At 44.0% G+C, this 144179-nt stretch overlaps 2 protein-coding genes and 1 non-coding gene across 5 annotated transcripts; 2 read left to right on the forward strand and 1 right to left on the reverse strand.

The window, feature by feature from the left end:
- Nucleotides 1-5257: 5257 nt before the first annotated feature.
- RALY (RALY heterogeneous nuclear ribonucleoprotein) lies at nucleotides 5258-100878 on the forward strand. 3 transcript variants are annotated; one of them, XM_055139533.1, is made up of 10 exons: nucleotides 5259-5778; nucleotides 53938-54019; nucleotides 92924-93188; nucleotides 94265-94337; nucleotides 94523-94570; nucleotides 96425-96591; nucleotides 97250-97363; nucleotides 97528-97772; nucleotides 99201-99249; nucleotides 100566-100878. In XM_055139533.1, exons 3-9 carry the CDS (start codon nucleotides 92933-92935, stop codon nucleotides 99243-99245), a joined length of 948 nt encoding a protein of 315 aa, XP_054995508.1. In that variant the 5' UTR covers nucleotides 5259-5778; nucleotides 53938-54019; nucleotides 92924-92932; the 3' UTR covers nucleotides 99246-99249; nucleotides 100566-100878. The 3 variants fall into 3 exon arrangements, with proteins under 3 accessions (XP_054995509.1, XP_004612617.2, XP_054995508.1); XM_055139534.1 differs by lacking the exon at nucleotides 94523-94570 and having other exon boundaries at nucleotides 5258-5778; XM_004612560.2 differs by lacking the exon at nucleotides 53938-54019 and having other exon boundaries at nucleotides 5258-5778.
- On the forward strand, nucleotides 29640-29746 carry LOC129405227 (U6 spliceosomal RNA). The gene has a single exon (XR_008630410.1). It is a non-coding gene; the product is annotated as a U6 spliceosomal RNA (small nuclear RNA).
- A 6540-nt stretch (nucleotides 100879-107418) lies between the features above and the next one.
- Nucleotides 107419-126184, reverse strand: EIF2S2 (eukaryotic translation initiation factor 2 subunit beta). Its single transcript, XM_004612559.3, has 9 exons — nucleotides 126021-126184; nucleotides 120430-120607; nucleotides 119065-119168; nucleotides 114577-114712; nucleotides 113697-113797; nucleotides 113005-113153; nucleotides 109880-109936; nucleotides 108738-108823; nucleotides 107419-107895 (listed from the first exon to the last, which is right to left on the reverse strand). The coding sequence occupies exons 1-9, from the start codon at nucleotides 126033-126035 to the stop codon at nucleotides 107720-107722; spliced, it is 1002 nt and encodes a 333-aa protein (XP_004612616.1). The 5' UTR covers nucleotides 126036-126184; the 3' UTR covers nucleotides 107419-107719.
- Nucleotides 126185-144179: the final 17995 nt, after the last annotated feature.

The following is a 144179-nucleotide window of genomic DNA, read 5'->3' on the forward strand; positions in this document are numbered from 1 at the left end:
TGTAATAGACTCCCACAGAAATGTACCTGGTGGACTGTGAGACCAGGCTGGGGATAGGCTGATTGAAAAGTTGGGAACATCACTCAGCAGTAGAATACATGTGAGACCTTGGACTTGATCTTTGGCATCAAGAGGCAGGGGGTTGAGGAGTGTCTTTGAAAATATGTGTGAATCTTCTGAATATTGGGGTGGGACTGGAAGCCTCATGTGTCTGTTATTTCCTGGGAATGCAATCCTTTTGAATAAGATGCTGTAGAGATAGTTTTTCTCATTAGAATAAATGTCACAGGTGCAAAACCTTCCTCATTTAGATTTCTTCTAATGTGCTTCTACTTGAGCAAGTAAGCCCTTAATGTCAATTTCAATTAATGCCACTGAATCTAGTCTCTATCTGATCTTGGTGTTGAAGCTCATGGATACCATGGGTGGGAGACTCAGGAGAAGGTCACTGGGAAATAGGTGAGATGTCCCTCTTGTAAGAAGATGGGAAGCTCTTGTTGAAGGCGGTATTAGGACAGACAGTGTGAAATAGTTTACTTCTTAATGAGGACCATTATTTTTGGTTTCGTTTTTGGGTCACACTTGGCAGTGCATAGGGTTTACTCCTGACTTTGCACTCAAGATCACTCCTTGCAGGGTTCAGGGGACCATAAGTAGTGCCAGAGATTGAATCTGGGTTGGCTGCGTGCAAGGTAAGCTCTCTACCTGCTGCACTATTGCTCCATCCCTCGAGAACTATTTCAGTTGTTGTTTGTTTTGGGGTCGCACCTGGTGGTGCTCAGGGTTTACTCCTGGCACTGACTCAGAAATCACTCCTGGTGGGTTTGGGAGATCATGTGGGATGCCTGGGGGTTGAATCTGGGTCAGCCATGTGCAAGGCAAATGCTGTAATATTTCTCCAGCACAATCATTTTTAATTTTATGTTAGTTTTAGGGGTTAGGGCCACATCTGGCTGTGTTCAGGGCTTACTCCTCTTTGCTCAGGGATCACTCTCGGCAGTGCTAAGGAGAATAATATGCATCACTGGGGATCAAGCCAGGATCAGCCCCAGACAAGGCAAGCACCTAAAGTCCTATTCTATCTTTGGTCCTAGATTTATTTTTAAGCTTTATTATCATTATTATTTTGTTGGTGGTGTTCAGGGGCTACTCTGGCACATTGCTTAGAGGATCATGTGGTGTCAGGAATCAAACCTGGGCTTTCTGTATGCAAAGCACGTGCCCTGGCCCTTTGCAGTGTCTTTCTGGCGTATGAAAATCATAACTTAAAGATACCAGCCTATATGTCCTTTGATAAAGTGCTAATTTGGAGACCTAGGGGAAAGGTAGTGTGAGGGCTGAACTAGTGACAATGAGAGGTATGCAGCCTTACACTGACCTCTGAGCTTCCCCTACTCTTAAGCATAGCAACAGGGGACCAACCTGCTTTCTGCCACCTTGGTGTGTGCATTGGGAAGTATCCCAGGAGTGCAGCCATATGCACACTCTTATTTCTTTGAATTACTTTCATTTGTTTTCTCATTTCTGTCCCTTTGTTGTTGCTTTTGTGTTAGGCTGTAAGTGGCACCATTGGTCACAGGGCACATGCCTGGTTGCATCGGGATTATATCAGGGAGCTGGGAGTTGCACTTAGTGATATGGGGTAAAGCCAGGGACCAAACTTGCAACCTCATTCCTGAAAAGCAGATTCTATCCCACTGAGCCATCCCTGAGAAACCGGGCCAATGCTCAATATTATACAAGGGTAACTGTACTTGCCCCAACGTTTAAAAAAGGACAGTTCATCCTCCATTTACTCTTCTCCTAAAAGTCTAAAGATGAGGACAGTTTGTCTCACTTTATCCTTCTCCCATAACCTAGCCCTTCCTTTGCTTAGTTTGCAGAAAATAGAAGCAGGATCCTAGCCCAGGAGGGAACTCATTGTTTATTCTGGCATCTACTTGTCTGCAAATACTCTTTCGTTTCTATTTTTTTTTCTTTTTGGGTCACACCCAACTATGCACAGGGGTTAATCCTGGTTTATGCACTCAGGAATTACTCCTGGCCATGCTTGGGGGACCATATGGGATGCTAGAAATCAAATCCGGGTTGGCCACATGCAAGGCAAACGACCTACCTGCTGTGCTATCACTCCAGTCCCTCTTTTCTATTGTTTCCCTGTAAAATCTTTGATCCACACCCTGCTGTGCTCTGGGCTTATTCCTGGCTCTGTGCTCAGGGATCATTCCTGGTAGGCTCAGGGGAACATATCAGGTGCTGGGGATCGAACCTGGATCAGCCATGTGTAAGGCAAATGTCCTACATGCATTTGCCCCAAATATTACTCAAGCCCCACAAAAATCTATTCTATGACTAAATAAGGCAAGATGATTACTTTGAAGACATGAGTCTGCCATCTTCCAACCTTCCTTGACCCATCACTGTATGACTGACTGATTGACCAACTTTCTTTTTTTTGGAGGATGGTGATTGGGTCTCTGCAGTGGTATTCAGGGCTTACTCCTGGCTCTGTGCTCATGGATCACTCCTGAGAGACTTGGGGGACCATATGGGGTGCCAGGGATCAAACTGGGGTTGGCCAAATGCAAGACAAGCACTCTACCTGCTGAGCTATCTCTTTGGCCTTGGACTTGTGGACTCTCAAGTGGCAGTGAAACTGGATCTTCTCACTTGCACTGCGTGTAACCCAGGTGGTTCACAGGAGCACCATTGGGACCCATGAGAACCTGGCAGTGAGAAGGAGCAGAGTGCGGCATAGAGAACTGGAGCAGGGTTCAGGGAGATGCACCATCATAACCTTCCAGCTCTCCCTCCTTTTTCTTCCTAACAGGGAATTCCTTTGTTCTCTTCCAAAGGGAATGTATCAAGAAAGAGAAGAATTTATCTAAGAGATAAGCCTTAGGAATGATTCTCTTCCCTTTGAGAGCTTGTTGTTTTTCATCTTCTTTATGGTTAATAACTCTCATAAAATGTTACAGTCATCACTGGGGTGAGTGCCCAGGGAGGTTGGGACTGGTAGAAGTCTGCACTCCTACATGGCATGAATAAAGTTCCTCAGTAGCATGAATATTATAGTCCTGCCAGCCTTATACAGGCAGCTATGAAGCTGCATCTGAGACCAACTGGCTTTGCAAGGAACGGAAGCTCAGGGGCCAGGGAAGAAAACAGCAGGATTGTCTGTTGAGGCCTCTAATTTCCATGTTTGGTCTGGGTCTCATTTAAACTGGAGCCTCTATTAGAGTTCTTTTCTTGCTCTATTTAAAAAAATTAATATGTTTTGGCTTTTTGGGTCACACCTGGCAATGGTCAGGGGTTACTCCTGGCTCTGCACTCAGGAATTACTCATGGTGGTGCCTGGGGAACTATATAGGATGCTAGGGATCAAGCCTGTGGCTCTGTGCAAGGCAAACTCCCTATCCACCGTATTATTGCTCTGCCCCTATTTTATTAAATTAAAAAATAGTAAAAAATTTTTCCTAGCTGGAAATCTCAGGCTATGCGGTTGTTGGGATCACTCTGGTGCAAATGCCATACCAGGAATTAAACTCAGAACCTCCCAATAGTCCTGGGCACATCAGCTGCTGATCCATTTTTTCCAGTTCTTTCTGGGGATTCCTAGTGAGAGTTGTTGGATCACCTCCTTGCTTGTGGTGCTACACTCGAGTTTGGCTTTAGGGCTTGGGTTTGTCATTGTGCAGGTGCTTAAGCCACTGAGTCACCAATAGGAACCCAGGCCTCTAGGACTAGATTACTTCTTTCATTTTGGTGCCACACCCAGCTGTGCTCAGGGTTTAATCCTGCCTATGCACTCAGGGATCACGTCTGGCAGTGCTCAGGGGACCATATGGGGTGTCGAACCTGGGTTGGCTGCATGCAAAGCAAGCACCCTGTCGTTTCAGTCCTTAGATAACCTTTTTTGGGGGAGTGCTGCTTTTATATTTTTAGCTGCGATGCTCAGTGAGGTTTTCGTTCCTTAAACTGCGGTGCTCTGCTCGCTTATGAGCTTGCCAGAGGTTACACTTCCTGGTGCTGCTTGTACTCCTGTTTGAAGGAGGAAGTACCCTCTTTTCCGTGTACTGTTCACACACACTTTGTTGCATTACTGCCAGTAAGTCCTGCACTGGGGATCATAAACAGCAGAACTGACTGAAACTATTCAGCACTTTTAGGACACAGTGATTTGAACTTGCGACCATGTGCCTGCAAAGCATGGTCTCTACACACTGTCTGGGCAACCACCATCCCTCTTAATTTCTATTCTTTGGATAGAGACACGAAGGTCGTCAAGCAATACAGCTAGAAGCATAATTACGGGTCTGGGAGTCAGGATTCAATTCAAAATCTACCTGGTCAAAGTTTACCAAAGTCTATTTAAGGAAACCTGGCTCTTAGGCAGGTTCTGGGCATGTTAAAAATGCAATCAAAAAAGCAAAGAACTGATGATGCATAGATAGTATAGTTTCCAGTTTCCAGTGAGGTCTCTAACTAAGGAATGACGTGTAATGGTCCTTGTGTAGAATCCGAAGACTCTTGCAGCTTTTCGGTGGAGGCTGGAACACTGATAGAGCTGGGGGTTTCCAACAGGAGAAATGTTAAGAGGCAGGTCTTCCCCAATCAGATCAAATTATGAAGGGTAAAGGGACTTGAACGTAACCGTTTCATTTTTCAGGTGGGAGTCAGACCTCCTCGGGCGATGCAGCCTTTACGCGGCCTTTCTGCCTAGGTCCAGCCTGTGCAGCGAAAACCGACCCTTGCCCAGCGCACGCACGCAGTGGACTCCGCTACTTCGTCTCTTCCGCCTCCCTGGGGCACCGCCCCCACCCCAAGGCCCCGCCCCTCCAGGACCACCTGCGAGCCTCCTTTGAGTCACGCCTCCTTCCGGCTCCACCCCTGAGCGGCCCCCTCCTCGCGGCTCAGCTTCCGGGCCCGCCCCCTCCTCCTCAGCTTCACTCTTCCCTCCCTTCTGGCCTCCGCTTCATTCCCGCCCCCACCTCGTCTGGCCTCGCCCGGGTTTCCATCTCCCACTTGACTCCCCTCAGCTCGGCCTCCTTTTAGCCCCGTCCACAGCGCCGCCTCTCAGCCAGGGCGCAGGCTGTCGGCTGCAGGCGCTCCCCACCACAGCGCGCCCCTCACCCCTCCCCAGCCCCACCGCGCCTCGGCGGCCGGCCGAGTGTGGGCGCGTTCCTCTTCCCGCCCTTAGCCCCGCCCCGCAGCTCCCCTCGGCCCCGCCTCCCGGCGGGGTCCCGCCCCCGCGCCGCTTCCCTCCTCTCGCCGCCGGAGCTCTGGACCTTTCCAAAACCCGGCTCGAGGGGGTGGAGACTCGCCCGGGAGCGGGGAGAGCCGGACCCTGTTCCGGCGGGGTTGCGGATTCCTCGTGTCCGACTGACCGAGTCCTTCGTGGGGGACCGAGGCAGGGAGCTAGGCGGGGCTGTGCTGAGGGCCGGCGCGGCAGGCGGGGCCGGGCTGAGGGAGAGCCCTGAGTGCGCCCCCACCTCCGCGCGCCTCAGTGGTGCGGGCGGAGGGAAGGACTCGCGGCTGCGGGCCGAGCGCCGCTGTCAGTGCGGCGGGGCGCGCGAGCGGCGCGGGAGCTGGGCAGCCTGACCCGGAGCTGCTGAGGAGGCGGCGGCAGCAGCAGCGGGGGCGACTCCCGCGCGTGTGCTCGGCTCCGCGCGCCGCGACCCTGGTCTCCTTCCTCCTCCCTCGCTCCCTTCCGCCCCCGAGTGCGGCGGCACCGCCTCTGTCCTCGCCGCGCGGCTTCTTCCCGACCTCTCCGAGTGGGTGAGTGGGGGCCGCGGGCGTCTGGTCGTGGGGGGAGGCGGGAGGGCGTTTCTCGTCCTCCTGCGGCCGCCCACCTCTCCGCGCGGCTGCTGCCTATTTTTAGAAACTCTTTACCCCCCCTCCGCGGGCCCCGTGGGGCTGTCCCGGGAGCCTGAGTAACTCCGGGCCCCTTCCCCCCCCGCGCCTCCCCCCGCCCGGCGCCGTCGCTCCGGGGCGCCCGCCCGGCCTTCCCCGCCCGCTTCCTCCCCGCGGGCCGGGCCTGGGCCAGGAGTTGGCGGGGTGGGCCCGCGCCCGCTCGGAAGTTGGAGTCTTTTGTGCTCGCGCCCCGCCCCGCCTGGCGAGGGGAGCTGGGAGGGGAGCGGACGCCGCGCCCGGGAGTCCCTGGGTGGGCCCGGCCCGGAGAGGCCCCCCAACTCCCCGGCTTCCCCCCGACTCCCCCCGCCGTGGGCTGGGGCCGGCGGGCTCCCGGAGGCGCGAAAAACTAGTCCTGCCTCGCTCCCCGCGGTCCTGAGCGTCCTCTCGGCCCCTCGTGCTCCAGGAGAGAGCAGCCGCTCCTCGCCTCGGCGCCCGGGCTGGGGAGCCGGGGCCCAGGTCCGCACTGCCCGCGGCCCCCGGCGCCGCAGAGCCAACATTTTTTTTTTTATTATTGGATTTATAAATGTTCTTTACCTTCAAACCCGGGGGGGAAAAAGAGTCGTTTCAAATGGTGTTGGTGGATTCACGAATTATATTCGAGAAAAGTGTTTCATACCAACAGGTACTAAAGCATGAGGCTTGGCCCGGGAACTTCTTCAGCCTTTTTTTCAGGGGCCAGGGGGTTGAGGCGGGGGGTTGCTTACCCCCTTTACAAAAGCAGAAATCGAGGCGCCGAGAGGCGAAGTGGTTTCTGATCAGGTTGAAGAGGCTCAGAATCTTAAAGCCGCCGTGTCTAGTGCTTGTTTATTTCCTGGTGCGTCGCGTTGTAATCTCTTACCGCGGGGAGGATTTTTAACTTGACTCCAAGGGTCACACCATTTGTTGGGGACAACTTGGTTTCTCTCTGGCTCTTGGCGCCTGTTACCAACTATCTTGTGGTCAAAATCCCGTTTTAGGCTTCGGCGGAAGGGAGGTTGGGATGGATTTCGTTTGCGGGTGTTGCTGTTTGCCGTTGGTGGAGACAAGGGACTTCTCAAATCTCAAAGCACCACTGAAAGTTCCCTGAGGTTTTTTGGCTCTAGGAAGATTTTGTTGTTATAAACAGGTCAGTCCTGTTTATTTGTGGTACCTTACTCTCCCCAAACCTTGTGTATTCGAGTTTGTAGTTCATATTTACTTTATAGTTTCTAGTTGAGAGGAGAGTGAGCAGAAAGTAGCTCACGTCAGCTGTTTAAGCAGCCTGCTTTTTGAAAATGGTTTTCCTATTTTCCTTTTTTTTTTTTCTGTTTCAGACGAGTTCTAGAGGGAAAAACGTGAACGAAAATTAGCTTTGGCAAAAATGATAGTTTTCCAGTGTGTTTGATCCCCAGTGCAGGGAGTTTCTGGGCTAGATCTTGAGGTTGATGTTTGCATTAGTTCTTTAATTCTATAGGTGTGCTACAGTGTGCTCCCCTTAGGATGATCCTGGATTTAGAAGCTCAGGTATGTAGGAGGTCGAAGGTATGAGTTAAGCCAATTATCCCAATATTTTTGTTTTGTTTTGGGCCATACCTAGTGATGCTCGTGGCTTAGACCTGGCTCTGTGCTTAGGGATCACTCCAGACAGTGCTCAGGGAACCAATCATATGCAGTGCCAGTCCAACCGGAGTATGTAGTACTTTGTCTGCCTGTTCCAACTTTTCTTGCTTGTCTTTGCCCCTTACTTTATCAACTGAACCTTGGAAAGGGAAGTAAATTGTCTAAATTCACAGATTACTTTAGGGGACAGAATCAAAACTAGAATTCTCAGTCTTTTAACTTAGAATCCATAATATTTTATTTCTTTTTTTTTCTGCTGTGTTATTGTAGCACGCTTAGATTCTTGTCTCAGGGAGTCAAGCTTGAAAGCAGAGGACCAGAGATGAGATGGATAAGTTTGGTAGAAATGTTGAGCAAAGGAAGGGAGTGTCAGGAAAGCTGGGGAATGGGGTGTCCCTAAGAAAGGCTACCCAGGAAAAGACCTTTTATGTCTTCTGAATAGGGGGGATGCAAGAGCATTTTGCATTGGGTTTGAAGCATGCAAGATTGTGAAAGGGGTGGATGTTTGAGAGGATTATCTTCTTTATATCCTGGATGCATATCCGGAGCCCATTCTCATGATATTTCATACAGGGGAATTCTTTCTCCAGGGCCATTATCTTTCTAATCTCATCCTACTTCTAGTCTCACACTCCTGTCCCTGTGTTGCTGTGTAAGTAGTTTGCCATCTCTTGAAAGGGCATAGAATTTATTCAGGCAAGGAACCCCAAGTAATTGAAATCACTAAGAAGTTGTATAGTCCTAGGTATTCTCCATGCTTCAGGTTTTTGTGCATAAGGTGTACTAGTTCCCATAAATCAGCCACTTTTTTGTTTTTAGGGAGTCTCCCTATTGCAAGGTGTGTACAGCAGTCCATTGAGCCATTTACCAAGCCAAGTTATCATTTTTATCATATAGTTACTTTAGTTTTGATTGATAGTACCATTTTTGCAACCAGAGTCTGATGTCATCTTTAATCTAGGTTTAGTGGGAGTTCTGGAGTTTATCTCTTTTTTTTTTGTAGTTACAATTCAGAATTGAGATTCAGCAGGATTACGATACTTGCCTTGTCTAGATTACCCAATTAGCAAGTAGTGGTGAGCACAGGACACTTGTCATGGACAAAGGGTTTTATGTGGCATCAGCAGCTGAGCCCCTTATAGTTATATTTTGAGCCTGTTTCCATGTACGTGTACAGTTGATTGTCAAGTGTCTCTGAAAGTGCATTATAGTAGTAGTTGTATGGGAATAATGGCTGACATTTTGAATTACCTATGAGGGGCCAGTTATCGAGTATTTCAGTTTATCCTCAAGTATGAGAAAATGTTACTTAGTCTCTTTTACAGAAGAAAAAAACAGGCCTGAAACAGGAAGTTTTGATGGTCAGGGACACATGGTTAATAATTTTTAGACAGTAACTTAAAAGCTGGTACTCTTTTTTTTTTTTTTTTTTGCTTTTTGGGTCACACCTGGCGATGCTCAGGGGTTACTTACTCCTGGCTCTGCACTCGGGAATTACTCCTGGCAGTGCTCAGGGGACCATATGGGATGCTGGGAATCAAACCTGGGTCAGCTGCGTGCAAGGCAAATGCCCTATCTGCTGTGCTATTGCTCCAGCCCCCAAAAGCTTTTGCACTCTTATGGGATATATATATATATATATATATACATATATATATAATACAAATTTACTATTTTAATTTTTTGAGCTTTTTTTCTTTTGAGGGGGTTTTAACTACGTCGTATGTTATTCATGGGGACTACTCCTGGTTCAGTGCTGGGGGACTGCAGTGCCAGGGATAAAAATAAAAGCAGGTTCCTATAGGCAAGGGATGTACTCACCGCCTCTTGAGCTATCTTCCTGCCCCCCCTGAGTAATTAGTTTTATTTCAGAAATAGGCATAGCAGTAGACAAAAAGGAAGAGGAATTATGCACCTGATCTGGGATGTGGGCAGCTCCAGAAAGGAGTGTGCTGACGTGTAATATTTTAACCCTTCTAAATATACAGTTTGGTGACATTACATATGTTTTTACTGTCGTGCAACTACTTTTTCTGTCTTTTAAAAATATATATATTAGAACTTTTTCATACTTCCCTAGTTGAAGTAATCATTAAATACTCTTTCCCTCCCCTGAACCAGTCCCACCCCCTCAGCCCATGACATTCCCCCATTCTGTTTTCCGGCTCTTTGAATTTCTATATAAGTAGATTCATTTTTGGGGGAGAGTACCACCCTTAGCATTGTTGGGGCTACTTCCAGCTTGTACTGTGGGGTACCTTGTAGTGCACAAGAGACCATGTGGTACTGGGGATTGAAGGTGGGCCTCCTGCTTGCAAAGCATGTGCTCACACCTTGAACCTTATCTTTGGTCTACTATATGTCCTTTTGTGACAGGTAAAGCAGGCACTCTTTTTTTTCCCCCCCTCTTTTTGGGTCACACCCAGAGATGCACAGGGGTTACTCCTGGCTCTGCACTCAGGAATTACTCCTGGTGGTGCCTGGGGGACCCTATGGGATGCTGGCGATCGAAACCGGAGTCGGTGACGTGCAAGGCAAACACCCTACCTGCCGTGCTATAGCTCCAGCCCCATGCAGGCACTCTTAATGCCTTTGTTGACATGGAGGGTGCTCTGAAAATGTAAAATCATTATTAGTTGTCCTGTGCAGCTGAGTGTGGCATGCAGCTCAAGAGCTTTAACCCAGGCTTAGTGGTACTTTTGTTTAAGCTCTCCCTCAGTAGGTTGAAGGTCTTTATCAGTGAAACTCTTTGGAGATCTGTTGCCCCCCCCCTTTATTTCTTTTTTTTTTTTTGTTACTTTTTTTGGGGGGAGGGGCGACTTACCCTTGAAGTAGAAGACTACTCATTTTCAGTTGTGTTTTTTTTTTTTTTTCTTGTCACACCCGGCGTTGCACAGGGGTTACTCCTGCCTCATACACTCAGGAATTACTCCTGGCCGTGCTCAGGGGACCATAGGGGATGCTGGGAATCAAACCCGGGTTGGCCGCGTGCAAGGCAAATGCCCTATCTGCTGTGCTATCGCCCCAGCCCCCATTCTCCGTTGTTTATACCTGGCTTTTTGATTATCCACATTTAGGTATATGGGACTTAGTAAACAAGAAAAGCAGTGCTATTATAGAAGCTCAGTTCAGAATTTTTACTCAGATGATTAAAATGGTTCTAATGTCTCTCTGTGTTCCTTCTCTTTTCATAAAGATAAACAAATTACTAGCTTTAGGGTTCTGAGGTATTTATGAAACCTTACTGCTTGCAGGAAGTAAGATGGATTTAAAAACCTCTATTTAGCTTTATAAAATTTCTTTTGCTTTGACTGTTCCTGTCTGTATTTGGGGTGTGAGGCTAGGTTGTGGCATCTATAATTTTTGTTCTTTTTGTGGTGGAGGTGGTGGGTGGGGAACAGGGAGTGGTGTCACATCCTGTATTGTGCTCAGCGTACACCAAGTCCTCTCTTGGCCATACTTAGTTAGTTCAGGAACAGCAGTACCATCCCTGACAGTGCTTAGGGGACCTTCCTTGCACTGTTTAGGATTGAATATGCAGGACTTGTGCTCCATGTTTATGCACCCCTCATATTTATATTTATGTTTTAGAATTTTGTCCTGCTACTAAAGGGCGTGGCTGGGTGGGAATGGGATGTGTTCCAGGTATCAGTTGTTGGTAATTTTTTTTTTTTTTTGCTTTTTGGGTCATACCTGGCAATGCACAGAGGTTATTCCTGGCTCTGCACTCAGTAATCACCCCTGGCGGCGCTCAGGGGACCATATGGGATGCTGGGAATTGAACCCGGGTCAGCCGCATGCAAGGCAAACACCCTACCCGCTGTGCTATTGCTCCAGCCCCAGTTATTGGTGACTTTTTAAAAAAAAATTTGGGGTTATACCCGACTGTGTTCAGGGCTTACTCCTGGCTCAGTGCTCAGAGATTGTTCCTGGCTTAGTGCTCAGAGATCACCCGGAACCATTTGCCATCCTGTGGGTGGGGCTTGAACTTGAACCCAGGGTGGTTGTGCAAGGCAAGGTACTATCACTCTGGCAACTGGCAACAAATTTGATGTATTGCTTTTTCTTTGAAAATCTGGTAGTTCAACATTACTTAGAAAAGTCTGAAAACCCAGGAGGGTGATAATAAGGTCAGTTTATTGGGTATTACCTTATAGTTGAGGGGCCTTAAAGTTACAAAATAAACCTGTGGTCACCATTTGAGTTTGCTAGCCTTTGAGTCTGTCATTGGATACCTCATTATCAGAAAATTTTTCATTTACTGAACAATTTTTTTTTCTTTTTGGGACACACCTCAAGATGCACAGGGGTTACTCCTGGCTCTGCACTCAGGAGTTACTCCTGGCGGTGCTCAGGGGACCATATGGGATGCTGGGATTCAAACCCAGGTCGGCCGCGTGCAAGGCAAACTTCCTACCCGCTGTGCTCTCGCTCCAGCCCTTACTGAACAATTTTTAAGCAAATGCCAGGTGTAGTATTTGCTTAAAAATTCTTTTTTTTTTTTTTTTTTGGTTTGGGGACTTGGGTGTATAGAGTCTAATGGGGAGGACTGACAAGTAAAAGGCAGTTTGAAGTGTGACAGGGATAGCACCATGAGAGCAGAAAAGAAAAGAACCTCATCATTCTTATATGGTTGAGGGATGGAATCTCACCTTCCTTGGGGGGAAAATATAGACATAAGCCTGAAATAGATGAATTTTGGGAAGTTGGATATGAGACGGATAAATTGTTTTGGACTGAAGGGAGTAGTCAGTCTAGAGATGGCATTAAAAGAGGTGAGATTTTTGGTTATTTACCAGATTCCCTTCCATGTTGGCTCATTTCTTCCTGTAAGTGCCTTGAGATAGATATTCTGTTATTTTTTTTTGTGAAGCAGAGGGGTTAAATGCATGAAGGTGCATGTGGTAAGAAATAAGACTGGCAAGGAAGACAGTGGAGAAATCATCAAAGATCCTTGTTCCTCAAATTGAGTTTGTACTATTTATTTTTTTTTTTTGGTTTTTGGGCCACACCCTCAGTGCTCAGGACTTATTCCTGACTGCACTCCTGGGTTTTTCTGGCTGGTGCTGAGGAGATCAAACCCAAATATAAACACAACTGCTAGGGATTGGACCCAGGTCAATGCAAGGGAAGTGCTGTACCCACTATATTATTGCTCTGATCTCTAGACTGTTTTATTTTTGCTGGTGGAGAGAATTGGGGCCACATTGGGTGGTGCTTAGGGGCTGTTCTTGGCTCTGTGCTCAGGAGTGATCCTTAATGGTACTGCTTAAGGAACTGGACTTTCTTAAGGAAGAAAGCACAGGAGATAAAGTGCAAGGCAAGCACTTTATCCCCTGTGCTTTCTTCAGCCTGCACTTCTCTTCAAGGTATGGGTCTTGATCCTGAGTGCATTTATTATTTGTGTTGGGGATCCAACCCAGAGTCTCATATGCTCTATCACTGAGCTACAGATTGCTCCCCCCATGTGCATTTTTTAAGAATCTGAGTATATGTTTGGGGGTGGGATGGAGACCTAGACATGGGCAGAAACTAGTAAGGAAACTGTTGGAATAAGGGGTGCAAGATGTGATGGTGTTTTTTCAAAATGGGCTTCCCCCTCCCTTCCCACCCTAGTTGCCCTTCCTTCCCTTCTCTTAAGTTGCTGTTGCGGTGATGGGGATGCTTTCATTATTGGTTACAGCATTCACACTCCTTGCACACTTGATTGTGGTGCTCACACATGCGTTTACCAGGATCTCACCTATCTAAAGGGAAGAGGAAGAGGAGAGAAAAAAGAAAATGAAAGGGGAGAGAGTTTCCAAACAGCAGACCTGCTGGGACCGCAGTGAGCGAATGTGGCATCACTGGGATCAAATTCTTGGCTTTGCACTTGCAAGGCAGGCACTTTTGTTCATGTGGTGGTGTTTCCCATGAGGATCATAATTGTGTTTAGAAGATGGAGGATAAAGAAGTCAAAAAGGACACCTAGATTTCTACCTGGGGCAGATAGACGTACTGTTTTTTAAGGTTAAGACATATGAGGGCTGGAGGTTAGGACATACGACATAGACATAGTGGAATTTTTTGCCAGGAACTGGGAAAACAAAGTAAAATAAAACTTGATCTAACATCCAGAAGTGCAGAACATGTTAGTAGCTAAGATTCAGATGTTGAGGACAAGGATGATGGGGGATTGGAAGGGATAGGGAGGCACCTAGAGGGATTTGTTGTTTTTTTATTTTATTTAAACATCCTAATTTACAAAGTTGTTCATAATACAGCTGTTTCAGGCATTCAGTGTTCTAGCATCAATCTCACTGTCAGTGTGACCTTCCCTCCACCATTGTCCCCAGTTTCCCGCCTGTCCCCAGACCTGCCCCCTAGGCAGGCACAAAATTGTTTAGTTTTTATTGCTTGTTACTAAAAATTTACTTTTAAATTTTTAAAAGCCTGAGGGCACACTGAAAATTACTTTTATATTAATAATTCCCTTTATCGTGGGCATTGTTGCTTAGATGTATGGGAGGGCACATGCATGCTGGCTCTCTGCGTTTACAACACAGGTACTGACTGATGCTATACAGGTGCTGACTCTCTGAGGTGCACAAGCATGCTGGCTCTGAGGTTACACAGGTGCTGGCTCTCTGAGGTCGCACACACATGCTTGCTCTCTGAGGTTGCACAGGCATGCTGATTCTCTGAGGTTGCACACGGATGCTGGCTCTCTGAGTTGCACAGACATGCTCACTATTACATTAGTTTGCTCACTATTACATTAGTTTGTCTTAAAATTATTTGGATTCCATCCCTGCTCTCAGGAGGAGTTGGTAGCACCTGAAATTAATCAATCTTTCTTTCTTTCTTTCTTTCTTTCTTTCTTTCTTTCTTTCTTTCTTTCTTTCTTTCTTTCTTTCTTTCTTTCTTTCTTTCTTTCTTTCTTTCTTTCTTTCTTTCTTTCTTTCTCTTTCTCCCTTCCTTCCTTCCTTCCTTCCTTCCTTCCTTCCTTCCTTCCTTCCTTCCTTCCTTCCTTCCTTCCTTCCTCCCTCCCTCCCTCCCTCCCTCCCTCCCTCCCTCCCCCCCTCCCTCCCTCCCTCCCCCCCTCCCTCCTTCCCTCCCCCCCTCCCTCCCTCCCTCCCTCCCTCCCTCCTTCCTTCCTTCCTTCCTTCCTTCCTTCCTTCCTTCCTTCCTTCCTTCCTTCCTTCCTTCCTTTCCTTCCTTCCTTCCTTCCTTCCTTCCTTCCTTCCTTCCTTTTCTTTTTTTTCAAATTTTTTCATAAAGTTGTTCAAGGGGCCGGAGCGATAGCACAGTGGGTAGGGCATTTGCCTTGCACGCAGCCGACCCGGGTTCGATCCCCGGCATCCCATATGGTCCCCCAAGCACCGCCAGGAGTAATTCCTGAGTGCAAAGCCAGGAGTAACCCCTGAGCATTGCTGGGTGTGACCCAAAAAGCAAAAAAAATAAAATAAAATTGTGAAAATATTATAAAAAAAATAAAGTTGTTCAAATAATTGTTCACATTCAATAATAATCCCACCACCATTGCACCTTCCCACCACCCCCCAGCCTGCCTCTTAGGCAGATTTAAATAGTTTATTGAGCTTATATAGCTGTGCCTGAGGTAGTTTGTGGGTGTGATTCCCACATACCTAAGTTTTGGTTGGTTAATTTCTTGTGGGAAACTTGGTCCCAAGTTGTTGGGGTCTGACCAGAGGCACAGGGGAAATTTTGGGGTATCAGGAAGCCTGAGGGCACCATCAAGCTGCTGATGTGCTCTCCCTGCAGGTATAGGTCATCTTGTGTCCGTCTCCTCCCCCACCCCCCATATTTATTCAGGGCAGGAGTCAGGAGACTTTCAGTCTTTTCAGGTGGCAAGGAAAGGTGTCAGACTTTTGAAAAGATCCTGGTTTATTCATCTGGATAACAAAGTAAAGTAGTGATTAGCTGATCCCTAGGGTATCCTAGAGATATAGATCAGGGATTCTCAAATTTATATGATAAACGAGATGAGACCCTCTTTCTATTTTCCTTTCCCTCCTAGTCTCCATCACCCTTCCTTCTTAGGCAGTGTGTGTGGGGAGGGCTGGAAATAATATGAATATCTTCCCATGTATCTCTATAAAAGCCTAGTTTTTTGGGGGGAGGGCTCAAGGAGGAGTCATTCATTGATGCTCAGGGCTGGGCTTCTGGCTCTGTACTCAGGAGTCACTCCTGGTTTTCAGGGGACTGTTCCGTGGTGCTGGGGATGGAGCTGTGGTCAGCTGTCTGCAAGGCAAACCTGCCACCCTCCCTCTGTCTCTTTATTCAGATTTAAATTCATGCATAAAATGTATAACTGGAGGGGAGAAGAGGACAGCAACAGGATAGGGGAGATGAGACTCAGAAGACTGGTGCTTATGCCTTGCTTGTGGCAGCCTTAGATTCAGCCTCTACACCGCCCCCCCCCCCCCCCAAATTATTGCATGTTCCCCTAAGCACCATGCTGGGAGTAGCTCTTCACAGTGCTGTGTGCACACAAGCGCACTGACAGCAGTAATGTTTGGTTGCTGTTCTAGAGTTACTCCTGGGTACTGTAAAAAAAAGTTTCAGGTCCTTGATTGGTTGCAGTTTACAGACTCAGGACTGGAGGAAACAGCGTGGTGGGATAAATTGGAAGCATAGGCATGAGTCTGAGGAACACTTTGTTTGGTTCTTCTATTCCAGTGTGTGGTGTGGCCAAGCCCTTTTACTTTTCTGGCCTCATTTCCTTATAAGATAACCCAGGAGGTCCCTGAAATTCTATAAAGACCCAAAGGAAGGTGACTGGAGACGGGGAAGAAAATTGAAAGTATTTTCTTTAATCACTTCTACTCCCTGCTTAAGTGAGTAACTAGAGACAGGAATCTCCTCAAATTCAGATTATTATTCTGTTTGCACAATCTTTTTTCTCTGTTATTACCTGTTTTTGTTTGTTTTTGGCCATACCTGATGTTCGGGACTTATTTCTGGTGCTGCACTCAGGGATCACTCCTGGCTGTGCTCAGGGGACCAAGGATCAAATTCAGGTCAGTTGCATGTAAGGCAAGTGCCCTACCTGCTGTCCTATTGCTCTAGCTCTTCCACTTTTACCTGTTTTGTCACTTCCTAGAGGCCTTCCTCTGAGTAAATACGACTGAAAGGAGGAAGTGTGGAATATTAACTAGGTTCTAGCTCTGTTTTCCAAAGAGTCCTTCAAGCAGCTGGCTGTGAGTGAATCCTGAGTGTGGTGATTCCTGAGTGATCCACTGGATGTGGCCCAAAAACCAAACAAAAAAAATTGATTTCTGGAGGATTGTGGAGATACAGTGCAGCTGACTCTAGTTTGATCTCCAGCATCAGTGTGATCCCTGAGCACTGCGGGGTTTGGCACCAAAAAAAACCCCTAAATGCAGATAAGCAGCCAAACCAAAAAACAGAACCATCTAATTTCTAGGGTATCTGCCTTGAAAGTATGAGGCTGGTGAGGTTGTAAATGGGACTTCCACGAGCTCAGCTGTTTCTGATCTTTGGTGCCACAGTAGAGTGTGTGATCTCCAATCTCTGGTATTTGATCTCTAGCAAGCCCTGCACCCAAAGGTGAGCAAGCATCATGATCAAGTGAGAGACTCACCCTGGAGAGCACTGCAGCCTAAGTGTGTGTGAGCAACAAAACTAAAGTGTGTGGCTTTTGGCAAGTACCACAACTGAGTATGCTCACATGACTGACTACCCAAATGTCTGCGATTCCTGGTCATCGCAGAAACCACAGCAATAATGGGAAGGGAAAAATTTAAGAAGGGGAAAATTCATTTTAGGAAGGAGAAGGGCTTTGCTAGAACACTGAGATTATGTTATTTCAGTTGGGTTTAAATACCTTTTGATATGTAAACAGATGGACAGATGGATATCAATTTTTTTGGGTTTTTTTTTATTTTTTTGAGTGGACAGATTGCTGAAAATTGCTTGTGAGATGAAGTTATCAGAATAAGTTCTGTTTATTTTTTCTTTTTTTGGGTCATACCCAGTGGTACTCTGGATTTACTCCTGGCTCTCTGTTCAGCCATTATTCCTGGTGGGACTTAGGGGACCATATGTAGTGCTGAGATTGAACCTGGGTCATTGACATGCAAGGCAGGCAGCCTATCCGCTGTACTAGCTCACAATCCCCTAGAACCAATACCTCTTTTTTTTTTTTTTGGCTTTTTGGGTCACACCCAGCAATGCACAGGGGTTACTCCTGACTCTGCACTTAGGAATTACTCCTGGCGGTGCCAGGGGTGCGGTGTGGGGGGGTGGCGCATATAGGATGCTGGGAATCAGTCAGGGATGGCTGTGTGCAAGGCAAACACCCTAGCCCCTAGAATCAATACTATATTCTAAGCTTTATTCCAGGTAAGTATTCTCTTTTAGAAGGCTAGGTTTATTTATTTATTGGTTTTGTTTTTGGGCCACATGCGATGATGCTTCTGGCTTTTCACTCAGGAAACACTCCTTGTGGGCTTTGGGAACCATAGGAGATTCTAGGGATCAAACTTGGATCAGTGGCATATTAATCAAGCTCTTTACCTGCTTTACTGGCTCACTATTGCTCCGGCTCCTAGAAAACCAGTTTTATTTAATTTTTAAAAATTTATTCTTTTATTGAATCACCATGTGGAAAGTTACAAAGCTTTAAGGTTTAAGCCTCAGTTATACAATGCTTGAACACCCATTTCTTCACCAGTGCACATATTCCACCACCAAGAATCACAGTATACCTCCCCGACCCCCCCCCACTTCCCTAGCCCCCCACCCCGCCTGTGTAACTGATAAATTTCACTTTACTTTCACTTTACTTTTATTACATTCAATATTTCAACAAAAAACTCACTATTATTGTTTGGAGTTTCTATCCCCTAAAGCGGGACCTGCCAAAAAGGGAGCATTTGATAATTTGTTTTCCATTGCTGAGAATGAAGAGATAAGAGGTCAAGCGGCCTCACTAGCACCCGCATAGTTTTGTATTTCTGTATTTTAGTATTTTAGTAACTAAGTCCAGAGAAATATCTGCTAGAAATTGCATCACTGCAAGCTTGTACCTTTCAGCTACTTTATATTCCACGTATGAGTGCAATCTTTCTATGTCTGTCTCTTTCTTTCTGACTCATTTCACTCAACATCATACTTTCCATGTTGATCCACTTATATGCAAATTTCATGACTTCATGTTTTCTGACAGCTACATAGTATTCCATTGTGTAGATGTACCAGAGTTTCTTTGACCAGTCATCTGTTTTTGGGCACTCTGTTTTTTTCCAGATTGTGGCTATTGTAAACAGTGTTGCAATGAACATAGAAATGCAAATGTCATTTCTACTATACCTTTTTGCCTCTCCAGGATATATTCCCAGGAGTGGCATTATTGCTGGGTCAAATGGAAGCTCAATTTCTAATTTTTTGAGAATCGGCTGAACCAGTCGGCATTCCCACTAGCAGTGAAGGAGAGTCCCTTTCTCCCCACATCCACGCCAACACCGGTTGCTTTTGTTTTTTGGGATGTGGGCCAGTCTCTGTGGTGTGAGATGATATCTCATTGTTGTTTTGATCTGCATCTCCCTGATGATTAGTGATGTTGAACATTTTCTCATGTGCCTCTCAGCTATTCGGATTTCTTCTTTGGGAAAGTTTCTGTTCATTTCATCACCCCATTTTTTGATTGGGTTGGCAGTTTTCTTCTTGTGGAGTTCAGCCAGTACATTGTATATCCTTGATATCAACCCTTTATTAGGTGGGTATTGCATAAATATCCTTTCCGATTCTGTAGATTGTCTTTGTATTTTGGTCACTGTTTCTTTTGAGGTGCAGAAGCTTCTTAGTTTGAGATAGTCCCATATATTTATCTCTGTTTTCACTTGCTTGGCCAGTGGAAAGCCAGTTTTAAAAGGTTAATCTTAACCTGATTGTTTTCTTTTCCCTTATTTAAGGAATCTTTGTGGTATTTAGTTGTCTTACTAATTTTTACTTTAATTTTATTGACGGTATTAGTGGTTTTTAATGTTTCTAGCATTGTACTTCTATTATGATATCATATAGCATATATATGTATGCTGTATATATAGCATTATGCTATATTATATATGTTACATCAAGATTGACACCGAAAGTCTAGTTTCTGTAGTTTACTTGTTTCATTAAGGACTACAATAAACTTTCCTAAAGGTACTAATTTATATGGTATCTGTTTAAGCCTGGTGATAATTGGCAGCCACAAGGGGTATACATAGGAGGGGCCATACTGTGCTGGGGATCAACCAAGAGCATTGCAAGGCAATGCCATTAACCAGCTGATCCATTTTCCTGACTCCTCATGTAATTCTTCATGCTAGTGAAAGCAAGTTCAGCATTAGAGTGCAAAGAAGTTTCCGTAACTCATTTCTCTGAATGGATTCCCTCTTTGGAAGATATGATTACTTTACATTGAAAAGTCCAGTGTTGTTTCTGCTTACATAAGTCATTTTAAGCTTTGGGGCTTTGCTATTGGAGCTATCACTAAGGAATGGTGCTATTGATATAATAATGAGAGCTGTGCCTTAGTAAGTTAAACACAGGAATAACTTTTTCTTTAGACCTTAAAGACTTGTTCTAAATTGATTTTCATGCCAATTAAAAATTAATCCTTACTAAAAATAGGGTCTTAAATAGAGTCACTACATTATGTAGGTTACCTGGCTGCTATAGCGTGGTTATGCTTGACGTTCAGCAGCCTTCCATCCCTAACTGCCATAATTTATTCTTGAAATTTGGGGTATCATGTGTTCTCTCTCTGAAAATCAAAAACCAAACAAAATAAGATTCCTGTCCTCAAATTACTTTCAGTCCTGAGAAGGAAAGAGGTAAGTAGGAAAAAAAATCCTAGTTTCTTCTGTTCTTTCTGCCCTAGACCCAGATACTGAAGGTTGGTGGTTCATATTGGAACTAGCAGACAGATGGCTATTCTCTTTAGATACAAGTGTCTAATACCAAGTATCTAAAATGAAAAACATGAGTAGGAGACAATGTTGTTCTTGAAGTTTGGGTATCTCAGTATCTCTGCCTAGAGTCTTCTCTATTCTCACATCCATTCACATCCATTCTCTGACTTCCAAAAAGATCAGTATATTTAGGAATAAAGAAAATGGATTTTTGAGTTATTTAAAATTTAATAATATTTGAATTCAAGTTTGAAATAACTTTTTTTTTTGTTTGTATTTTGGTTTTTTGGTTATACCCAGCAATGCTCAGGGTTCATTCCTGGCTCTGCACTGAGGATGCCTGGGATTGATCTTGGGTCATCTGCTTGATACGAAAGTACCTTATCTGTCATACTATGGCTCCAAGGCTCCGACCCCTCAAATAGCTTTTTTTTTTCCGCTTGTAAGTGGAATTAGGGGTGGTCTCTAGAATTCGATCACTTTATGACTTAATTAATTGCATTAAATTGTGGTTCTTGCTACTGTTTCTGCCATCCAGATTCTTTGAAGACTTTGCAATAAGCCTTAGGAAATGGCGTAATATTGAGGTTTTCCTGATCTTGAAGGAACCATCAAAAAAAGATGGGATGCTGTGTTCAGGACTTCTTTCAACAATTTAGTACTTAGTACTCCCATGGGGACTGGAGAAAAGGAAGCTAATACCTGTGTTAATGTTTAGAGGCTGAGGCCAACTGTGAAAACAATTGGCCAGATGGAATAGAATCCACCTGAATTCCTTCTTCTGTGCTGTGAAGAGTATAGCACATTCTGGATTTTGGGAACTTATGGTTTCTGTGCGAAAGTAAGATAATCATGAAGATGTAGCCATATATATTTTAGAGAGCTCAGTACAGAAGACTAAGACTACTCTTGTTTTTGACACTAATTTGGCCAGTAAATTTGGGAAAATGACTTTCCCTTTCTGAACATTCATTTTCTCATCTATAAAATAGAGTAAATGGCTGGAGAGATATAGTACAGTGGGTGGAGGCATTTACTTTGCATGCAGAACCCAGGTCTGATCTCCAGCACTACATATTATCCCTCTGAGCAGTGCCTGGAATGATCCCTTTGCACAGAGCCAGACGTAGGCATGGAGCATAGCCAGGTGTGACCCAAAAACAAAACAAAAAGTGTGGTTAATACTCTGATCTTGGGGCCAGCGAGATAGCAAAACAGACTGGAGCACATGGTTTGCTTGCTCGAGGCCTAGGTTTGATCCCCAATACCACATGGTCTTCTGAGTGAGCCAGGAAGTAGTCCCCGAGCACTGTGGCTCCCCTAAACCCCCACCCAAACTAAATCTATACATTCCCTTTCTCAGTGTTAGTGTGAAAAGCAAATTAAATATACTTAAAATACATAAGAGCAGATGATGTAATTTATATAAATTCATGAATTATTGTGTTTCTGATGAAAATATAGAATATTTGTATACTATAACAATACATATGAGTGATCAGGTAGAGGAACTACCTAGCACTGGGAGAAACAATAGTGGAAGTATTTAGACACAGAGTTAGGATAAAAGATTGTAGACAGAAGTCTTTAGGGGGAACAGTGAATGAGTTTTCTTTAACCTTATACTCAAGTTGTATGTTCAGCTTCAGCAGTTTCTTATTATGTAACTTTTTTTTTTCTTTTTGGGTCACACCCAGTGATGCACAGGGATTACTCCTGGCTGATGTACTCAGGAATTGCTCCTGGCGGTGCTCATGGGACCATATGGGATGCTGGGAATCGAACCCGGGTCGGCCGTGTGCAAGGCAAACACCCTACCCACTGTGCTATACTCCAGCCCCTTTATCACATAACTTTTAAAGGTATACCAGAACATAGTCTTATTTGTGACATATGAGAGAATTCTTTCTGTAGAACATGTGTTCAACATTCAGTGTTACTGCTTTCATTTCAACCCTTCTGGTTGGTATGTAGTTTCCTATGTGAATTTATAGTATATCTTTTAGTTAGTTGTACCCTAAAGGGGTAGAGTGTTCAGGAAGTTTGGAGGAGAAAAAGATGACTGCTTTTGTGAGGATGTTGTGGATAGCGAACATTTTTGGAGCGCTGAGCATTTGGCCTTGCAGGAGGATAGTCACCATATACTGTCGGGTTCCACTATCCTAACATCTAATACTGTGGCTGGTTGTATTTATAAATTACAAAATTAGTATTTTTGTGTTTGCATTATATCTCCCAGACTATGCAAAAGGAACACCCATGTGTTTTTCCCGTCAAGTATAGTTATAGGAGATTAAAGCCACAGAATGGAGAGAGCATTCTGTGCAGTGGGACAAATTTGAACAGAAACACAGATGACTAGATTGAGTGGTAGCTATTTTCCTGCTAGTAGTAAATGGTGGTCGGATGCTTGTCTTGCATGTGACCAATTTGGGTTCAATCCCTGCCATCCCATATAGTTCCTCAAGCACTGCCAGCAATAATTCCTGAATGCAGAGTCAGGAGTAACCCCTGAGCACCGCCAGGTGTGGCCATCCCCCCCCCTCCCTGAAAACAACAAAACAAAAATAGGGAGAAGGATGTATTCCATACAATGAGGCTGGGTAATGCCTTCGCATAGCCTCCTGGAGCAGGTGAAAATTATTAGTTCCTCAGGCCAGTTTGTACTTAAACTGGGTAGAAGAATGAGAATTACCTCTTTGTGTATAATTACATCATTTCAATGAAGAAATTAATCCAGAAAATTACTATTATCGAGGTATGTGGAAAAGAGTGTATTTTCTCCTAAGATGGAAGGGAGTGGAAAACACCAAATTGTACGAGCTTAATCCCTCAGAACTCATCTGTTACTTGTATATTTGCTGAGGGAAAATTACCATTTCTTTGTCAGCTTTTATCCTGCTAGGTGGACCCTAGCTGGGTGTTTTATTTTTTGTAGTTTTACCCAAATCACTTTGAAGGCTGGCATGAACATTGATCATGTCTTAGAGCTTTCCCTCTTTGTTCTGCCAACAGATATTAGAAAATGTACTTAAATTACCTGTTTGGGGGAAATAAGGTGACTGGGTCTGCTTCCAGAGAGTAGCTCTTTCATGTTGAACATCAGTCAGCATCTGATCCTGTGTCAGACTGAACTGCTTGTCAGGAGAGAAGGGGGTATTAGAATTGCCATCAGGGCATTCACCAGAGGGTTTCTGGGCCTTCAGTGGAAGAGATTAGTGTGATAAGGTTCGCCTGCCCTATCAGAATTGATTCCTGAGCACAGAGCCAGGAGTAAGCCATGAGTGCTACTGGTTGTAGGCCCCCTCCACCACAGTTCCCCAACTTTGTTGTCCTGAGGCCTGAGAGCTAGTTCAGGGGGTAATGCCTTTGCATGTAGCTGAGTTTGATTCTGGGGATAGAACTGCGTATGGTTTCCTGTGCAGGAGCACTGCTGGTTGTGGGCTCCCTCCCCCAACCACCCTGTACCCCCCATGCTGCCACATTGACATATACAAAGTTTAATTTCTGTGTTAGTCTGTGTGAATAAACCTTTGACATAGAAATTTTTAAAAAAAATTTTATTGAATCACCATGTGGAGGGTTACATAGTTCTCAGGATTATGTCAGTTATACAATACTCAAACACCCTTCCCTTCACCAGTGCCCATCTTCCATCACCAACCCCCCCAGTATACCTGCCGCCCCCTCCCACCTCCCCAGTCCCCACCCTTGTAAGTGATAAGTTTCACTTCGTTTACGCTTTATCTCGATTACATTCCATGTTTCAACACACAACTCACTACCGTTGCTGGGGTTTCCCCCCAAAAAGAAAAAGACAGTCCTATTGCCAAGGAGGCATTTGATAGTTCTCCATTGCTAAGAATATAGAGATATTAAGTCCTGCTGTTTGTTACATAACTTTTCTTTTTCCCCCTTGCCCCGCGCCACCGAGTTCACGCCTCTTTAGTAATCGCCACACTGCCTGACAAAGGGAAAAAAACCGAAAAGGATGATTATTTCCCGTCATCAGCAGGCGTGGGGCTCTGGCTTAGTTGATAGTCTAGTAGAGTGTCTGCAAGCAGTTTCTGGAACCAAAGGTCTTGTGCTGGTATTGGCTCCGGCTCGAGATTCCACCAACGTCCTGCTGTTCCATGTACGTAATTTTCCCCCTTATATCCCATTCCCACGCCACCAGGTCTGTTTGCTTAATGGACATCACACTATGGTTGACGCCACGCCGCGTTTTTTCCCGAGAAAGAAGGATATTTCTTCTCAGCCGGCGTGGGGATATAGCTTAGTTCAGTCTAGAGAGATGGCTACCACTTTGATTCCCTTCAATATTTCAGCAAAAGACTTACTGATCTCCCACAAAAGTCCAACCCATTAAAAAGGAACCATTACATATTGCTGATGCAGCGGCTGCGTGGTTTTGGGTTTCTGTATAAAGTCCAGGGAAAGTACAACCAGAAATAACATCACTACAAACTTTTACCCTTTTATGGTGCTCATAAGATGGAGAAACCTAGAGAGAGGCTCGACGTCTCCATTTTGTGCTCAGAAAGACGTGGACCCTGCGCTGTGCTCGGGAGGAAGGGGTTGAGAGAGAGAGGTTAAAAGAATTGGGGGATGCCCGGTTTCCACTGTCTCAGCCCGCCGTGGGGTCTCCGATCCTGTGCCGGAATTAGTTCAGTGAGCTGCTTGGAGTCCAAGGGCGCTCTTTTGGGCTCTTCCATCATGCTCGCTCCGCAGCAGGGTCAAAAGGTGACATAGAAATTTATACATATGTAAAACTTTATATAAAATACATTTTATATATATTAACCAGTTATGCAAACATACACATTAAAAATAAAATTTAATTCTCACTTGAGCTCTAAGAAGTAGGGCCTGTTGATCTTCGTTAAACAGATAGGAAACTGAGACCGAACTTAAAATATCTCCACAATTGAGGCCTGAGAGTACAATGGGTAGAGTGCTTGTCTAGCATGTAGCTGATCCAGGTTCGGTATCTGACATCCTGTATGGTCCCCTGAGCACTGCCAAGAGTAATTCCTGAGTGCAGAGCCAGGAGTAACCCCTAAGTATTGCCGGGTGTGTACCAAAAACTAAACCAAACCAAAAATCAAAATTTCCACAAGTCACTGTGGGCAGACAACCAATGAAAGGCACATGTGTCTATTCTGATGTGTACCAAGACTAGACCATAAAGATTTTTTTAAGGTACCCCAATATATGCTACTATTGATAACCTAAGTTTCAGGTATACAATGTTCCAGTGACATATTCAGCATTTGCATGTTACTTTCTCTTCACTACTACCTCAGAGTCCTATTCTTCCCAGTTCTCAGGAGAGATGCCATTGTCATTTTATTCTCACTTGAGTTTCTTTATATTCCACGTGAGAGAGTTTGTTCTGTATTTGATTGTCTCCTGACTAATTTCACTCATTATAATACCTCTAGTTCTATTCATTTTTTCTTTTTGGGGGGGTTTGGGGCCACATTTGGCAATGATCTGCGTGCTGGGGGACCATATATGGTGCTGGAGATTGAACTGGGGTTAACTACAACAAGGTATGTCCCTTCATTCCTGTACTATCTCTCTGGTCCATAATTGGCATCTTTTTTTAAAAATAATATGCCACATTTTGGGTTTGGGTACCCCCGGTGATGCTTGGGTTACTCCTGGCTCTGCAGTCAGAATTTACTCTTGACAGTGCTTGGGATGCACTGTCAAGATGCATATGGGATGGCAGGGATCCAACCTAGGTCAGCCACGTGCAAGACAAGCACCCTACGTACAGTGTTATCTATCTCTAGAATGCCACAGTTTGATCTGTTTATCTGGGCATTCCATATCTTGGCTTTTGTGAATAGTGTTGCAGTGAACACAGGAGTGCAAATGTCATTCTGATACAATGGCAAATAATTTTTCCTGGTATCCACACAGTATCCCACAGTGTAGATGTACCATAGTTTCTTTATTCAGTCATCTGTTCAAAAGAGGTCTGAGTTCATTTTTTTGTATGTAGGTTCCAGTTTTCCCAGTACCACTTGTTGAAGAGGCTGTTTTCGTTCCATTTCATATATTTTTCTTTATGTATATTTTATTCCACAGCATTTGTTTACATTTAATATTCAAACACCAATCCCACCACCATTACACCTTCCCACCACCATATTTTGGGTATTTTCATCCCGACCTCAATCCCTGCTCCAAAGCAGAACCAAAATGATATATTTCCCTCCAAGGTTGGTTGGTTGCCTCCTACTTTGAGTCCCATCAAATGTGGTGCGGTACTCTTGGAGTATGGGTAGGATATGCTCTATGAACTGTCACATAGCCCCAAATCGGTCCAGGAAAATGTTCATTTGTGGGTGAGGCTTGGCCCGAGCCTGTAGAGAGCAGCTGTGATCGTGGTGGCGGTTGAGTTCTGGAGGTTTTCGGCTGCAGGGCTGGATCCATTGGGGCGGAGAGTAGTCTCAGCCCCCCTCCCCCAACTGGGGTGCCCCAAGTGAAATAGCCTGGTGTGGGGTCCGTCATGGTTATGGTGAGCATTATATTATGCTCCACTTCTTATTTCTTGCTCCTTTATCGAAGATTAAATGAGCATATATTTGAAGTTCTGTCAGAACTTCCAACTCTTCCATAGATCAGTGAGTCTGTCTTTATTTTAAGACCATGTGCTGTTTAATTACAACTGCTTTGTAGTACAGTTTAAAGTTGGGAAAGGTAATGTATCTCATCTTCTTTTTTCCCAGAGATTGCTTTAGCTATTTGTGGGGGTTTATTGTTTTGTCTGAATTTCAGGAATGTTTGATCTGTTTCTTTGAAAAAATATTATGGGTATCCTTTTAGGGACTGCATTGAGTCTGTATAATAATGCTTTGGGGAGGGGTATCGCCAATTTTTTTTTTCTTTTCGGGTCACACCCTGCAATACTTAGGAGTTACTCCTGTCTCTTCCACTCAGAAATTACTCCTGGCGGTGCTTGGGGGACCATGAGGGGTGCCTGGTATCGAACTCGTGTCTGTAAGGCAAACGCCCTACTCACTGGACTATTGGCTCCAGCCCCAGTATTGCCATTTTGACAATGTTAATCCTCCCAATCCATGAACTGGGGATGTGTCTCCATTTCTTTTCTTGTAGTGTTTTGTAGTTTTCCTTGAATAGGTGCTTCAGTTAAGCTGATTCTGAGGTACTTGAGAATGTTGAATATTTTTCCAGAGGCTGAAAGGTACATTTTCTTAAGTATCAATTTTTATTGTTTTTTCCCTGCTCATATGTCTACCTTGAGGGATCTGCTAAATAAGAAACTACAGTTTTTCTAGCACTAAACCTTTCCTCCTGAGTTACTGTATTAAGGTAATCTAGTCTTTTTCCTTATTTATTTATTTTTTGGCAAAAGTGTTATTTCTTTCATGGAAATGATAGTGGAGTCTGGAATGATAACAGTGATGATGGTGCTGAAAATATCATTGTTGCTTCAGGGAACTTAAGTTTAGTATTGTACTGTTCACTCCTAAGGACATCTGACTATAATGGGCAGCTGTGCTCTTTTATAGTTGTGGCATTCAGGAAAAAGCATTTAAAGACAACCTGTTGGAACTGGAGAATAGTTCAAAGAACTGAGCACATGTGGAAGGCCTGAGTTCATGCATGGTCTTCCAAGCAATGGCATTGAACAGAGATGGAGTGAGCTCTACCTAAGCAAGGCTGGGATGACCACATAAACAAACACAAATAAATTAAAAATAAAGGTATTCCTTTGGAGAGAACAAAGTTGTTAAATCTTTATCTCATGGGCTAACTGCACCGTGATGGGAGTGAAGTCAAGCAGTGTTATAGTTAGAGCTTTGGGGAATAGAAAGATGGCACAAGGGTCTAGGATGATTAAAAAAAAAAAGCTACTATTGGTAGTAAAGTCAAAAGTCACAGAAATTTAAGTTCAGGGCATTTGTAGAGTCGCTCACAAAATGAACTTCTTAATATTTAGGTTCTTAATATCTACTTCAAACCTCTTTTTTTTTGTGGGGTGAGAACACAACTGGCACACTCAGAGGCTACAGACTCAGAGCTATTGGAAGTTGCGGGGGGAGGAAGAAAAGGAACCATCTAGTGCTGGGGATTGAACCCAGGATTCCTGCATGCAAAGTATGTGTTCTCTCATGCAAAGAGAGTTTGTTGAGCTCTCCTGCCCCTTATATCTTTCTTTTAAAACATACTTGATGGGGAGTTGAAGGGGTTGCAGAGAGTATAGTGGGTAGGGGTCACTCTTAGTGGTGCTTGGGGAACTGTAATTGTTTCTAGGTATCAAACCAGGGTCAACTGCATGAAAGACAAGCACCATCTGTCCAGCCCCTACAAAATGAGATTTGATTTTAAATGTTGGCTTTCAATACAGAGTTCAAATTTGTTTCAAGTGAGAGAAAATACATTCTTGTTTTGTTTTTGAGCTATATCTGGATACCTGGCAGTACTCTGGGCTTACTTACTCCTCTGAGCTCAGGGAACCATATATGGTTCCAGAGATTGAACGCAGCTCAGCTGTTTGCAAGACAAGCACCATACCAACTGTACCAAAGACATTCTTAAACTTGAATATTTGTTGTGTGATGGAGATGATCTGGACAGAAGCAAGACTAGAGTCAGATGGATAATGGTGTTGGAGGTCGCTGTTATTCTAGTGCTGGCTCTTTTCTGGTTTCATATTTGCATAGGTTGGAGTAGGAAGAATGAAATTACGACCATAGGTTAGGAAAAATCTCTGGGAAGCAGCTTCTGGAAACTCACAGGCTATTTCAACCTTCAGAAGATTGAAATGTATCTCTCATTTTAAGGTGAAACCAAGATCCACAGAAGAGTTTTCCTTTAGGGACCCCACGTCAGCAGGCCTGGTCTAACATTCAGACCTTTGTGCCCTATGAGGCAAGGTGCTCCTGGCAGGTTTTGGGGGAGTGGGTGGAGTTGGGTGAAATCCACTTCCTGGTGCACTCTATCCTGAGTGAAGGGAGGAGCTGTATGAAGAATGAAGGGAGAGGGCTGGAGTTTGCCTTGCACGCGGCCGAACTGAGTTCAATTCCCAGCATCCCATATGGTCCCCTGAGCACCGCCAGGGTGATTCCTGAATGCAGAGCCAGGAGTAACCCCTGTGCACCGCCAGGTGTGACCCAAAAAGAAAAAAAAAAAAAAGAATGAAGGGAGAGCTGTATTCTGGCCTGAAAAAAAAGTGCATATTTCGTGCTCGCTTCGGTAGAACATATACTAAAATTGGAATGATACAGAGAAGATTAGCATGGCCCCTGCGCAAGGATGACATGCAAATTCGTGAAGCGTTCCATATTTTTTTTTTAAAAAAGTGCATATTTCTTGCAGATTTCTTAAAGTTGTAAACTAAATCAAAATATATGCAGGAAATTATGTTAGAGTTAAAAGTTCTTTTAGATGATAAAGTATGTAGTGTTGTATGTGAACTTTGTCATATACAAAGCTGTCATCTTTTTTTCTCAATCCCGGGGCTGGTAGTGGTAGAGTGGTTCTAGATCAAGTTCTGTTCGTTTTTGCAGTGCCCAGTTCCACTGAGCCATACCCAGTGGTGCTCAGGCAGGGAAGGGGGTCTACTTTTAGCCTCGCTGCATGAGTTGTTCCCTATAGTGTTCTCGGTTTGGCTTTGCAGAAGCATCTACTACAGCACATTCAGGTCTGCTATAGCCCTATTTATTTGTTGGTATTGAGGTAACATGGTTTACAGTAGTGTTAGTGGTTTTTCTTTTGACATACAAAGTTACTGTGTCTCCAAGAAGCTGCTAATAAACCTGCACCACTGTCCCTACTTCCTTTTGACCTAATTTTTCTACCTGGAAAATGCAGAGAATAGCTCAGCAGCAAGTGCTTTCCTATTTCTTCTTCTGCCTTCTCTTCTGCTTTCTTCAGTCCCTGCCACTGTGCTCTGCTACCCTTCGTTTGCATTCCACCAATTCCTCCCCCACTTCCTTTTATTCTTTGTCTTTTCTGTTACCCCTTTTCTCCTTGGGAAATTCTTACAATGCTATTCTAGTAGATAGATCCTGGGATTGAAGTGGTTTTTCAGAGTTTTTCATGGAGCTTATTTTATTTTGTTTGTTTTTTATTGGTCTTTGGTCCATATCTAGGAGTGCATAGTGGGGCTAGTCCTGTTCTATGCTTGGAGATTGTTCTAGGAGGTGTTTAAAAGAACTATGGAATTGATCTGGGCCTTCTGTGGGCAGATCATCCACTTAGTCCTGAGGGAACTTGTTTTATAGTGGGGTAACAAAAGTAAGGGAGATGTGATCTCTTTCGTTGTTGTTTTGATTTTGAGCCACATCTGCCCATGCTCAGGGTTTACTCCTGGCTCTGCGCTCAGGCATCACACCTGGCTGGCTCAGGGGACCATTCTGGGTACTGGGGATTGAACCCGGTTGGCCATTCACAAGGCTAACACCCTACCTGCTGTACTGTGACTCCGGCCCCAGTGTGATGTCTTTTTTTTTTTTTTTTCCTTTTTGGGTCACACCCGGCGATGCGCAGGGATTACTCCTGGCTCATGCACTCAGGAGTCACCCCTGGCGGTGCTCAGGGGACCACATGGGATGCTGGGAATCGAACCCGGGTCGGCTGCGTGCAAGGCAAATGCCCTACCCACTGTGCTATTGCTCCAGCCCCCCCAGTGTGATGTCTTTAAATTGACCCTCTTCACCTTGGGTGGAAAGAATAAATCTCAGCTGTGGGCATGGCTCTAGACTGGCCTGGCTCACGCCAAGCACCCAGGTACAGTGCTTAGACACACTTTCTTGTGTTCCTCCTCAGTAGTATGCACTTTGTTTTTATTGTTCTCTATTTTTTTTTCTTTTTGGGTCACACCCAGCGTTGCTCAGGGGTTACTTCTTCTGGCTCTGTACTCAGGAATTACTCCTGGCGGTGCTTGGGGGACCATATAGGATGCCAGGGATTGAACCCAGGTCGGCTGCGTGCAAGGCAAATGCCTTACCTGCTGTGCTATCACTCTGGCCCCTTGTTCTCTAATTTGAATGTATTCCCACTTTCCTGTTCCCTTTACCTGGCAAACTTATCTTTTCATCCTAGTTTATGTGCCACCTCTCAGTGTTGTTTTCCCTGATCACTTTATAGGCAGGATTAATTTTGGCTTGGCACTTTGCTTCCTTTATTTTTTTTGTTTACAGTCTGTGGAATTGAACCCAGAATCTAACACATGTGAGGCAAATTCTCCACCACTAAATTTCCAGTCTGCCTTTACTTCTACAGCTATATTTTGATGCTGTATCACACCTGAATCCACTTATAGGCCAGGACATTGTCGCATATATCTTTCCTTTTCCTGGTCTCTGTCTGCCTCTGTCTCTCTGTCTCCTTATCTCTGTCTCTCTTTGTGAGATGGGGTACACCTTGTGGTGCTTAGGGCTAACTCCTGCCTCAGCAGTCAGGGATCTCTCCTGGAAGGGCTCAGGGGACCAATGTGTGCCGGGGATTGAACAAACCCAAGTCACTTGTGTCTTAAGGCAAGTGCCCTATCCTCTCACTGTACTGTATCTCAGTAGACTCCTTTATTTTTTTGGTCCACACCCGGTGATGCTCAGGTTTAAGTTACTCCTGGCTCTGCACTCAGGAATCACATTTGGTGGGGTTGGGGGTATGAGATGAGTTGCCAGGGATCAAACCTGGATTGGCTGCATGAAAGGCAAGTGCTTTACCTGCTGTGTCTCTGCCCTGTGCCCTCTCTTTTTTTTTTGTTTTTGTTTTCTTGTTTTTGGGTCACACCTGGCAATGCACAGGGGTTACTCCTGGCTCATGCACTCAGGAACTACTCCTGGCGGTGCTCAGGGGACCATATGGGAGGCTGGGAATTGAACCCAGGTTGGCCGCATGCAAGGCAAACGCCCTACCCGCTGTGCTGTTGCTCCAGCCCCATGCCCTCTCATTTTTAATTGGCCCCTCCCCTCCAAAGATGTGTTTTTTTTTACCATCTATCACTAACTCTTCCTTATGTCTTTGTAATAGGCTTGGCGGAAAGTGTTTGTAGAATGAGTGACAGAAATGTATGTATACTAATATTCATGATATAAAGTTGAATAAGTTCTATAGATGAAATATGACAGGACTTTATAAGTTTATGGGGGGATCTTTTTGAGCGCTAACTTTTATTTTTTTGGGATGTGGGAGCACGTCCATAGTGCCAGGGATTAAACCAGGCTGGAAAGTGTAATGCAAGCATGTGCTCAGCCCATTGAGTTAATCTCACTGTTCCTGTTGCCTAAGTTTTGGCTTCTTTTTTACCTTTTTCCTTTGGTTTATCTTTATATTTCTCTCCTTTTTAAATTTTTATTTATTTATTTTTTGGGACTGTGCCTGATTGTGTTCAGGGATTACTCTTGGCTCTGCACTCTGGAATCACTCTTGGCAGTGTTCAGGGGACCATAAGGGATGCTGGAGATCAAACCAGGATTGGCTGAGTGCAAGGCCTTATCCACTCTATTATCTCCTGGCCGCCTCTTTCAAATTTTTCTGTTGTTAAGTGTATTATTTATCTTTTTCATTCCTTATTTCTTCTTACTATCTTCCCAAGGTAATCCAGGAAATACAGACCTTGGCTGAGACTATGTTTAGCTAAATAGCACCTTTCTTTGTGAAGCTAAGAAATAATCTTTGCACAGTTGGGTCTCATCTGTCTCTTATGTTTTATTGGTATAGACCTTTTTTAACCTCCCATGATGGTGAAGGTGTTATCGTTTTATGTTTTCAGTAGTTGTCAAAATGTCAATGAGATATTTCTGCACAGGCCTGTCCTTGTTGCATGAGGTATGAGGCAAACCAGAAAGTCAGAAGTGCTTATGGATCAGTTTTCTAACACATAAGGTGTCTAGGCCACACAGATACACTTTCCCCATTATCCCTGCACATTCCCTTGCTTTATGACTCCTCGTATACACTCAGTTTAGTCTCAAAGTTGCACACATTTCCCAACCCTCTTATCTGTATTTTGGGCCATACCAGCAGTCTAGCAGTGCTGGGACTAGGGGTTATGCCTGTCTTTGCTCAATGACGTGATGCAGGAATCGAGCATACAAAACAGGAGCTTCCAGCCTATTGAACCATCTCCCAGGCCCCCCATTCTTTCTTAAATATCCATGATTTCCCTTATGCTTGAATTCATCTCTTTTCTCCTTTCCATGCTTTTATATTTACCATCCCATTGTTTTCTCTCCGGATATGCAGAATTGTGTGTGCCATGAATTTATCAGAGAGAGAGGGAGAGGGAGAGGGAGAGGGGGAGGGGGAGGGGGAGGGGGAGGGGGAGGGGGAGGGGGAGGGGGAAGGGGAGGGGGAGGGGGAAGGGGAGGGGGAGGGGAGAGACCCAGTTACACAACTATCAGGAAGAAAAAGAAAGAGGGGGGAGAAAAGTACTGTTCAGAACACTCCCTTTCATATCTACACAATACTCCCCTACACATAGACACTGGCACCTGCCCACATTCTGGCCCCACACAATTGATTATACAGCATCTCCTGCTCTTCCCACACTCATTCCTACATTATCTCTGATCTTCATGACAGACATTTTAGTTTCAGACTAGCTTTGAAAGATTTATCTTTGCTGTTTTTGCTAGCCAAACTAGAGGACTGTAGGGAAGTTTCTGTGTTTTTTTGTATTTTTCAGTGTCAGGGATTGAACCCTGGGGCCTCACACCTGCAGAAGTACTGTATTGCAGGTACTGGAGCGATAGCACAGCAGGTACAGTGTTTGCCTTGCACTCGGCTGACCCGGGTTCTATTCCCAGCATCCCATATGGGCCCCTAAGCACTGCCAGGAGTTAATTTCTGAGTGCATGAGTGAGGAGTAACCCCTGTGCATTGCTGGGTGTGACCCAAAAAGCCAAAAAAAAAAAAAAAAGAAAAGAAAAAGGTACTGTATTGCAAACTATATTCTCCATTTTATTGGAAAGTCGGAACCTTCTATGATAGGTATATATTTTTTTATTTTTTTACATTTATTTTATTTTATTTTTTTTGCTTTTTGGGTCACACCTGGCGATGCACAGGGGTCACTCCTGGCTCATGCACTCAGGAATCACCCCTGGTGGTGCTCAGGGGACCATATGGGATGCTGGGATTCGAACCCGGGTCGGCCGCGTGCAAGGCAAACGCCCTACCCACTGTGCTATCGCTCCAGCCCCTCTATGATAGGTATTTTGACCAAGCCCCATTATTATGGGCTTCTTGAGGATAGGAGAAGACTGACTCAGATAGTAGTGGTTTGTTCCCAAATGACCATTATGACCCAAGTTAAATAAATTCCAAATGAATTACCCTAAGTTCAAACTGCATCCTGTGATTTCTGGGTGCAGCTCTATTGGAGGATGATCTCACACTGAGCAGATTGCATGTTTTCCTAGTCTCTGCGGTGGGGCCTAAAAATTATTCTCCCCCCCCCTTTCTTTTTCTTCCTGATAGTTGTGTAACTTGGTCTCTCTCTCTCTTTCTCTCTCTCTCTCTCTCTCTCTCTCTCTCTCTCTCATATAAAAACACACACACACATTCTTTTTCTAATTTTCAAATTTTATTTTCATAAGGTTGTTCACATTAATTGATTATATTCAGTATTTCAACACCAATCCCACCACCATTATATGTTCCACCCACCATTATTTTGAATTTTCCCACCACCATTCAAGCCTGCCTGCACAGGCAGATGCTAGATAATTTATTTTCTAACGCGTGTTATGAATATCATGAGAGGTCATGGCCGTGCACTCCTGGAATTCTAAAATTGTACATGACTGGGGTCCAGAGGCATCTCTGTAGGGAGCTAATCCAGTTTGAAATTCATTTATGAGTCTCTGAATCAAGGCCATTAATGCCCTGAGATAGTGCCTGGAGGCAGTTTGTGGATGTGACAGCCAGGACCCCAGGGAGATGGGAAGGGATGGCCCCTTCCCCACTGCCACCAAGTGGCCTGGTGTCTTCATTTCCTGATCCTGAATACCTGGGTTTTTCTTCTGGAAGCTTGTGGCTACTGAGGGTTCATACACACATATACTCATACTTGGTTATGACTCTTGTGAGGTGGTAGATGGGGGGAATACGTAATTGTGCTTGCACACATTCTGGTTGTGCTTACTGGTGGCAGTGCTGGTTCTTCCCTGGGGTTGCAAAACTTTGGTCGTGGTGCTTGCACACACCTGGCTGCTGTGGGTGGGAGATTGCATACTTTGTTGTGCTGTCCAGAGTCCCAAATAACAGAGCTGCCAGTCTTGGAACCAAGGATGGAACTCTTGACCCCACACTTGTAAGGCAGACTCTTTTTCTGACAGTGCTATCATCTGTGCCCTAGAAAAAATACTCATTGTATTTTAAGTTTTTTGGTTTTTGAGCCACACTCAGCAATGCCTAGGAGTTACTCTTGACTCTGTACTCAGGAATTAATTCTGGTGGGCTTAGAGGACCATATGGGATGCCAGAGATCAAACCAGGTCCGTTGTGTGAAATGTAAGTGCCCTACCCTGCTCTGCTCTGGTCCTGAAAAGTACTCTTTGAAAAATACATTTATTTCCTGACCCTACCCTTTGTTGTTGATTTTTTTTTTTTTTGCGATGATTAGTGGCTACACATACACATATGGCTGTGGTGCTTGCACATTTTGTTATGCTTCCTGGGGATCACACATCAGGTTATAAGTGCTTCTCCTTTTAGCCATAGTGTTCATTGAGTTTGCACTCCTTTAATTGTGGTGCTTGCACACATATTTGCCAAGAGTTGTGTTTTTATTGAGGTGTCCAAGTTCTTGTCGTAGTTCTCACCAGGTATCACTGTGGTTCTCATCCATGAGTTTCTTAGAGGTATCACTTTTTGTGTGTCACTAGCACTTATTTTTAGTGTGGTTTCCTCATTGGGAACTATACTCCTTTTCTATAGTTGAGCTCACAGACAGTAGAGCTCCCAGGCTGGCACTTGATGTATGTGGTAACATTAGGGATCTGAACTCATGACCATACACTTGCCAGGCAGGCATTTTAAACCACTACACTATCCTTCTAGGCCAGAACATCTAACAGGTTCCCTGGGTTCATCTGTTGCGTAACAGCGGGTTGGGAAACATCTGGAGGAAAGAACTAAAGTAAGACATGTATTATCTTCCTGTATCATTTTAACAAGTTTATCCCCTCACCCGGGACCTTAGTCTTTTTAGCTATAACAGAATCCTTGCTCATAAAAGGCTCTTTCAACTTAAAATGTCATACAGCCTTTTTGTGGGAGAAGGGTGCACAACCCCTGTGCTCAAGGAATACTTCACATGGTGCTCAGGGACCATATGTGATACAGAGGATCAAACCCTGGTTCTCTATGTGCAAAGGTAAGAGCCCCTTTCTAATTCTTCATGCTGCTTTATTAAGAGTTTAGTCTGGAATTCTTTTCTGAGATATGTCCATTCTCAGGGTCAACCTGGTTAGGGTATTTTAGGCTTTGATAAGAGTCCAGCAGAGGCTAGACCCTGACCTTCTTTCAGAAACACTGACACAGCTCCTAATTAGAAGGATCGATGAAGGCCTGCAGCCAGAATCAGGGAGCTTGGGAGGAGGTTGGAGGATTGTTCCTAGCTGTGAAGAATCTGATTACCATGAAATGTATCTGGTTACACTTGTCAGCACATTTCTGCTGGTATAGCTCTCTTCCTCTGGGACCAGCACGCAGAGCTGCCGTGAGCAATTAAGGAAATGGTTAACTTACGTTCCCTTTTGATGTGTTTTCTTCATCTTTATAAACTTAGCAATGCTAGGACCTAGTGCTGGCCTCCTTCTCAAAAGCAAAATTCATTCATTGAGTACCTCCTAAATGTTCAATATTATTTAAAAATCATTTTGCATATTTCTTTTAGCAACCTACGGGATAGTTGTGAAAAGGAAACTGAAATTCAGAAGTGAAATAATTGGGTTTTTATGTCACATAGCATGCTCTGTGTGTTGCTGTACCACATCATTTCTGAACATTTGCAACCCTGATTGCAAGTGAATGAATTGTTGTTTTAACTGGAGCCTATTCTTACCTTCTGCAGACTGAACTGGATTTTTTTTTTTTTTTTTGCCTTTTAGGTCACACCCGGAGATGCACAGGGGTTACTCCTGGCTCATGCACTCAGGAATTACTCCTGGCGGTGCTTGGGGGACCATATGGGATGCTGGGATTCGAACCCGGGTCGGCTGCGTGCAAGGCAAACTCCCTACCCACTGTGCTATTGCTCCAGCCCCAGAACTGGGTACTTTTTGGGTGGATGGGGCATCTCACCTATCAATGATCAGGGGTTACTCCTGACTCAGATTTAAGAATTATTCCTGGTGTTGCTTCAGGAAGGTGTGTGTGGGGGGTGCATATGAGATGTTGGGGATAGAATCCGGGTTAATGGCATTCAAGGCAAATACTCTGCCCACTGTATTTCGTTCCAGCCCCTGAACTAAATCTTAAACTCTCTCCGTAATTCTGCTCAGACTGGAAGACTGGAGAAAATTCTTTAAAACCAGTGGTGAGGAAGATGGGGCTAAAGGAGAGGCTTTACTTTAGCTTTCTCGTCTCCTTTCCAGCGTCCCAGGAAATGAGCAGACTGTAGTGGAAGAAGAGATTGGTCATTACTGGGATCGGTGGGAAGGTTTGCTCCTGTGTGTAGTGCACTGAGGGTTGTGAACTGTTCCTATGCAAGGACAAGCTATTTCTGGACATTGTAGGAACCCAGGGCATAATATGTTTAGCTCTCAGTAGAGTGGTCAGATCAACTGACATCTCCTAACCCCTACTTCCCACATCTAGTCTTTGTTTAGAAATATTTATTTTTGGTTTTGGGGTGCTTGGGTGACCATATGGTGTGCCAGGGATCGAACCTGGGTTGGTCATGTGGAAGGCAAAGGTCATACCTGCTGTACTATCTCTCTGGCCCCCCAGTCAGTATTTACTTTTTGGTTTTTGCTGGGTGATGCTCAGGTGTTACTTCTGGCTCTGCACCAAGGAAGTACTCCTGGTTATGCATGGGGGACCATGTGGTATGTCAGGGATTTAACCTGGGTCGGCTGTGTGCAAGGCAAGCACCCTACTATTGTACTATCTCTCCAGCTCCCAATCAGTAAATGTTACTGAGCGTCCTCCTGTGTGTTAGTGCTTGTATGCTAGTGCGAAGGATTACTAGGTGAAGACCAGCTTCTGCCCTGAAAGACTTTACAATTTAGCATCAGAGTTACACGAGAAAACACCACAGTGTACTCTGTGTCAGTGGAGGCATGTGCATGGGACTCTGGGATCACCAAAGCATTATGGTGGGCTTCCTAGGGGAAATAACTCTGATCGTTGCTTTTAAGTCAAGAAAGGCACACCAGACCACAAAGAAAAGATAAGTCCAGCACTCTTGATAAAGGGATTTAGTCTGTAACATATAGCGAATCAGATTAATGGCTGTAACCTCTTACCTCTGGCAAGATTTAGGACTGTAGCAGTAGCCACTGATAGCATAAACGCTGGAGCTGTGAAGAGTGGGTGAAGAAGATAGACTCATTAGCAAGTGCTGGCTGGAACTTTTGTTTTAGGGAAGAAAGTTGAAGAATAGCAGCTGTCCGACCTCTGAGCGTAGCTGCAGAGGTGCTGAAGGTTCCTACTAGTGGTTTGAAGATTCATCTGTCTCTGGCATATGGCTTGTTTCTATGAAGGCAAAAACCTTTATTTGCTCCTCTCAGCCTTCTCTTCCTTTCTGTATTCTTAAAAAAAAAAATAATGGAATCTGTTCAAAATATCCTTGAAAATGAAATTACATTTTTAACTCTAATTACACTAATTAAAACTTGACAGCCGTAATTCTGGAATGGCAGATATGCTAAGTACCTCATGCCTGTGACAAGCTCACTTACTCAGAGGAATGTTGTTCTAGGTTTAGAGGGAAGTGTGTGTGTGTGTGTGTGTGTGTGTGTGTGTGTGTGTGTGTGTGTGTGTGTGTGTGTGTGTGTGTGCATGTCTATCCATCAATGTTTTTAGTCTTTGGTCTCACAATTTTGCCAAGCTAGCACAGTCATGCTTATGAGATACAGGACCCAAGTCCTCTATAATAGAAGCTCCTTTGCATCAGAGGAATCTGATGATTCCTTTGAGGTCTCTGTCTCTGTCTCTGTCTCTCTCTCTCTCTGTTTTTTCTCTCTTCAGTTGGTTGTACTGCATGCCTGGAGTAAATCCCCTGCCACTGGGGATTCATTCTAGGATCTGCACTAATTAGAGGGACTTTAGAGTTCATGGAACTTGGGATCAGTTTTTAATTTATTTAGTTTTTTTGTCCACTCCAGTGGCTTACTCCTGGCTCTGCACTCACTCCTACTGGGGTTCAGGGGACTATATGTTATGCCAGGGATAGAACTTGGGTCAGACGCATGTAAGGAAAGTACCCTACCTGGTTTACTATTGCTCTGACCCTGAGATCAGTGAGGTCAGGACTAAGAAGCTCTGAACACAGACTTCTCTCCACATAGAAAGGTCTAGTGGAATATCCTTTCTTGACCCCCATCATATCTATTTACTGGGTCATTAGTGTAAGGAAGAGTTCAGCACTTATTAAAAAAAAATTTTTTTTTTCTTTTTTGGGTCACACCTGGCGATGCACAGAGGTTACTCCTGGTTCATGCACTTAGGAATTACTCCTGGCAATGCTCAGGGGACCATATGTGATGCTGGGAATTGAACCCAGGTTGGCCGCGTGCAAGGCAAACACCCTACCCGCTGTGCTATCACTCCAGCCCCAGTAGTTAGTACTTTTAAGATATCTGTGAAGGCTCTATTGATATTGTGAGTCACTTAAGGTTCTGTTAAGAGCATTCTTCGGCCTGCAGGCCCGTGCCTGTCTTGCAGACTGGTGTTTCATGCCCAGCAGATATAACCAAGACCAGTGGTTTTACTCTTTTTTATACTGGCAGACCAGCACCAGTCTGTGCACCAGTGGTTGAAGATCACTATGCTAGAGCCAATGACAACCATATAGTGACTGTCTCTCAACCTATATTCCTGGTGCTTTGTTAGCATTGCAAAGGATACAGAGTTGGAAAGACATTCCTGCCCCCGAGAAGCTTTCTTTTTGTGGGCGGCACTAAGGGATGAGACACAGCTATGCATGTATGACATTATATAAACCAGAACTAAGACCTACAGGTGTTGGCATCTGAGTATGCCTGTGAATAGGTACTGTTGGAAGAAGAATGAAGAAGGCCACAGCAGGTGTTAGGAAATAGCACAGGGAAAGCAGCAAGTTGCCAGGTAACAGCCAACTGGGATTGGCGTATGATGTGCAAGGATATGGTAGAGGATGAAGGCAGAATTAAATTTTATCCTGTGGATCCATTGGAGGGTGCAGGGCTGTGATATGGGTGACTAAGTTGGATTGTTGAGACACGGTGATTAGAGATAGTAGGTTAGAATTGGTATCAGTAAGTTATGACCTGACACCTGAATCTAGTCGACTGCATCTTCTTATAAAGCTGTTCTGTGAATACAGCCGCCTCATTTATCTATGACTGATTGCATACTCTATGATGGCAGAGTTCTTACTCTAGATAGTGTGATAGCCCTCAAAGCCTAAAACTATTTACTTACACAGAAGAACTCTGCTGACCTCTGAGTTAGGTGGTAATTATGCAGTTTCTCTAAGAAAGTAACAGGCCTGAAATGGATTTGAGGTGTCAAACGGCTGTTTTCGAAAGGACAACAGGATTTAGTGGCACACACCTGCTCTACCAATCTTTCAAAACTTGGTAAAGTTCAAATTTACTGAAAGTCACCTTGGTCAGAAAAGTACCTAGGATGCAGGCAAGTTCTGGTTTGTCTTTTTTTTTTTTTTTTGCTTTTTGGGTCACACCCAGCGATGCTCTGGTTTTGCACTCAGGATCTACCCCTGGTGGTGCTCAGGTGACCATATGGGATGCTGGGAATCAAACCCGGGTCGGCCGCATGCAAGGCAAACTCCCTACCGCTCCAGCCCTGATTTGTCCTTTTTTTTTTTTTTTCTTTTTGGGTCACACCCAGCAATGCTCAGGGGTTGCTTCTGGTTTTGCACTCAGGATCTACCCCTGGTGGTGCTCGGGGACCATATGGGAGGCTGGGAATTGAACCCGGGTCGGCCGCATGCAAGGCAAACGCCCTACCCGCTGTGCTATTGCTCCGGCCCCTGTCCTTATTTTTTAAATTTTTAATTTTTTAACCTTTACCTTGGGCAAATGCTTCCCAGAAGTTCAGTTTTACATGGTGAATAGGAAAAGAAAAAGTCAATGAAGTTCTTCCATATAGTGTAAAAGCTCTTATTCTGCTCTTCACTGTACTCAGCTTTGAAGGCTGTCCTATGGGAAATGTAGATAGATAACCAGGGACACAGTTTGAGAGACATTAGGTGGGCAGAGGATTTTGATGACTGGATGGAAATAGCTGGTATGATGGGAAAGGAGCTCAAAATACTATGGTACCACATACTTTATTCCCATTCTCTAACACTTGTTTTGTTTTGTTATAATGAACTTGTTTCTAGCCTTAAGTCTCTTAGAGTTTTAGGCCCTGTAAAACAGTCAAGAAACTATGTAAGTGCCACGTGACATTCCTTATGTGCCTTACCCTGCCACTACACTAAATTCCCATACCTTATTTTCTCCTAGAACATTGTGAATCTGTGCTGTTGTACAGGGGGGAGGTGATTTTTTTGTTTTTGTTGTTGTTGTGTGTGTGTATGTATAAGTTAGGGAAACTACTAGAATTCTGCTGTGGTCATTTTTTCTTTTCACCTTACTTTGTGTGTTCTCAGTTGATTTGTTTCTCATCTCAGATCCTTCTGTAGGTGCTAATACAAATTACTTTGGTCGCTGTTTGGGGATTTGGAATTAATTCCCTTTAAGATACAAAACCTCAGAGCATAGCTTTTTTTTTTTTTTCTTCTATTTTCTCTCCCCCCTCCTCCACAGACCCATATCCTGTTTAGTATATTAATATGCTCTACCCCTCAAGCCTGAAATATCCCACACCTTGGACTGTAAGAGTTATCACAGCCCTGTTTTTTTGCTGGCTGGGTTCTAGGAATTGTACCTAGACTAGTTATTGGAGTGAAATAGACTCCAGTCTTGGGAGAAGTGGGGCAGAGGGGAAAGGGAGACCGGGCAGTAGATAGATCTAGCTGAACCTAGAGGTTTAGGGAGGCACAGTGCCACTAGATCAGACAGTCCAGTTCAGACTCCGTTGATACAGCACTGAAAAATGCAAGCAATTTATATGCTTTTTTTTTTTTGCCACCGTTTGTCTCACAATTTTGAAATAGGTGATACAGCATTAGATGGCCCCAAAAGCTATTACAAATGGTTTGCATGCATGCAGGAGACCTGGGTGTGATCACTGGTGCCTCCAGTTCCCTCTCCCTGCTACTAAGTTGGGGATAGTGGTACTGAGACAGTGATTAAAGTTCAAAGAAAATATTCAAAAGCACTAGAGTAAACAGTGCCTAATGATAACCAGTTTTGTCACCAATTTAGATGACAAAGCCAGTATTTAAATCCCTGTATACTATTTCTCATGTATCATGCTACCTTTCCTATAGAAGGTACGGAGCAGAAATCGGAGCAGAAATCACAAGTGCAGATTCAGGCAGTGTCTGGATAATGGCTGGTTGTGGGGAGGCCTGGCCTTAGATTCAGAAGTAGCAATTAGCACTCGGTGAGAGGGCCTGAGAGTTTCTAGGTTCATGACTAAGGCAGGGCCTTTTGAATTACCTATACCTAATTAATAGCAAATGATATTTTTGGGCTTGGGGGAGCACACCAAACAATGGTCTCAGGAATCACTCCTGGAGAGTTCAGGGTACCATATCGGGTGCTCGGAATTAAACCCAGGTTGGCCATGTGCAAGGCAAATGCCCTGTCTGCTGTACTACCAATCTACCCCCTACAGCAAATGATTTTGTGCCCTCTAGAAAGTTAAGCCTGTTGGTCTGCACAGAAGATATGCTGGAATCCTACAGGGAGCTCCACAGTCACCTCTGGAAGCAGCTTCACCTTGGGTCTTCTGTCTATAGTGCCCAGTAGTGCTAGACTAAATTTATTTGTGAAGTAAAGGTTGGATATTTGGCTATTTTGGGCTCCACACTGGGAACACCTCCAAGTCATTCTATACTGTAGGAAATCTGGATGAATGGTATGGGTTTAGAATAAGGAAATTTCTGCCCTGCTGCTGATTTCCTTCTGTGACTTTGGATACTACCTTCTGACCCACTTTTAAAATTGGGTAGTGGGTTGGATACTGGTTCTCTCCATTTCTGGTCCCATTAGGGGCAGAAAGTTATTTTCTGCAGTTTCAGTTACAGATTCTGTCCCAGCTTTGATATGTTGGTTATAGATTATAAAACCTTAGATTTTCACTTCCACTTCAAGAAGGGGAAGGGGAACCATCCAACTGTCTCATTAGCATGGAGAAAAGAAAACAGTAATTACTTGTGCCTCCCTTGATGATTCCTGCAGGTTCTGCTGGTTCTTTTCTTTGGGAAGGAGGAGGGGGGAAAGTGGAGACAGCATCAGCTGAGGAAGAAGAAGTGCTGCTAGCTCTTCAGAAAACATTGCAAAGGCAAGATTGATTATTTTGTAGGTCTTTTGTATTTTCTGGACATTCCTCCAGGCAGCTTGGAGATTGCCTGGATTGAATGTCACCTATTTATGGCATACATAATGTTCTCATACATGGGCATGTATTGGGTTTAAGAGCCCTAATGTCACTTGCCATTAAGAAACCAACTGCCCTCCAGGGCCTCCTTTCTTGATATGCTGAGCATCCTGACACCTGTCTTTATTGGGGAATAGCGGAGTGTTTTATTGTTATTTTGTGACCTGGCTGCATTTTTATTATGTTGAGGTTATCTTCTTAATCCCCACAGCAACACAGCCAGTTGGTTTATTATGCCAGGGCATAGGCAACCGCACAACAGAGCCTGTCAGAAGGTCAGGTATCCTTGTCAGTGAAGGAGTCTGTAGAGCTGCAAGGCCGGGGGTTTTAGAACAGGCTAGAAAAAGCAGACCTCACAAGGATTGAGGCAGTTAAGGTTTTATAGCTGAGAGGTGAGGGGGCAGCTAATAAACATGATTGGTGAGTTTATTGCTCTGAAGCTAGGCTTGCACTTGGCTGGATGTGGGCAATTTTGCACTCTCCAGTGTTGATCATAGCGAAGTGGGTCTGAGGCCACTTACTGGTGAGCCTTGTCTGATTTAGCCTGCTGCTATTATGCTAGATTTTCTCTTGAGGCCACAGGTACCTTTCCTTGGTTGCTACCCAGGAGACCAGAGAACCCAGCCTCTCTTTCTCTTCTGTCCCCAGAAAGGTAGCACTTTTGCAATACCTTTTTAGTGTTCCTGCAGACCCTGGAGATTGCTGCACCCTAAAAAGCAAGAGTTGGGGCTGGAGTGATAGCACAGCGGGTAGGGCGTTTGCTTTGCTCCCAGCCGACCGGGGGTCGATTCCCAGCATCCCATATGGTCCCCTGAGCCCCTCCAGGGGTGGTTCCTGAGTGCAGAGCCAGGAGTGACCCCTGTGCATTGCCAGGTGTGACCCAAAAAGCAAAAAAATTTTTATAATAATAAAAATAAAAAGCAAGACTTCTATAAGAATGTATTATTTTATCCATGGCCAAGGAAAACCGGGGATAGGAGGACTGGTCAGTGGTTGGAACTAACCCTAAGTGTGTATGTGGGACTGAGGGTAGGTAAGATAGAGAAGAGACCAGTATGACAATAATAGCTGGACAAGATCTGAGGGTTAAAAGTAGGTAAAGGGATATTCTTGATAACTTTTCAGCATCAGTATTGCAAACCACAATGCCCCAAAGGAGAGGGAGGGAGGCAGGTGGGTGGGGGTTGGGGCTGATGGGAGGGAACTTGGGGACACTGGTGCTGAGAAATGTACACTGGTGGAGGGATGGCTGTTGGAATACTGTATGACTGAAATCTGAAATCCAATCATGAACAGCTTTGTAAAGGTCTGTCTCACAGTGATTCAATAAAAAAAGTTTTTTATGGGCTGGAGCGATAGCACAGCGGGTAGGGCGTTTGCCTTGCACGCGGCCAACCCAGGTTCAAATCCCAGCATCCCATATGGTCCCCTGAGCACCGCCAGGGGTGATTCCTGAGTGCAGAGCCAGGAGTGACCCCTGTGCATTGCTGGGTGTGACCCAAAAAGAAAAAAAAAGTTATTTATTTATTTATTTATTTTTTATTATTTTTTTAAAGTTTTATTGAATCACCATGTGGAGGGTTACATAGTTCTCAGGATTATGTCAGTTATACAATACTCAAACACCCTTCCCTTCACCAGTGCCCATATTCCATCACCAACCACCCCAGTATACCTACCGCCCCCTCCCACCCCCCCAGTCCCCGCCCTTGTAAGTGATAAGTTTCACTTCGTTTACACTTTATCTTGATTACATTCCATGTTTCAACACATAACTCACTATTGTTGCTGGGGTTCCCCCCCCCAAAAAAAAAGACAGTCCTATTGCCAAGGAAGCATTTGATAGTTCTCCATTGCTGAGAATGTAGAGATATTAAGTCCCGCTGTTTGTTACATAACTTTTCTTTTTTCCCCCCTTGCCCCGCGCCACCGAGTTAACGCCTGTTTAGTAATCACCACGCTGCCTGACAAAGGGAAAAAAACCGAAAAGGATGGTTATTTCCCGTCATCAGCCGGCGTGGGGCTCTGGCTTAGTTGATAGTCTAGTAGAATGTCTGCAAGCAGTTTCTGGAACCAAAAGTAGTGCGCTGGTATCGGCTCCGGCTCGAGATTCCACCAGCGTCCCACTGTTCCATGTACATAATTTTTCCCCTTATATCCCATTCACACGCCACCAGGTCTGTGTTTGCTTAATGGACATCATACTATGGTTAACGCCACGCCGCGTTTCTTCCCGAGAAAGAAGGATATTTCTTCTCAGCCTGCGTGGGGATATGGCTTAGTTCAGTCTAGAGAGATGGCTACCACTTTGATTGCCTTCAATATTTCCGCAAAAGACTTACTATTCTTGTTAGGATCTCCCCCCAAAGTCCGACCCGTTAAAAAGGAACCATTACATATTGCTGATGCTTAGATGACATTAGGTTTTGGGTTTCTGTATAAAGTCCAGGGAAAGTACAACCAGAAATAACATCACTACAAACTTTTACCCTTTTATGGTGCTCATAAGATGGAGAAACCTAGAGAGAGCTGGCTCGGCGTCTCCATTTTGCACTCAGAAAGCCGTGGAACCTGTGCTGTGCTCAGGAGGAAGGGGTTGATAGAGAGAGGTTAAAAAAATTGGGGAGTGCCCGGCTTCCACTGTCGCAGCCCAGCTTAGGGTCTCCGTTCCCATGCTGGGATTAGTTCAGTGGGCTGCTTGGATCGGCAGCTGCGCCAAAAGGGCAAAAAAAAGTTTTTTAGAAAAGAATCACTGTATCACTGTTATCACTGTCATCCCGTTACTCATCGATTTGCTTGAGCGGGCACCAGTAACGTCTCCATTGTGAGACTTGTTGTTATTGTTTTTGGCATATCGAATACGCCACGGGTAGCTTGCCAGGCTCTCCATAAATTGAACTTAAAAGTTGCTTCATCAAGTACAAAATAGAATTTGTTCCACTTCCTAGAATTTCATTTATTGGTATCTACTTTGATGGGGAGAGGGAAAGAGGAAGCATCCCTTATCTCTGAGAACAGGAAAGTACAAGGTAGAGAAGATAGTTTGTCTGGGTCAGACCAGGTTTCTAGTAAGTTGTATTTCATAGTTGTATGATTCTAAACAAGTTTCTTTACTTCTCTGTGGCTCTCTTAGATGGTGATAGTGGTTTTGACCCCAAAGATTATTAGTAATTAATGAGTATAAAAAAGACTTTGTGAATAGGTATGAAACAAGTCATAGCAAGTGTACATGCTTGCTTCTAAGTCATTTTGTTGCTTTGATTCATGCTTTTGTGGCACTTAAATGGAATAATTGAATAATTGTTTTGTGCCTATCAATGAGTATTATAACAGGCCTTAAGGAAAGGGATTTGCCATACTATCATTTATCCTGTCATTTATGAAGCAAGAATCTTTATGAGCAATGTAAGAAACTGAGGAAAGGAGGTTAAGTACCTTGTCTAAGATTACAAATTTGTAAGAAGCAGGGATTGGAGCCATAGCACAGCAGGTAGGTAGGGCATTGGCCTTGCACTCGGCCGGCCCGGGTTCGATTCCTCCATCCCTCTCAGAGAGCCCAGCAGGCTACTGAGAGTATCCTGCCCGCACAGCAGAGCCTGGCAAGCTACCCGTGGCATATTCGATATGCCAAAAACAGTAACACCCCCAAAAAGGAAAAAAAAAACAAAAAACAAAAAGGGGGCTGGAGCATAGCAGGTAGGGTGTTTGCCTTTCACGCGGCTGACTCTGCTTCGATTCCCAGCATCCCATATGGTTCCCTGAGCACCTCCAGGAGTGATTCCTGAGTGCAAAGCCAGGGGTAACCTCTGTGCATTGCCGGGTGTGACCCCAAAGGAAAAAAAAAACCAAAAACAGTAACAAGTCTCACAATGGAGACATTACTGGTGCCTGCTTGGAGCAAATCAGTGAACAACAGGGACAACAGTGCTATAGTGCTACAGTAAGAAGGGGAGCCAGGAATTCAGACTGTTTATTTATTTATTTATCTATTTATTTATTTATTTATTGCTTTTTAGGTCACACTCAGCGATGGGTTACTCCTGGCTCATGCACTTAGGAATCACTCCTGGCAGTGCTTAGGGGACCATATGGGATGCTGGGAAACAAACCTGGGTCAGCCGCGTGCAATGCCCTACTGTGCTATCACTCCAGCCCTTGAGCTTTTTTAGTCTATTTTCTCTTGATGGAGATACAGTCACTGTCTGCCACAGGTTTTTCCATTCTCATTCTCTCAGGGAAAAATCCTTCAATTGAAGGATGTTACAGATATCCTACCCCCACACCCGTACTTAAAAAGGGATGGAGGGGCCCAGAGGAATAGTTCACTGGCCAAGAGCGCATGCCTTGCAAGCGTATGGTCACATGTTCAAATCCCCGGTGTCCCGCATGTGCCAAAGGCAATGCTGGCAGCTCTACTGTCTGCCATCTCTGGCAACACAAACACTTTGCAGCTGCATCACAGTCAGGTAAATAAGTGCATAGCAAAAGGGTGTGTATCCTGGTGAGCACCACACTGAATGATGTATGATCAAGAGATATACAGGCGTCACAACCATGAAGTGTGACCTGTGACTTAGTACTTGTGTGAGCACTACAGTGACCCAGTGAGCTCCATAGCTATAATTGTGTGCCTCAGTTAAAGTGCTTGCCATGGCAAGTACATGTGCAAAAACTTTAGGTGAAGGAGTACAAACCTCAGTGAGCAACATGGCCAACTACATGAGCACTATAGCCAAATGTGTGTGCAGCACAACTCATCCCACTTATTAGTAACTATAACAACAATGAGGAGAGGTGAAGAGGGAATTAAATTTTTTTTTTTTTTTAAATGTAGGAATCTACAGTGAAGGGGAGTGCAGGACAACTGTGGTCAAAGTTTTCTTTGGTCTTGGGAAGGCCAGAGTTGGATGTAGCCACATGGTAGAGATATTTCAAGAAAATTAGTACAATTTCATAGGTCTGTTAGACTTTGAGAATTAAGAAATTTTTAAATATGGGCACATGAAGATGGGCATTCCAAATGAGACAAAAATAAGGGGATTGGAGAGTTCACAGAAAGGTAAGGCAGAGATCTTGACAAATCACAGTGTATCTAGAGACCAAGTTACAGTGAGTGGGAGCAATGAAATCTTTTAAGTTTTTAAATTTTGGTATTGGGACCACGCCAAGCTGTGCTGGTGCATTTTTGTCGGGTGAGGATGGGGGGTTTCACTCAGGCTGTGCTTGTTGGGGACCATGAGGTGCTGGGGATTGAATCTGGAGTCTCACACATTCAAGGCAAGAACTGTGCCATTGAGCTGTCTTCCAGAATTTTTTAAACTAGGGAAACAGCTTTGGGAGTATCAGCCTGGCAGTGTGGATTCCACAGATTGGAGCAGGAGGCGTGGGGAGAAATTAGTGAAAGAAACCAGGGATGAGGTATGTAGTAGCCTGTCCTTGTGAGTAAATGATGAGAAATATTAGAGCAGGCAAAATATAATGAGACTTTGAGCCAAAGGGAAGTTGACACAGTAGGAAATAAAGAACAGTTTGAATGGAAAGTTTTAGAACAACAACAACAACAAAAACCCACAAGTACATGGCAGTTGTAGACTGAGAAATGTAGGAAGGAGAAATTTGAGAGCATAATATTTAGATGCTCAATCATGAGAGAATTTATAAATCATTTCCTGAACTACAGGAGCTGGAAATAGATTGTTTGGTATGCTCACATGTTGAATTGGAAGTGCTGATGTCCAGTGCCCTGACCACATATTCTCTCACCCCATGACTTGATCTTTTGACCATGACCTGCAGAGATCCTTCAGTGATGTGTTTGTTGCTTTGTTCCATGATAGCTGGAGGGCAGCCATCCCCCAACCCCCTTCACCTTTTAGTGATTCTGACCTCATCTCTAGATGCTTGGCTTAATACCCATTATTTTTCAAGGTGTGCACTAAATTGTAATGACTTAAATTGCTGTTTAATAGAGTTATCATCATAGCTTTGTGATTATGGCAGCTAGAGATTAAGAATCCTCTGGCACCACCACGGTAGCTAGAGATTAAGAAGTGTGGCAGAACGCAGCCATCATTCAACTAGTATTCAGTAAAAATCCTGGTGACAAGCAAATGGGAATAATCTCAGGCATGAATGTCAATGTGGTTCTGAGCTATGTAAGTTAGGGCTAGAGGAAGCGTATCCTGTTTCCTCTCTTCTGTTTTTTGAGATCTGGCTAAGAGACCATGACTTAAAATTTTCCCAAATCATAAGGCTAATAGAATTAAGATTTGAACCAAGGAAATCTAATTTTTAAGTCATAATTTCCTTGTGCCTCAGTTTTCTCATTAGTAAAGCAGGCATTCTAATAACATACTAACCCCCTTTGGACCCTGCTGCGGAGCGAGCATGACGGAAGAGCCCAAGGAAGCGCTCTTGGACTCCGAACAGCCCACCGAACTAATTCCGGCATGGGACCAGAGACCCCACGGTGCGCTGAAACAGTGGGAGCCGGGCATCCCCCAATTCTTTTAACCTCTCTCTCTCTCCACACCTCCCCCCTGAGCACAGCGCAGGATCCGCGGTTTTCCTGAGCGCAAAATGGTGACGGCGACCCAGCTGAAACGGGAGGCGCGCGCGCTTGCGGGAGGCCCCAGGGGGCGGGGGCGGCGACCCCCGCCCACAGCAGATAGATACTTAAACCCACCTCCCCCACGTGTGCTTCCCTTTGGACCCTGCTGCGGAGCGAGCATGATGGAAGAGCCCAAGGAAGCGCTCTTGGACTCCGAACAGCCCACTGAACTAATTCCGGCATGGGACCAGAGACCCCACGGTGCGCTGAAACAGTGGGAGCCGGGCATCCCCCAATTCTTTTAACCTCTCTCTCTCTCCACACCTCCCCCCTGAGCACAGCGCAGGATCCGCGGTTTTCCTGAGCGCAAAATGGTGACGGCGACCCAGCTGAAACGGGAGGCGCGCGCGCTTGCGGGAGGCCCCAGGGGGCGGGGGCGGCGACCCCCGCCCACAGCAGATAGATACTTAAACCCACCTCCCCCACGTGTGCTTCCCTTTGGACCCTGCTGCGGAGCGAGCATGACGGAAGAGCCCAAGGAAGCGCTCTTGGACTCCGAACAGCCCACCGAACTAATTCCGGCATGGGACCAGAGACCCCACGGTGCGCTGAAACAGTGGGAGCCGGGCATCCCCCAATTCTTTTAACCTCTCTCTCTCTCCACACCTCCCCCCTGAGCACAGCGCAGGATCCGCGGTTTTCCTGAGCGCAAAATGGTGACGGCGACCCAGCTGAAACGGGAGGCGCGCGCGCTTGCGGGAGGCCCCAGGGGGCGGGGGCGGCGACCCCCGCCCACAGCAGATAGATACTTAAACCCACCTCCCCCACGTGTGCTTCCCTTTGGACCCTGCTGCGGAGCGAGCATGACGGAAGAGCCCAAGGAAGCGCTCTTGGACTCCGAACAGCCCACTGAACTAATTCCGGCATGGGACCAGAGACCCCACGGTGCGCTGAAACAGTGGGAGCCGGGCATCCCCCAATTCTTTTAACCTCTCTCTCTCTCCACACCTCCCCCCTGAGCACAGCGCAGGATCCGAGGTTTTCCTGAGCGCAAAATGGAGACGCCGAGCCTCTCTCTAGGCTTCTCCATCTTATGAGCACCATAAAAGGGTAAAAGTTTGTAGTGATATTTCTGGTTGTACTTTTCCTGGACTTTATACAGAAACCCAAAACCTAATGTCATCTTAGCATCAGCAATATGTAATATGTCCCTTTTTAATGGGTCGGACTTTTGTGGGAGATCCTAACAAGAATAGTAAGTCTGTTGCTGAAATATTGAAGGCAATCAAAGTGGTAGCCATCTCTCTAGACTGAACTAAGCTATATCCCCACGCCGGCTGAGAAGAAATATCCTTCTTTCTCGGGAAGAAACGCGGCGTGGTGTCAAACATAGTGTGATGTCCATTAAGCAAACAGACCTGGTGGCGTGGGAATGGGATATAAGGGGAAAAATTATGTACATGGAACAGTGGGACGCTGGTGGAATCTCGAGCCGGAGCCGATACCAGCGGTTCCAGAAACTGCTGGCAGAAACTCTACTAGTCTATCAACTAAGCCAGAGCCCCACGCCTGCCGATGACGGGAAATAACCATCCTTTTCGGTTTTTTTTTTCCCTTGTCAGGCAGCGTGGCGATTACCAAACAGGCGTGAACTCGGTGGCGCGGGGCAAGGGGGAAAAAGAAAAGTTATGTAACAAACAGCGGGACTTAATATCTCTATATTCTTAGCAGTGGAGAACTATCAAATGCCTCCTTGGCAATAGGACTGCTTTCCTTTTTTGGGGGAAACCCCAACAATGGTAGTGAGTTGTGTGTTGAAACATGGAATGTAATCGAGATAAGGCATAAACGAAGTGGAACTTATCATGTACAAGGGTGGGGACTGGGGAGGTGGGAGGGGGTGGCAGGTATACTGGGGGGGTTGGTGATGGGAGATGGGCACTGGTGAAGGGAAGGGTGTTTGAGAATTGTATAACCGACATAATCCTGAGAACTATGTAACCCTCCACATGGTGATTCAATAAAATTATTTAAAAAAAAAATAAATAAAAAAAAATAAACAGATAAAAAAAAAAAAAAAAAGATAATAACATACTAACCATGTAAGAATGTTTACATTAAGTGATATTGCAGATTACTCTCATCTTGTAGAGTACCTCCCCCATATATTCTAGAGAATATAGAGGGGTTTCTCTTGTTTTTCAACAAGCTCACCTAGCAGAGAAAGGGATGAGTGGAGAAACTGAAAATCAGTCTCAGAATGCTTGGCAATTTGCCTTAGCCAGTGCCTAATTATTCTGAAGAAGCCTAGCCTCTGGAACTCTCCAGTGAGGGAAAGTTAGAGCTATTCATTCATCCAAACAACCAGAGTTTTAGTCTCACTTTATCCACCAACTTTGATCTTGCGTCACTTAACTTCACAGCCTTGTTTTCTCATATGTAAAATAGGGAGCACACTCACTTTCTCCGTGTTTATCTGGTACTTTGTGCTTGTCAGCACTTCATACTAACTACATTAGCTTATCTTTTTCTCTTTTTTAAAAAAAATTGGGCCATGTTTGGCAGTGCTGAAGGGTCAGTTCTAGTGATGTTTGGGGAACAATTAGAATCAAACCTTGGCCTTCTGCATATAAAGCATATCCTCCAGTATATTGATTTTTTTGTTGTTCATCAATATAATAAGCTTTTTCTACAGTTTTTTTCTTTTTCTGCGGGGTTCTCAAGACCTCCATGCTGCTCATGGGGGTCTTCCAGCTTTTCTAGGTCAACTGGGCCAGCATAAGAATACAGTGCTGCTCAGGCCCTATGGTACTGCAAATCACCCTGAACATCCCAGCAGTGGGGCCCTCCAGGGCCAGATTTGGAAGTGCTTAGGACCACAGGGAGGAGGGTTGTCAGCTCTTGAAAGAGGGTGCAATCACACCACTTACTATCTTTCCAACTTGAGGGTTCCTTTTTTTTTTTTTAAACCTTATCCTTGCCAGCTCTTGTTGCTTCTGGGCTTTTTGATACCATTCTCACAGTTGTGAGATGACATCTCATTGTCATTTTGATTTGTATTTCCCTGATAATCAGTGATTTGTTATTCTTCTCATTTTGCTTTTTCTTGATAGTACTGAACAAAACCTGAAAATACATGATTATTAGCATATCTTTTTACTAGTTTGCAAGGGGAGATCAGGAACTTTACGTGCATGCACTAAGTTTATGCCTGTCCTGAGCAGGACCCCTGACTGACTTCACTCTCTTTTATAGGTTATAGGAAATCTGCTTCCCAGAGGCATCTGGTACTGTACTGTACTAATCCAAAGGAGGAAATTGCTGCCTGACCTTTTAGGTGAGTGAGGATCTCTGAGTTTTACCCCTATAATATGTAGATAATTTACTCTCCTATGGGTGATTATTCTTTCTACTTTTGTGTTTAGATTTGTGGTCATAGACAGGCTCTTATACCAGGGGAGTTGAGCTGACTCTGGAACTGCCAGGACATGGTCTGAGATCATTTAACATGAACAAGGCAGAGAAGGATCAGTTTGCTTCTGCTAGCTGATTTCTTTTGGGGTTATTGTGGACCTGATGCTAAATTCATCCTACACACTCTCCTACAGTTCTTAAAGATTTCCCTTATTTCAGTCCTGCCAAATAAATAGGTCCCTTTAGAAAGTTTGTTAATTTTATCAGTTCTGTATGATATCATTGTGAGGGGTGGTGAGGAAGCACTGAAAGAGAGGGGGCTGTATGAAGAAGAAATCTGGGGAAGCTTTGAGGAAGAAAGACTGCAGATAGTGAGACTTCAAAAAAAAAAGTTACGTCTCATTAAGGATTTAAAGAGATTCAGTTATTTGAGGGGCCCAGCAGGATAGACAGAAGTTAGGGGTCCCTTTTGAGTCTTTTCCCCTTTTTTGTTAAGGGTCCCTTTTTTGGAGCCTGGTGGGGAGACCACAGAGCTTCTGCTCTTAGGAATTACTTCTGGTAGTGCTCAGGGCTCCATATGTTGGATTTGGGATTAAACCAGGTTGGCTGCATTGAAAGTAAGTGCCCTACCCATTATTGGAGTTCTTCCTGGCACAGCTTCCTAACCACCTGGACTGATATGCTTGTGGGCAAGCTCTGAGCACTGGCCTTGATGGGGGTGAGCCGTTGTCAGGGGAGCTGGCATTACCCAATGATTAGCATGGCTTTATGACCTTGCAACTGCTGGCAACCGGGATTTAAGACAGGGGAGCCGCCACCTGTGGTATCTCTAAAGCTTATTGTTCTACCTCTGCATTAACTCATAGAAACCTTATGATACCTCGTTACACTCAGTCCCATCTAGCCCATGTAACCATAGATTTCACCTTCCTCTTCCCGTCACATGATTCACACATAACACTTTCCTTACTACCCCTATATGACCTTTGTTTTCCCAAATGAACTTTGTCATATGACCATCAGATCGTGACCTGTGTGAATGGTATCTTCCAATTTATTCATTGCATGTGTATCTTTGAATCACAGCCCTAGATTGTGAAATAGTCTCCATATTCACAGATCTCATAGCCACACTGGCAACTGCAAACTGCTGTATTATCTCTCTGGCACACAGATCCCTTTTGAACAATTCACTTTTATCTTTCCTTGGGGGGCTGGAGGACTGGGAGAGGGCACACATCTAGTAGTGTTCAGGGGAACTAGGTGGTGCTGGAACCTGGTCTTCCTCCATGCAAGGTGTGCACTCAGCTCATTGAGCCTCTGCAGCTAGAGCAGTGTCATTTCTATTCAGGATACCAGAAAGCTGAAAAATGGGAACAACTTCTCAAGCAGGAGAGGCAAGGTTAAATATGACTAAAAGGAGAGGAAAGAATCGATAACACCTGGGATCACATAAACACCGGAACCAGGATAGATAGTATCTGGAGTGCTAATTTGGGTTTTTACCTTAATCTTTCAGCAGACACTGAATATTCTGCATGTCCTCTCGTAAAATATGTGCCCTGTGTCTTCATACCCGCCCTCCACCATCACCCATTCAAGGATATTATGGAGAATCAGATGAGAAATGCAAATTAAAAAGCTTTGTGAATTGTAAAACAGCATAACTGAAGAGTGTGAAGAAAGTATTATAGCATTGGGGCACCTCAGTCTCTAATCTGTTTGCTGTACACTCCCCAGTGGTAAAAGGACGGAAATTTGCACTGTAAATTTTCTTTTGTGCTCTTTCCTCTTTCTATAATCCCTACCAAAAGCTCAATCTTTTCAGTGGAAAGGATTTCAGGGTACACATGACAAAGCTAAGCAGCACCAACATCTACAATTTGTAGCATGTGTATGATCTTCAGAGTGCACGTTTATTTATTTTTTTATTTTTAAAATTTTTATTATATCACCATGTGGAAAGTTACAAAGTTTTCAGGTTTATGTCTCAGTTATACAATATTCAAACACCATCCCTTCACCAGTGCCCATATTCCACCACCAAAATCCCCAGTATACCCCCGCCACAGCCCCCCCCTAACTGTATAACTGATGAATTTCACTTCATTTTCTCTCTACCTTGATTATATTCCATATTGCAAAACAAAACTCACCATTGTTGTTGGAGTTCCCCCCCAAGGAAGACAGCCCTACTAAGGAAGCATTTGATAATTGGTTTGTCATTAAAAGATTGTATGTTTTCAGTTTTTAGAAAAGGTCGCGCAGCCACGTCAGCGGCTGCGTGGCTCGGATGTGTTCCAGTCCCGCAACCCGGAGCCGTGTTAGTTGCTGTTCAGTGTCGCCAGGGCCCCATCTGGAGAAGGTGTACCAGCTGTACCTCCTCCGTCTGGATCCCTGGTGTTGTTGGCCCGGATTCGGGTCCGGAGCATTTCTCCGGCCGCGTTGCTCACCAGACTGCCTGGCCTCTTCTCCAGAGTGCACGTTTAAATGTACTCACATAGCTTGACTCCCAAGCTATTGCCAGCACAGATAGACAATTTTCAAGGTCCATCCTCAGCTTTTGTCTAACTCAGTGACATGTTCTATTGCAGAGTTGCCTTGTATCTACAGTCATTTAAGAGGAGAAAGGCTGTTTATTTTTTGTTCCAGCTTCCCTACTTAACCCCTGCCTCTCACCCTTCAACTGCTAATATAAAGGCATTTATTTTTAAATCTCATCTTAATTATAGGCCTTAATTTTTTCATTAAGGCACACACAACACACACATATATGTGAAAAAAATATATAAAATCATGGCACATGTGCGCGCGCGCGCACACACACACACACACACACACACACACACACATACTACTTTCTTCATAATCTACAGTGGAAATTCTGTTCTTCCTCTGCCTGAGGATGCACAGTGAGGTTTGACCCCATTTTCTACTTCGGACTTCACTTTTGCCAGCTCTAACCAACTCTTCTTACTCTGAATCTAATCTCTGGGCTTTTGTGCCACCCTTTTTTGTCTGCTTAAAGTTTTATGGTTTTTGGCCTTTCCATGGCCTTGGCACCAGACTTAGATCTTAATGGTTTTGTAGTAGCTGCCTTGTGAAGAATAGACTATTTTAAAATATAGGGGCTGGAGTGATAACACATCTGATAGGGCGTTTGCCTTGCTCGAGGCCAACCCGGGTTCGATTCCCAGCATCCCATATGGTCCCCTGAGCATTGCCAGGAGTAATGCCTGAGTGCAGAGCCAAGGAGTAACCCCTGTGCATCGCCAGGTGTGACCCAAAAAGCAAAGCAAAAAAAAGTAACTGATTCCAGAAGCTGGAGAACTAGTACAGGAGGTAAAGCAATTTCTTTGCATGTAGCTGCTTCTTTGGGACCCTGGTTTGATTCCCCAGTCTGTTCCTGGTCAAAGAACCAGGAATAGTTCCTGAGCACCACCAGCTGTATCCCAGTCCCTCTGCATTCTCTCCATTCCCAAGAAAAAAATAAATAATGATTGCGGTTTAAAAAAAAAAAAACTTGTAATATGCAGATATCCATAGTTAACTTGACTAACATCTTCAGTTTTTCAGAGCCCAGTTAAAAAGCAAGAAGGAAACAAAGCTGTGTCGTCTTTTAAGCCCTTGCCCAGCACTAATTTATTCTTCTTTTTACACATTGTTTTAACAAGCAAAGCAATCTGATTTTTAAACCTCCCATAAGATTAAAAACAGCATATGAAAAAAAGAGAGGAGCTGCTCTATTAACAGCATCTAGAGGTGAGAGCTGCAGGCTAATAGAGATGGAGGAACAAAGAATGTTGAGAAAGGAGTTAAAAGAGTATGGAGGCCATTTAATTTTAGGGGTAACAGCCCTATGGTAAGGAGGGGTAGAGCTAGGAAATTTGGGCTAGGAAGTTTGGACCTCACCTGTCTGCCCTGGCTTACTCTTACACAAAAAGGAGAAATAAATTTCCTTCCTTCCTTCCTTCCTTCCTTCCTTCCTTCCTTCCTTCCTTCCTTCCTTCCTTCCTTCCTTCCTTCCTTCCTTCCTTCCTTCCTTCCTCCCTCCCTCCCTCCCTCCCTCCCTCCCTCCCTCCCTCCCTCCCAGCAATGCTCAGGGGTTACTCCTGACTGCGCTCACCACCCCATCAGATTTTTAGAATTCCTGGAGTGACATCTCATAGTCTACACCACTGATATATACCAAGAGTAGCACATCACATTGGATGGGATGTAAAGTAGAAGGCAACCAATCTCGATTAAGAAAATATTAACACACAAGGCTTAATCAGTAAAGCATGTTAGTAATCGCTGATACAAGGGCTTAATGTCTCCAGGGATGAGATACATCTATCTTCATACACTTTCTTCTAAGAAAATCTTTTTTGATCATTTTTAGTGAATTAATCATAACAATACAAAACAAATCATTTAGGGCCTGCTATAAGGGCAGGCTTGAATGGTGGTTGGGAAAATTGGAAATAATGATGGTGGGAAGGTGTAATGGTGGTAGGATTGGTGTTGGAATATTGAATGTAATCACTGTGAACAAATCTATAAAAACAAAAAAAGAAATTAATGTATGCAAAGCAAGTGCTTTACCTGCTGTACTCCATCTCCAATTCCAAATAACTTTTATGGTTATTGTTTTGGGGGTGTGGGAGGAGCACACCTGGCATTTCTCAGTGCTACTTTCTGTGCTCAGGGGTCACTCTGACAGGACTCGGGACTATATACTATATGTGGTGCTGGGGATCAGATCTAAGTTAGTTGCATGCAAGTCAAGTATTCTACCCCTCTGTATTATCTCTCGGGCCTCAGAAATACATATTGTATAATCAATTTTTCACACATGAAGCCTTGTGCAGAAAAATTGTTCAAGTCTATCTATATAGATGGTGCTGGAGTAATGATGGACCAGAGTGTTGAATTCATAGCAAAAATTAATGCTGGTGGTAAGAACATACCCTTTACTCACTACATGATCCATTAGGAGGCACTTGGAGCAAAAAAATATTACCAGAGTACTTTGTGATACTTTCAAAATCACTAGCTTCATTAAAACCATGCCCTTAACAGTTGTTTTTAAACCTTTGCAAAGATACGGACTTGATTACAAAAGCTTACTGCTATTTGCAGAGATAAGGTTACTCTCAAAAGGGTGAAGTTTAAATGGATTATTGAAATTGAAAGATGGATTTGTGTTCTTGACTGAGTAGAAATTCGATTTTGTTAAAACTTCATGAGTTAAGGCTGTCAAACTGGTATTTATCTAAAATACCCAAACTTGTTGAGTATTTTAGAAAAAAAAGTTATCTGAACAAGTTGCTTCACTGAAAAATAATATAGCATTTATGTTAATAGATCCACTAATAGGATAACAAGGTGTAAGATGGCTCTTTAAAATTATTTACAGCTACAGATGATTTTATAATTAAAAATTATCTTCCTAATGGCTTCATTGTAAGTTTTACTTGAAAATCCCTGGAGACTGTTTCAGAAATTCTCTTAAATTTTGAGTCTAAAAACTAACTTGAGCCCATAAACCATACTCAATTGAAATAAGAAAAACCACAGTTACATGCCAGTAATGTTAAGCCCTCTAGTATTGCCTGTTGTTACCCCCTCATGGTGCCCATCCCCCAATTCAGCCAAGTCTTTGGTTGGGCCATATCCAGCAGTGCTTTGGGCTCTGTGCTCAGTCTCCGTGCACAGAGCACAGGGAACAATAAATGGTGTTGGATATTTGAGCTGTTGTGCAGGACAAGCACCTAAGCCCCAGTACTCTTTGACCCAAAAACTTTATAAACATGTCTATCTCATTCATAGGCAAATTTTTATTCAAACAGTGATAAAATTGTATGTATATGAAAGAATAATTTTTACAAGAAATTTCTGTGATTATCAATAAATACTTGATTTGTGATTATTTTATTTATTTACATACCCAAGTTTGCAAAAAATTGTTCAGTGGGAATAAGAGGCCATGAATGAAGAAAATTTAAGAAGTGCTGCAGTAGGACGACGATTCTGGAGAGCTTGGTGTGGCAGAGACTTAAGTTCCTCTCCAGTTGGGAAGTTTCATTTCCTTTCCAACAAGCCTTTCTATTTCCAATTCTGAAAGGAAAAAAAAATACAAGTTGGTTAATTGGTAAATAATCAACAAGGAAACCCAAGTCCCAGCAGCACTATAATATGTGTACATATTCTAGCAGTACTAGAATATGAATAAGTGTGCATGAATAAATTTGGTGCTAGAATTCAGAGCTAGATGAAGAAGAGAACTTAAGATCTAATGGGTAGGCCAGAGCAAAAGTATAACAGTTAGTGTGCTTGCCTTTAGCATGTGTCTGACCTGGATGGATCCCCAGCACTCCATTTGGTTCTCTGCGTCCGCCAGGAGTGATCCCTGAGCACCACTGGGTGTAGCTCAAAACCTAAAACAAAAAAGATTTAATGGAAAAACACACTAGAAGCAGCCATCTTATAAGTCCTTGCTAACACAAAAGGCTGCTTTTGAATCTTGTCACTTTGTATTTTTGACAATATTATTTTCATTGCCCTTGCCATTCTCCATGATAGCAAAATATATCAAGAGACAAAATACCAAGATATGCATAGGGCCAGAGACAAAAGTTACTTGTGTTTTGGAAAAAGATTATCTTTCTGATTGTTGTGTATGTTTTTAAAAACCTTAGGCTATATAATGTTGGGGAAATAAAGAAAGTTTTATGTCAAATATTTGAATTCTTGCTCTGACATTTTTTTCCCTTTTGGCTAACTACAGTCTCTAAACTGTAGGTTTGGCAAATGGGAATAATGTCTGTATGGTGATTGCAGTGTTAATAAATGATGAAAAAAGTCAATTCTAAATTGTTTTTTTAACCACTAGTGATTGAAATAAATTCTGGGTTTTAGTAAATTTCAGAACTTTCGATTTATTCCCACATTGTCAGTGTCAGATTGTAGAAGGATGAATATTTAAACCCTGCTGTACTTGCTCAACATTGGAAAAAACACCTCTGTTTCCTCCTTTCTAGAATGAGGGGGCTAAAAATTGATCTGTAATTGTTGGTGTCTCTTCTAATTTTGTGTTTCCAAGGACACATTGGTATGTGGTTGAAAGATATTAGAGAATCAAGAGGGTGAAAAAGTGTCAGGTGGGAGTCACAGGAGAAGCCTCAGTTCTGCTCAAGGCAGCTGCAGGGACAGTTCTAAAGAAAGAGACATTTTCTGTATTGAGAAGGTGTTATGAGTATTTGCCTCCCCAGGTGGAGCAGTGACCTGTGTATTTATCAGCTTTTGTATAAGAAATAGCAAAATAAAGTTCAGAATGACCTAGAAGGTTTAAAACTGAGTAGAGAGCAAGTGGGAGACAGACCATGAGGCTCAGGTCCAGTTTGTGCTTCATTTCCTTCTTTCTGGCTGTTTCCATTTTTGCGCTTTCTCCAGAGGCCGCGTCATGACCTCAGTCTTTTTTAACTCTTTAAGGCTCTTGAGTTGTGTCTTTTTCCCTTGATATTCAGGATTTCATTTATATGAGGTTTTATCTAGTCTTTGCATATTTAGGATTCTTCTGAAACCTGTTTTGGCCACTATAAATGAAATTTTCAAGTAGAGAAATTCTTTGATGCATTTGGTCTGGTTCTTCATTTTAATGCTAAAAAGATCACAAACTGCTAGCAGACCTTGAATTCAAATTGTTGTGCATACCAATCTAGTCAAATGTCATCATTGGGAGATAAGATAGTGAAGTAGAGTAGGGCTTCTTGAACTCCTTCCACTTACGATCCTTTTTGCCCAAGAAATGTTGACCTGGTGTAAACGCTGCTAGAGGTTCATTCTCTGGCTGGGTTTTTTTTTCTTTTGTAGGGGGGGCGGGGGGAGATGATGCTTGAGCCACAGTTAGTAGTACTCCAGGCTCTGTACTGTGATGTGTTTCCTGGCAGTGCTTAGGGGAACTATATGTGGTGCCAGGGATTCCAACTTGAGTCACAGCCAATGCAGCTGCATGGAAGTGCATTACCTCCTGTGCTATCTCTCCAGCCCATGTGGTTGGTTTTAAATTAATTTTAGATCATCATGGGGTCAGAAACCTTTGTTAGCAGATTTTCCTGGCCCTCAGATTTTAATTAGATGACCTTATAAAATTGGAACTCAGAGTTTAAGCTGGAATATAAAGTAGGCATATAGAAAAATTTCCTCCAAGCCTGAGAGAAGTTAACCTCAGGATGGAGCTCAGATCAGAACTTGGGTCTCTTGTGTCTCAATCCAAGATCAGGTTTACCTGTAAGCGTGAAGCAAAGATTGGAACTCAAAGCCTGTCAGCCTTCTCACAACTCCTACAACAGCCCTCTCAATTTATGTGTAAAACAGCCCTACTTGATACAAGCACTCTGTAAGCACTATGATTTGCTTTGGCTGTTCAAGATCCAGGTGTTCCTAGAATAGCACAGTGGACTACCCCTCAATCAGCTCATTTCCATTCGGAGCCCCATTTTCTCTCCCTTCCCTCCCTTCTCTCCTTCCCCCCTCTAAGTGAACATATTCAGCTAAACACCTTTTTTTTTTTCTTTTAATGTGGGAGTACTGCTCTTTGTTCAGCCACTGATTAAGCTGATTGAAGCAGGCATGAACTCTGCATTACTTTTTTTTTTTCCGCTTTTTGGGTCACACCCAACTATGCTCAGGGGTTACTCCTGGCTCTGTGCTCAGGAATTACTCCTGGTGGTGCTTGGGGGACCATATTGGGTGATGGGGATTGAACCCTAGTCAGCCGTGTAGAAGGCAATGCCCTACCCACTGTACTATTGCTCTGGCCCCTCTGCATTACTTTTTAAAAAAAATTAAAAATAAATTTAGATTTTTCATAAAGTTGTTCACAATAATTGTTTAAAAAAATTTTAAATTATTTTATAAGTTGGTTCACAATATTTGATTACATTTAGTATTCAAACACCAATCCCACCACCATTACACCTTCCCAACACCAAATTTGGGATATTTCCATCCCAAGTCCTAATCCCTGTCCCAAAACACAACCAAAATAATATATTTTGTATTGTCTGTTATGAAGAACTGCTGAACATGCTTACAAAAAAAGTTCATATAGAAAACAGTAGAACAATAGATTTCTATTTTGGCAAGACCCATTAAGACATTCTATAGGATATCACTAACATGTTGTTAAGGTTTGGGTGATTTGAGCTTTGGCATATATATCTGAAAATATGTCTGTATGCACATATATATATATATATATATATATTTCCCTCTATGATTTGTTGCCTGCTTTCTGAACCCCTCAAGTATGGTGTAATTATGGAAAATGAGTAGAGGTGTCTTATGATGTGTTGCACGGCCGCAAAAGTGGCTGCACGGTCCAGGAATGTGTTCACTCATATGTGAGGCTCAACCCGAGTGTGTGAGGAGCGGGCAATCCCACCACTATTGCACCTTCCCACCACCATTACTTTGAATCTTCCCACCATCACCCAGCCTGCACCTTAGGCAGTATGCTGTGCTTGCCATGAATAGTCTGAGGTGTCATGAGGCCTCAAATGTGGCTGCACGCTCCTGGAATTCTAAAATTTTTAAATATTTGGGGTCCAGAGGCATATCTGAGGCGTGTTGCTCTCTTCTGAGATTAATTTGCATGTCTCTGAATCATGGCCGTTAATGCACTTAAATGGTTCTTAGAGACAGTTCTTGGGCATGGCTGCCAGAAAACTGGAAGGGTGGGGAATTGGTGAAGTCATCTATCCTTGACTCCCTGAAGCCTGGAGTTTTCAGTCACTAGTTGTGCATAGACTAGTTGTGCCGCCCTTGAGAACATCATGCAATGATTGGAATGGGAAGGAATGGGAGTGAAGATAGACGGTTGGCATTTACACCATCTCTGCTTCGCTGATGACATCGTTCTCATAACACCAAACATTAACCAAGCAGCACAAATGCTGGCCGACTTAGACCACGAGTGTGGAAAGGTCGGATTGCAGCTGAATCTCAACAAGATGATGTTCATGAAAAACAAACTGGTCCCTGAAGCTCCATTTGCTCTCAATTCGGAACATCTCCGAATGCAGCAGCTATGTGTACCTGGGTCGAGAAGTCAACATGAGGAACGTCTTGGTGCCAGAACTGCGCAGGAGGAAGAGAGCAGCGTGGAATGCATTCAAGAGCGTCAAAAAAGTGGTTAAGAGAACGAAGAACCTCCGACTCCTCACGCATCTTTTTGACTCCACCATTCTTCCTGCATTAACATATGCCTCAGAGACCTGGGCCCTATGCAAACAGGATGAGAATGCTATTAGGGTATCCCAAAGAGGAATCGAAAGAGCTATGCTAGGAATATCATGTCTCACTCAAGTGAGAGAAGGAATCCGGAGTTCTGACCTCCGTCAACGGTCAAAAATCAGGCATGCTGTCTTGTTTGCCAAGGCATCAAAAATCAGATGGGCTGGTCATGTAATGCATTTCAGAGACGACCGCTGGACCGCTGGACCACTGTTACCGACTGGATTCCATGGGAAGTCAGAAGACCTCGTGGCCGCCCACCAACTAGATGGTCAGATTTCTTTGTCAAATCCCTAAATGAATGATTTGAGGGTCTTCCTGTTCCTGGAGCAAGCAGATATCATTGGGCTGCACTAGCACACGACAGGGACAAATGGAGACGTTACTGGCACCCGCTCGAGCAAATCGAAGATCAACGGGACTACAAGCGATACAAGTGAAGTTATGCATACCTGGGTTTTTCAGCGGGTTTCATTCTCATGCATGGGGTGGCGGGGGGCTCAGGACAAGCCTGTGAAGGTTGGCTGTGAGCCTGGGGGCGATTGGGTTCTGATGTTTGTGGCTGCTGGGGTTCATATGGGACAGGCGGAGGGACTACCTCCCCCCACCCCCCCGCCAACCTGGCGCTGGGTGGGGAGACATCTCTGCAGCGTGCTGCTCTCTTCTGAGATTCATTTGTGAGTCTGATTCATGGCCGTTAATGCACATGGCCTGCTTTTGATCTCTTTCGAGATTTATTTATGGGTTTCAGAAGCAAGGCCAAAAAATGAGCTTTTATAGATGAGCAGAGGTGGTTTGTGGGCGTTACTTCCACATACCTAAGTTTTGGCTGTCTAATTTTTTGGGAAACTTGGTCCCAAGTTGTTGGGGTCTGGCCAGAGGCACAGCAGCAATTTTGAGGTATCAGGAAGCCTGAAGGTACCACCAGGTTGCTGATGCACTCGCCCCACAGGTACTGGTTGACCTGTTGGGCAGCACTGATACACCCCCAGAGCCACTTTGAATGAGGGTTAGTTATCTCCAAATCCTCCCAATCTGCCATGTGAGGCTTGTTCAGTCTTTCTAACTTGTTATTTCTCTCTTGAAGTAAAATTTATTATCTATGGCTGGGTATTGTGATGGGTACTTTGATGAGTTTAAACTCTTTTTTTCCTGAGAGGAAAGCTGAGACTCAGTGAGGTTAACTAAATCTGCCTGAGGTCATATATATATAACTAGTTTGTGGGAGTGTTGGAATTTGAACTCAGATCCTCCTGGTCCCGTGGATCCCATGTACTTAGTACAGTAAGCTCTTTCCTGGGCTACTGCCTCTCTGGACTCTCTCGAGTATTGCTTCTCTGGCCTCAACCCTTTCAGGAGGGTACAATGTCCAGGAAGGAGCATTCAGTTGCTGTAGTGTAATGGAACTATTTCATACTCTCAGTACATTTTCTTGTGATTTTTTTTTTTTTCTCTGCCCAGCCTGAAACCAACTTCTCAAGGACTCATGTGGAGCCAGGAGATAGAAACACTAAACCAGAAGTTTTCGACATGAAACACTGAGTCCCTAATAAAACATGCACTTGGCATTTTTAAAGTTGAAACAGGGAATGATGCTCAGTGGTAGAAAGAGCACATGCTTTGCATTGTGAGGCCATGGATTTTTGATCCTTGGAAATGCAGCCAAAACAATCACAAACAAAAAGTTACTATCAGCTCAATTCTGAAGTGTAGGTAAGGAAAGAAAAGTGTGTGCGGGGCTGGAATGATAGCACAGCCGATAGGGCGTTTGCCTTGCACTCGGCAGATCCGGGTTCAAATCCCAGCATCCCATATGGTCCCTAGAGCACCGCCGGGAGTGATTCCTGAGTGCAGAGCCAGGAGTAAGCCCTGTGCATCGCCGGGTGTGACCCAAAAAGCAAAAAAAAATAAAAAGTGTGTGCATCTCAAACTTAATGTGCTTTTGATTTCTGCAGAGAGGAGATGCATACTTAAAAAGTTGAGAAATCAGATTCATCTGATAGGTCTTCAAATTTGTGCTCTTTTTTTGTTTATATAACATCTTGTTTGCAGATCTTATTGTGAGGAAATGGAAGGTATCTTTATACCTGGGGTGAGAAGAGATAACTTTTGGTTTTGTGTCTTCCCTAGAATATTTGCTGTAAAATGATGGAATTTTAGGGTTGTCTGCTTGAAAGGATCTTAAATAATAATCAGTTTTTATATCATATTTATCTAAACATAAACCTAAACATCAAATGTAGATCTATGAAGTGGTAGCAAGGGCTCAGAGTTCATAACTCAACCTTTGCCCTCCAGATAGTTCCTGTGGCACCTACCTTAAGCCTGTAGGATTCCCATGAACAATTAGTAAAATGACACTTTCTAACTTGACTTTAAATTGACTTTCCCATTTTATAGTTGTGAAACTGAGGCCTAACAAGGAGCACTAAGTTTGGAAAAAAAAAGTCACACCCCAAGTCACGCAGTGAGTTAGTGGCAGATCTCCTGACTCTCAGCCTAGTGTCCCTTTATAATACTGAAATTTGTCATTATGTAATTTCATAAGTGACCTGATACAGAATAAATATCTTATGCCTTGATGCCAAATTTTTCTTGGCATTTGGTTCCTGTCAAGTAGGTAGGTAAGTGAATTGTGTGTCCTGTGTCAGCATAATTCTCATATATGTAATGAGCACGTATTTTGTTTGCTCATTTATTTCTGAGCCAGCAGAAAGAGAATAACCTGAGACTAGTGCTGTTATTAGTGGGAAAAGGATTGCTGAAATTAGATTGCTAAATTAGATCTAAGATTGGTTAATGTCCTTGTGAAAAATGTATTCTTTAGAGTTAGTGGCTTTGCCTTAACAAAAAAAGAGAGAGGAAAAAAGCGTATCTTCTTTGCTACAGAAGCGGCTTAGTGGTAGCGAACATGCCTGACATTAAAGAGTTGTGGGTTTGAGCCCTCGCTTCATCCCCCTGTCCCCCCCACACTCATTGGGAGGAGAGTAGTGAACCTTTTTAATTTTCTATAAATCATCAACCTAGTGTTGAAGTGTTGGGTGTTTAGGGGTCAGCTATTGATGGGTTTAGGCAATATTGGTGATGTTCAGGTCTTCTGGCTCTGCTCAAGGATCACTCCTTGATGGGGACTGTAATAGAATTGTAGCACTGTCGTCCTGTTGTTCATCGATTTTTCTCGAGCGGGCACCAGTAACGTCTCCATTGTGAGACTTGTTATTGTTTTTGGCATATCGAATACGTCACGGGTAGCTTGCCAGGCTCTGCCATGCGGGCGGGATACTCTCGGTAGCTTACCGGGCTCTTGGAAAGGGACGGAGGAATCAAAACCTGGGTTGGCCAATTAATTATAAATCAGTTTTGAACAGTTGGTCAGACAGTTTATTTTCCAAGAGAGTCAGATGGCTCAGATACTTCTTTTAAGTTGTGACTATTAAAAGGAGAGAGAACAAAAGGGAATGCCCTGCAGCAGAGGCAGGGTGGGGTGGTGGGGGATGGGGTGGGGGTGGTGAGAGGGTTACTGGGATCATTGGTGGAGGACACTGGTGGAGGGATGGGTAAACGATCACTGTATGAGTGAAATGCAAGCGCAAGTTTGTAACTGTACATCACAGTGATTCTCTAATAAATTTTTTTTTTAAAAAAGTTGTGACTATTAACACAATTCTCTTTCTGCCTTTCAAGTTTTGGTTAACTTCTCTCATTATATCACCAAAAAAATGATCAGTTTTCTTGTATTAAAGGCTAGCTACCAGAAAATTCTGTGTTAAAGTCAGCAGGTATCGGGCACCATATAGATCTTTTTGTGTGTTTTTGCAAGAGTCCACCAGGGCCTCAGCCCTAGGAGAGTATTCTTTAGTCAGCCTTTCACATCTGCAGACAACAGTGGTTGAATTTGCTTTAGAGACTCTGTGGTACCAGGGATCGAACCTCTGGTCCTCCACATTCCAGGCATTCCAACCTTTTGAACTGTCTATCTCCCTGGCTCCCTTCAACTTAGGTTTTGCTAATTCTAGTCTTCTGGTCAAGGAGGCCATGTCCCAGTTCCTAGTTATACTCAGGGCCATCTTAGATACAGAGTTTCATTTGCAGGATATTTGCTTCTAGAATAGATGTAGAATAGATGTAGTTTTACCCAGGTAGACAACTGCTATTATTATGTTTATTATGTTTTTCTGTTATGTTTTTCCTTTATGCTTGTTCGTTTTAGGGGTCATTCCCAGCAGTGCTTAGGCACTATTTCTGACTCTGCTCAGTTGTTGCTCCTAGCAATGCTGGGAGACCTAGTGGTGCAGGAGATTGAACCCAGGCCTCCTGTAGCAAAGTGTCCATTTGACTGCCCATTGACTGTCTCTTCTTATCTTAACTATTCTCACCGTAGACCACATCTTCTCTCTCACTAGTACTATTTATTTGGTTTATGGGGCGGGGTATACCCGATGGTGCTTAGGACTTGTTCCTAGTTTTGAGGTGAGGGATCAATCTTGGCAGGCCTCCAGGAATTAGATTCTGGTCTACCACATACAGTACAAGTGCCCTGCCTGCTGTACTGTTTCTTTGGTCCCCTCTCTTATTCCTGTATAAGACCTTATAAGATACAGGTCTTATCTCTGTCAGTCCCCTGCTCATAAAACCACTCGGATCCCTTACTTCCTCAAGATTAGGCCACTAAACTGTTTGGCATATCTGAGCTAGATTGTTACATAGCAGACATCCAGGGCCAGGGCAGGTAACTGCTCAGGCTGCAGCTAATGAAAAAAAGCTTTTCTGTTCCCAATAAATTGGTCCTTAGGGATCCCTGCTTTGAAATTCTAATTGACACAAGAAGGAAAAGATTCATTAGTCTATGGATTCATTAAAATGCTCTGCTGCTCACCTACGATTTATTCTTGGCACTTCATCAGGAGGAATTAAGTAAACCAAGGGGCTAGGAGGCTGCTGACAGCTGGTCTGGTGACCCCTGTGCTGTCTGTGAGAGAATACTAGGCCTTCTATACTATTACACACACATTGCTCGCTTCAGAAGTCCATCACCCCATAATGTGGCATTCTCTAAATCTCCTGCAGTGTCAGTTGCTGAAGGGGTCTTTTGAGGTCTTTTTGTAGATAACTTACTTAGGCATGGTCCATGCAAGGATTGGGGCATTGATCAAGGTCACTCAGTAGAATCGTAGTAGAGCTAAATTTGGACATTAGAACTCCTGAACACTCTTCATCAGTGACTTTGGATTTCTAGACCAGTGTTTCATTTATTGAACCCAACAGATTCTAGAATCCTGGTAAAACCAATAGGCGTGCTAAGGGGGATATGAAATCCTGTATTAGAGCAGGTCAGAAAGGCTTTCAAGTATGAAGTGTGAATAATAATTAGCTCAGCCAAATAATAGGCAAGAAATTTACAACACCGAGGGACCAACATCTAAATAGGTCTAAAAATGCATTCCAGGAATGGAAACTTGAGTTTTACAGAGTGGAGGAGTTGAGGAAGAGATTGAAGTTAAGACAATCTGTTTATCAGGTCTGGACCACTTCCTTGGTTATAAAAATTATAGAGTTGGGGGTTTGTATCTATTTTTACAGTCGATGTTAGTCATCATTTCTGTATTTACTTAACATCTCTTATGTGTGCCATGTTGAATATTGGGTTGAAAAAACTGCATGCAATATGTGGTTCACTCCCTTAAAGATTTGTCAGTTTCATGAAACAGCCAAAATTAATAAATAATTCCTATAGTAAATTAAAGAACAATTGCCTTTGTGAGAGGAAATTGTGTATTACCTTCAGTATTTTCTCTGGGGCTTGATCATTTTACCTATCAAATCCTGATAACCGCTGTTCTGTTGGCTCATGAACTAATGGGAAGACAACTCTGTCATGACTGATATGTGTGGCATTTTGTGGCTTATGAAAGAAGTTACAAGTAAAAAATAGCAAAACTGGTGAGAACCCAATGGTAGGACATAAAGATGCCAAATTAACTGTAGAATGAGATGAGACTTCTTAACCTTATCTAGAAAATGCCTGAAAAATAAGTCAAAAGGGTCACTGGGAACAGCAGATGATAGAAACTTTTGTATAAACTCCGTCAACAAGTGTTGAATGTGGGAGAGGTGATAGGAGATAGGAGTGCAATTGTCCCGCTTCATTGTGCTCTAGGATGGAGAATATCTTGGCAGGGGGCTAGGCACAGAAATAGTCATCAATGGCCATAAGGCTTTCAACTCATCTGCCTGGGTTCAAACCCACGTGAACCATGCTGCTGGTGCCATCTGCTTTCTCCAGTTCTGGAGACTAAGGCCCCAAACAGTAAAGCATTCTTGGTACTAGATCCTGGCCACAGACAGAAAAATAAACAAAATCCCTTACTCGTAATAAAGTAAAGGGACTAAGATGATTTGAACCTAATGAGAAGCTCTCTTAGCATAGAAAGTTTCTGGTGTGCTGGAGAGATTGATCAACAAGCTGAGCTCTCACATTTTAGGCAGGAGGCCAAGGTTTGATCCCTTGCATCACATGGTCCCCTGAGTACCTTCAGGAGTTGACCCCCAAGTACAGAATTGGAAGTAGTTCTAGCAGTGTTGGGTGTGGTCAAAACAAAATCAACAAAAAGTCTCTGGCTGAAGGAGTATATTTCAGTGTATGCAAACTGAATTGACCAAAGAAACCAAAGAAATTGACCAAAAATTGTTTGCTATGAGTTAAAAACACCTACTTAAGACTCAAGTGCTCTGGATTCCAGTTCTCATCCTGGCATGAGTTCAGTGACTGGCAGACTTAATGCCTGCTGACCTCAATCTGCCTGTTGTTAAATTGTCTCTGTCCTCCCTTACAAGTTGCTGTGTATGGTCAGTGAAATAATGCTTGAGAACACTCTGTAAGGGGATGAGATGGAACATGTAGGGTGCCTTAGAGAGCCCCTGCTGAAAAGAGTAGATATATGCTCCTGTTCTGTCACTGCTACAACTTGAGTTTGGCCTTTATCACACCGGAGACAGACATACTTTTACATTTCCAGTGAAGGAAGAGGGAAATCTATGAGCCAAGTAGAGGTTAGAAAGGTGTTCGTTGTTCTTCTTCTCAGATTTTGTTTGGATCCACTGTACTTGTAAACCTTTTGTTACTCAAAAGCTGAAATACTATATGAATGAATAAGTCAACCTCTCTTAGTTTCCTCAACTGCAAATAGGAGGGGGAAGATTTCCTAGGGTCATAAAATTGTAATTAAGATTCATTTTATGACTGAATTTAGGAGGTGCTTTGGGGTCTGGGGACCATGCCCAGCAACTGAACCAGTGAGTCAATGCTAGGGCCTAAGAATGTGGTGTAATTTGAGCCCTATGGTATTTGGGACCACTGGGGTTACCCCAGCAGTTAAATGCTCTGGGATCTTCAGAGCTGGCAGTGCTCGGTGCACTGCATGGTACTAGGGACAAACTGGGTCAGGCTTATGCACGGCAGGTATCCTTTTTTGCCCTACCCCATACTTCTGAATCCAGGTTATAACAGTGTGACTGGCAGAGAGCCTAGAGAATAAACAATGTTGAGAAATTGACACAGCTCCTATTTACCGAAAATCTTAATTGAAAAATTTTAAGGAGTAGTGTTGGGTCCTCATGGGGATTACTAGGTTTACAGTTAACTTCTGATGGCAAACCTGTAGAAATAACAAGTATCTTACACCTCTAAGGAAAATAGCATTTATTCGTGTTTTAGATGCCCATCATTCATATCTTTATACAGGAAGAGGCCTTTTGATACCTTGCTCTATTTTTAAGTCTTATAGCATCTCTGAGGGAAGCGGTGCTGTGTTGAAATTGAGGCACAGGCCAGGTTAAGTTTGAAATCTGGTACGTACCCACTTTGTAATTGGAAAACCTTGGGCAGATTGCATAGCCTTTTGAAGCCTCTGTTTCTCTCTAATTTGATTTGTTAGTTACAGTTATACAACAGATAGCTACCTCTTACAGTTGTCTAAGGATTAAGCAGTATACTGTATGGAAGGTGCTAGTACAGTATAGTGCAACTGTGAGGAACTCAGTCATTGCAGGTCTCCTATCTCAGTGTTTCAACTATATTAATATTCTGACTCTTTGAAAAAGTTACTCTCACACCATAAAGTGAGCTGCATACAATAAATTACTGTTAACTAAAGCGTCATTTAAGTGCCTCTCTGTGTTAAAAGAGCAGCTTTAGTAGGAAGCTGGCTGACATGGGCATTGACTTGGTATTTCTGACAAAAATCACAAGGACTCTAGGGATCTGCTCCATCCAGTGTCTTCCTCAAAAAAAAAGGCGTTAATTTGGGGAAAGTCAGGTGGAGTCACGTAAAAATATATTATTGCTGACTTCTCAGAACCTTAACACGTGTGATTCTTGGATGGGGGTAGTAGAGTGTGCCAAGTATTCTAATTTTATTTGACTGTGGAGCTGTTTTTCTGAGGAACTCTAATTAACATCACCATTTGCAACCCACCATTCTTTCCCTTCTAGCCAGCAAATTGTAAAATTACAGAGGAGTCTTGAAACCGCTAATCAGAAGCAATGTTAACACATCAGGCTTTCTATTTAGACATATTTATCCTGTAAACAGGAAAATGAGGAAACAACAGGCTTAATGGCCACTGAATGCTTCCAAAGAGTTGAAGGACCAGTGCTAGGGAAGCAGTAGTGTTTGGGAAGCAGCCTCTAACCTCTAAAATCTTAACAAGTTTCCATTGCATGCACCAGACTCATCTAGGAGGGCTGCACAGTGCAGTTCCAATGATGAGCAAACACTGACACCATTAATTCCATTGTTAAATTGCTTTTCCCATATAGAACCTGGGAGAATATATCACATTTATGCTTTTCTCATCGTTCCCACCACAGAACTCAAGAGGGTAGGGATGTGCTGTTAATTTTTTTCCTTTTTTTAATGATTTGGGGACCAGATCTGGCAGTACTCACAGGCTACTCCTTCTATGTGCTTGGGGGTCCATATGGTTACAGGGATCAAACCTGAACCTCCCACAGGAAAAATATGTGTGATAGCATTTTGAGCAATATATGTGCCACAGGATTTGTAACCAGACCCTGGCAGAGGGAGATGACCATTTGGGTAGAAGCTGACCTTAATTTTTTTCTTGATTTCTAGTACAGATTAAGTAATAACATCTTTTCATAGCACATCTGATACTCAAACATGCTTTCAATTGGAGGGTGTCATAGGAGGCAATTAACTTCTATGTTTAGAGTTGTGGCTTGTCTAAGATCTGAAAACAGCTTAGTGCTATTCGCTATTTTATGTTGTGTTATGCCTACAGCAAGCCTGAATTAAGGGTGGATCCTTGGATATTTATTAGAGATGTAACTCACATGACAAAGCACTTGCTATGCATGGACTGGATTCCATCTCTAGCACTACAGAAAAGAAATATTAATAAAAAAGAAAAGACATCAGATCTTCTTATTCTTTGCCTAGTATTCTTTTCAGTAAGCTCACATGGGTGGGGCCAGCTGTCTATCATCAGGGTCACCAGAGAAGGATGGATCTCCTCTAAATCGATGGCTGACAGATGTTTTCAACATTTGCTGCTCTCTGCTTGGCAAGAACCTTATACTTCTCCCTGACCACAGAAAGCCCGTGTTCTGAGCTTCATTGAAACAGATTCACCTAGGATGCTTCATGTGTTGCTTGGCAGACATTCATTGACAATCTCGCCCTGGGTGGCCAGAGCAGTGCTAGAGGTTGCGGAGCCTCTGCCTTCAAGAAGTTCAGAATCTGGGGCTGGAGCAATAGCACAGCGGCCGACCCGGGTTCGATTCCCAGCATCCCATATGGTCCCCTGAGCACCACCAGGAGTAATTCCTGAGTGCAAAGTCACCCCTGTGCATTGCCGGGTGTGCCCCCCCCCAAAAAATAAAATTTAAAAAAAAAGTTCAGAATCTGATGGAAGGAGATATGTATGGATATATCAGTGTAGAAATGTTGCTGGGGGTGCTAGAGTGATAGCGCAGCATGTAGGGCATTTGCCTTGCACGAGGCCGACCCGGGTTCCATTCCCAGCATCCCATATGGTCCCCTGAGCACCGTCAGGAGTAATTCCTGAGTGCATGAGCCAGGAGTAAGCCCTGTGCATCGCCGGGTATGACCCAAAAAGCAAAAAAAAACCAAAAAACCAAAAAAAAAAAAAGATATATGTTGCTGGGGCAGAGGTCTTTACAGAATATTAGGGTCCCCAGAAAGAGTAGGCAGAGCAGTCTGCAAGCGGGAAATGCAGTTTGTCCTGAAGAGCTTTGGGGTAAGGGGACATCATATTACTGGATTTGTTCTCTGAAAACTCCTCTGGCCTCCATGACTGTTACATAGTTGGAAATTGATTTGGGTCATAGATTATTATAAGCCTGCTGGACGTTAAGATTGTGGTATTTGAAGTCTTCTTTAAATAGGACAATAATTACAATGCTTTAGAAAGAAAAGCCTTGAATTTTCTAAACTCCCACAGCTACCTTATGAGAAGGTGCTATAATATGGATACATCATGGGGAGAAGGTCCTGTAATGGAAATACAATGTACAAATGAGAAAACCAAGGCACAGAGAAGTTAAGTCATTTGTTCAGGATCATATAGCTGATATATAGCAGAGATGGGTTTCGATTTGTATCCCCCACCTCCTCTTTCTTTCTTACAGTGCCAGGGATCATACTCAGGGCTTACCTGCAAAAGAAGTGCTCTACTGCTGAGCTACATCTACGATCCTCAGAGCTGCGATTTGAAAGCCAGTTATTCATTTTTGTTGTTTGCTTTTGGTTTTGGGGCCAGACCTGGCAGTCTGTCAGCAACATACATGGCAGGCAATTTACCGACTGTACTGTTGCTCTGGCTCCATGCTAGCTAGTCTTGACTCTACATGAATCAAAGGGCATCAGAAAAAACCATTGTGACCTTAGTATATTTGTTACCTCAGCTGTGTGAATAAGAATGACTTATCAATGAACCAAGCACATATTTGAACCAACAGATATTTGCCGGGGAGGCTGGCAGGTCAGTGCTAGGGCCTGAAGCTGTTGAGCTGCTCAGGCTCTGAAGTGGTAGGGACCACTAGGGATACACCCACTGACTGGAGGCCATGTGGTGCTGGAGATTGAATCTGGGTCAGGCAGCATGCACCCTTACTGCTTGCTATACTGTCTCTGCTCTTCCTGGTTTTACATTACCTATCCAGCATGCTACTTTGTGGTTTTCAAATTTTGAATGGGGAAGGAATGGGGACATCAGTGGTATATTGAATTCAGTTCAGCTGCTACTTCCTGAGTATCCACTTTCAGTAGGGCCTAGCCTGAAAAGCAGGGGATGTGGGTGGAAGTGCTGAGATTAAATAGCTGTGGTTCCTGCCATCTAGGAATTCACCGTGTGGGTGGAGAGGTAAACACAGATCATCAGTGATTCTCTGCCCTCATCTCATTCCACCATTTCCAGGGCAAAAATGACCTGTTATTATATTATTACAGTAATCATCTTATTTTCTTGTCATCATTAAAACAGCTGTTACTGATGTAGAAAGTAGTACCTTAGAGAAGGTCAGCAGTGGCTCAGGGGAGGCTTTTAACATACTCAGTTTGAAAAACCTATTTTATTTTTTTTTTGGAGGGGAGCTGGTGTTGCTCCTGAGCTGCTGGGAGAGCCACAGAAGTCCCTCAGCCTTCTTCCCAGTCATATGTGCTCCTTACTTTCCACATTCTTGAGCTCAGGCACTTTGTGGGGAGGGGGCAGAAAGAGCAGGAAAAGGAGTTAATTTGCCAGGGCTCAGACTCAGGTCCTCACACTCTCATGTGCTTTTCCTCTTGAGCCTCATCTCTAGCTCTTAACTTCTTTGCCTTTCCCGGTGGTTCTTGGCCAGTAGGAGCTAAGGATGTTATACCTGACAGTGTTAGGGGACCATGGTGTGCCCTTGAACTGGGGTAAGATTCCTTTATCTCTGATGGCCCCCAAAAAGAGAAAAAAAAAACAACCCTTAAATTTGACTTCTTGATGACTCCTTGTCTTTGACTCAGTATTCTTTTGTTATGTGAGTGACATGCCTCTGAGTTCCCCAAGTGTTCTACCTATCAGTATTCCTTATCAGGATGAAATAAAGGTTCTGGTATCTCTACCACTAAGCCGAATTCTGTTGGAGCAAGAATTGTACTCTGTTCACTTTAATAACTTGTACAGCCTGTCTGGCGGAAATAGGACTCAATAAAATCATTTTGGGGGGGAGTGGGGAGGTAGCACACTTGGTGAAGCTCAGGGGTTGAGTTCAGTGCTCAGGTTCACTCCTGTTGCTTAGAAACCATGTGATGCCAGGGATCAAACCCAGGCCTCCTGCATATAAAGTCTTTGCAGCATGTTATTTTCTGTCTCTAAACCTACATTAATTTTTGTGGGTCACGGTGAGAGCCACCTCTAAGACCCCTACACCAGGAGGTAGGACTTTCTTTAGTGACGTAGCCTGTAGGTGATCCTGGGAGGGGAGGTGTTCCCGGCGCGCCTTCCGCCCAGAGATGAACCAAGAGCCGCGGCACGAGAAGCAGAGCCTCCCGCCTACTGACTGTGATCCTGAGGTCTCCTAACCCATTTTGGCACCAGAGCAGATTCTTGCAGCCATGCATTTTGACTGCGAACTGAACTACAACCTCGTGCAGCCCGGGAAGGGATTTTTTTTCCCTCTCCACCCCATTTTTCTGAGCGAAAATGGTGGCAGCGGCAGCAGCCACGCGGTGAGAGCCACCCTCTAAGACCCCTACACCAGGAGGTAGGACTTTCTTTAGTGACGTAGCCTGTAGGTGATCCTGGGAGGGGAGGTGTTCCCGGCGCGCCTTCCGCCCAGAGATGAACCAAGAGCCGCGGCACGAGAAGCAGAGCCTCCCGCCTACTGACTGTGATCCTGAGGTCTCCTAACCCATTTGGGCACCAGAGCAGATTCTTGCAGCCATCCATTTTGACTGTGAACTGAGCTAAAATATTAGAAACCCAAAACCGCGCGGCCGCAATTGCGGCTGCGCGGACTCAAAGTCTTCACCTTTACCAAGGAAGAGAAATTATTAGATGATGCTTATTCAGCAGGCCTGATTGTTGGGGAAAATTTCCAATCGACAATAGTGAGTTCTGTATGGAATTATGAAATGTACTCAATATATAGAGAGAATAATGGGAATATCATCAGCTACTTAGATGGGGGGAGGGGTGGGAGGGGGGTGTATTGGGGTTCTTGGTGGTGGAACGGGTGCACTGGTGAAGTGATTGTGGTTTAATCAGTATTTGACTGTGACTTAATCCTGAAAGCTTTGTATTTTTTTTGTTTTCACGGTGGTTCAATAAAATATTTCTTTAAAAAAAATTTTTTTTGTGGGTATTCAAAAACTAGTAAACAGACACAGGAGACCATTACCATATATATATATATTATTATTATTACCATATACACACACACACAGACACACACACACACGGAACAGCAGTGAGAATTTGTTCTTTCATACTTGAATGACCATTCCTCCACATTGTTATAATACATGATTTTGGAGAGGATGCTGTCTAAGTGACATTCATTGGTGTGGTGATCGCAGTGCAAATTGGTACAGTGGTTTTGGAGAGGAGTTAGGCAGTATGTGTAAAGCTGCAAAAGTGTTTGTATATTTTCACAAATTAATTCCACTTCTGGAACTGTATCCTAAGGAAATAAACCAACATATAAAATTTTACCTTAAATGCTATTACTTATGGTAGTGAGGAATTGGAAAGAGCCTAAATGACCACTTAGTATGTGCGCACCCTAAATCCTAAATCCACTCAGGGGAAACTGAGCAATAAGAGATAGCAGGTTTTTTTTTCTTTTTAAAAAAGGTGCTTATTCAGAGCAATATAACAGTAAAGACAATGCTGAACATATAGTATACTGTAATATTAATTAAATAAAACTTGAAAACTGAATTGAACAATATTCAACTATATAGTTTAAATAAAATGTGTCTGCTGCCCTCACTCCACCTTCCTTTAGCTGGAGCGATCATACAGTGGGCATTTATTTGCCTTGCACTCGGCTGCCCAGGCTTCAATCCTGGCACCCCATATGGTCCTCCGAACCCTCCAACAGTGATTCCTGAGCCTGCGCAGAGCCAGGAGGAAGCATGTGTGGCCCCCAAAAAACAACCCCCCAAGTATATATAAAACTCCCACCCCCCAAAAAAATATAAAAAAACACTGGAAGAAAAGATAATACTAAATGTTAATGTTAATTATAGAGGTATGAGATTTAGAAACTTGTTTTTGAGTTGAAAATTTAACATGAAGTGTGGGTTTATTCTAAGATGATGACAAGGACAGAAGACACAGACACTAGGACTGCTTCTGTTACGATGAGTTAAATTGATTAGAAGTTCATTAGGTGTTGTGTATATTGGCTTATTGTTTGGAGACTAAGTTTTTGCCAAGTTGGTTGGCTTTTATGGATGTTTATGGAGCAAGACTCCTTAAGCTTAGGTGTGTAAATTTGTACCATGTTATATGCACATGAACACTCAAGGGTCAATGTGTAGTACTGTTTAAAAGAAAAAAACCAGAGTAACTTACTGTGACTGTGGCTAGTTCTTAGTGGTTTCCTTTGGCTCAAACATATGGTGTCCTGGTGAATCTTAGAGTCCTGTTTTGATCAACATCCCAGAATGAGGTGAGCCTTTCTTCTTTCTGAAAGTGGGCTGTGATACACAGAGAGATTGCTTCCTCTTTTGCTTTCTGCCGAATCAAGCCTTTGTGGTACTGTGAAGGTGGTGTCCAGTGCTTTAAGAGGGATTGTTGTAATGAGGAAAATATTGATCCCACTTGAAAGGATTTTAATCAGCTGTCCTTACACCTGAGGGGTGCACAGTGCATGGCTGCAGTGCCAAGTCGTACAGTATCTACCCCCTGCTTGTTGCTGTCTGTCTCCCATTAGGTGCTTCCATTTAGAACGGTGTGTGTGCTTGGGAAATACTTCTGTCCACACATCTTTGTAGCACATCTCAGGCAGCAGAAACTCACAGTAGCTTGTGCTGCAAGTGGTCAGGGGAGGTCAAGGATGTTTTTCCCCTTTCCTTAGATGGGGAACATGGAACCTTGGAGAAGTGAAATGCCTTCCTGGTTCATTCATTTAGTAAGGGGTAAGTTCAGGACCCAGGGCTCTATGAGCAGGCTGTAGTCCAAAGCTGCGAATATCTATTACTATTTTAACTTAGAGGTTGCTCCCTTTGTGTGTTCCTTGGAGAGTTCTTACTTTCACCAGTACATCTGGGAAATGGGGACACATGCACTGCCAAGTTCCAGCCTTCTGCTGTTGTGTTAAGAGTAGAATAGCCCTGGAATAAGGAGGCTTCACCAGAAACAGCAGTGAGCCAAGAAATGTTTCATAGAGCTTTGTTGCCCAGAATTAAGCCCATACTCTCTTTTGGGTTCTCAAGGTGCCTAGAGTCCTTTGTGGGAACCTTTAGTTAAGGTTCCCATGTTCACCTGTCACCCTTCTTCTTGTCACCCTTCCCAAGTTGTATTCTTTACTTTAGATCATTATTTCCCCCAAGTGGGCAATCCTACCCCCTCTGGGTGCTGGAATGATCCACAGGAGGGGTCGTTGTAATTTTGGCTGTAATTGTGGAGAATTTTCCGTGTATTAAAGAAGGTAGATTCCCAGGGGAGTACTGAGTGATTTATTTTTGGAAAGGGTGTGGTAAGTTGAATAACTTTGGTAACCTCTGCTCTAGATACTCATTTATTTACTCATCACTTAAAAGTGCCTACTTTTGTTCTTTTGTGATTCCTTTTATATTCAAGGTATACTAAAACTACCGACACTTTGATTAAATGCTTGTCACATCTACATGATTTTTTCCACAGTGATAGTATTCTTTCCTTGAACAAAATTTTCTTCTAGAGTAGAAACACCTGTCTTTCCTTTCATACTCACAAGGAAAGTTTTTGCCAAAAAGAAGTTTTTGCAGTTCCAGCACTAATAATAGTATAAGTAGCTAATACTTGATTCCCCCTGGAGTGTCCCCCACCCCCCACCCCCCGTAGTCATTGTTGTCTGGGGGCCATACTTAGCAGTGCTCAGGAGGTTCTGCACTCGGGGATCACTCCTGGAAGGTTTGGGGGACCTTATGGGGTGTAGGGCAAATGCCATACCCTCTTTACTATTGCCTGGCCTGTAATACTTGCATACTTTTCAATGTGCTAAACAGGAGTTATTTTATCTTGCTATATCTCTGGAGATATATGTTGTTATCTTCATTTTCTGTGTGAAATAACAGCATTAAGGAACTTAAGACACTTTGCGAAGGTCACATCATTCAGCTAAGTTGGTGGCAGAATGAAGGCATTTTTAGCTTCTGAAATTATTCTGTCTGGCCTTGTTGCCTGGCATGTTAAGTGGAGTAAAGATTGAGCGTGGCTCCTGATGGCAGTGCCAACTCAAAGCAGCAGGTAGTTTCCTCTCTCCACTGTGTGACACAACTCACTTAACTTTGGGTTTCACTAAAGAGAGAACCATAGGAATGCAGAACTAAACGAATTTTCTGTATCCTGAAGAGAGTTTGGATACAGTTTGGTCACGTACCTGGATGATTCAGCACAGACTGTTGGGTCTTGGTGCATGGTTAGGAGCTGCTGATCTGCCAAAAGACTAGGCTTTTGGGTGTACTGTGGCATTTACTAAAGGATCAGCTGCCCATCTCACTCTACAGAGATTCGTAAAGCTATTGGGCCTTCTAACTAACCCCCTTTCATTGAAAATAGTGTCACTCAGCACCTCCCTGGAAATCTTACCTTAGGTTAGTGAACAAGTAGAAAGGATCCCTAATTAGATTTGAGGCTATTATAACCCCTCTGAATGGCTCCAGTGATCCCAGGGACAGTGGAATCTTTTTTTTTTTTTTTTTTTTGTAATACTGTAGGACAAAGAAGAATGCTGAATAAATAGTCATGATTTTAGGCTGAAATAAAGGAAAAGTTACAGTGTACTCCACCCCCTATCTGCTTTTCTCATATCCTTTGGTATAAGATCCTGAAATTAGTAGCCTCTCCAGAAATACACCTTCCTCTCAGATCTCCCTGTCCCATTTAAGCCTTATCACCTTCCCTTGTGGGATGTGGGCCTCAAGCTGTTGACCAAGATAAATCAATTCCTCATGTGTTTGGTGATAGATCCTTCAATTATCCTTGGCCTGTTTGCCTCCTTCTCTTTTTGCTGAAAGAAGGATCAGGATAGCTCTGGGGCCAGAGTAATAGTATAGAGGGGTAGGGCACTTTCCTTGCATGTGGCTGACCCAGGTTTGGTCCCTTGAGCCCCACCAGGAGTAAGCTCTGAGCACCACCAGTGGTGACCCACCCTGCCAGACCCTCACCCCTCAAAAAGTCAGATTTGGCTAGAAAGATAGTACAGGGTTGACACACCAGAGCATTTCATTAGTGGCTTACACTTGAATGTACTTTAATTAACATATATTGCAGAGCTGCGTGTTAGTCTGTTAAGGTACGTGATTGCTGTCCTGTCCCACTTGGATGTGGCGCTTGAGCATCACAGCAGGGACTCTTGCAGCAATGCATCCTTAGACCCTGTTGGTCCCAAATCACCAAGCTTAGGACTCCTGAGCACCACATGGAGCACCCATCCTCTCAAATCAGATTAAAGGACTTGAAAGAAATGAAATAATCTCTATTAGCTAACTTTTTCCCTTTTCCCAATTATTGGTGCTAGGGAATGAACTCCCATGGTCACATAGGCGAGGAAAATGCTTGACCATTGAGCTACATCCCTAGCCCAGCTTTGGTTTTTATAAAGGTTGATGGAGATGTGTGATTGAATTGAAGCTGTTATGCATATGTACTTGTTGATACATGGCAGGCCACTATCTGTTGCTGGTTTGCGATTAAATACAAAGATTGAGAGTATAGAATCATTTGACTTTTTTATTAATATAAAGTATTTATCCTTAGTGGAGTGGAAATTTAAACATTAAAGCAAACAAAAAACTGGTTCCAAACCATGAATGATTTTGAGAGGTACTGGCTTATTCAACTTGACAAAATTAAGCATCACAGTTTTTTTGTCTATAAAATGAAATTAACAATACCTCAGTTGATAGGTGTAATAATACCACTTCAGTGTTAGTTTTAGAAAATAATTGATGATAAAGAATATTTTGACATAATATATACCTGCCATTAATTATTCTAATTAATACTCAACATCTTTGAAAAGTTTCATCCCACCCCCTTTTTTTGAGACTTGAAGAGTATAAGAGACTTGTTGGAAGGCAGACACATAGTCATGTTGTGCTGGGGTTTCGATGGGAACAGCCCTGTGGACTGTTCTGCCAAGTCCTGTGTATGGAACCTTGCAGAGTGGAGTCCCTGTCACTCTACTTTGTTTAGGTCATTGGAGGCCTACAGCTCTGCTCTCTCCTCTACCACTGGCCCAGTCTTATTTTGTGAATTTGGGCAGGCCACTTCTTTTAGACTTTATTTTTTTCTTATGTCGTGGTAGTAGGGGCCATGTCTTAATTTTTTTATCTTCAGTATTCCAGCTTGTAAGATTGGTGGGGCTTGGATTTAGAGAGTATTGACTACTAAGTTGATGGTACTAGACAATCTCTAAGGATCCTTTCAGTCAGCCTCCTAGGTACTTTATTTTTATTATTCCTCCTTTTTCACCTCCCCCCTCCCCTCTCTCCTTCCCCCTCCTTCTCCTCTTGTATTTTTGGCTTTTGGGCCACACCTAGCTGTGCTCAGGGCTTATTTGAGGCTCTGCACTCAAGGATCACTCCTCCTGGTGGTGCTTGGAGAAGGACTGTATCCGGTGCCAGGGATTAAACCTGGGTCGACTGCTTGCAAGGCAAACGTTTCACTTACTGTTATTGTCTCGCCTCAACACCTTATCCCACAAGCTTTATTCTTTCCATTCCCTCCTGAGCATCCTAACTTCTACTGACTCTACATTTCAGCATAATCTTATTTCCTCATCTGTCTGTCTTGGATAGACTTGATCCTGGATATTTTGAGACAGTCCATAAGGTGTTGTGAAATATGTCTTGGACAAACCCTCCAGGGATCACACAAGTAAGGCATGAAAGAGATTGGTTCACTAAGTCAGAAATGTGCTCTTACTATATTTCGACCCTGTGGGACCTGGGCCTAGGGCAGCTCTGCTGGCAGCCCTGCCAGGCCTGAGAAATGGCTGCAGCCTGGAGCTGGATTTGCCATGAGCTCCATCGGGGTCTCCAGTAATTGGAACATGGCACCTTCAGACTCATAATGGATGGTAGAATGAGTGGGACATTTGTCACTGCCTGACTTCCCTGCAGGAAAGAGGCTCATAAGTCACAGCTGACAAACCCTCTGATGACTTTTAAACTTCATTTACAGAAAAGAATAGCTATAATCAACCAACAGCAAGCAGTGACTAATCTTGCCACATTATCACTGTGAGGAGCCAGCCCCTTTAAGTTATGGGAAAGGGAGGGCCACCCCCAGGCTCACAGCTAATGCAGATTGGTTTTTGGACTGGAGGGTTTACCTGAGGGTCTGCAAATGTCAGGAAGAAGAGGATGAAGCTATTCTGGGGTAAGGCTAGGAACCTGGCTCTGGGTTTGCACCCATTAGTCACTCCTGCCATTGACTGGCTTCAGCTCCAACCTTCATGCCTTTATCTGTGAAATGGTACATTGTCTGCCATCATCAGCCTCATAGCAGAAACTTTTTTTTTTTTTTTTGCTTTTTGGGTCACACCCGGCGATGCACAGAAATTCCTGGCTCTGCACTCAGGAACCACCTATGGTGGTGCTCAGGGGGACCATATGGGATGCTGGGAATTGAACCCTGCGCGTTCCCCTGGAGATCTCTCCGGCCCGCGGAGAGACAACAGTGGAAAGCGCTCCTAATTAGGTGGATTCTGTGAGGGTCCCGATCTGAAATAAGACTAGTGAGGTTAGTAAACAGGGGGCCCAAGACGACACATGCCGATCAAGGGCAACTTTATTAACTGCCACGCTGGTTTTATACTTTTCTTAGCAGGGGGTTGGTACATAAGTTGTCAATCATCAGGGAAGTGTCTTCTCAGACCAAATAAGGAAAGGTTCGGGGTGTATTAGGTGGGCTTACAACATTCTTCAAGAGTAGATTGAGAAATAGTGGGGAGAGGAAGGCAAGGGTTTATCTGGCAGGAGCATCTGGCAGGAGGAAGGCACAAGGTAGAGGAAGGTATTCTACTTTAGGGCTTTATGGGGTCTCTCAGTTAACTGCCCTGGGCTACTTTTACCTCTTGAGTTTGGCTATTTCCTTTGTCACAAGGGCACCTTTGCCTCAGGTCAAGCAAAGCTGGTAATGGAATTTTCCGGTTTTTCCAGGGTAAAGGTTTTGGGGTCCTCTTTTGTTCAGGGTCCTGAGCAGTCCCCAACAGAACCCGGGTTGGCTGCATGCAAGGCAAACGCCCTATCTGCTGTGCTATTGCTCCAGCCCCTCATAGCAGAAACCTGCTATGGCACTGAGTGCTCAGCAAGTGTTGGTAATAATCATCAAAATCTCATGTTTAGGTTTTGAAGAGCCCTTTGTGGTCACATATCCCCAAACCTAAGATCATATAGCACAGCAATATCAAGCCGGTCTTCCAGTGGGTAGGGCATCAGTGAGAGCAGTCTAAAGGAGAGGGTAGAGACAGACTGGGGGCCTTTTCCTTCATAATCATGCCACTTAACATTTAACCATGGATAAATGATCTAAGATCTCAGCCTCAGTTTCTTCATCTGTAGAATGGGTTGTGATCAGGACTATTATGAGATTATACCTATAAAGCTTCCACCACAGGTCCTGGTCTAAAGTTGCTGCACGTTAAATTGTTTTTTCCTTTGTTGCCCTTAAGCTAAGAATTAGTGTGGGGGTTAGAGTGATAGTACAGAGGATAGGGCACTTGCCTTGCACTGGGAAGGACCAGGGTTCAATCTTCAGTGTCTCATATGGTCCCTCCAGCCTGCAAGCAGTGAATTCTTAGTGTAGAGCCAAGAGTAACCCCTGAGTGTGGCCCACAAAACAAAATAAAAGTGTATTGGGACTAAGTGATAGTATAGCCCATAGGATGCTTGCTATGCACTCGGCTACCCTAGGTTTGATCCTGATACCTCATTTGGTTCCCCAGTCTCCTACCAGGAATTAGCCCTGAGCATTGTCGGATGTACTCCCCAACACCCCACCCCCAAAAGAGAGTGTGTATTTCTCAAGTGAAGATACAACATGAAAAGAATTCCCTATTTTACACTTTGCTGCCCTGTTTATACTATGAGAAAGGGGTGCATTTTGTTCATTCATTGTTCCTCCCACCAGATATAGCCTCTCCATATGTCACAATGCAGTGGAAATTTATCCTAAACACTCTTTTTATGGAGACTTCTGTGATACACCTATGCTTCTCTGATAGCCAGGCATTTATTTGTGCTTTGTGGCTATGGTAATTGACCCCTGCTGCACTGGAGTTCCTTGAGATCCAATTTCAGCCTAGTTGCTGAATGAATAAATAAGCGATACTTTTGTTAATATACATCTGGTCCATGGTTATTTGAGTGGGTGTTTGGATATCTATAATTATGATTAAACAGATAGTTTGGTGTATCTTGGGCTTACAATCACGCATATGTCCCTTATTCTCAGTCTTGGGGATTGTAGTTCCAAGCTTGTCACCTACCCTTCCCTTGCTGCATTTCCCCAGTAGCTACAAGGATGGCCTGTTACCCATGTTAAAGGTTCAGCTTAAGAACAGTCAAGGTTAAAGTTAGACTGTAGAATGCAAGGATGCTAGGTAGGATGTATATTCAGACCACACTGTAGGGAGAAATGACTGAGCCTTCAGCCTTGCTGAAGTGTTTTCAGATATCCCCTCAAGGCCCACTAGTCGCAAATAGCAATACTATAGTGTGATACGGGAACCTCATGGTATAGCTCAGGGGCCTGGCAAGACCCATAACTTCTCCCCGTCAGTGTGTTGTGTTCTCTTCTCTCTCCTCTCCTCCCCCACTTCCCCTCCCCTCCTTTCTCCTCTCCTCTCCTCTGTTTGCTTCTGCTTCTCTCCTCTCCTCCCCTCTTCCTTCCCCCTTCTCCCCCCTCCCCTTTTCTGTCCCCCCCTCAGATTTTATTTACTTATTTTGTCTTTTTTGAGTCATAGCCCACAATGCTCAGGGATTACTCAAGCTCTGAACTCAGGGATTACTCCTGGCGGTGTTCAGGGGAGGCTGCGTGCAAAGCAGATGCCCTACCCGCTGTATTATCGATCGGCTTCCTCCCCCGCCCCCCCCCCCCATATTCTTTTTTTTTTTTTTTTTTTTTGCTTTTTGGGCCAAAAAAAACCCGGCAACTCACAGGGGTTATTCCTGGCTCTGCACTCAGGAATTACCTCTGGCGGTACTCAGGGGACCATATAGGATGCTGGGACTCGAACCCAGTTCAGCCTCGTGCAAGGCAAACGCCCTACCGGCTGTGCTATTGCTCCAGCCCCCCCCCCCACCATATTCTTTTAATTGTATGTGATATCTATTAGAAATTTTTCGCATCAGTTAGCCTATTTGGCTAATATCAGAACTGAGAGGTAATCAGGGAAAAGATCCTGGTTCCAGAATGAGGATGATCAGCTTATTCTTATTACACAAATTGTGCACCTCATAAGGATTAAGGAGAAAGTGCTAGGGCCAAGCTTCCCAGACTTTAATCTGTACCCCCTTATACTCCACCTACACCAGCAGCCCTTCCTGATAGACAGCATGCTTCGGGGGTTGTGACTTTTCCCATCCAGGAGTGGGAATGATTGGGAACTAAAGAGCACTCCTTGCGAAATTAGTCCTGTCTGGCCAGTAATGATCACTTGGCCAATGCTAATGAGCTGGGGCCTGGTGGGTTTAATGAGATTAATAGATGTTCTGTCATCCCTGGCTGCCTGGTAACCAAGAGCCTCTGAACTGAAGGAGACCTGGGTACTAATCAGTCTAATTGCTTGGCTTTCTCTAGAAACAGTCGCTCCATCTCTGATACCTATTTTCCTTGGAAATCACCCCAGTATCCCCAAGGTTACCTCTGGTAACCATAGAATGTAACCTTCCTCTCTTCTCCGTAAGAAAATGAGACCAGAGTCCACATGAAAGCCCTACTACATAAACTGAAGCACATTAGGGCTAAGAGTGGCATTTAAGCACATAAACCTCTAAACTGAAGCACATTAGGGCTAAGAGTGGCATTTCAAGATTAAGGGGTGTTTCACAAAGAGATTCTTCGATGGAGAGGATTTAAATGTGGAGTGGGGGCTCTGAGTGCCTGAGATTCATGCTGAAGGGAAGATTTGGACATCACCTTTGCTGAGTAGAATTGAGGGGAAGAAAGCTTAAGGCTTTCTTCTTCTTCCTCATGGCAGAGGCAGAGACTTAGGACAGTTGTTGAAACGATGGCATATAGTGTCATAACAAACTGGATTCAGGTCCCCTAATAAACTTAGTCCTTCAACATTGCTGCTACTCATCTATGAAATCAGACTATAAATTGTGAAGACACAGGCTGTAAATTTGTTTTTTCCCCCAAAAGCCCTGTCCAAGTGTTAACACTTCTAAGTAGAAAAGTGGGAGGGACAAATGCCAAGGGAATGGTGTGACTGGCTTAGGAGGACACTATTTCCCTTCATATTTAACTTCCCCTCTCTTGACCTCACAGGCCATTGTGAGGACTAGGTAAGCTGAGGCATGTAAAATGTGATGACACATAGGCACAGTTGGTCCTCAGTTATAGAAGCTGATCTTAACTGTGATGGTTACTCTGAGCGTGGGGTCTCACTTTGAGTTCAAGGGCAGAGATACTTTCTAGCTACATCCTGTCACTACCTCATGTTCAGGCTTGGCTTTTCTGAAACTTAACTGTTTTTTTCCACTAGGAACAATTATTTGGTTTTGCCACATTTCTTCTGTTCTTAGTAGCCTGGAGAAGCTAACCCATCCCTTTGAGCTTTGAAATTGCCATTTCAGAGCCTGTGTCCCTAATGGGTTTACTTAACTTAAGAAATTAATGGTGCAAGTTTTCTGTGAGGCACTGTTCCTCAGTTAACAGTGGAGGTGGTAGGGATCCAGTTCCAGTTTTATCAGATGTAGAACTGGACACTCCCCGCTCCAGCTCTGGTTTTGTTTTGGGGAGCCTGTCACTGACCAGCCCAAAAGGAAAGTGAAAGAGCCCAAGATCAAGAGTCAGAGGACCCATGGGGTAGTCTGCCAGGCTCCTAGGGAAGGTGTGAGCATCATGCTCCCTGTGGTTTCCCACTAATCTGACATTGCAGACATCTGACTTCTCCTCTCCTTCCTGCTCCTGCCCACCCCACTGCCAGGAAAATCCCTGTTCTCCCACCCCATAACCCCCAGGTAACTGCTAAACACAGGGCCTCTGGGAGCTACAGACACCTTGCTCTCAATTACACAGCTAATCTGGAAGACAGAGCTTGGCCCAGGGGGTAAATAGGTTATCAAGTCAAGCAGCTTCTGCTGAATCAATATTTTTTAGGGCTCCCTCTCTAAACAAGGATGGGTAAGTGGGAAGTGAGACCTCTAAACAAGAATGGTTGACTTGACATGGGTGTGGATGGTCTATAGAGCATGGATTTGGGTCTGGAAAATGCATCTGGATGCTCAGCTCTCAGTGACCCTCACTACTTAAATTAAGGCAACAATTAAGTATTTCCTCCTGTGACCTGATCCCCCTCATGTTCTTCCTAACATTTATTAAGCACTTATTAAGCCCCAGGCCTGCCTCAGATTCCACACCCCTCCTTAGTATGGGTAATTTCATATATTGCAAGGCAAAGTGGAAATACTGATGTAGATCATTAGTCAAGTCTAAATATTTGAAGGTTGTAGGTGAAGTTAACAAAGGATTAGGCTTGTAGTAATTGGAAAGACCATGTTTGTTTGTTTTTCTGTTTTTCGTTTTGGAGCCAATTCTCAGGGTTTACTCCTACCTAGCTCTGCACTCAGGAATTACTCTTGGCAGTGCTTGGTGGGGACCATATGGAATTCAGGGGATCGAGCCCGGGTCAACTGTGTGCAAGGCAAACACTCTACCTGCTGTACTCTAATTCTGGCCTCTGAAGACAGTGTTTGAGATTAGAATTTAGAATTAAAATTCTTTGGGATTTTGTATCTGAACCTAGCAGTTCCAGACCAGCTTCTTTTCATATTCCACTCTCTGTGAATACAGTCCTCACTGTAGGGGAGTTTCATGGACGTGTGTGTACGCACTCAAGCTCTCCTACCTCCTTGAAGTGCCAGTCCTCCTGGGTTTAGGGGATAAGAGCACCAGCAGCATAGCTGCCCTCTGAGGAGTATGCAGGCCTTGAAAGTGGTTTGGACTCCATTCAGACAGGAAATCAAAGAGTTGGGTATTTGGGGCATACTTGAGGTGGCATTTCTTCCTGGCTCTGAGGATTTTTTCACCCAGAGCAGACTTCCCAAATCTCTTGTCTCAGATCTGAAAGCCAGTCTTTATGTGCTCATCTCTGCAGAATATCCTCCAGTCATACTCTCCTCTAGAATGGACTCCTAAATGTCAGTGTTTGAAGTTCACTGGTCAGGGTCTGTATGTAGCCTCACAGCTTGTAAAGTTATTTTATGTATATTGTGCCCCAAATGTATACTGTGATAGGAAAAAAAAAAAACTGACAGGCTAAATGCAGAGGACTCTTCTCACCAACTACGGAGAAAATGCCAGTTGTGCCAGAGCTCCTTGCACAGGTCCTCGGCAAAGTCTTCCTGCTCAGTCTCGTCAGAGGGTCTTGTAAAGGTCTGAGAGAAGCTAGCCGTTGTCACGTCCCTCTTAGGTCCGCAGCAGAGCCAGATGTCATCAATAGACCTCAGCCATCATCTTCCCCACCCCATCACTCCAGCTTGTCTCAGTACATATTCCAGGCATGGTTGATTCCCTGAACCATAATGGATCTCCCTGGACCAAGATTGTGCTGTGTTAAGAAATACTTATTGTTGCCATTGGATAATTGCTTTGTCTCCCTTGATTCTCAGTAAATGTGTAAAAAGGTAAATTTAGTAAACTTAGGAGTCTGCCTTCTAGACTAGCTGCAAAGCTGGTACCAGCTCCTTCATCAGTGACAGTATTCTCTTGGTCTCCTTCCTTCCTTCCTTCCTTCCTTCCTTCCTTCCTTCCTTCCTTCCTTCCTTCCTTCCTTCCTTCCTTCCTTCCTTCCTTCCTTCCTTCCTTCCTTCCTTCCTTCCTTCCTTCCTTCCTTCCTCCCTCCCTCCCTCCCTCCCTCCCTCCCTCCCTCCCTCCCTCCCTCCCTCCCTCCATCCCAACCCCAAGCCCTCTGGGAACTACTAGCTGTATCTCCAGTCTTGTGCAAGGCCAGCCACCCTTTGGTTTCCTTGCAAACAGTGCCATCTGCTGGTCAAAATGTGCCAGCTTCAAAGCCCAGAGGATTGAGGAGAAAAGAATTTCTTTACCAGTTGGGCAAAAGATGATTTGTAATTAAGTGAAGTCAGTATAATATGCAAACATGTTGATTTTTCAGTGGTGCATGCCTGGAACTTACACAGCATTCTAATAATCTTTAGTTTGGAAAAATATACAGGGGTCCCTGTGGTAGAGCTTGTATCTAGCAGATATTAACCTCTGGATTCAAGCCCTGGCGCAACAAAAATAAATACATAAAAAATTGGGGCCCAGGGATACCTCAGTGGCAAAACACCTACCTTGGAAGCATGAGGGTTTGCTTCCCAATGATATCTACATGTTCTGAGCACAGTTCCGACAACTAGCTATTTGAGACTCCTGTACCTCAAGGTCCCCCATACCACCAGTAGTACTCCAAAACCAAAAAAGTCCCATGTCCAAATTTAATGGGTTTGTAGGCCAGTGTTGCAGCTAGCTGAGAGTGGAGAGGGAGAAAAAAAGAAGGTAGAGGGGAGGGTGGGAGATTTTAAGTAAAATAAATATTCTTTATGAACTATGAGGAGGGGGGGCTAGGGAGAAGAGGAGAAAAGAATAGAATAGTACGGACTTCTTCAGAGGGATAGTACAGAGGAATAACAAACCTGACAGCTCTATGAAGTACAAGAAAGGAATCACATACATCCTCCATTCTGGGGGTACACCTCAAGAGTTTGTACGCACACCAGCTTCTTCTGTGACAGACTTACGGTAAAATTTTGAAACGGGAGTACTTCAGAGGGAGTTAAATCAGTCCATAGCAGTGAGTAGAAGACTGCCAAGGCCTAATACTGAATCTTTGCCACTGAGATCAAGTCTCATTTTTCCTTTCCTTCTGGAGCCTATGCCAAATGTTATATCTAGGGAGCAAGGCATAGGCTTCAGAGGGAAATATGTTTGTGTAGTACCTTTGGGGTAAAAAAGACATTGCCAGAGTGTAGGACAAAGTATAGGTAAGCATTGTCGCTCCGCCAAAACAAAATTTGAGGACATATAAAAAATGGGTACCTCTTATTAAAAAAAAGTCAAATTTATTAAGAACAATTATGAGAAAAAGACACTGAATTAGAGTGGCTTTTTAATTGATTTCAGCTCTGAAAGAAAGTTGAAAAGCCTGGATTTAATTGCTTGTTTCTAGCAAACTAACGAACTTGTTAGATTTTGTTTCTGGCAAAATAGGAATGATAGTAATCTCTCTGGAGTCTTGGAACTGTATTGCATGCTGCCCTAGGCTTACTAGGAGTGCTCAGTGCTGTCAGTTTCTCTCTCGCTGTTCAGAATAGCTGGTGCTAATGACAGCCTTTTCGAGTCCATGTCTGAGTCATTCATGTCAGACTGGCTAATTTTAAGGATGATATACTGTTGTAGAGCATTACATGCACTTACCATGTGATGACTTCACTACAGGTCTACCTTTGAAGGAACTTCAGAAGAAGCTGGTGGGGGCAGTCTTCAAATTTAGATCCTGCATTGGGGTAACATTTTAGATAAGCATTAAAGGAGGAGGAGCCAGAGAAAAAGTTCAGAGGTCTGAAGTGCATACCTGGCATATGGAAGCTCCATGACTTTAGTCTTTGGTATTCCATGGCCACCTGGATACAGTAAGGTATGGCCCTGAAGTTTCCCAGCACCACCAGGCCTGAGCTGTCTGTGCTGTCACTGTTGACCTAAATATTGCCATTAGTGGCCCTCAGGTTCTTGAGTACTGTTGGAGAGACCCACACCCTACACTCCCCAAATAAAATGAAAGAGGAGTAAGTTTAAAAGAATTGCAGTGAAGCAGTCTTGGTATCTGTCCCAGTCCTGCCATTCATAAGCACTGTGACCTCTGAATGTGTGCTTTCTTCCTTGTAGACTGTGCAATTTCTGCTTGCCATTTAAGTTACCTGATAGGAATCCAGCAGTTCATATGAGTAAAACCAGGAGACTGGAGGCTGAAGTATGTGTGTCTGTGTGTAGAAAGGCACAAAGTAGTCCAGTTTAATTACGATGCATGGGATATAGGAAGTCCTTGAACCCAGCCTGGGACCCAGTCTCATAATGGCTCTCTTTCCAGGTAGCCACCATGTCCTTGAAAATCCAGACAAGCAATATAACCAACAAGAATGACCCCAAGTCCATCAACTCTCGGGTCTTCATTGGAAACCTCAACACAGCTGTGGTGAAGAAGTCAGATGTGGAAACCATCTTTGCCAAGTATGGCCGCGTGGCCGGCTGTTCTGTGCACAAGGGCTATGCCTTTGTCCAGTATGCCAATGAGCGCCATGCCCGGGCTGCTGTGCTGGGAGAGAATGGGCGGGTGCTGGCCGGGCAGACCCTGGGTAAGTGTCTCTCCTTGATCCTCCTTGGTGTTTCCCAGAGCCACTGTTGACCTCCATTCTTCAGCCCCCCTAGAGCCCCTTTTCCATCTTCGTTGATGTTAACACTTGGTTATAAATTCTGTTTAAGCTATAATTAGATAGTTATAAAATCATTGCTTTTTGTGAAGATGCTTAGAGGTTTCTGAAGCTCCCATAGTGACTCCTAAAGACCTAGTTTACAGTTACAGTGCAGCTTCCCCTAAGAAAGGGTCAGCATGGTAGAGCAGAGCTGGTCCACTTGGCTGGGCCCAAGCCTTTTCGTAACCCAAAGCAAAGGGCTCAGGAGCACAAGGTAAAGTAGGGCACTTGCCTTGATGTTCTGTAGCAGTGATTTCGCCATTCTCGTAGCTCGCTCTAGGGTGATACAGAACTTTTGTGTGTGCATATACTTTGTGCGTACTTGTGTATTCTAGAGAAAGGGTCTAGTATATGTATTCATGAATACCCACGTGGTATGAGGTGCGATAGAACTTGTGGAAACATTATTGTATAGATAGAATGTGTGTCAGAGTATACATAAGAGAGCAAGCAGATAGGGATGTATTTGTTCACCAGATGTTTTGAGATCCTGACGTGCTAAGCATCACTTATTATGAATACATGTGCTAGAGTGTTTATATGAATGTGCATTAGTGCAGCTGCGTGTGTATAGTTACGTTTGAGATGCTGGAGCCAAGTCTGTATGTACATGAAAATACATTTAAATATATTCTGTATATTTATATACAGATATATGTGTGTGTGGGTTACTATTAATCAGGATATATGTGTTCTGTGTGTGTTTACTTGAGAACACATAAGTAGAATCCACATGTGTAAATGATTGTGCACGTGTGTGCATATGTCTGAATTACATGAATATGTAAGCAGGCATATCTGTGGATATGAGTCTAATGTGTGCAGGTCTTTGTTGGCATATCCACTGCAAAAGTCCACATGTACACACAGGGTGTATACACACAATTGCTGCATCTATGCATGAAGGCGGTAGGCTCGTGGGCACCCAGCATCTGACTGTGCCTCTTTCTTCCACACAGACATCAACATGGCTGGAGAGCCCAAGCCCAACAGACCCAAGGGAATAAAGAGAGCGGCATCTGCCATCTACAGGTGGGGCGCTCTATCTTGACTGTCTCTGTCTGGGTGGGATCGGTTCCTCTTTCCACAGAGGGAGTGGACACTGGTGATGGTGTGACCAGCCTAGGATTTGGGGAGGTGTTTGGAGATGAGGGCCTGTGGAGAGTGGGCTGAGTGGCCATCCCTAAGCACTGGCCCTCTCCCCTTTGTTTCCCCAGTGGCTACAGCTTTGACTATGACCACTACCTGGAAGACTTCTACCACAGGTGAGCAGGGGAGGGGCGTGCCAGGCATGAAATAGCCAAGCTGGAAGGGTCCTGAGAGATTGCTGGTGCAGCCCACTCAGTCCTCCAAGAGGGAACTAAGCCTAGAGGTGTGGGCAGGTGTCTTCCCGGGACAGTTCCACAAGTTGGCAGAGCTGAGACAGGGAAGGATCCAGTTATGCAGGTGCCAGGGAGAGAGTTCTGCCTACCTCGCCCTGCCTCCCATTCTCTGACTGCCCTTCTTCCACCTCATCCTCGGGCGGGACTTGACAGCCAGCGGATATAAAAGTGCAGTGAGCTGGAATACAAAGGCAGGGTGGGTAGTTTGAGTCCGTGTATTTCTATTTTGTGCTCTGTGACCTCTCTGAAGAGTCTCCCCAACCAGAATGAACGGCAGAGATCAGACTTCAGACTTCAGCTTATTGTCAGGAGATTTGAAGACCATTACCAATCCTGGGTCCTCCGATCCCAATCCTACCTAGCCCCCAGCTTTGAGATGCTCTGCTTCACACTGTGGAACCAGCCACGCTTTTGAATAGAAGCAAGCTGGGGACTGGCCCAAATCTCTACTCTACTTCCCTTTATCCTTCCATCTTTGGCCAGCACTAGGCTATCCTGCAAAAACAGAACTTCCTGAGCCTTGCTTTCCTCACTGAGAGAAATTAAGTGAAATTAGTTAAGCATGATTAGTTTTAGGAGAAAGTGTTTGGTGTAGTGTGCAACGTGCCCTAGCCAGAGTCAGAAAACCTGAGTGAGGAGTAATCTCAGCTCTGTCACAAATGGATAGTATGACTTTGGGCAAATCCCCCTACCTCTTAGTTTAATGGACTTGCACCAAATGATCCCTCAGGGTTCCTCCAGCTGTGGGATTCTGTGGTTCAGTGATTCTGACCAAGGCCAGAGCCGCCCCTTCCCCTTGGGGGCAGAAATGCAGGGTCTGAGGCTGAGTCCACTCCCAGAGACTGCATCTCTAGCCATCACCACCCAAGCCAGGCTCTCTGAATTAGGATTGCCATGGCATGGGAGATTGGATTGCCCAGTGATGACAGGTGTTCTTGCTGTCATCAGGAAAATGATTCCAAAGTGTTTCCCAGAGGCTGTGTCTTCCTGCAGAAAGGGGACAGCCACTGACATGGTGGAAGATTCCCCTCCTCCCCATGTCCCACTGAATGTCTCCTGGATCTGCAGGCAAAGCAGCCTTCTGGGAAAGGGCTGGGTGATGGCCTTTGGGAGCGGGACACTATACAATCTGGGAGTCCTGAGGTCTGATCTCTCGAATAGAGCAAGAGGATGGAATGATTGTGAGGTCCCAGGAGGAGGAAAGGGGCTTGGACTCTTGTCTCTTGCCTCTGAGACCTTGGGCTCTTGAATTGAGATTTGGTTACCTTGATTCTTATACCTGCTTCCCTGAAAGAAAATGTGTTTGTTTTGACAAAGATCTTTTATTTTCTGCCCTCATGGCAATCTTGGGGGACTGGGGCACAAAATTCCCATTAGATGAATGGGAGAACTGAGACTCAGGCAGCTTTAGGGATTGCCACCTACTCTCACTCCTGTTCTTGGTATGAAGCCATACCAAGTTTGGTGGCATTTGAGCAGAAGCTGAGTCATGCATGTAGTAGGGTTGACCTGAATGTCAGGGAGATCTTGGACTTCTGCTTTCTGGAACTGGTCTTCTTTTGCTCCTTTGTTGATGGGGCTTCAAACAACCATGACCATCTGCTACTGACCCTGCTCTTACTGGCCTGGCTGGTATGTGATGCAGCCAGTCCCTTTATGCTTGTGTTGGGCTGGAGCCACAGAGTCCCCTGGTGGCCACAGGCCATGCTGCAGCCTCTGGCCTGTTTGCCCTCACAGGCTCTTCGACTATCGGGGCCGCCTGTCGCCTGTACCAGTTCCCAGGGCAGTCCCCGTGAAGCGACCCCGGGTCACAGTTCCCTTGGTCCGGCGTGTCAAAACTACCATACCTGTCAAGCTGTTTGCTCGCTCCACAGCCATCACCACCGGCTCAGCAAAGATCAAGTGTGAGTGACTATCTTCTTCCTAGATAATTTTTATTTTTGTCATTAGCAAAATAATAGAATTACATTTTTTTACATTGGAAAATAGATAAAGGAACAAATCTTCCACAGTTCTGCAGCTCTAACTCAACAAAGTGAGTATTTTTGTGAATTTCTAAGAGTAAAAGACTGACATTTTGAGTAGGTGGGTCTTGGGATGGGCAGAGTCAAGAGCTGTGACATGGAGCCTAGCGAAGAGATGGTGGGCAGGGCCAGGTCTGCAAGACCCACCACTCCACCTTCACTCTGGCAAGCCCCCAGGAGGCCTGATTGCAGAATACGCACATGCCCTGTCTTTCAGGCCCTTGAAAGACAGGCATCATCTAGACCACTTCCACACACATCCACACCTGTGTTCTCGTCTCCCCAGTCCTTTTCAGGGCTGAGGTGGGTGGGGGAAAGCCATCCAGGTCCACAACTGCAAGTTGCTCACTGCAGGCGTGGCTTCTGGAAAGTCCAGGGAGGAGCTTGAGCAGCTCCAGCCTCTCCCTGGTCAGAAAAAACACGGTGGACAAGGACAGTATCTGCTACTGGCCTGTCTTCTAGCTGGTATAATGGGGTTGGGTGATGGCATCAGGCTCCTAGCCCCCAGGTGATCACCTGTACCCCTCTCCACTCCCAGTAAAGAGCAGTGAACTGAAGGCCATCAAGACAGAGCTGACACAAATTAAATCTAACATTGACTCCCTGCTCGGCCGCTTGGAACAGATTGCTGCGGCGCAAAAGGCCAACCCAGGTCAGTTTCTGAGGGCCCTTGTCCAGCTCGGTAACCCTGGGGCATGGGAAGAGAATGGGGAGATCAGAGCCCAGAGTGGAGAGAGGACTGTGGTCCCCAGTCCTGCTTAGACGCACCATGCTCTCCAGGCTGAGTTTTACTCTCTTCCTTTCCCACTCTTCAAGATGGCAAGAAGAAGGGTGACAACGGCAGCAACACTGGTGGTAGTGGCGGTGTCGGTGGTAGCGGCAGCAATGACAATGGCAATGGTGGCAGCAGTGGGAGTGGAGGTGGCAGTGGGAGTGGCACTGCTCGGCCACCAGCCGCCCCAGAGGACACAGCTTCTGAGACTTGCATGCCTCCGACTGAAGTCCAGGCTCGAGATGAGGGTGACGACGAGGGGCTGCTGACACACAGTGAGGAAGAGCTGGTGAGGCCTTGTGGGGAGGAGCCAGGATGGCACTTGTAATTATCGGAGGACAGCGGGTGGGGTTGGCTCCTTCCTTGTTCCTGAGGAGTTGGGTTGAGGTTACATGAACATTGTCTGTTTGAACAACCACCAAAAGTTTCACTGGGGACTAGGGCAGACCTTGTTTGCACTGTAAGTCCTTCTAGACTTCCTGTTTTATATGGATCAGAGAAGGGATAAAAGAAGAGTTGGAACACATAGAAGCACCGTCTACAGAGATGCTGAGGGCAGACTGGGGTTGCTGAGGAAGCCTTAAGGATCCAGTCCATTCTGAAAGCCACTGCTGCCCAAGTACACAACAGGACAGTCTGTCACCAGGACATGACCTCCTGTCTCATCTTAGAATTCTTCAGAGGGAGACTGGGAGGCCATTTGGCAGAGAGCTAATATTGAGTGGAAGGTGAACCAGATTTGGACTCTGTCTTGATGCTAACAGACACTCAATAAGCAGCAGACTCCAAGTCTGCTCTCCATTTACATTTGGCAATAGCTCTGTCCACATTTACCTCAGGAGGAATTGGAGGCTCAGAGGCAAGGGTCATTTGCTCAAAACTAATAGAGCATCTTATCGCTAACAGAGCTGAACCAGGACTGAAGCCTGGACTTAAGAGCCTGAAACTTCCTCCTTAGCATGGCGAGGTTCTGGCATGAGGGTTGGAGGACTCATGGCCGTGACTGTGAGGAAAGTATCCTCATGCTCAGCCTGTTTAGGGTTTTGTTTGTTTTCTTCTTTGCTTTGATCACTCCCAGCAGTGCTGGAGTCCATGTGTTGCCGGAATCAACCCCAGTCTTCTGATTGAAAAGCACTTGCTCAACCTATTGAACCTCTCTCGAACCCTGAATATAGCCTGGTGCATCATCTCACTCCCTCAGCCATAGTAGTGTCTATAAGCTTCAGTGCTCTAGAACTGGGGATTCACCAGACTTCTTAGATTCTAGCCTCTCTAGTTGGAGGTCTTGTTCGTATAAATGTGCCCCAAGCAACATCTAGATGTCCTTTGACTGGCGCTTTCTCTTTTCTGAGGAGTCCTCTGGCCACCCTCTCAGGATCCCTAGTCAGTCTTATTGAAGCTGCTTTTTTTTTTTTTTTTTTTTTTTTCTTTTTGGGTCACACCTGGCGATGCACAGGGGTTACTCCTGGCTCTGCACTCAGGAATCACTCCTGGCGGTGCTCAGGGGACCATATGGGATGCTGGAATCGAACCCGGGTCGGCCGCGTGCAAGGCAAATGCCCTACCTGCTGTGCTATCACTCCAGCCCCTGAAGCTGCTTTCATAGTCATTCCCTGGGCCATACCACTTTCTTTCCTGAGTGTGTCCTTCAGATATGTCAAAACTCAAGAGTACCTAGTGGGTGATAAGTGGTCTCTCATTGCCTCCTTCCTCTCAGGAGCACAGCCAGGAAACAGATGCAGAGGACCGGGCTTTGCAGTAAGCAGGTAAGGGGGTCACAGTGAGCAGGGGTGGGATAGCTGAGAAGGAAGGGACAGACCTATCAGAACAGTATCAGACCATAAGGATGTCTCTGTCCCCAGCCAGCCACCCACGCTTTTGTGGTGGGGCCGTGCAGGGCAGGCAGGGATGACCTAGCCTGGTCTGTCCAGCAAGACTTTCTTTGGTGCACTGAGCCCTGTTGCCTGTCTTTGAGGACATCTGGGTCTGGTGGAGGGACTCAGACTACTAGCACTCAGTGTGAGCCAATGAGAAGGGTAGAAAAGGTGCTGGAAAAGGGTAGGTGAGCCTGCTAAGGATTGTGGAGAAGTGCCCAATTCTGAGAACAGAGCCCAGAGTTTGGTGCGTGAAAAATAGCCTGGGTCCTCCAGGGAGAGAACAGACTGATGATTAGAGGGTGATGAATGTGCCAGGCTTAGGGACTGGGACTTGTTACTCTCAGGAGAAACCGTCCTGTGTCCCAGGAACCCTCCTGGTATGGTTGTGATTCTGCCAGGATGGCAGATGTAGAAGCTGAGGCCTTCTGAGCCCTGCTGATTTGTGGGAGTCACCGTAGATGTCACAGGGTTCAAGGGTGATAGCTAGTGGGGCCTGATCGATAGTGGTGGTGCTGGGCATGGCACCCAGCAGCACTCAGGCACTGCCCCACCTCTGATGCTGATAGTGCCTGGGATCAGACCAAGACTTCCCCTCACAGGCACTGTGGAGTCTTGCTCTGGTCTCTGGAACCTCTCCCCCCCTCCTTGTCTTTTTAAATTGAGTTAGTGAGATAGACCCTTACAAAGCTGTCATGATTGGATTTCAGTTACACATTATTCCAACACCAGTTGGAACCTAGTTTTTAACCCAGTGCTTGGTATGTGGTTTTCATGTTTCCTCTCTGGTTAGTATTCACCACCCACTTCTTAAGAAAATCAGGCCACCCAGCTCTGCTACATAGGAATAAAACAAGCTGGTATAGGAGAAGATCTTACCATGTGAGAGATGTTGTGACCCATGACATATTCATGCAGCCAGGGCCTCTCATACAGCTAAGTTTAGGAAAGATGACCTTTGCAGCCTCGGAGCATTGGGGTTTATTTTAACAGGAAGATGAAGGTTTGACTTGACAATGCACAGATGAGGTGCCAGGGACATACAGGTGGGAGAGGAAGAGATTTGCCCATTTCGGTGACCAGGAAATGAAGTTAGGTGCAGGCATGTCTCTGTCGCCGAACAGTGCCCTATCTCATTCCCAGACACTGCCAGCAGGAGCAGAGATGCTTCCGTTCAGCCCTAATTTTCCTTCCTTTGTCTTCCTCAGCCTGCCTGGAGTGACGGTCATTGACAGGAGGAAGGTGCACTGCCCCAGGCCTCAGGCTGGGCATCCATCCCAGATGCCATCCTCAAGGGGTCCCAGACGAGAACTGGCAGCAGGTGCCTCCTACCATCCACCTCCCAGCTGGTGCCGCATCCTCTGAAGATGGCATTTTCAGCCTCCCGTCCCCACACTCTCCCTACCGGCACTGCCACACTCTGCCTCCCTCTCTAGGGCACTCCCAAACTTGGGTTTTTTCTATAGTTTGGAAGGGTTACCACAGGGAGGGGACCCTGACAATAAAGAGATTGGACCCCAATGTTGTTCTGAGAAGGGTTGCTTGTGTTTTTTCACAAATGTGTTCTGCCCCACTTCCCAACCAGAAACCCGACTGTTGGCCTCCCTTCTGCTTTCTTCTCTCTCCCCCCACCCCCCCCATAACACCTAGAAGTGTTATAAAGTGCCTGGTACTGTCTCACTTTAAATTTTGCAGCTAGAGTCAGGATGGGGGCGTTTAAATGTGGCCTGTGACAGATCGGGGCGGCTCAGGTGTGCCTGCACTCAGGAGCGTGCCTGTGATGGAGGTACCAGCAGTTATGACCCACTTGGTAACCCAGCAACAGGAGGAGCAGCCCAGGCACATCCTTGCCTCTAGCCACTTCCTTCAAACTTCCATGTCTATCCCAACTCCGCCACTTCACCTTTATTTACCATCACAGATCAACCAGCCAGTGTGCCACCCCCACCCCCCAGTCTGCCAAAGATAATCAGTCACCACAGCTTACCTTTATATAGGTGACAAGTACCCTCCAATCTAGTGAATTGAAGGATGTGAATATGACTGCATAGACTGCTTGCACTAGTACAGGGTTTAGGGTGAAGGGCAGGTACCCCAAAACATGCATTGTTCTAAGCCTTGAACACGTTCTTACTCCTGCTTTCTCTGTCTGGGAAATAGTTATTCATTATTCAGCTGCTGTCTACAAAGCAGTGAGTAGCCTCTGAGCACTGCCAGTTGTGACACAAACATTCTCCCTGCACATTAAATAAAATGCTGTTATTCTACTGTCAACCATTTTTTTAGTCCCCTCCTCCTGCTTGAATTGTCACTTCTCTACCTGGGCCTACATTTCATCCAGCGTAGAACTTTTTTTTTTTTGCTTTTTGGGTCACACCCAGCAATGCACAGGGGTTACTCCTGGCTTGTCACTCAGGAATTACTCCTGGCGGTGCTTGGGGGACCATATGGGATGCCGGGGTTCGAACCCAGGTCGGCCGCGTGCAAGGCAAACACCCTACCTGCTGTGCTATCGCTCCGGCCCCACCAGTGTAGAACTTTCAAACCATCATCAGGGTTCCAGATAAGGGCTCAAAGGGCCAGTACACTTTTTTTGTGTACAGGAGTCCTGAATTCAACCCCCAGCATCACATAGTCTACTGAGCACCAGAGGGAGTAACTCCCAAGCATCTCTGATTATGGCCCAAATCCTACAGAGATAAGGGCTCAGGCTTTTCCCCCGTTATCTTTACATTGCCTTTAAATTCTGCAGATTTCCTGAAATCCTGATTAAACACCCTACGCCCCACAACTCCCCTTTCACACCTGCAGTTTTGGATCATCTCCACCAAACCTCCCCATAGGTATTTAATGCAGGTTTTGGTGGAGCTGGATTGGGTGGTGTTTAGGTTCTCTGGGTATGAAAGTGCTGAAGGTCTTAGGCAGCCCAGCAGCCTGAAACCTGATGGAACCTTACCATTCCCAAGCTACCAGTGGTCTGAAAGCCAGCCCCAAGACTGCCAGTGTTCTAAGGCAGGGCCCAGACCCTTAAGACAGCCCTGCCTGGCCATTGCCTTGGAATGTGACCTTGGAATATTTCTGCCTCTTGGGAGTTTTCATTGCCCGATGGAACCATAGTTCCTCCAGGCTTCCTGAGCTCAGCAGGGACTGGGGATAGAGGCTAGGTCCTACCATCTCATCTAACGCATGGGTAAAAAATAGTCCTCAAGGGCTCATGGTGTGCATGCAGGAGTCCAGGGTTCACCCCCCAGCACTGCCAGTTGTGAGAAATGAGTATTGCCAACTCTTCTCCAAAGCTTTTAAAAACGTCATAAATATCTGCTGTATACTCCCTTGATTCCCATAGCTGTTACTCCTTTAGGTGGATAATACAGCACAAACTTTCAGTTACAAGTTCTGGAAGCTGAGAGTCAGAGATACAGTACAGCAAGTAGGGCACTTGTCTTTCATGGGGATGACCCGGGTTCGATTCCCAGCACCCCATATGGTCCTCTGAGCACCACTAGGACTTATTCCTGAGCCCTGAGCATAAAACCAAGAGTAACCCTTGAGCATTACCAGGTATAGTCCAAAAATGAAAACCAAATTTTTGAAGCTGAACTTGAATCTGCTTAAGCAGGAAGAACTTTGAACAAGTCTACTGGTAAGTGCAGTGCTGCCATCAGTCATCTTTTTCTGTTCCTTTCTATTATTTCTCCCGTGGGTACTTCCCAGAACAATCAAAGGGGTGTAGCAAATGGCTACAGAACAAGAGGGGATAGGAAAGAATTTCCAGAAGGGAAATTATACCTAAAAATGGGCTGGGAAAAAACCAACAGATTGTGGGTGGTTACTGCCTGTTTTGTAGCTGTGGAGTCTGTAAAACATGTCCCCATGATCTAGTTTTCCTCCCTTTATTTGAACTTTGTGGCTGGGATCAGTAGAATGGCAATTACAATGCTATGTTGGTCTTCCAGTCCAAGTTAAAGAGCTAGCTGTTATGAATTAACAGGAACTGTGCTGTGAGGAAGCTAGGTGCAGAAACCTTGTATCCAGTCACTAGCTAGTTCCAAAACAAAATGGTTGATGTATGACGGTGATTCGACTGAGAAAAGGAAGAGCTGCCAGGCTCCAGCAGTTTGGAATGAAGGATACTAAGTGTTTTAAGCCACTGAAACTGAGAGTGGTTTATGTATCAACACAACCAGAATATAAACTGGAACTCAAAGGTTAAGTAACTTACTCTACTTCAGAAGGATAGACTAGTGTTTCCCAAAGTGGTCGGTGCTGGGGTAAAGGTCTGTAGTAACCTTGGGTGCTTCCTATTTGCTTAGAGTTTATTTCCCAGGGGAGCACTGAGTGACGTTTGAGTTTATTTCCTGAAAAGGGGGCAGTAGGATCTTTTCAGACTTTGGAAACCTCTGGTAGTATAAGATTTTATGTTAAGCCAATTTCCTGTCCAGTTATGTGACTGACTGCAGGCAAATCACTTAACCTTTCTAAGCCTCAGTCTTCCATTATCTGAAACATGAAAGTGCATATTATACCTAACAAATGAGGGCACTTATTACCACAGCCAGATTGGGGTGATTTTTCTCTTAAAAATATTGGTTTTGTTTTTTGGATCACACCCAGCAGTGCTCAGGGGTTACTCCTGGCAGTACTCAGGAGATCATATGGGATACTGAGAATCGAACCCAGGTTAGCCCCGTGCAAGGCCTTCCCTGATGTGCTACCGCTCCAGCCCCTCCCTTTACTCTTATTCCTACTTATTTTCATGATTGCATCATTCCAAAATATATTCTTGGCAGTTTATAAAGCAATGAGGACAGACTTTTGTAAAAAGGAGCAAAGGAAGATCCTATGAAGACCAGTTTTTAATATTCCTCTCAGGTTAACTGCTATCAGGAGTCATGGGTTGTAGGGCCTGTGGGGCAGCTCCCCTGTATCTTCTGCTTGCGTGAGTGAATGGATACTTAACCCCTGAGTAGTAGCCTCTCTCATCCCTCAAACCCTTAAACCACACTTTCAGTATCTTCCTCTTCTTGGACCACGCCAAGACTGGCCAAAGCTGAGGATTTTTAAAAAGAATTGTGAGGTGGGCTGGAGTGATAGTACAGCAGATAGGGAGCTTGCCTTGCATGAAGCCCACCCAGGTTCAATTCCTAGCATCCCATATGGTCCCCTGAGCATCACTGTGTGTGCTTCCCACCCCCCAAAGAAAAAATTTTTTAAAGGAATTGTGAGGGTTGCTTGAACAAATTAAGGAATACAGTTCAATCCAATCTGGAGTCTACCTTTGTGTTCTTACACTCCGTCTCTAGCATTTGGCATGTTTAGTGATTTAGAGTACATGCTCAGGTGTTTCTCCTGGCTCTGCACTCGGGAATCACATAGTCTCTTGTAAAACCGTGGACCTAGGGCAATTCATAGAAGAAAAAGTCCCCATGCACAAGGAAGGCAGGCCTGGGTTACACACTTGTATTACTATTCATTATCCTTTTGAGATGGGATTTATCTTAAAACTGTAGGGGCAAGTCATGTTTGGGGGCCCAGGCCCACTCCTAGCAGTACTCAAGGCACCACCAGTCACACTACTTTGCAAAGGATCAAACCTGAGGTTCTGCAAATGTATTTGCCTCACACCTAACCCTACTTCCCCATTTATAAATTAGAATATAGGCACTTAACATTCCAGGCGCTTAAAAGCCCATGCACAAAACATAAAATTATGTAATACCATGGAAGTTCTCATTTAATAAACTCTAAGGATAAAGTTATGAATATTGCACTTAACAGGAAAATACCTAAGATGTTTTTACACTTTTTGAGCCACACCCAGCAATGCTCAGGGGTTACTCCTGGCTCTGCACTCAGAATTACTCCTGGTGGTGCTTGGGGGACCATATGGGATGCTGGGGATTGAACCCAGGTTGGCCACCTACCTGATGTACTAATATTCCGGCCCCCAAAATGCCTAAGTTTTTAGGGTGGCATTGTAGATTTCAAGTTTCAAGTACAGATTCATCTCAATGAAAACAGAAAACTTATGTATGCTACCAAGCCCAGCTTTAAAAAATACATTGCATGCTCAGAGATGTATAGGAGTTAGTGCCTGCCGTGTGCCGTTAACCCTGATCCAAACTCTGGTACTATATGAACACACTGCTGGGTGTGGCTCTCAACTCCCCCCCCCCCCCCAATAATAAAAACATTGCTGGGTCAGGAAGATGGCTCAAAGCTGGGAATCATTGTTTTGCATGTGAATCCCAGGTTCAATCCCTGAGCACCACCAGGAGCAGTCCCAAAGTATTAAGCTAGGAATAGCCTGTGTACTATCTGGTGTGTCTCAAAACCTCAAACAAGAGATGAGATAGGGGCCCGGGTATGTGGTTCAGAAGTAGACACTTGGATACATGAGGCCCTGAATTTAATCCCTGACACAGCCCTGAAAGATAAAATTACAAGACCAGAGATAGTATTACTAAAGATCTTCCTTAGGCAGCTATGGAATCTTCCCTATGCCCCTTTACATAATTAGGAACACTTAACACTATTTCCTAAGACACTATGGGTACAGTCTAGTTTCATTCTCAAGACCAGAGCACTGGTCTTATCTGAAACCCTCAATGCTTTTGCCTTCACTCCATAAAAAGTCCCAGCTGAGCTGTGGCAGGTACGGGATAATATGAATATGAGGCTGATGCCACTGTTTATCAGTAAACTATCACACCCCACCCATCTTTTTGAGTGGTCTCTACATTAATTCATTCAGTTTTAACCAAACCCTACCTGGTCTGGACAGGATCAGCAGCCCAAAGCATGTTTTTAGAATTAAGGGGTTTAAATCGCCAGTGTAACTATGCCAACCTACCACCAACTTGTAAAGTCTCATATTTTTTCTTAAGTATTGTCCCCTCCATTCCCCCAATGTAGAAAAATTAAACACACATTACATACAAACGAAAGCAGTAGAGTGCTCATTACACAAGAGGCACTGATACTTGCTTTATTCACGCAGTAACAATCCAACAGTGGGAATTGTGTGGGTGCAGATACAAAAAGGAAGAAGATGGCACCATAAACAACAGTTGAGTTCTTGGGGCAGTGGTGGCAGCTCAGCCAGTATGTGGTCTAACCCAGTGGGTGGAGGGAATGCTCTGTCCTCCATGGACAGAGGCTTTACAACTGAGTCTGTACTTGAAGGGTTACAGTGATTAAAAACATGGTCAAGATACTCAGAATGGGGTGGGCTGCTCTTAGGCTGAAGTATTCTATTGTGGAGCAATGAGGAAGTATGGAGCAGTATTCTGCCTTACCCTTTCAAGTGTGTGCAAGGCAGATCACAGCAGACACATAATGGTCTTTGCTCCTGGACTCACTGGAAACTACCAACCAACTCCTCAGAAGGCAGAACTAGAGGCACAGAACCACTCCACAGGCAGCATCAACTCGATTTCTTGTGGTCACAATCAAAAGCTACTTTAATACTGAAAACAGAAAAGCATTTGTGGTGGGCCTATTTCAAAACCAAAGCACATGTTGGGGAATAAAAAACAGCATCCTCTTGGAACAGTTTAGACTTTTCAGGAGTCTGCACTGCACACAGCACATCCCCTTTTTTGCCAGTGAACAACTAGAATGTTTTTGAAGTGTGACAGTTGTAAGGAAACTTAGACGCTATTTCCTCTAGGATCTTCTCAATGACCAGTAAGAAAATTCCACAGAGGGCAGAGTACCTAGCACCTTGTATTCCCTCATGTGATAAGAGCTGGAGGACTGGGCAGTGAGGTAGTAGCAATAATTCTCATATGGAATTTAAATGTATGCAATCGTTCAGTGACACTGGAAATAGATTGTCCTCCCAGATTGCATGCTCCACCCCCCCTCTTGTCTGAGGTTGTGTGTAACTGAGAGTCTCAAGAAAAGATGATAGAAAATGACAACCCAGCTGAGTGTGTGCCAATGTCCAGTTTCAACATCTCAGAACAAGGAGAGAAATCTCCCCAAAGCACAGACAAACTGCTATGTCGAATTCATCAAGCACAAGTTCATGGAAAGAAAACCGAAGGACAAACCAAATTGAAATAATCACTGTTATAATAACTTTAATTTATCTTGCATTTTACAGAAGTCTATGAACGATTTTAAAAAAGCACCTCCTTACCCCATCATGTTTCTGACAGTTGTTTAAGTAGGCAATGAGTATGTCAACAGCTTGCGCATTGGCATCTTGCAAGGATTTCGGACCAACCAGCCATGTGCCAAAGACGTTGGCAGCTTTTCTATCTTGTTTTAATACAATGGTATATCCTTTCTGACGGTAAACCTGTCCAGCCAAATCTCCACAACACACTTCGAAAAATCAGTGGTGATTAGCAAATTAGTTAGCTTTGGCACGGAGCTGTGCTCGCTTGCCTGTGACAGCCTGGAAGCCGGTTTTGATGCTGGCAACAGAGCATCGAGAGTGACAAGTTTCGCACTGTAAGAAATAGAGTCGGGTGTCCTTTTGCAGGATTGTGTCTGGTGATCGGCATGTGTGACAGGTAACATATTCCTCTGCAGAAAAATATACACAAATTATCCAGTGACCACAGTGAGGCAGAGTTCTCTGAAACATACCTTCTACACTGAACTACGGGCTAAGTTTAGTTTAGTTGAGTTTAGATTTTCTAGGAGCAAAAACTGTTATGATGCTTCAGTAATGAATCATAAATTTAAAGAAAGTTCCTTTGGTCCGAAAATGCAAGGAAGTTAGCGAGATGCTATTCCTGGTTCCATCTACAGAAGTCATTCAGAAAACATGCTAGCTTTCCGAGGTGGAATAGATCTGCCAATGTCAAATTTCAGTTAAATTCCTCTGACTTGGCCTCCGGCCTGGAACCAACGAGCAGCCTTAAATGCTGGGCCTAAGCAAATAAAAAACCCTGCTCCTCTGCAAAGGCTTCCTCTTAGTGCTATCATTTGTTCCAGTTTTTAAAGACCAGCCTTTCTAGCTTTATTACATACAAGGTAATGGCTCTGCCTAGAATACTTCAGCCTAATGAGAACAATTCATGGTGATGTGTGAATAATGGAACTGTAGGGGCTGAAAAGATAGTACAAGGGTTAAGGCACTTGCCTTATACACAGCCATCCCCAGTTCAATCCCAAGAACCACTTATAGTCCCATGAACACCTCCAGGTGTGATCATTAAGCACTGCCCGGTCCGGCCCAAAAACACGAGGGGAGGAACGGGAGAAAAAGAGGGCCAAAGAGTATAGTGGGTAAAGCACTGCCTTGCAGCTGACCTGGGTCCCATTCTCAGAACCCCAGAGCAGAGCAAGGAGTAAGCCCTGTGCACAGCTGTATGTGGTCCTATCCTAACAACTCCTCAAAAAAAGAGAAGTTGTATACTTACTAATATATCTTCTCAAAACATTTTCTATCTGTTTCTGCTGGAATCTTCCTTTGATTACAAGTTGGTTATTACCATCTATAGAACCACTGTAAAAAAACAAAAACATTTCATCACTTTTTTCCCAAATTCTGAACCCTTTAAACTTCCGATTAAAATACTCACACGGCAAAGGAGATAGCTCAGAGGGCTGGAGTGCATACCTACCATGGAGGCCCCATGTTTCATCTCTGATACAACATAGTTCCTAAACAGCCAGGCATTGATGGGAGTGGCCCCAGACACATGTGTATGTGTATGTATGTGTGTTCAATAGCAAAGAAGAAATTGTGGCCATTTTCCACTACGTAATTCCTCAAAATTTGTAAGCAATTGGTACCTGATTATCTACTAATATTTCCTCACAGTAAGCCAAGTTTCAGGGGCTGAAGAGAGTATAGCAGGTTAAGGCATTTGGCTTGCATTTGGTAGACCTGAGCTCACTCCCCGCCACGTTTGGTCCCTGGTAAGCCCTGAGCACTGCTGGGTGTCCCCCCCTCCCTCCAAATATAAAACACTGCAAAACCCAATTTCAACCAACTGAAAAACTAAGAGAAAGTTCCAGTCACCAGGAGTGGTCCCTGAGCAGAGCCAAAAATAAGTCCTGAGCATAGTCAGGTGGCCCAAAAGGAAAAAAAGAAAAGAAAGGAAATTACTTCTGGCCAGAAAGAGTAAAGCGGGCAGGGTACTTGCCTTGCATGCAGTGATCCAGGATTGATCCCTCGTACCCCACATGATACCCAGAGCCCTGCCAGGTATGACCCACAAACTAAAGGGGGTAGGAGGAGAAAAAAGAAAATGACTTCCTCTGAAATCTAATAAATTATTCATAAAAATGTCTAATAATTTTAATGACAACCAGCTAACTGTGTAGTGCCATGCCATTTGCTATACCAGCTGTTCTGTTCAGATGATCTCTGAACCTCCCTGAGCAGTTAAGTGCTTCTGTACAAACTGACTTCCTTTTAACTCGGGCCTCTATGTTCCTCTGATAATGATCAATCTGGTGAATGATTTTTCTAAGTGTGTTAGCTATATTTTGAAATAAGAGATAGCCACAAAATCTAATAATACTTAACTGTATAAATGTGAATATACTTTCTTACCTTGTACCCAATTCAGCCAATAAAAATGCAAGAAGATGTTTGGGTTGACGATGTAATCTAAAAAGAAAGTAGAATATATAAAACTTCCATGGAATCTAACCAAAATTCTAAAAAACCATCCTGTTCCATTTTTAATCTGATTACTCAAATAGGTAAATTACAGTAATTCATATATGAAAAACATACATACATGAAACCATGAAACATTACCTGCTATTCTTTTAAGTACAGACATATGGATTAAATGCCTAGAACATGAATGTACACACCAACTTTAGAGGCGAGCATCTTTGGGAAGGAAGGTAAAGGGATCAAAAAGCATAATTGTCAATTATAATATCTCCTTTAAAAATTTTTTTAAAATAATACTTGGGGGGGCTGGAGCAATAGCACAGCAGGTAGGGCATTTGCCTTGCACGTGGCCAACCCGGGTTTGATTCCCAGCATCCCATATGGTCCCCCGAGCACCACCAGGAGTCGTTCCTGAGTGCAGAGCCAGGAGTAAGCCCTGGGCATGGCCGGGTGTGACCCAAAAAAGCAAAACAACAACAACAAAATAATGCTTTGTCTTTGAACTACATCCAGCAGTGTACAGTGGCTAGTTTCAGCTCTTGGGAACCTCCTATGCATATGCAAAGTTTGTATACAGTGAATCCTTTGAGCTATCACCAAGCTAATCGCTACACATTTCCTGTTTGATAGTATATAGAGAATTTAATGGTTCAACAGAAAATTTAAAAAACATTTTTAAGTATTCAGCAGATGGGAGTGGTTAAATTATGGCCGATCCATTCTATCCTGTTTTTATTTATATAAATTTTTTAGTGGTGCCAGGGAAAGAACCCAAGTCTTCCATGCATGCACTGCAAGGCATGAACTCTACTACTGGCCCATTTGTTTTTTTTGTTTTTTTTTTGCTTTTTGGGTCACACCCAGCGATGCTCAGGGGTTACTCCTGGCTTTGTACTCACGAATTACTCCTGGCAGTGCTTGGAGGACCATATGGGATGCCGGGGATTGAACCCGGGTCGGCCACGTGCAAGGCAAACGCCCTACCCGCTGTGCTATTGCTCCGGCCCCTACTACTGGCCCATTTGAACTTGTTCTAATAAGCAGATCCACCTACAATTTCTGGAGAAAAAAAAAAAAAAGTTTTCCCCTGAATGCAGTATGTTAGGGTTAATGAAAATATAATATATTTAAGTTTCCACAATGCTGCTACTGGGAATATAAATTGGTACAGGTTTTTGGAAAACAATATGCCAATATTTGTCATGAGAATACTCTTAACGCAGCAGTTCCATTCAGGGAATATTTTTCCCATCCTGGAAACTTGGGCTGTATTCTGAGTAAGTGCCAGTATACATTTATATGAGTATGCCCTGAATCTTACCATATGATGATGAAACTCTGGTAACAGCCATATCTAACTAAGGAACTACAAGAATACGTAGTGTGGCTATTAAAAGTAGACTACTTAATGTTATGGGTAAAAATTTTACAATATATTAAAGAAAAATAGGTTAAAAACAGTATGATACTAATTATTTAAAACTATGTGTAGGGCCTAGAGAGTGCAGTGAGTAAGGTTCTTGCCTTGCATGCAGCTGACCTGATTAGATCCTTAGCATCCTGTATGGTCCCCCCAATCACCACCAGGAGTAATTCCTGAGAACAGAACCAGGAATTCCTGAGTACAGACCAGAAGTAATCACTGAGCATCAGGCATGACCCAAAGACCAAGAGTTAAAGCTTTTAAGCAACACTTTGTAAGTGTAACAAGTGGCTTCACTGTAGCAGGTAGAATTTTCAGTAATAATAGTTTTTGTTTAACAATGTTTTTCTTTATAGCCTGCATGATGTATGAAATTGAGGACAGAAAACGCAAAATGAGAAAGAAAATGAAATTGAGGAACAAACAGGTGCCTGAAGGAACGTCACAGAAAAGATATAACTAAGGATTCTGAGAAGACAGGCTCAGGAATGAAATCCAGGGTGACACAGGAGGGCATCTGAACAGTGATGGTAATTAGGAAAGCAGAAATCTCAACCTGGCAACAACTGCCTAATTTAATCACAGGTATGCAGGTTGCAGTCCCAGAGCTCCAGGGTCTGCCCTTGCATGCTGGTCTGCCTGCCCCAGGATCCTGAGGATTACTTTCGGCCCCCTCTACCCCATCTGATTAGGATCTACTTTCATGGGACAGCATGAGTTGGCTTATCACAACCCTATTATTGATTAAAATAATAATAATAATAATAAAGTTCTGACACCAGTTAATTGAAAAAATATATCCAAACTACAATCTCCCCTAGCCACAGCAATGCTCAAGGTCCCTCTCCACGTTCGGATGAGCCTCACGCATGAAGGTACTGGCAGAGGAATCTAGGTATGTGGGACCCAGGGCTGAGACTTCCAAGCCCACTCAGATCGGGACTGGGCCTCTTCCGTCCAGATTTCCCATTTTCCAGTAGCTAGGCGGTCACACCCAGGAACTGCCCCCCCCCCCCCCCGGAGCCATGTAATCCCATCAACGGCCAATATCCAGAGACTTAAAACTAAGCTCCTGGAAGCGCGCGACATCTTATAGCCTACTTCTCCCTGTGGGGGAAACTGGCAAGCTACCGAGTTTCCTTCCCACATGGGAGTGCCTTGCAAACTCCCCATGACGTATTCATATGCCAAAACCAGTAACAAGCTGGGTCTCATTCCCTGACCCTGAAAGAGCCTCCAATGCGGCATCATTGGGAAGGACGAGTAGAGAGAGGCTTCTAAAATCTCAGGGCTAGGACGAATGGAGACGTTACTGAGACCGCTCAAGAAATTCAACGATCAACGGGATGATGATGGGGATCATGATGATGATGATGATGATGATGATGATGATGATGACGACGACGACGACGACGACGACGACAATCTCCCCATGCTTTGCATGCAGTAGCCCAAGCTTCAACCACCGGCACTGCTGGGAGAGACTCCCCAGTACCACCAGATGTGGCTCAAAAACCCAAACCAAGAGCAAATAAAATCAGTGCATTTTCTCTCTGTTCAAAATGAGTCCCAATTTAACATAATTGCTATTGAGAATCAGTATTTGGGGCCAATTCATGAACCAACTTACAGTTTACAGATATCTGTAAAGTTGACAAAAGAAGTTTTCTTGGTTCCTACTCGGACAACCTGTGGAGGTTTCATCACAAATTTTCTTTTCTCTCCAGCAACCATATCTGGGTTTTTTTCCCTCATGATGTTGAACACTCGATTCAGTAACTAAAGATAAAGGGGTATGCATGCACAATGATTACTGACAACCCAGAAGTATAAACATGCCACCTGAATCACGTTATTACCCTTCAAGCAGAGCAAACTAATCTTTCACATTACATACATGTGCATTCTTCGTGTTCTGCCATGAGTACCCAGAGGGTAGGACTCAATCCACATCCAGGATTTGGTTCATTATGGAAGTTAAGCAATCCCTTGTTGCTAACTTTGTTCAATATTAAATAAAAGTCCCTACCAATTCTGCTGTTTCTAAGGGAAAGTGCATGAAACATGGTAAAGCCCAAATAAGCGAATTTCAGATAATCCTGGCCTCCAATCAGCCACCCCCATCCCAAAGGGCTGCATGTCCTCAGATTCAGATGGGAACAAGTGAGCATTACAAATAGGGCCTCACTCTGGGCAGACAGCAGTATGACTTCTCTGGGGTCTGTCCCACTACTAATTTGTATTCCAGGGTCTATCCAATCTAATTTATTTTTTTTAATTTTAGTAAACAACTTAGTCCCTTTTCATAACAGACTGTCTTACCTCCTCATACGTGTAGTCTCTTTCTGAGCCTGCCCAAGCTGGGCCTGTCTGGTTACTGAATGAGATACCATCATCTTTTTTGCTGTCTTCATCTTCTAAAGCTACAGATAACAAAGACTGTAAGAATGAGGAGGTAGTGGGAGAGGGAGATCTAGAGAAAAGAACGTGTAAAAAGACATCTGTCTTCCTTCCACAACTAGAATCACAATAGTATCAACCACAAAGGTTAATACCTCTCTTAATTCTTAAAGGCAGGGATATTATAGCTTTCATAAAAACCTTAAAAGAGGGTTGGGCTGAACCACACCGGGCAGTGTTCAGGGGCTACTCCAGTTCTTGCTCCCAGCAGTGTCACAGGGGACAATGACATGCCAGGAATCAAACATGAACCATGGCCTCCTGCATGCAAATTATGTGTTCAAGCAATTTAAAACTGTTATAGTAAATTTTCTAAGAGCCAGATTCAGCATGTTTGCAACATAATCAAAACTTCTCAGTCCTCCCCCCTCCCCCCAATAGCTGTTAACATCAAGTTAGATACTATTTCCTTTTAGTTTCCACTATCAAGCAGTAAAAACAATAGGGGTATAAAAGATTTACAAAATGCCTCATGGGCCAGAGAGATAGTACAGTAGGCAGGGCACTTGCCTTGCACACAGCCAACCCAGATTTAATCCCCAGCATCACATATGGTCCCCTGAACACTACTGCCAAAAATACTTGAGTGCAGAGCCAGGAGTAACCCTTGAGCACCACAGGGTGTGGCCCAAAAATCAAATAAATAAAAAGATGCCTCACACCCCCCTTTAAACAGACAAGGTCAACAACAAACACTTGAGTAACCTAGAAACAGGCTGCTCGTATTTCCAGTATCACCTACCTTCATCTTTCTCTAATATTTCATCCTCATCTGGGAACTTGACATTCTTTCTTTTCTTCTTTTTATTCCCAAGCATAATATCAAGGTCATCCTCTGGTTCAGCAGTTTCTTGAACATCACTTTCAATCTTAAGATCCTAAAAAATTGCAGTTAAGAATCTCAACATTTTGATACTAGAACTTTATAAATGATATGGGCTGACATTTTCCTGATATTTGTAAGTTTTTAAAGATCAACAAGAGTTATAAGAAGTATCTTTTATACTTAGAAATTCTTTGCTATTTGGGCCTCCTAAGCAGTGTTTAGGAGGGTAGGGGACTCTCGGCATAGATGCTTGCCTAACAGTGTTTAGAGGACCATGTGGTGCTAGAGACCGAACCAACTGAGGTTTGCATTCAAGGCCTATACCAAACTCTCTGGCCCTAACTGGAAATCCTTCAAGACATTTTTTTTTTTTAAATCTTATCCTTTCTCCTATTCATTACCTTGGAATCTTGTAATAACTGTTTCCAAACCAGGATTCTATCAGAAACTTACCTTCTGACTGCAATCTTCAGCATGAGTAGTATTTAGGAATATACATTGTTATTTCCTGTAGTTTTGGGGACTAAACCCAGGGACTTATGTCTGTCTGTACAACAAATACTCTACTACTGAACTACACCCCTACCCCAGGAGAATCTTAAAGAAGTTTTAAATATTCTAATGCTGTCAACAGTTCTTTGTTTTTCTTACACAAATTCTCCAACTCTTTTACAGTAAGTAACAATTCAGTAATGACACCACCCAGTTGAAGGGCTAAATCTAGTAAGACTCACCCCACTTAGAGGTGATCTGAAACAATCTATAGGATGGTCCCCAGCTTACCCATTATGTCTGAGTTGGCTACCAATTCAGAATCTCCCTGGCCCGTAAGGTGGTAATTTGTTAGAACGCCTCAAAGAACTCTGGAATATACTGGCTTCACTATTATCATTTTATTAGTAAAGCTACACCTAAGTAATAGCCTAATGGAATAGAAGAGATGCATAATAAAAGGAAGGAATGAAGGGAGACAGGCACAGGGCTTATCTCCTCTCCAGATCATCACTCTACTTACCAGGAAGCTCTCCCAATTCTAGTTTGTGTAATAGGGGCCACTTCTAGACAGTGCTCAGGGAACCATGTGGTGTAGACACAGATTTTGTGGCTCCAGCATGAAAAGCATGTGGTCAGCCCTCTGAGATATCTCTCCAGCCCTCTAATTTCCAATGCTGAGAGAAGTTTACAGTAGTTTCATTAGGTAGGCATGACAGAGTAACTGAGTAACTGAATTCAAGCTAGTCTTTCTGACTGGCTGTATGTGTGGAAGTTCCAATCCTCTAATCATGAGCTCAATTTTTGAGGACCCAGGAGCTCCCAGCCATCTCAAAAAATACCTGTTTTCTATTTGATTTGGGGCTACATCCACTGTTGCTTGGGGACTACTTCCAGCTGTTGATGGTGTTCTCAGGGGAACAGGGTGCCAGGATGGGGTACCAGGAAGGAAGCCAGGATCCTTACATGTGCTCCAGTGCTTTGAGATATGTCCTAGCACTCAAACGATAGCTTTACCACTCTAGAGATGCTAAGAATTTTAGAATCTCTCGGGACAAGACCAAGTATATATATATAAATAATTTTATTTTTATACTATAGTCAATCTGGCACCAGAGTCGTCTTTGAGCATCACTTCAAAACATGACATCATGAGGGGCTGGAGCAATAGCACAGCGGGTAGGGCGTTTGCCTTGCACGTGGCCGTTCGATCCCCAGCATCCCATATGGTCCCCTGAGCACCGCCAGGAGTAATTCCTGAATGCAGAGCCAGAAGTAACCCCTATGCATCGCCGGATGTGACCCAAAAAGCAAAGAAAAAAAAAATCATGAAAGAGGAAAAATGGTTGGCCCCATGGAGAATTATTGTTACTTAATGAATAGATGGAAACAAGGTAAAGCTTGACCCCAATATTAATTGCTAGTCATGGAAGTAAATAGGGCAAATCATCATCTAGAAATGAGTCACCAAGCACTCCAGAAAGGCAGTCTCAGTCTCCAGCTTTTTCAACTCCCTACCCTAAATTATGTTTCCTTATTTTCAGTATCTATAAGTTGTGGGCCTACATCTAAGCTACTATGGCAATTGGTGTAGTGATCATCAGAATTCTAATCAACAGAAACATTTAAAGTAGATGAATCTAACTAAGTCTTGAGATCCCAAATCCAACTATGTGGTGTTGTCAGGCTACATATGGCTATTATGGACAAATAAAATTTGTCCATAATAGCCACATGTATTTGCTGTTTTTACACAAAGTAAGATACACACAAGTAAGAAAGCAGATATTACTCAGTGACTAATATGGCAGTAAATGAAACAGGTATGCTGAATATGTCAGAATACATTAGTCAGCTTCTAATTCTATTACACATTTTTTTTTTTTCTTTTTTGGGTCACACCTGGCGATTCACAGGGGTTACTCCTGGCTCTGTACTCAGGAATCACTCCTGGCGGTGCTCAGGGGACCATATGGGATGCTGGGATTTGAACCTGGGTCGGCCGCGTGCAAGGCAAACGCCCTACCCGCTGTGCTATCTCTCCAGCCCCTACACATTTTTTATCCCAGTAAATCTGCTCCCAAAATTATGCTCAGACTCTAAAGGTAGAGAACATCACTAAAATATTTTCTCAGATTTTTTTGCAATACATGTGGATCGTCTGAAAATTTATGTAGACAGAGGCTAAAAGCTAATACAGGAATTAAGGTGCTCTTTTACATGCTGCCAATTCTGGCACCACATATTCCCTGAGACCGCCAAATGTGGCCCAAAAACAAACATAAAAACTATGGCCAGACAAAAAAAAAAAAAAAACTATGGCCAGAGCCACAGTGCAGCTGGTAGGGCATTTGCCTGGCACGCAGCCAACCCAGGTTCAATGTCTGGCATTCCATACGGTCCCCCGAGCTTGCCAGGAATAATTCTGGAGTGAAAAGACAGGGGTTAACCCTTGAGCACTTACTGTTAAGGTAGTGTCTATGCCTTGCCTGATGGATGAAGGTACTTGTAACAACCTACTTTGTGACTTAAAAACATGGGGGAGAAACTATGCACATACTTAATAGGAAACAGTTTGTAAGTCTCTTCAGAACAAAAACTATTAGAGATATCAACCAGCAAAACCCTGTTAACCAGGTCTTAATGTGGCATAGCACTTATATGTCACCTGTAACCCAGGATATTTAAACTTCATTTGCTCATTAAAATCTAACACTTCTCTTTCTCAATTTCCCTATATTTGTAGAGAAGATAACTCCAAACATTGACAGTAAGATAGCAGTAAAATTGTCTTTTTTGAAAAAAACTAAATTACCAAACAAAAACCTCTACCTTACCTTCAAACAGGAAAAATATTTTTTTGTCCGATCCCTAGCAATTTGCACACAAGACCTAATTTACTGTAACTGCCATTTACATAACTGCTAGATTAACAAGTCATCAAAAGTTTTTAAAACTCAGTTAACTGGGGGCCGGAGCGATAGCACAGTGGGTAGGGCGTTTGCCTTGCACGCGGCCGACCCGGGTTCAATCCCCGGCATCCCATATGGTCCCCCGAGCACCGCCAGGAGTAATTCCTGAGTGCAAAGCCAGGAGTAACCCCTGAGCATCGCTGGGTGTGACCCAAAAACCAAAAAAAAAAAACTCAGTTAACTGCTGTGCACATTCTTTCTATGTGTGGGATACATGTTAGTTTAAGCATTTACCAAAGAACAACTTGGGTAGAGGGGGAAAAAAAAAGTACATATATATACTCTTACTCTGTTCTCTCTACAATAAAACTGCTATTATTCTAAGTTTGATCAGTAGATGTGTGGGCTATGCTAAAGATTCCTAAATATATAAGTACTTTCAAAAGAATTTTAAGACATTTGTACAAGCAATCAACCAGTAATAAAATAATCATGTCTCAAGTTTGCACAAAATCGGGGTAACTCTAAAAAACCTGCCTGACTGCTCTGATCCTTCTCCAGACTTTAAAATTAGCCACCAATTACCACAGCTGAGGTTCACTCTTTGACACTCAAAAGCACAAACATGTATTTGTGTCTTCAGTATGTTACCAAAATTTTAGCAGAAGAAACCACAGCAATATTTGCTCCACAGGATTTCTCACTTACAGAAATATCTCCCCTCAGTCAATCTCTGTATAGTTAAGAATAATAAGCACTTTATAATTATTTTGAGGCACTCAATATGTAAAACATGTAAGACCTAAATTTACATACTTATGAGCTACTGTAATCCCTTCAAAATAACCATTTAGACACAGACTTAAGTAAAGAATCTTAACAATGGTTAAATACTTAAAAACAAAAACAAAGCTAGTGAAAGAAAAAAAAGGAAGAAACATCAGCCATTAGCAACCTTACAAGAGATCAAATTTTACCTTCAATAAGAAAGCAATACTACCTTTACACCTTCTTCAGCTTCATCAATATCAAATATCTTTTTTGTTTTTTTCTTCTTTTTCTTCTGATTAAAGAAGTTCAAGTCATCTAGATCATCAGAAGCATCTAAAGAGATAAAATTGAGAACATCAATTAATAACAAATAGAAGGCAAAGCATCAAACTATGAGTTACACCATCTATTTCAGCTATCAAGTCACCAGGAATGAGAGATCTGATATTAGTACAGTAGTACTTCCACAACTACAAAAGCTTTGAGGAAAATATGAGTAGGGGACCATGTTGAGCATATTTAGTAATATGAGCATATTATGCCTCACTGTTCCCAAGACTAAGTCAGGGTGCTGACAGAATTTCCAAGACTTACAGCTTTATATCTATAGTTGTGCCTCCCCTCTAGTTTTGTATAATTTCTTACCTGTAAGTCACTTAATGGTTCCCTCTCACAAGATCTTGGTTAAATGTTTACCCTTACCTTTCCCATCCTGGGTTAGATTCCCTTACAGTTCTTTGATAATACCCAATTAAAGTTCTTATTACCAGCTTGCTTATCTATCTCCCTACTTGACAGCAAAGAAAATGCTTTTTTTCCACCTAAATCCTAGTGCCCAGCTCAACATACTAATCAGTAAACAAAAAGCCTTATAAAATACTTAATATTCATTAAAATAAGGCTATAATGAGTAATGATGGGTTCTATTCAGTAAGTTTTCCATTTCTTCTGCCCTAACCTAGTTTAGGATCCATCTGCAATTAAGTTTTTCAAGGATCTATTTATAAATTTATTATGTCTTATGACAAGATCGCTTTCTTTGTTTTAATGTAAGATGCTGAGCTCATGGCAGATGCTCAATGAATGTATTTTTCTCTATCCCTAGAAGTCTTATCCTTAATTGACATAGTTATGCTTACTGAATCATTTATTTTTCCTATTAGTCAATGGTATCTGTCAGAGCAAGAATGATGAGGTACTGCTACTTTCTAACTACAAACATATTATATTGCAATTTTAATCTCTTCTATATATTTTCAGACTTACACATCACAAAAATGAACATTTTACTGCTACTTCTTTCTACTTACATGTATATAGAGCCACCAGTAAAATTAGAGAAGAGATCTGACAAGTTAAACTGGAAAACCAGCCCTGGAATAATGAGATTTTATCATATCTGCTACTAATTCAGTGGGAATTTCTTAGCCAAGTCTATCAGAAATCTAGCAAGGTCATGCACAGACTGCTGATGGCCTCAACTTCATTGGAACAGCCTTATCTGGATGAGAGGTCACTGGATACACAAAATCCAAAACACTGATGAAAGAGAACAAAGCTTCCCAAAGACAAAATTGGCACAGCACACAACTACCTTTTTTCCTACTGTCCTCTTCATCAGCTTCTACATCTTTGTCTTCGGCTGGCTCTGGTTCCACTTCTTTTGTTTCTGAGGGCTGAGTTTCTTCTGTCTGCGCATCCCCTTCTTCATCTAACATAAAAGGCTTCTTCTTCTTCTTTTTCTTCTTGCTCATAGTAGGATCAAAAATCATCTGTTTTAAAAAATAAAAAAAGAAAAGGACCAAAATTGGGTTATTTTTGCTTTTATTTCTGGGTCACATCCAGTGATGCTCAGGGGTTATTCCTTGCTCTGCACTCAGGAATTATTCCTGGCAGTGCTAAGGAGACCATATGGGATGTTGGGAATCGAACCGGAGTCGGCCGCTTGCAAGGCAAATGCCCTACCCGCTGTGCTATCGCTCCAGCCCCCCAAATGGTTATTTTTAATGACACATTCCAAATATACTATATCTTGCCAGGGAAGTCAATCAGTGGTAAAGTACTCCTCTTAATATGTGAGGCCGTGGATTCAGTTTCCAACACTAAAAGCAAAAGCCCCAAACCAAGTACAAATATACTGAATCTTCACAAGACATGCTTGTGAAGATACATAGAGGGAAACAGAGGGAGCAGTCCTGAAATATGTTCACGTCTTTACATTTTTAAGTCACAACAAGACACAACACTTCACTTTTAGTTTCACAAGCAAACTTAAATATCAATGAATCAATCATAGAATTTAGGGAAGGGGCATTCTATGTTGCAACCTTCACTTTACGGATGAGAAAACTAATGTCTACTTAGAGCTTTCATTTTTCATTTTTCTTTTGGGGGCTATAACTAGAGGTAGTCAAGGACCATTTGGTGTGAGGGGAAGAATCCAGAGCTTTGCATACACTCCAACTCTTTCAGCTGTCTCCCTGGCTCAGGTTACACATTTTAAGGTAAGTATCTTGTAGGGATTGCTACAACAGACTTGGCCCAATAAATTAGGGGGGGATATTTATCCTAAAATTTAGACAAACATTAAAGAGACCCAGCAATAGTCTTCATGCAACATCTATGTCAGTAAGAAAAGCTTTAATAAATCTTTTACCATGTTTTTTGCTTCTGGAATATTGAAAGTTCTCAGGTTATTTTTATCTCATGTCTACATAAGTGACACCCATCACTAGAATTTCATCAATTCAGGAGATCTAATTTCCAAAACAGGAAAATTTTCCCTCAAATTCTGATTCTGATTCTAAAACCGATTCTAATTAACTTTATTTATGTACCAAGCACATTTAGAAAACTATATCGAAACCAACAAACTATGTCTACAATAAGGTAAAATAGATTATGTCCTCACCTAGTAAGAGAAGAATCTACACAACAATCTGGAAAGTAAAGTAACCTAATTTCAAAGAAAGTATACTACCTTAACAAGGATCTAGACTATAAAACAGCTCTGAAATACAGCCTGAAAAACATTACACATGCTTAAGGAGGACAAAAGAACCAGGATGAAGGAATTCCCACTGCTGATTTAGTGGGACATTATTGCCCTACATGGAATGCTACATCAGATAATCTATGTAGACAGTTATATTAGTTCACTCTCATTTTAGAAATGCAGTAATTTGACAAAAGGAAAGACAGCATTCTAGCCAACATAAATTTGGTTGTCTGACAGGACTAAATTTATTTAGTAATAAATGCAATTCATTTATTGCATTTTTGCAAGTACTAAGTTTCCTGAAACATTCGTTATAAAGCAGGACAAATGATGAGGGATGATGAAATCAGGGATTTCAGGGATGCTTCTCACAACTGCCTCTTACCCTCTGAAAATGTTTGTAGTTCTACAGGAAATTTTTATGTAATAATTTGCATGAAGTTTTTCAAAGGGGCAGGAATTATAAACTGAAATGATTAACGTCACTCAACAAGGCTCTCTTGGTAATTCAGACATACACCCATTTTATTTTATTCAGACCACTCAAAGAGAAATAAAACAAGGTAACTAACATTACTGAGTAATTCGCTGCATTATAAAATTGAGATTATTAAATGGATGGTGGAAAAGGAAGAGGTTGAGACTAGAAATAACAAGGACATTGGTGGAAGATAATGAGAACTTTGGTGATGACAGGGCACGTTAGTGTACATCAAAAATAAGATAAAATTTAAAAAATATTCACACCAGGGGCTGGAGTGATAGCACAGCGGGTAGGACATTTGCCTTGCACTCGGCCAACCCGAGTTCGATTTCCAGCATCCCATATAGTCCCTTGAGCACCACCAGGAGTAATTCCTGAGTGCATAAGCCAAGAGTAACCCCGTAACCCCTATGCATTGCCGGGTGTGATCAAAAAAGGAAAAAAAAAAATTCACACCAGGTCCCAGAGATAGTACAGCGGGTAGGGTACTTGCCTTGCACAGGGGCCTACCGGGTTCAATGCCTGGCATCATATACTGTCCCCTCCAGCACTACAAGAAGTGATTCCTGAGCACTATTGTGGCCCAAAAGCAAAACAAAACAGAAAAAAATTTACAACACTCAGCAAAAAGTCTAAATTAAGAGAAGGGGGAGTGAAGGGGGAGTGGGGGGGAGGCTACAGGGTGCGAGGGGGGACCATGATGGGTCAGTAACAGAGCCTTGCTTGTTTGAGGCCCAGGGATAGATTCAGGCACTACATGATTCCCTGAGTACTGCTGTGGCAGCTTCTCAGCACTGAGAAAGGAGCAGGTCCTGAGCAGTCAGTATGGATATAAAAAAAAAAAAATCAAAACAAACAAAAATCTAGGAATCCCAGAAACCACAAGCTATGGTAATCCTGACTTTAAAACTTACCCAACAACCACCCACTTCATCAGATTAGAAGTCTATCTAAAACTCATCCAGCAAACCTTACCCAAGAACGCAACTTTATGGGAACAACATACTCAGAAGGCAGGTGAACTAAAAGTACCCCTAGAGAAGCAATATAAACAGAACAAAAGTGCCGTCATTTTTAGATATGACAAGATTCTGGGAGATTTTAATTTCTCTTTGTATTCTGCTTTACAAACTTCATATAGCACACATCCCATTTTTAATCAGAAACTGTAACTTAAAGCTTGTTTCATAAACACCTTATTATGTTGTGCGAAAACCTGATGTTCTGACACCTTGTTAAAGCCTAACAATAAGCAATAGTCTTAGCTATTGACAACGCTCAGAAAAAAGGAAGGGAAGAAGGTAGCAAAAACTTAAGGGGATTCTTTTTTTCCTTACTAGGTTTTTTTTTTTTCAATTTTATATTTTTTTTTGTGTTTTTTTTTTTCTGGGCCACACTCGCTGATGCTCATGGGTTACTCCTGGCAATGCTTGGAGGAAACTATATGTATGTGATGCTGGAGAGGGAACTCACACCTGCCATGTGCAAGGCAGGCGCCCTACCTACTATACTATTTCCCTAGTCCCTCCTTACTGGGCTTAAAAAGATATGCATGCAGTTTATGGTAGAGGTCAACTATACAAAAAGTAACACAAGTAAAAAAGAAATTACTGCCATTAGAGAGGACCAGTCCAGTCTGAGAAGCCCCTGTCAGTTTAGAAATCATTTGGAGGTACCTATTTTCACTTGATCCTTACAAGTACTGGAAAACAGGAATTGGCCTAAGAGAAGCAGAAGAACATAGTACAATGGATAAGACACTTCCTTGCACTCCACTGACCAGAGTTCAATCACCAGCACCCACAGGGTCCTCCAGCTTATCAGGGTGATCCCTGAGCACAGAGACAGGAAAGAGTAAGCCCTGATTAGGTGAGGCTGGGTGTGCAGCTCTAACTCTACCTGGGGGCCCCCCTCCCCCCAAAAAAATTGGCCTAACACTTTCCTGGACTATAGCACCAGAGAACCAGAAGCTGCACACACAAATCCAGAGCAGATCCCACGGGCCCGGGCTCTAATCCTACTAACTTGCTGCAAGATCTTAAATTCGCCTCTCTAGGCCTTAGAGTACTAATAAAGCTGTACTGGTCGACTTGAGAAGTACTAAGCTGCTGAATCGGCTTCTCTGCTGCAACACTGCATCTCTGCCTGACATTTTAAACCATAACTCATTCTTTAGAAAATCACATCCCACTTCTAAAACACCAAAAGTCCATCCTCCAACCCACTTAACTCCAAGTCTATTCCACCTCTTCTAGTAACTCGTAGATCTTTTCTATTTCCCAATTCTTACAAGCACTTTACCACAGAAGCCACACACAGATTAGCATCTCAAAGCACCTTGCACTACACAGGAATGTTAAATTATTAAAGATTTAAAATTTAAATTAAAAAAAAAATCTTCGAATGGGAAGAAACAAACGTAGAACCACTGTCACTCGACAGAACTTTTGAAAAAAGTATCCCACAGTACTGTCTCACATGACCTCAATCAAGAACCACCTACTTCCTTCAGACTCTGCCGCTCTGAGAAGCTCCAAGTCACCTCGATGGAGCCAACAGTGCTAAATTTGGTGTCCCCGTGGCTCCTGGCGGACGACCCTCTCAGCTTCACTTTCTCATCTCTAGAATGGGCGAGTAACACCGCCTTATAGGTTCTCTGAGAATTAAACGAGTCTCCAGAGTGGACGGGTCCTCCAGAATGAAATCCAAGTCCTCGACTTGGGTCTTCAAAATCCCTCCTAAAACCCACGTCTCGGAGCGACGGAACTCTCCCCAAACGGGAAGATGCCACTCGCCGCGCGGGCCCGGGCTCGCCTGGCTCCACCCGGCCCGGCGATCGGGCCTTTCCGCCACGCCGGGAAACCCTCCGCATCGTGGGGGGGGGGGGGGCAGCGACAGCCTCGAAAGTTCCCTCCCCCTCTCGCCAAAGCAACCCCCACTCTCCCCCCACCTCTCAAGCCACACGCAGCCGCCAAGTCAGGCGCACGATGCAAACGATCAAGGCCGGGGCTCCGGCGGGTCAGCGGTCGCCCCCCGCCCCCGCGTCAGTATCAACTAGTCCAACTCCCAGTCAGGCTCGCACCGGGGGCCGCCCGGGTCTCCCGGAGCTGGGCGAGGTCGGGCCAAAAGGGAGTCGCGGGAGCCCGCGGCGCAGACGCTGCTGTCACCGCGGTCACGGACGCCATCCCGGGACCTCCCCACCCCCAAACTCTCCCAGAGAGGCTGAATCCCCTACCCCCACCCCTGTCTTCCCGCTCCCCCGGTCTTTTTGAGGCGAAGAGTCCTCGAGACGAGCGCCAGGGCGGACGCCGGCCAGACCAAGTCGGCCCGCAAAGTTTCCAAGGCGGTCAGCCCACCCGAGAGCCCCGAGAGCGGGGGCGACACTGTCAAACCGACTGGACAGGGCGAGTCGCCGGCCCCGATTCCGTCCCGTCGGGACCCGAGCCGGGCCGTCCCTTCGGGGCGGACAAGCCAACGTGCTCGCCACTCCGGAAACGCCGGCCACGGCGCGCCGCCACGCTGAGGGCGGCGGGAAGCAGCCGAGCCCGCGCCGCCCGGGAGTCGCCGCCGGGTCGCCTAGGCCCGGCTACCCCACATGGCGGCGTCCGGCCGCTAGGCCGCAGGCCTGGTCTCCCCCGCCGGGGTGGGTCTGCCGCCCGGTCGCAACCTCGACCCCGCCCGAGCGGCGGACTCAGTCCCTCACCTCGTCCCCGGACATGGCTGCGGCTCGAGTGGGCACGGCACGGACGGGAAGTCAGACGGGTCAGCCTCGGGCCCCGACGGCGGCGCAGCTCCAGCCAACAGTTCTCCCACCGCCGCACCAGGCTCTTGCATCAGCGAAAGGGAACGACACCCCGCCCTCTCCTCCCAGGCGTTGGAACTGCGCCTGCGCACAGCCCGCCCCGGCGCAGGCGCGCGGAGGGGGCGACCCAACGCTCTCCGTCTGGCGCGAGTTTCCAGGCGACGCCGCGGCGCGAGGACAGCCGGGGCTTGTAGTCCGCCCGGAAGAGGCGGGCCCTGGCGCCACGGCTAACCTGGCGGCTCCCGCGCGTGCGCGACGCCGAGAGAAGCCGCCTGGAGCGTTCGGTTTCCTCCAGCGGCCAGTTTTCGACCCTGTGTGGAGCGGAGAAATCGCAATTTGCGGTGTCTGTGGCTGGGTATCCACTCATTAGTTATGCACTCACTAAAAGTAAACCCGTTGAGGCGAGTCCTACCTCCACTGTCACCTGTAGAAGTTTTCTCCTGTTTGAGATTGCAGCTGTAAGCGCGTACCTCACTCATGAGAAAATCAACCTAACTTGCTCTGCATTACAACTCGGGCGGTGAGAATCCAAAAGCTCCGTTTTCTCTCCAAAGAAACCGGGAAGAGACTCCCCCTAAGAATAAATGGTCTAGTAAGGAGGCTGGAAGCCTCATAATTTTTGAAATCATTGGTGCGTTGGACAGTTTCCCTGGAGGCATAGCTAATAGCTACCCATTAGATGGCGCTCCCTGTTGTTCCCTTCTATCCGAAAACCACCGAGAACACACTGGAATTGAACGAAGTTGGACCGATTGTCTCCCGCAAAAAAGGGGGCACATCAAGAGTAACAGCGGGGCGTCGTCGCGAAGGAGATGCTGGGAAGAATGTGCAAGCCTTGGGCTGTGTTAGGTCATTGAACCCCTGGTCCAAGGGAGCCAGACTCCTCTGCTTAGAATGTAGGAGGTGGAGTTGATTCTGTGATGGGGGATTTTAACCGGTCTGGGAAGGAAGGGGAACTCCCATTCGAAGATGGAGGGAATTTCATGGTGAAATTTACTTTATATAAATTTTAATATACTTTAATAATTTATTATCAAGAAAGGGCTGGAAGCTGATGGATTAAGAAACAGCAGTCCCGGTTTACTCCTCACCCGGTGTTCTCCCTGGAACAAGTATCTTGCCTGCTTATCTTTGTTTATTTACTGGCCTATTCCCGTTCTGGAGTAGCCTGTGTTCTTTCTTGAATACATATGTCTCTGTTTATCTCCCCTCACATCTTTCTAAATAAGTTTCAATAAAAACAGAAAGACAACAGTCCCTCTTGCCAGAATAGGGAACTCTTTGGTTCTGTTTTATGGTTGGCACAATGTTATATTGTTTGTATTTCAGATATGGTTATGGGGTGGGTTTTGGTTTTGTTTTTGCCTTCGTCCATGAGCGTCTCAGACTTTGGTGGTGGTGGTTTGTGAACTTTGTTCAACAGGACAGAATGTCCTAATTGTAGCACCAACCTAGCTCCTACTATTTACTGGTGCTCCTTTTCTCCTCACAGTCCTTCGTCACTGTATCACTGCCATCCAGTTGCTCATCGATTTGCTCGAGCAGGCACCAGTAACGTCTGTCTCTATTGTGAGACTTGTTACTGTTTTGGCATATTGAATACGCCACAGGTAGATTGCCAGGCTCTGCCGTGCACGCAAGATACTCTTGGTAGACTGCTGGGCTCTCTGAGAGGGACAGAGAAATCAAACCCAGGTTGGCAGCGTGCAAGGCAAACGCCCTACCCGCTGTGCAATTGCTCCAGCCCACAGTCCTTCATACCCTTTCATATATTACATTCTCTACAACTCCTGATAAAATTCTTAAATACTTAGTACCTCTAGATTTTTGGGGGGCGGAGTGCGGAGGGGGACACATTTGGCAGTGCTCAGGGGTCACACCTGGCAGGGCTCAGGAGATCGTATGTGGTGCCAGACAATGAACCCAGATTTGCAGTATGCAAGGCCTTACCTGCTGTGCTATCTCTCCAGTCCTTGGGCCCTAGTTCTTGAACCAGACATGGCAGGTAAAATTAGATCTATGTTTCCAAGGAGCTCACAGCTTAAAAAGAGTGATACTTTGTTTGCCTCCTTTTCCAGAGAAGGAAAATGCTTTCATGGCATAAATAGTTTCAAATCATACAGCAACAAAACAGGGAATCTGGTGATCCAGATCCTGATAGTTGGCTCCCTCCTTACTGGCTTGAGAATCTGCATTCCAAAGGAAGCTACTCAGCCTTCTCAGTAATCTTCAGTTACAATTATTTGTACCTACCAGGGTTTCTCAATAGTAACACTATTGACATTTTTGGCCAGATAATTCCTTGCTGGAGGCTGTTTGTGCATTATAGGATGTATTGTAGCATTCATGGCCACTGTATATCAGCTGCCCGTGTCTGTCTCCCCCAAATTTTGACAGTTGTTTCTAAGCACTTAAAATCTCAGAGTTGTCCCTGATTTTATCTCCTGGGTCTCTCAGCAGTAATAAATATTTAGGGCATAACAAGCTTCAAATTATTTTGAATAAAACCTGGAGAGGTTTGATCCTATAAAAAATAGTTACCTCTAATGTTATTTCAAAGGTTTGCTTTGGGGGCTGGAGACAGTGCTGGGCTGAGGATGTTTTGTAGGAGGTTGGGATTTGATTCCCAACACTGTATAGTCTGAGTACTACCAGTAAGTGACCTGAGCAGAGTACAGAGCTGAGAGTATCTCCCCAAGCCCAGTACTGCTGGGTGTGGCCCCAAACAAAATTCCATTTCGAGCCAGGAAGCTAACTCAAAGGACTATAGTAGTTGCTTTGCATGAGAAAGTCCTGAGTTTGATCCTTGGCACTGCAGAGTCCCCTAAGCACCACTGGGTGTGGCAAAAAAACTTTTTAAGCTTTATTTTTTTCTACAATTCCAGGGATCTATCCCAGGCCTCTTGATGCAAGGATGTGCTTTGCCACTGAACTATATCCTGGGTCCTTTAAAACAAAGCTTGTTTAATTAGGAAAATGGGAATAAAAGACAAATGAAATGGGAGGGAAACAAAGAAGTAAGATGAAGTATAAGGTTATGGCTCAAGTGATTAGAACACATGCCTAACATGTGAAAAGGCCCTTAGTATGTTTCCTGGTTCCTCGTGGCCCTTTTTCCACGTCCACATCCCCTAACACCAAGAGGTTTAGCCCTGGTGGCCCCATCACGAATCAAGTACTGACTACAGATGAGCATCATCAGGAGTGACACTGCCACTCCTCCAGCACTGCTGGGTGGCCCACATTAATAAAAACATGGAGATTTTAGGCTTCTGCCAAGGCAGTTTCTTGTTTTGTTTCTGGTTTTTTTTTTTTTTCAGGGAAGCCAATATTCACTGGGGAGCTTGCAAAAATCACAAAGTAATGGTACTTATACTTTTCCAGGTTTTTCAATATATTATATATTACATATATATTATAGCCTCTGGCCAACACCCAGAGACTATAAAACCAAGCTTCTGGAAGCGTGTGATGCACAGTCTCTTGCCCCCGCGCCTGGATGTCTTCACCAGGGCCCCTCAGAGAGGGTGGGTTGAGTTTCCCTCCCCACTCCAAGCAGAACCCTGGCAGTTGAAGACCTTCGGAACCCAGCCACAGCCATGCTTCAGGCCACTCTCCACACGTTCGGATGAGCCTCATGCATGAAGGAACTGGCAAAGGAACCCAGGTGTGCGGGACCCAGGGCCGAGATCTCCAAGGCTGCTTGAATCGGGACTGGGCCTCATCCACCCAGATTCCCCATTTTCCAGTAGCTAGGCAGTCACACTCAGAAACTGCCCCTGGAGCCGTGTAATCCCATCAACAGCCAACATCCAGAGACTTAAAACCAAATTCCCGGAAGCACGTGGCTGCAGATGCGGCCGAGCAACATCTGATAGCCTAGTTCTCCCTCTTGGAGAATCTGGCAAGCTACCAAGAGTTTACTGCCCACACAGGAGAGCCTGGCAAGCTTCCTGTGGCATATTCATATACCATATATAGTAACAATGATGGGTCTCAATCCCCTGACCCTGAAGAGCCTCTAATGCGGCAACCATTGGGAAGGACGAGTAAAAAGAGGCTGCTAAAATCTCAGGGCTAGGATGAATGGAGACGTTACTGGGCCCGCACGAGCAAATTGTTGATCAACGGGATTACAGTGACAGTTTGCCTTAAAGCAATGTCCTTTCTGTATGGACACAGGAAGAGAGTTAATATTATGCTTTTGTAACTTGGGGGTTGATTGACTCCAAATAATATTTACTTCTGGGCATCTGCTTTCTTGACTCAGTTGCCCTTAGTTCCTAGCACCCCAAAAGCAGGGTCCCAACAAGGGACTGGATGGATCCAGGGCAAGCTGTGAGCTACCTTGGCATCGAAATGGGCCAGGCCAAAGCTCCACAATACTCAACTATAAGTTGAGAACATGGTCATAGAGAAATGCTGTCATGATCCAAAAATAACGACGAGACTAGGACCCTGCTGGGGTTAGGAAGACTAACCTGACCTGAGGACTGTGGTCTGGAATATATAATGAGATGTCCTCAGAAAGAACCGAACTTTAAGTTTGATATATCTCTTTCTGTGCTCATACAGAATGACACTGCTAGAAATATTAGAAGTAGATTTACCACAACTAATTAAGTGGATTACTTGTTGAGGAAAGAAGAAAGCAACACACCTTGGCTGGGATCCTGCCCTTAAGTAGATCTCCTACTAATCTGGAGTAGTCTCCTTAGATGAGTTTTATCCTTGAGTTAATCTCTTGGAGAAGTGGCCTTACCTCTCTTTGTTGATTTGTTAATGTTCAACCCACATTTGTATCACCACCCTATGTGATGTGATTGCTATATAAACTAAGACTGTAAGAGCAGAAGGGGTCAAAGTCAGAAGTAAGGGTCAGAGTCAGAGAGAGAAGCAGAAGAGATCGGTAGAGAGATCAGAAGAGACCAGTGGAGAGACGACAGAGACAGAGTGAGAGATCGAAAGACAGAGAGAAGAGAGCACAGTGGCACACACAGAAGCAGAGCACAAAGGAGGAGCCATCCAATCTGGTCCATACACAGTGACTCGAAAGCACTGAACGAGAGAGAGAGAGAGAGAGAGAAAGAGAGAGAGAGAGACAGAGAGAGAGAGAGAGAGAGAAAGAGACGGAGAGAGAGCTGCCCCGAGAGCCTGCAAACACACATCACCCTTCCGCGCGTGCACGTTTATATTTTTTACAGGTTTATGGACTAAGGAAAGGAGAAATATGCCCTTAGATGAAATCTCTCCCTTCAGCAGATCTCCTAGAAGGATGAGATCTTTGTCTTAAAAGAGCTTTCCTTTCATGGCGATTCAATTAATGAATTTATTTAAAAAAAAAAAACAGTAAGAGGGGCTGGAGTGATAGCATAGCGGGTAGGGCGTTTGCCTTGCATGCGGCCGACCCAGGTTCAAATCCCAGCATCCCATATGGTACCCTGAGCAACGACAGGAGTAATTCCTGAGTGCAGAGCCAGGAGTAACCCCTGTGCATCGCCAGGTGTGACCCAAAAACCAAAAAAAAAAACCAGTAAGAGATATATCAAACTTAAAGTTTGGTTCTTCCTGAGGACATCTCATTATATATTCCAGACCACAGTCCTCAGGTCAGGTTAGTCTTCCTAACCCCAGCAGGGTCCTAGTCTCATCGTTATTTTTGGATCATGACAGCATTTGTCTATGACCATGCTCTCAACTTATAGTTGAGTATTGTGGAGCTTTGGCCTGGCCCATTTCGATGTCGGGTAGCTCACAGCTTGCCCTGAATCCATCCAGTTCCTCATTGGGATCTTGCTTTTGGGGTGCTAGGAACTAAGGGCAACTGAGTCAAGAAAGCAGATGCCCAGAAGTAAATATTATTTGGAGTCAATCAACCCCCAAGTTACAAAAGCATAATATTAACTCTCTTCCTGTGTCCATACAGAAGGGACATTGCTTTAAGGTAAACTAAGTTCCCTGCAGCAAGACTTGAAAGGACAAACCCAGTGTTATTCTACAGTAGGTGGCATTTAATTTACAGAAAACATAATTAAAGACTCTAGTTCACTCTATCCCAATAGTTCTAGAAACCTAGAACTATTCAACTCTTTTTATGCATGAGTATCTATCTCATTGCATGGCATCTGTAAGAAATAACTGTAGTAAGAAAAAAGTCACTGAGATGTAAATGAAAAGCATTGAGTAACTCTTAAATTAACTTTGAGTAGATATAATAGAAGGTAACCTTTTTTTCCTCAATTAAGTCATTTGCTGTTTTGGTGCCATAAGCCAGAAGTACTCAGGAGCAATTACCATGTAGCTCAGTTACCATGTGGTAGCAGGGACTGAAACTGGTCCTCCTACATGAAAAGTATGTGCCAGTCTGTTACTACTGTCTGTGCCACAGGCAATTTTCATATAGACCCCAGATTTATGCGAGCATACCACAGCGAGAAGTGACATCCCTAAAGAGCACACGAGTCTGACTCCTGGCAAGCACTACACCAGAACATGGATGAGCCCCACAACTAAGAATAAAGCCCTGGTGATCACTGTAAGCACCTTGGTGTGCAAACACTTCAGTCAGATATGTAACTTCCTGGCAAGCATGTATGCAAACCCTAGCCATTGCAACAGCCACCATAGATACACCTTACCCTCATGAGACTGATTATTAGAAAACCAATGCAAAAGCCTCAAAAGTGTTAGAATGTGAAGAAATTGAAATCTTTTATACTGTTGGTGAAAATGTAAAATGGTGCAATCATTATGTCGAGCTGTTTTGCAAAATAGTATGATAGTTCCTCAATAAATTTAAAAATAGAATTTACACCTGATCAATCACATCTCTGGAGGTGCAGAGAGTGAAGATTGGGCCACATCTAGCGATTATCAGGGGCTAATTCTGACTCTGCATTCAGGGGCTACTTCTGGAAGTGCTCAAGGACCATATGCTGTGCTAGAGATCAAACCAGGGATGATTATGTTCAAGGCAAGTGCCTTAATACCTGTACTATCTCTCTAGCCTCTGATCAGGAATTCTACTTCTGGATATAGAAGAATTGAAAGCAGAGTCAGAGATATTTGTACACCATAGCATTTTTTGTACAATAGCAGGAGGTGAAATAAGTGAAGGAATAAAATGTGGTACATACATACAATGGAATGTATTCAGCTTTAAAAATGAAGGAAATTCTGATGTGTGCTGCCACATGGATTAAAACTTGAGGATGTTGAGGCCAGAGTGATAGTGAGTAGGATGTTTGCCTTGCATGCAGCTGACCCAAGTTTGATCTCCGGCACTCCTTATGGTCCCCTGAGCACTTCCAGGAGTAATCCTGAGAGCAAAGCCAGAAATAAACCATGAGCATAGCTGGGTATAACCCAAAACGAAAAAAAAAATCAAACTTGAGGATATTATGCAGTGTGAAATAAGCCAGTCAGTAGAAGACAAAAATTGTGTAATACTATTTATGAGGTCCCTAGAGTTGTCAAATTCATTGAAACAAAAAGTAGAGGTGATTTTGCCAGAGGTTGGGAGAAAAGGAAAATGGGGAATTGTTTAATAGGTATAGAGTTTCAGCTTTGCAAAATGAAAGAGTTTTGGAGATTATGCAAGAGTATGAATGTTCTGAACTAGACTGTACATTTGAAAATTACCAGTAGGGTGAGCTTTATGATGCACATTTAACCACAATTACGAAAAACACTGAGTAGGGAGTTAAAAGACTAAGGCTAGAGTTCTTGGTTGTTGAGTAAGTCATTTACTCACTTGTGCCTTGATCATTTCATCTTTAAAAAGGATAATAAAGCCTACCTAGCTTCTGAATTTGGTGAGGTTCAAATGGAAAAGAATATTTTAGAATAAGTTTTTTTTTTTCCTTTTTGGGTCACCCAGTGATACACAGGGTTACTCCTGGCTCATGCACTCAGGAATTACTCCTGGCAGTGCTTGGGGACCATTGCTCCAGCCCCAGAATAAGTTTTTAAGTAGTAGTTTTTCCAGTATTTCAGTATCCCAATAGTCTTTACAAGTTTCGGGTCTTGTTTCCTAACAAAATACTCCTAGAGGCATCAGCAGTAGTTGTTACCACTTCAAAGGATGTGTATGCTAACCTCTTTTTATTTGGGCTGGACACCTTATAATTTGGTCCCCGAGAAAGAACAAATAAATAGCCTTTATGAGAACTATTGATGACCCAACATGCTGATTACTGCTATGGTTTATTTTTAATTGAGGAAGTACAAGCTTAAGAGTTCCATGTGGAATAATAAAACTGGTTCAAAATTAAGGGGACAAAGGAAGAATTAACATCTGAGTTTTTACTAAGTTTCAGGCCTTGTAGCAAATATAATACTTTATTTTTTTATATTTAAAAATTTGGGGTCACAATCGACAACCTTGGAGATATCTTTAGCTCAATGTTGGAGGGGGCCATGCAGTACTGAGAATCAAACCCTGGGCTTTCACTTGTGAAGTATGCCCTCTGGCCCCTTGAACTATCTCTCTGGCCCCTATGTTACACAATTTTTGTTTGTTTGTTTGTTTGTTTGTTTGTTTGGGTCACACTTGGCTGTGCTCAGGGCTTTCTCCTGACTCTAGTCTCAGGGATTGCTTGGTGATCAGGACTAGACTCAGAGAGCCATATGCCATGCCAAGTGAAAGCCCTACCCACTGCACTATCTCTTCAACCTCTACACAATTCTTTTCACTTAATCCTTACAATATCACCTGTATCACCTGTCATCCCATTGCTCATCGCTTTGCTCAAGAGGGTGCCAGTAATGTCTCCATTTGTCCCTGTTGCGTGCTAGTGTAGCCCAATGGTGTCTGCTTGCTCTACACGAAGAACATCAAACCGTTTGTTCAGGGTCTTGATGAAGAAGTCCAGCCATCTTGTAGGTGGGCAGCCATGCATTCTTTTGACATCTCGTGGAATCCAGTCGATAACGGCTCTAGTCCAACAGTCATCTCCAAATTGCATTATGTGTACGGCCCATCCGATTTTCGATGCCTTTGCAAATGAGGCAGCATCCCTGATCCTTGATCATCAACGGAGGTCAGAATTCCAGATTCCTTCTCTCCTTGAGTGGAATGTAATACTCCAAGCATAGCTCTTTTGATTCCTCTTTGGGAGACCCGAATAGCATTCTCATCCTATTTTCATAGGGCCCAGGTCTCTGAGGCATATGCTAGTACAGAAGGAACAGTGGAGTCAAAAAGATGTGCCCGGAGCCGGAAGTTCTTCGTCCTCCTAACAACTTCTTTGATGCTCTTGAAGGCATTCCACACCACACCACTCTCTTTCTCCTGCTCAGATCCTTACAATCTGTAGCACTGTTGTCCCATTGTTCATCAATTTGCTCAAGCGGCACTAGTAACATCTCTATTGTGAGACTTGTTGTTACTATTTTTGGCACATCAAATACGCCACAGGTAGCTTGCCAGGCTCTGCTGTGCGGGCGCGATATTCTCGGTAGTTTGCCGGGCTCTCTGAGAGGGATGGAGGAATCAAACCCGGGTTGGCCAGCTGCAAGGCAAACACCCTACCCGCTGTGCTATCGCTCCAGTCCATCCTTATAATAATCTTGTCAAATTAATATTAACTCACTTTGTAAGAGAAGAGACTTCAGAGAGGTTGTCATCCACTTACGATCACAAAGTAGGAGAGATCAACCCTCAAGCCCATAGCTAAATATAGCCTATAATGTTGCCCCAAAGCCACAGTGGGTAGGACACTTGCCTTGCACACAGCTGACTCAGGTTCGATCCCTAACATCCCTTATAGCCTCCTAAGTACTGCCAGGAGTAATTCCTGAGTACAGAGCCAGGAGTAACCCCTGAGCACTGCCGGGTGTGACCCAAAACCAACCAAACAACACAAAACCAAATCCAAAAACGAATAAAATTATAACAGAATTCTTAATAAAGCTTCCTTGTTCATAGAATAGAAATTCATTTTATTTTACTAATAATATGTTAAAGAATATAAGGAATAGTATCTTTAGATATATCATCAAACATTGTAATGTGTTAAATGTATATGATTTGGTGTGACTCAAAACCAATTAACCAACCAACAAACAAAAAAAACAAAGCAAAAAAAGGATAAAATTACAACATAATTCTTAATATGGCTTCCTTGTTCATAGAATAAAAATGTATTTTATTTTATAAATAATATTAAAGCATATAAGGAATAGTATCTTTAGATATATCATTAAATGTTATCTTGTGATGTGTTGAATGGATATGACTGGGTGTGACTAGAGTTGAAAAATGTAAGAATTCAGCTACTTCATAACAGTTTCACTAATGAATTTTATTTTAAAATATATCTAAAAAAATAAGATCACACAGATGTCATGGGTTTAAGACACTTGCTTTTCATGCAGCCAATCCTGGTTCAATCCCCTGTACAGCCTATGGTTCCACCTCCCCGCAGCACCCCGTAACCCTTGAGTAGCACTGGCTGTGGCCCCAGTCTCGTACCTTCAAATAACTGCTTCATGCTAAATTTCTCAAATTTGTCTGTTTGCGTATGCTTATAAGGAATTAAATTTCCTCTGTTAAACTATCAGAACCTCAAAATGCCAACTATAATTTTGCCTTTGAATTATCCCATATTTCCTATTATGACTGTTTCGGTTTGTAATAGGCACCAAATGTACTTCCAGAGATTTATGGTATTCACTTTTTTTGAAAAGACAGAACTTTCATTATGTTCCAGGAAAATTCTGTCTTCATTGTTAAATGAAGGCTTAGGTTGAGGCTAACTAGTAAAGTTAAAACCATCTTTTTCTTCTCAAGAAAAAATTCCTAAGTGACATATTTTTACAAGAAGGAAAGATTTTATTCAAAGAACTAGAGCACCCTGCAGGCTTGGTGTAGTTGATTCATATTCTTATTTCTAACCAGATTCTGGTTTGTGACCCATCCAAACAAATGAAGCTATAGTATGTAAGGATAAAGCCCAATGAAAGGGATATAAAAGAGAGTTTTAAGGGGGCTGGAGTGATAACACAGCAGGTAGGCATTTGTCTTGCACTCGGCCAACTCGCGTTCGATTCCCAGCATCTCCCAAGCACTTCCAGGAGTAATTCCTGAGTGCAGAGTTAGGAGTAACCCCTGAGCATCGCCGGGTGTGACCCAAAAAGAAAGAAAGAAAGAAAGAAAGAAAGAAAGAAAGAAAGAAAGAAAGAAAGAAAGAAAGAAAGAAAGAAAGAAAGAAAGAAAGAAAGAAAGAAAGAAAGAAAGAAAGAAAGAAAGAAAGAAAGAGAGAGAGAGAAAGAAAGAGAGAGAGAGAAAGAAAGAGAGAGAGAGAAAGAAAGAAAGAGAGAAAGAAAGAAAGAAAGAAAGAAAGAAAGAAAGAAAGAAAGAAAGAAAGAAAGAAAGAAAGAAAGAAAGAAAGAAAGAAAGAAAGAAAGAAAGAAAGAAAGAAAGAAAGAAAGAAAGAAAGAAAGAAAGGAAAGAGAGTTTTAAATGGTGCCAGGGATATGACATAGCAAAGTCCTTGCTGACCCTGGGTTTGATCTGTAGCACTACATACACACACACACACACACACACACACACAAATACAAACCCACACACATAGAGTTTTTATGATCTTAAATAGTATAAACAGGGGTGGAGGATGCAGAAAGACATGGGTTCAATCTCTAGCACCACTTATGACCCCCTGAGCACTGTCAGGAGTAATCCCTAAATGCAAAACCAGGAGTAAGTATTGAGTACCACCAGGTATGCACCCCCAAAAAATATTTTTAAGAAAAGGAAATGAAAAATTACTGAAAAAAATGGATTTTAATTTTAAAAATTATAGTGTTCTAAAATATTAAATTGTATTATAGCTAATATTTATTGAATGCTCTCTTAATACTTTTCTAAGCTCTTTATAATAACTTACTGTTCTATTATTAAAGTTAATTAATTAAATACTGTAATTATTCCCAATTTAAAATGAAAAATACTTTCAAAGAGATTAAGTCATTTAATAAATCTCAGGGGTATTATTAGTCCTAGATATTATACCTCCTTTAAATATGGTGACATTTTTTCCTATTTTTTTTGACTTTTCGGGTAACACCCGGCGATGCACAGGGGTTACTCCTGGCTTATGCACTCAGGAATCACTCCTGGCAGTGCTCGGGAGACCATATGGGATGCTGGGAATCGAACTCGGGAACTCGGGTCGGGCCGCGTGCAAGGCAAACGCCCTACCCGCTATGCTGTCGCTCCAGCCCCTCTTTTCCTATTTTTTTTGAAGTAGCTGTAGTAGAAATAGTAGTAGCTGAAGTAGCTGTTTGATCATGTTTTTAGTCTAGTTTTATTATTATTTTACTTATATTTTCATATTTTTATGTTATACATTAATTTTCTATTTACTTTTTGGGGGTTCACACCCAGCAATGCACAGGGGTTACTCCTGGCTTTGCACTCAGAAATTACTCCTGGCAGTGTTTGGGGTACCATATGGGATGCTGGGAATTGAACCCGGATTGGCCACATGCAAGCCAAACACCCTTCCCGCTGTATCACTCCAGCCCTATACATTAATTTTTAAGGGATATCATATGCCTTTAGTTGATAAAATAATCTAAATATGGTAAAAAAATTTTTTTTTGCTTTTTGGGTCTCACCCAGCGATGCACAGGGGTTACTCCTGGCTTTGCACTCAGGAGTTACTCCTGGCGGTGCTCAGGGGACCATATGGGATGCTGGGGATCGAACCCGGGTCGGCCGCGTGCAAGGCAAACGCCCTACCCGCTGTGCTATCGCTCCAGCCCCAATGTGGTAAAATTCTTGATCCTCACCACCTAAATCCTCACAGAGAACCAGTGGCCTTGGGCTGGAATGAGGAATTGCTCTTGGCTTGAAAAGGAGAGTCAGTTCTGACCAACACCCAGATTTTCCAGGTTCATTATCTACCCTCGCAGAAGAGAATTTCAGGCGATGAATTGTGAAGTAAGCTAGTTTTATTTGGGGAATAGGAGTCTGTGGGTGGGGGAGGAAGTAGAGAAAGAGAGAGAATGCAGGCTTTTCAGAGGGGAGAAAGCCAACAGTGCTCCATAAGGTAAAATAAAGGAATTATATAACCCAAGTTAAGATGTGGGTGACCATCTTAATTTGGGATGTATATGGGGTTGCATCTTCAGTTGAAAATGCACAGAAAGGGGGCATGATGCCACTAGCATATGGTGCCACCTGCGGGGCAAGCTCATCAGCAGCCTGATGGTACCTTCAGGCTTCCTGATACCTCAAAATTGCCGCTGTGCCTTTGACTAGTTAATCTTTGACTGGACTCCAACAACTTGGGACCAAGTTTACCAAGAAATTGAACAGCCAAAAGTTAGGTATATGGGAGCCACACCCACAAACCGCCTCTGGCTCAGTTATACAAGCTTATTTATCAGCCTTATTTCAGAGACCTATAAATAAATCTTGAGTGAGATCAAAATCCGTGGTTAATCTTGGATCTGCACATTGGTAAATTGGAGGTGGGGGGTGACAGGTCAGCCTAGTGCCTGCACAAGCAGAGCCCCCAGCAGCCACTTGTTTCCACAATCCAAAATCACCACCATACCCCTGACCTGATTCTACTGTCTCAGGACAGACCTCACCGAGATATAATCTGCTGAAATTGTGTGGTATGCGGATTTTGTGACTGAAATCTCTAGGCTTTCTTGGAGTTGGGATGGGCTACTTCCCTCCACTTCCCAGTACTCCTGGGAGCTCTGGCAGTCACCCTCACAAACCAACTCCAGGGCTACCATGTCAGCACTTCTACCCGCTTTGCTCCAGAGACCCGTAAATAAATCTCGAAAGAGATCAGAAGCCACGGTTAATCTTGGACCCGCACATGGCTGAACAAACCAGAGTAAATTGGAAGGGGGAGGGTCAGCCTGGTGTCCACCCAAGTAGAACCCCCAGCAGCCACTTGCTCCCACAATACAAAATCACCACCATATCCCCAGCCTGACTCTACCATCTTAGGATGGACCTCGCTGAGATATAATCTGCTGAAAATTCTGGTGTGTGGATTTTGTAACGGAAATCTCCAGGTTTTCTGAGGGTCTGGGTGGGCTATCTCCTCCCACCTCCTTGTATTTCCAGAAGCCTTGGCAGTCACATCCACATCCCAAAGGTGCCACTCAGCTTAAAAGCTACTCCAGCCTTACCATTCCAATAAAAATACTGAATGCCTTGAACAAACACGGGCATTCAGTGTTTGTTGACTTCATAGTACCTGTATTGCAAACCATAATGCACAAAAAGAAAAGGAGAGAGAGAGAGAGAGAGCAAGAAGGAAAATGCTTCTCATAGAGGGAGGCTAGGGGTAGAAGGGGAGGTATTGGGGGATGGTGGGAGGGAAACACGAACATTGGTGGTGGGAAATGTACATTGGTAGAGGGATGGGTGCTGGGTCGTTGAAACCCAATTATTAACAGCTTTGTGTTGACCTATCTCACGAATATTCAATTTAAAAAATTTTTAAAAAGCAATATGGAGTTCATGCCCATTTCAATCAGCTTAATCAGTGGCCGAATAAATAGCAGTAGTCCTACATTTAAATTAAAAAAAAAAAGACAAAGCATAGAAAGCCATAGTTAGAACCAGAGTAGAATAAATGTAAAGCATATATGTTATTATTTTGAGAGGCAATGGTGGTAAAAGACACAATATAAAATAGAAATTTCAACTAAGTTAGATAAGACAAATCTCTCTCTGATGATTTCTCACATCGTAGAACCCTTGGAAACCTTTAGATAATAGAATATTTGTCATAATCATTTCGTTTTGATTTTGGAGTCACACGGGCTGTGCTCAGGGCTTACACTTAGCCATGTGCTCAGGAATCACTCCTGGCAGTGTTTAGGGGACCATATATGATGCCAGCAATTAAACCTGGTCTGGTTGCATGTAAAGCAAGAGCATTACCAATTATACTGTCTTTCTGGCTCCCTTATTTTTATTTTTTGTCTTGTTTTTATTTTTGGATCCTACCCAGTTATGCTCAGGGCTTGCTCCTAGCTCTACACTCAGGAATTATTCCTGGCAGGCTCAGAGGACCATACAGGATGTCGGGGATCAAACCTGCGTTAGCTGCATGCAAGGCAAATGCCCTAGCCACTATACTATAGCTCCAGCCCCTTGGCACCCTTATTTTTATCTGTTTTCCCCCCATTGTATTTAAACACCATGATTTACAAAGTTGTTCATGATGATTTGTTACAGGCATTTAATATCCCAACAACAACCCTACCACCACTGTTACCTTCACTCCACCATTGTCTCCATTTTCTCAACCACCCCTCAAACCTTCTTCTGTACAGGCCCACAATAATTTATTTTATATTGCTTGTTACCATTAAGTTGCTAACAGAATGATCAAAAATTATTTCCATAGAAAAAACTTGTGAAAATTGTTGTATCTCACCCTGGGGATAGTCAGTCTTTGTCTGAGGACTTACTACGTTGCTGTTGCAGGGTAAGCCTTCTCTGTTAGTGTTTTTGTTAGTTGAAATTGTTTGGCTTCTGTGTTACACGTCGTCCAGTCTAGTGTGCTACTATGGAATGTCAGTATTGTAGAGTTTGGACATGTCCAGAAAATACAGAGTATTTAATTGGGCAGTTAAATATTTAACTGGTCATTGCTGCCAGGTCTTCCAGAAGTATGGGGAGATGGGTGGGGGTCGCCCACCTCGATCTAAGAAAGCCTAGAGTTGTCAGCTACAAAGACCCATGCACCTGTAGTTTTCTGCAGATTAGGTTCTCTGTGGTGCTCAGTCCTGAGGCAGTGGGGTGTGGTCAGAGACATGACAGGAGCTTTGGGGAGTGGGAGTGGCTGCTGGGACTTTGAGCAGGAGCTGGCCTGCACTCTCCGAGACCACCCCAGAAGTCTCATTTGGGAACTTGTGTCTGAGAAAATTTTGCAACTATTTGATCTCTTATAGTCTAGTTCTCCCTCTCGGAGAACCAGGCAAGCTACCAAGAGTATCCTGCCCACCCGGCAGAGCCTGGTAAGCTCCCTATGATGTATTCGATATGCCCAAAACAGTAACAATGATGGGCCTCGTTCCCCTGACCCTGAAAGAGCCTCCAATGCGGCACCATTGGGAAGGATGAGTAAAGAGAGGCTGCTAAAATCTGAGGGCTAGAACGAATGGAGACATTACTGGTGCCTGCTCAAGCAAATCGATGAACAAACAGGATGACAGTGATACGGTGATTTGATCTCTTTCAAGATTTATTTATGAGTTTCTAGAACAAGGCTGATAGATAAGCTTACATGGCAGTGGTGGTAGTAGTTCGTGGGTGTGACTGCTGGGTCTTCTGGAAGTACAGGGAGATGGATGGCCCTTATTTTTAATTGCTTTATTTATTTTATTCCAGGCACTTCCTTTCTCCTTTGTTGTTGACATTGTTCTTGTAATGACTGGGGGTTGGGCACAGGTCTGACTGTAGTGCACAAACGTTTATAGCCATGGTGCTCACTGAGTGTTGCACATTAGGTTGGGGGGGCACTGTCACACCAGCCGTGGTGCTGAGGTTTGTACTCCTTCAGTTGTGGTGCTTGCATATGCATGCAGTGGGGGTTATATTCGTTGTTGAGCACATGGTTATGGTTGTGGCGCTAACTAGAGGTCACTGTGAGGCTCACAGATGTTCTCACCAGAGGTTACACTTCCTGACTGTGACTCTCACACATCTTTGTTCTAGTTGCTGTGCTTGCTGTGCACAAGCTCTTTTTGTAGTGCTTACATCCATCTGCTACAGTAAGGCCAGGAATCCCAGTGTTTACAGACAGACCTACCGGGCTCAAATAGCAAAGTAGCTATATAGGCGAGACTCTAAGGATTTCAACTTGTACAAGTTGCAAGTCAGGTACTCTGATCCAGTGTTCTTCAACTTTCTTATACCTGCAGCTAGCGCCTGTCCTGTACGCTGGCCTACTGACTGGCAGTTATAACTTTGCATGGTAGACCATTGGTTTTCAATCTCTTTGTACCAGAGACCATCATCAGTCTATGTAACTGGTGGTCGAACACTACTGCTCTAATTAAACCAATGCACTATTCCTCCAAAGCAGTTGTGCCATATTCTAGTTATAAGAACTTCTAAAAAGCAGCTATCCATGGGGCCAGAGAGACAGTACAGTGGGAAAGTCGCAGTGCTCAGGGATCACTCTTGGCAATGTGGGAGAAACTACATGTGGTGCCAGGAATCGAACAGGAGTGGGCCACATGCAAAGTAGGTGCTTACACCCTGTACTGTCGCTCCAGTCCTGACATTATATAATTATTAAGAGCTCACCTCTAGCAGGACTTTACCTCTGTGACTTTTGCGTGACTTGGATTAAAGTTCACCCCTCCAGAGAGATGTAGTAGTTCCTTTGGTCAAATATTTTATTGCAGTATCATTTAGTTTATTCAAAACCCCTAAAAAATTGTAATTACTATAAATGCAGTTCTCAAACCTTCCTGAAGGTGGGCTTCTGGTTACAAAAATTTGATGGAAACTTTTTCATGCAGAGAAAGGCTAAAACATTTTTATTGTCACATAATTTCTATGATAATGGATTACCTGTGCTATGACCTGGTCCTGTCCCTAGCTGTGCTGCTCCCTAGCCAGTATATGCTTTCCTAGTCTGAAATCTTGCTGCTGGATCTTATCAGGCTGTACCCTTATAGTTCTCTGTGGTCCTGCCGCAGGTTTCCTTAAGTCCCCAGCCTGTCCACCTGTCTGAGCCTAAGACCCCTGCCTGATTCTGCCTTGTCTGGACCAATGAGCTCTATCTCACCCTGCCTTCGGTCTAGACACATGACCTCCCCCTACATAATCCTGTAGTCTGCCTGGTCATAAGATTGTGAGAGAAGCTAAAGGGTAGGAGGAGCAAGAGAAGTGTTTGGCCTGACTGGAGGACTTTTATTTTAATCTGCTGCTGTCTCACACTCCCAGCCATCCTATTACCTCTTTTGATTGGCTACCTTTTCAATGAACAAGATTTAAAGTGACCGATTAAATTAACTAATTGGAGACACACAAATGAATCTCAGACCCGAGCAACTTGATGC

The sequence above is a fragment of the Sorex araneus genome, chromosome 5 (assembly GCF_027595985.1).
Source record: "Sorex araneus isolate mSorAra2 chromosome 5, mSorAra2.pri, whole genome shotgun sequence".
In the NCBI taxonomy this organism is placed as follows: Eukaryota; Metazoa; Chordata; class Mammalia; order Eulipotyphla; family Soricidae; genus Sorex; species Sorex araneus.

Excerpts from the sequence above, each read along its gene's own strand:
- RALY (XM_004612560.2), top strand. The coding sequence starts at position 92,933 with ATGTCCTTGAAAATCCAGACAAGCAATATAACCAACAAGAATGACCCC. Across the intron at positions 94,571-96,424 it reads CTGGAAGACTTCTACCACAG|GCTCTTCGACTATCGGGGCC; the intron begins GTGAGCAGGGGA and ends TTGCCCTCACAG. Across the intron at positions 96,592-97,249 it reads CGGCTCAGCAAAGATCAAGT|TAAAGAGCAGTGAACTGAAG; the intron begins GTGAGTGACTAT and ends CTCCACTCCCAG.
- EIF2S2 (XM_004612559.3), bottom strand. Across the intron at positions 113,154-113,696 it reads GAGACTACACGTATGAGGAG|TTACTGAATCGAGTGTTCAA; the intron begins GTAAGACAGTCT and ends CTTTATCTTTAG. Across the intron at positions 108,824-109,879 it reads TTGGCTGAATTGGGTACAAG|TGGTTCTATAGATGGTAATA; the intron begins GTAAGAAAGTAT and ends GTTTTTTTACAG.